This window comes from Pecten maximus, chromosome 2 (assembly GCF_902652985.1).
Source record: "Pecten maximus chromosome 2, xPecMax1.1, whole genome shotgun sequence".
Classification (NCBI taxonomy): Eukaryota; Metazoa; Mollusca; class Bivalvia; order Pectinida; family Pectinidae; genus Pecten; species Pecten maximus.
In genome coordinates, this window is record NC_047016.1 from 33,375,270 (window position 1) to 33,519,448 (window position 144,179).

Consider the following 144,179-nt stretch of genomic DNA (forward strand, 5'->3'; position numbering starts at 1 on the left):
AGGCCGAAGTTCTAAAAAAATGTTTCTGTAAAATCTTTACAAGTGAGGATACAGAAAATATCCCTAAAATGACAGTCGTTAAAACAACATGGTAATGGGACACGAGAATATCACAATAAGAGAAAGTATTGTCGAAATTATCAAAACTTGTACCATCGAAAGCACCAGAACCAGAAGGTATACATCCGAAATTACTACAGTTTCGGGTCAAAAGTCTTTCCGCACAATCTATTTCTGCTATAATTTCTTTGTATTTTCAATTTTTTTTTCAATCACTTGTCCTGCTTTCATCCATGACTGTATTTTATCGAAATTTTATGTGTTGAAAAAGGAAAAAGCAAGACAATCTTCATGTAATTTTCTATGTATAATACCTCCTATGTAGGTAGAGATAAAAAGTAATAACAAAACCAAATATCCCGTGGCACTGTCATCATTCATTAACTTACCAAATTGTCATCAAAATGGCACTACAAAAATTCATATTGTAAAATAAATTTTATTTTCTTAGATAAATCACAATGGAAAATAATGAAAATATTATCAAATGAAATGTAGATAAAAACTCTTAAATCATACAAACCTTCACTAAAATCAGCCTATTAAGGAATCAAGTAAAATTCAATGAAAAAACGTGCAGAAAGACTTTCGACCTGCCAGTGTACATGAAACAAGAGCTGTAATAAGTGAACCTCTGAGCAGTATTTTCAAAAAATCATATTGGAAGAAGGGAAGCTATACCAACTCATTGGAAAGAAGCTAACATTACCCCAATCTTTAAAAAAGGCTGTAAGAAAGGCCCCTTGAACTACAATGACAATATTTTATTCTCATAAACATATAAATATAATATATATATATATATATGTTTAAATAATGCATAAAAAGAAATATTTTTAATTTCTTTTGATATATGCTTAATCAGTAAACGTATATAGTGTTATGTTTGAAGTGTTTTGCGATAACGGCATATACATGTATGTATTTAAGACTGTTATCTGCAATTTCATTTGGTGCCTTTTGTGATATATGTTTATCTATCTGTTTATTATCATTTTGTAGTGTACTTATTGTATCTATTTGTGAATGCTATATGAGTTTGCTTCTATATTGCTTTGTAGGTTTTCATTTTTATTACTGTAGTTATATCAACTGTGGTATGTTTTTATCACTACATTTCAATCCTTTGATCTTGCATACTGTATATTTACAGTATATTTTGATTAGTTGATCTTAATTTAAACGTTTGTCGCAAAAGAGCTATATAATGTTTCCTGTTTGTAGTGAACACACACGACATAAGATTAACCGATCCCTGCGGCAGTTATCATTGATATTATCATTATATAAACATGATAGACGACTTCCTCTATGATAATGTCAGGATGTCGGGCCAACCATCACTGCGCTATTGAAACGTTGTTTTTAAAGATGTGGCGCAGCGGTATAAGCTGCGAGTATTTCTGACTAGGCGATTGGGTGCTGTAGATCGTGAGTTCGAGGCCTGGTCATGGCGCGAGTCATAAAGTCTTCTTCCGTCAATTGTGTTACTATAATCACTGGTTGACATCGAATTAAGTCGTAATGACTTCTATGATGTATCTAGGGTTTTGCGATGATCTTCTGGCTGTACATGACTTCCTTCCGGTCGCGCAATGTACTAAATATTATTGGCACTACAAACTGAGGTTCTAAAAACACACTGTCTTAACATAGTTTAGACAATTATTTAAAGGTTTGATAAGTCAATTGACATGATGCTGAGGGGGAGATTGCACTTGCCTGTCTCTTCCATACATCTAAAGTTTTAAATCACAGTTAAGTTTGTACAAAGAGATACTTAGATGGTGTTCAAACAGTTCATTAAAACGATGATATAAATTGCTGTGGATGGTTTATCCTGTCCTTAATGCAATTAACAGAGATCATTTGTTCAGGTAGAGCATTCCACGGTTGAATCATCCTGTTGCTGAAGTAGCTGGATATTAGTTGTTTCTTGCAGGGTTTTGCAAACATTTTTTTTCGAATGGCCTCTTGTGGCTCTGTATTTCCATAGGGTGAACATCTTATCTTTGTATAGTCAATGTTGTTCAAGATTTCATATACCTGTAACATGTCGTCCCTTTCACGTCGATATTCTAGAGTTGGTAGTCCGAGAATATGTAGTCTTTCTGGATATGTTCTTTCCTTTAGAGCGGGCACCCGTTTTGTAGCTCTGTGTTGTATGCTTTCTATAGCTTTTTTTTACACTTTAAGTACAGCGGTGACCAGATTACAGACGCGTATTCGTGATGAGGTCTCACAAGTGATTTATATAGCTTGGTAAAGATGTCCGTACTCATATATGTAAAGCTTCTAAAAATGATTCCAAAAATCTGATTGGCCTTGTTTGCTGCTTTCTGGATATGAACTGAGAAATTTAATCTGTCATCTATATGGACACCTAGATCTTCTCACTGGTGTCTTTCCCTATTATGTTTAAATTTCCTCCCTGTTTCAACGAGGAGCTTTTAGTTTTTTCCTTATACCCAATTTCTATGTGCTTGCATTTTTCGATGTTCAGTTTCATCAGCCATTCCTCAGACCACTCACATGGTTTGTTGATACTCCGTTGAAGGTTAGCCCTGGGGTTGTGTTTTTGGCATACAATTTTGCATCATCAGCGAAGAGTTTTGCAGTACAGGTTAACATTTCTGGTAGGTCGTTTATATAGATCAGGAACAGCATGGGTCCGAGTACCCTTCCTTGGGGCACTCCACTGGTGGCGGGTAGACTGTCTGATGTTGTTCCATTTATAACGACTTGTTGTGTTAGTCCCGATAGATATTTTCTTATTCATCCAAGTGCGTTATCTTTCACCCCATAGGACTCAAGTTTATGAACCAAAAACTTTGGCAAACTTTATCGAAAGCTTTGCCGAAGTCCATATATATAACATCCATATTGTTTCTTTCATACAGATGCCATGCCCATTCCTCAATTGTTTCCAGGAGTTGAGTAGTACATGATTTGTTTGGCCTAAATCCATGTTGATCTTTTGTTGTTAGTTTCCATATGACCCAGGAGTTTATCTCTGATGGTCCTTTGCATGAGTTTACACGGCACTCAAGTTATACATGAGTTTACACGGCACTGAAGTTAGTCTTGAGTTTACACGGCGCTGAAATTAGTCTTGAGTTTACACGGCACTGAAATTAGACTAGAGTTTACACGGCACTGAAGTTAGACATGAGTTTACACGGCACTGAAGTTAGTCTTGAGTTTACACGGCACTGAAGTTAGACTTGAGTTTACACGGCACTGAAGTTAGACATGAGTTTACACGGCACTGAAGTTAGACATGAGTTTACACGGCACTGAAGTTAGACTAGAGTTTACACGGCACTGAAATTAGACATGAGTTTACACGGCACTGAAGTTAGACATGAGTTTACACGGCACTGAAGTTAGACATGAGTTTACACGGCACTGAAATTAGACATGAGTTTACACGGCACTGAAATTAGACATGAGTTTACACGGCACTGAAGTTAGACATGAGTTTACACGGCACTGAAGTTAGACATGAGTTTACACGGCACTGAAGTTAGCCATGAGTTTACACGGCACTGAAGTTAGACTTGAGTTTACACGGCACTGAAGTTAGACTTGAGTTTACACGGCACTGAAGTTAGACATGAGTTTACACGGCACTGAAATTAGACATGAGTTTACACGGCACTGAAGTTAGACATGAGTTTACACGGCACTGAAGTTAGACTTGAGTTTACACGGCACTGAAGTTAGACTAGAGTTTACACGGCACTGAAGTTAGACATGAGTTTACACGGCACTGAAGTTAGACATGAGTTTACACGGCACTGAAGTTAGACATGAGTTTACACGGCACTGAAGTTAGACTTGAGTTTACACGGCACTGAAGTAAGACATGAGTTTACACGGCACTGAAGTTATACATGAGTTTACACGGCACTGAAGTTAGACATGAGTTTACACGGCACTGAAGTTAGACAGGAGTGTACACGGCACTGAAGTTAGACAGGAGTTTACACGGCACTGAAGTTAGCCATGAGTTTACACGGCACTGAAGTTAGCCACGAGTGTACACGGCACTGAAGTTAGACAGGAGTTTACACGGCACTGAAGTTAGCCATGAGTTTACACGGCACTGAAGTTAGCCACGAGTGTACACGGCACTGAAGTTAGACAGGAGTTTACACGGCACTGAAGTTAGCCATGAGTTTACACGGCACTGAAGTTAGACATGAGTTTACACGGCACTGAAGTTAGACATGAGTTTACACGGCACTGAAGTTAGCCATGAGTTTACACGGCACTGAAGTTAGTCTTGAGTTTACACGGCACTGAAGTTAGACATGAGTTTACACGGCACTGGAGTTAGACTAGAGTTTACACGGCACGGAAGTTAGACATGAGTTTACACGGCACTGAAGTTAGACACGAGTTTACACGGCACTGAAGTTAGCCATGAGTTTACACGGCACTGAAGTTAGACATGAGTTTACACGGCACTGAAGTTAGCCATGAGTTTACACGGCACTGAAGTTAGACACGAGTTTACACGGCACTGAAGTTAGACACGAGTTTACACGGCACTGAAGTTAGACATGAGTTTACACGGCACTGAAGTTAGCCATGAGTTTACACGGCACTGAAGTTAGCCATGAGTTTACACGGCACTGAAGTTAGCCATGAGTTTTCACGGCACTGAAGTTAGACATGAGTTTACACGGCACTGAAGTTAGACAGGAGTTTACACGGCACTGAAGTTAGCCATGAGTTTACACGGCACTGAAGTTAGACATGAGTTTACACGGCACTGAAGTTAGACATGAGTTTACACGGCACTGAAGTTAGACATGAGTTTACACGGCACTGAAGTTAGCCACGAGTTTACACGGCACTGAAGTTAGACATGAGTTTACACGGCACTGAAGTTAGACATGAGTTTACACGGCATTGAAGTTAGACATGAGTTTACACGGCACTGAAGTTAGCCATGAGTTTACACGGCACTGAAGTTAGCCATGAGTTTACACGGCACTGAAGTTAGACATGAGTTTACACGGCACTGAAGTTGGACTCGAGTTTACACGGCACTGAAATTAGACTTGAGTTTACACGGCACTGAAGTTAGACATGAGTTTACACGGCACTGAAGTTAGACAGCAGTTTACACGGCACTGAAGTTAGACATGAGTTTACACGACACTGGAGTTAGACATGAGTTTACACGGCACTGAAGTTAGACATGAGTTTACACGGCACTGAAGTTAGACGTGAGTTTACACGGCACTGAAGTTAGACGTGAGTTTACACGGCACTGAAGTTAGACGTGAGTTTACACGGCACTGAAGTTAGACGTGAGTTTACACGGCACTGAAGTTAGACAGGAGTTTACACGGCACTGAAGTTAGACAGGAGTTTACACGGCACTGGAGTTAGACATGAGTTTACACGGCACTGAAGTTAGCCACGAGTGTACACGGCACTGAAGTTAGACATGAGTTTACACGGCACTGAAGTTAGACATGAGTTTACACGGCACTGAAGTTAGACATGAGTTTACACGGCACTGAAGTTAGACAGGAGTTTACACGGCACTGAAGTTAGACAGGAGTTTACACGGCACTGAAGTTAGACAGGAGTTTACACGGCACTGAAGTTAGACATGAGTTTACACGGCACTGAAGTTAGTCTTGAGTTTACACGGCACTGAAGTTAGACATGAGTTTACACGGCACTGAAGTTAGACAGGAGTTTACACGGCACTGAAGTTAGACAGGAGTTTACACGGCACTGAAGTTAGACATGAGTTTACACGGCACTGAAGTTGGACTCGAGTTTACACGGCACTGAAATTAGACTTGAGTTTACACGGCACTGAAGTTAGACATGAGTTTACACGGCACTGAAGTTAGACAGCAGTTTACACGGCACTGAAGTTAGACATGAGTTTACACGACACTGGAGTTAGACATGAGTTTACACGGCACTGAAGTTAGACATGAGTTTACACGGCACTGAAGTTAGACGTGAGTTTACACGGCACTGAAGTTAGACGTGAGTTTACACGGCACTGAAGTTAGACGTGAGTTTACACGGCACTGAAGTTAGACGTGAGTTTACACGGCACTGAAGTTAGACAGGAGTTTACACGGCACTGGAGTTAGACATGAGTTTACACGGCACTGAAGTTAGCCACGAGTGTACACGGCACTGAAGTTAGACATGAGTTTACACGGCACTGAAGTTAGACATGAGTTTACACGGCACTGAAGTTAGACATGAGTTTACACGGCACTGAAGTTAGACATGAGTTTACACGGCACTGAAGTTAGACAGGAGTTTACACGGCACTGAAGTTAGACAGGAGTTTACACGGCACTGAAGTTAGACAGGAGTTTACACGGCACTGAAGTTAGACATGAGTTTACACGGCACTGAAGTTAGACATGAGTTTTCACGGCACTGAAGTTAGTCTTGAGTTTACACGGCACTGAAGTTAGACATGAGTTTACACGGCACTGAAATTAGACATGAGCTTACACGGCACTGAAGTTAGACATGAGTTTACACGGCACTGAAGTTAAACATGAGTTTACATGGCACTGAAGTTAGACATGAGTTTACACGGCACTGAAGTTAGACATGAGTTTACACGGCACTGAAGTTAGACATGAGTTTACACGGCACTGAAGTTAGACATGAGTTTACACGGCACTGAAGTTAGACTTGAGTTTACACGGCACTGAAGTTAGACATGAGTTTACACGGCACTGAAGTTAGACATGAGTTTACACGGCACTGAAGTTAGACATGAGTTTACACGGCACTGAAGTTAGACTTGAGTTTACACGGCACTGAAGTTAGACATGAGTTTACACGGCACTGAAATTAGACTTGAGTTTACACGGCACTGAAGTTAGACTTGAGTTTACACGGCACTGAAGTTAGACATGAGTTTACACGGCACTGAAGTTAGACATGAGTTTACACGGCACTGAAGTTAAACATGAGTTTACACGGCACTGAAGTTAGACTTGAGTTTACACGGCACTGAAGTTAGACTTGAGTTTACACGGCACTGAAGTTAGACATGAGTTTACACGGCACTGAAATTAGACTTGAGTTTACACGGCACTGAAATTAGACATGAGTTTACACGGCACTGAAGTTAGACATGAGTTTACACGGCACTGAAGTTAAACATGAGTTTACACGGCACTGAAGTTAGACATGAGTTTACATGGCACTGAAGTTAGTCTTGAGTTTACACGGCACTGAAGTTAAACATGAGTTTACACGGCACTGAAGTTAGACATGAGTTTACACGGCACTGAAGTTAGACATGAGTTTACATGGCACTGAAGTTAGTCTTGAGTTTACACGGCACTGAAGTTAGACAGGAGTTTACACGGCACTGAAGTTAGACAGGAGTTTACACGGCACTGAAGTTAGACAGGAGTTTACACGGCACTGAAGTTAGACATGAGTTTACACGGCACTGAAGTTAGACATGAGTTTTCACGGCACTGAAGTTAGTCTTGAGTTTACACGGCACTGAAGTTAGACATGAGTTTACACGGCACTGAAATTAGACATGAGTTTACACGGCACTGAAGTTAGACATGAGTTTACACGGCACTGAAGTTAAACATGAGTTTACATGGCACTGAAGTTAGACATGAGTTTACACGGCACTGAAGTTAGACATGAGTTTACACGGCACTGAAGTTAGACATGAGTTTACACGGCACTGAAGTTAGACATGAGTTTACACGGCACTGAAGTTAGTCTTGAGTTTACACGGCACTGAAGTTAGACATGAGTTTACACGGCACTGAAGTTAGACATGAGTTTACACGGCACTGAAGTTAGACATGAGTTTACACGGCACTGAAGTTAGACTTGAGTTTACACGGCACTGAAGTTAGACATGAGTTTACACGGCACTGAAATTAGACTTGAGTTTACACGGCACTGAAGTTAGACTTGAGTTTACACGGCACTGAAGTTAGACATGAGTTTACACGGCACTGAAGTTAGACATGAGTTTACACGGCACTGAAGTTAGACATGAGTTTACACGGCACTGAAGTTAGACTTGAGTTTACACGGCACTGAAGTTAGACTTGAGTTTACACGGCACTGAAGTTAGACATGAGTTTACACGGCACTGAAATTAGACTTGAGTTTACACGGCACTGAAATTAGACATGAGTTTACACGGCACTGAAGTTAGACATGAGTTTACACGGCACTGAAGTTAAACATGAGTTTACACGGCACTGAAGTTAGACATGAGTTTACATGGCACTGAAGTTAGTCTTGAGTTTACACGGCACTGAAGTTAAACATGAGTTTACACGGCACTGAAGTTAGACATGAGTTTACACGGCACTGAAGTTAGACATGAGTTTACATGGCACTGAAGTTAGTCTTGAGTTTACACGGCACTGAAGTTAAACATGAGCTTTCACGGTACTGAAATTAGACTAGAGTTTACACGGCACTGAAGTTAGACATGAGTTTACACGGCACTGAAGTTAAACATGAGTTTTCACGGTACTGAAATTAGACTAGAGTTTACACGGCACTGAAGTTAGACATGAGTTTACACGGCACTGAAGTTAGACTAGTTCGTCTGTAGTTGCCAGGGTCACCGCGCTGTCCGTTTTTTTTGTAGTTAGGAGTAACGTGGGCATGTTTCCAATCTTCTGGTAGTTTGCACTGGTTCAAGCACCTGTTGAATATTATGGAAAATGGTTCCTTTAGTTCTTTTGCTGCCTCTATAATGAGTTTAGGGTGAAGATTGTCCGGACCTGCAGCTTTATTTGGTTTTAAACGCTTGATTGCCTTTTCTACAACTTCATCAGTTATTTCAACGGTTCCCAGAGGTTCGTTGTATATGCCTTTCGGGATGTGGTAGAGGAGCAACGTTGAGGTCCTTTATTGAAACGCTCGAAAAAAAAGTACCACGGCATCAGCTATGTCTTTGTCATGAACTGTGAGTTCTGCGTTCACTTTCTTTATTTGTTGGACAGATAAGTTTGTTTTAGTTTTTCATTGCATATGTTTCCAAAACAGTTTAGGGTCAGTTTTGATTTGTTTGCAAGATCCTTTATAAAATTGTATTCATAGTTCCTAATGTTTCTAGTCACCAAGTTTCTTGCCTCTTTGTATTGCCTTTGTATTCTCTGCGAAACTACAGTGCAGATATGTTTTGCCATTTCTTGTGTTTATCCTTTATTGATGAGAGAGATGTCTGATTCAAACTGTATTTGGCATTAGTCTTATGAACGGGTACATGTTTGTCAATAATTGTAGATAAGGAATCCTTAAGACTATTCCATCCTTGTTTGGCATCCAGTATTTGGTTCAGTTCCTCTTTGTTGACCGCACAGAGTTCATCACGTATATCATTGTAATCTGCCTTGTAGAAGTTTTTGGCGTTTGGAGTCCTCAGTGTTATATGGCATATCCACATAGCACAGGAAGTCAGAAAATTAAAGATAAATGATCACTTGATCCTAAACTTTCTCTGTATTACTATTTATCATGTTCTCCTCGTTAGTAAAAATGAGGTCAAGGAGAGAAGGTCTCTGACCATGGCGGAATCTGGTTGATATGGATTCCAAAAATTGTCTTGGATCTTTTCAAGAAACTTACTTGATGAATGATTTACCCCTGCTGTTGAGACGGTAGCATCCCAGTCTAAGTCCTTTTAGTTGAAATCTCCCATTGTAAGTTTATGAGTACAGTCGACGGTTTCAATTTCAGCCATTAGGGAGTTTAGGTCGGAATTGTTCTCCTCATTACTGTTTGGGCCACGGTAGATACAGCAAACTGCCAGTTCGTCGTTGCCACGCGGTTTGATCCTGCATGCCACATATTCTTGGTAGATGGTACGTGTCAAAACTCAAGGTTTCTACTATAAGACCGAATGATATATATAAATATATATCAAAGTAACGAAAGAATAAACAAAAGTTCGGTCCTGATTTTTTATACATTCACCTTCGCGAGGACAGATTTCTTTTTCTTATATGCTAAATATATATATATATATATATAAATTAAATGACGGAGTACTCGGTTTATCAATTGTTACAATTGCAACACTTGGCGTTAAACTCAGGAAAAAACTTGGTCAGTAGCTAGTCCGTAATTTTGGTCCCAGCAAGCATTGACTGACGAGACCTAGACGGACGAAACAGCTGTATGTCCTTAACATCACCGAGTCCCAGAAGGATGAAACAGCTGTATCATGTCCCTAACACAACTGATGAGTCTCAGAAGGACGAAACAGCTGTTTGTTGTTCCTACTCTTACTGAAGACGAGCCATAGAAGGACGAAATGGCAGTATGCCATGGTGCCCTTAGCATCACTGATGTGACGAGTCCTAGAAGGAGTACGATACGACTGCAAACGGAGTTCCTAGCATCACTGACGAGACTTAAAGGGACGACACGGCTGTACGGAGGCCATAACATTACTGATAAGTCATAGAAGGAAGAAACAGCTGTTTCTCCCTCACTGATGACGAGACCTAGAGGAAGATTAAAATGAGCATAAGGTCGACACAGCTGTATGGTGTCTCTAACATCACTGACGAGTCCTAGAAGCTGAGTTCTAGCCATTATTGTTAATTTAATGTTTTTTTTTTTTCAATAATGTAGACTATTGGAAATATATTACAAGTGTGTGCCGAGTTCTATTGTGGACTGACATGTTTTTTTTCAGGTTCAACCCGATTCACTATGGCAGAATGGAGTTCCTTGAATGCTGTGGCAAACTTTTTGTAAGTTTAAAAATCTTGCCCCCGCCATTCACATTTTGCCCCCGTCCTCCTCCCGCGTTGTCTCGCACCTATCCGATTTTATCCACTGGAACACAGGGGTCAGACTCAATGAAATATTTTTTTATCCGGACTTTTCGATTGCAGCAATTGACCTGATTAATATACATGTACTCGTATTCCTCTATTTTTAAGGACTTTTCAAATGCTATATTTCTTAAAACATCACATGGTGACCGAGGAAATTAATCATGTCAACTGCTTTAATGAAATATCCAGGGGGGGGGGAAGAAAATTTTTTCATTAAGGTAGCCATCTGTGGCCTCAAACGGGATTGCCGTGGCCACCAGGAACATAGTGTAAACGAATTAAGCACACAATATTTTTTTCCGCACCACGGAAAATGCGTACAGTTTTAATCGATTTGTTAAACTTAAGCAGTGTCATGAACATATCAGGCTTCTTTATAAATATGACATGACATGGTGATATGTCACAGAGCATACGCACAGCGTACATATGGTTAACAGTTAATCAAGGAGGAAGTAAGGACAGAAATAATGACAGATCATATCTGATTTAAATGTAAGCAACATTATCACCATGCTAGGTTCAAAGATACAATATCATCACGGGTACATGCCATAATTATGATAAATTACAACAGAACAGTAATAAAACAAATGGGCAGAAATAATGACAGATATGACGAACATTTTAGCGACATTATCACAATGCAATTTCAGGTATATTATATCACGAGTACTGATAATTATGATAAATGGCTTCAGCACAAGATAACACGCCTCATTCGGTATATATGTAAGGCAGCCCCGAATGATAATATAAATCTAAAATACCTCAAGATGGAGCGATCAGTCCGCTTGATTTGTACGTTGGTTTTGTTCGGGATAGCTTTGCATACGCCTGTGTTGGAAGCTGCCAAGTTACGCCATGGTCACCAACACGAAGACAGACTACCGATCGGCAGTCCGAGCTGGTGTATGGACAAAATGAGATCGTTCAATCTGACCCACTTTGAAGTCCTCCCGGGCAATGGCTGGGATAACTTGGAAAACAAGGAGCGTGGACAGGTGATACAACACACCTACACTGAGTGTCGGACAACAGATGACGGGAAATTTCTCATTCCGGATGGTGTAGTAACTACACCTGTTAAGTCAAGTAAACTGGACGTCTTTTCGGAGGTCTACTCTTCCTGGATGGATTATAAGGAAACAACTTCAAAATCCATCAACGTGGCAGCAAAGTATAGTCGCGGATTCTTCAGTATTGACGGAACGTTTTCAGCGGAATCGCAGTCCGTCAAAGAGAATCAAGCCGATCAGAAATCTTCAATTGCACGCACCCAGGCGAGGTACGTGAAATACATAGCCAAACTCCAACCCGACATGTCCTTTCACCCAACTTTTAGGGCACGCGTTATGGAAATTGCTAAGTTAATCCAGACGAATGAAAAAGTTGTCGCTCGTTATGAAAGTCAACAGTTGGTAAGGGACTTCGGAACTCATGTTTTGACTGGAATGGATGCAGGAGCGGTGATTACACAGGTTCAACATGTCAGCTTAGGATTTGTTTCAACTCATAGTGAAAAAGAAACGAGTCTTGCTGCGTCTCTCAGTACATCGTTTTCTTTAGGACTTTACGGTAAAGGGGGACTTAACGTGTCAGGTGGGTCCACAACACAAGTAGAGGCTTCTAAGGATTTCTCCAACAGTGTGACACAATCTACTATTAAGACGTATGGGGGACCTACATACCAACCGCAAAACTTCCAACTTGATGACTGGGCTAGAGGGGTAGATGATAATATGGTTGCAATTGACAAAGAAGGCACCCCTTTATACTACTTCATAACCGCTTCTGCGTTTCCGGAACTTCCAAACTACATAATTCCTGATCTGTTCAATCACATTCAGCACGCGGTTTATCTTTACTATAAGTATAATACATATCGCGGTTGTACAGATGTTAACAAACCCAATTTTAATCGGAATGCAAATGTTCAAGATGGGACATGCTCACCTCCTTCGACTAACTTTACGTTTGGTGGGGTGTATCAAACTTGTACACAAGATGCCGTTTCTCGAATCTGACCACTGTTCGGGCTACATCCAGAGAAATCCTCTCACCGGTGAATCGTCCTGTCCTTCCGGCTACAACCCTGTTCTACTCGACAGTTCTAACATAGGCAAAACAGAAACCACTCGTGAATGCCACAGAGTCTGGTATAAAGTCTGGTTAGGTAAAAAGTGCACGAATATCCCTGTCCCCGGAAGTGTGACTGTTAGTTCGTATTGGTGTGTGGCTACCGGAGACGTACATCAATCTTCAGGTTATATGTTCGGAGGGCTTTTCACGCCACACATTGGGAATCTCATGACAGGAGGAAGTTCTTGTCCTCCAAACTTCAACAAACTTCCACTCTTGGATGGTCTGACGGTCTGCGTTACACAAGACTTTGATTCCGGTTTCCCTTTCTCGGCACCGTTTGGAGGCTTCTTCACTTGCAAAAATGGTAATCCTCTTGCAGCTAGTGCGAAAACCGATCAATCCCATTGGCCACATTCATGTCCGACAGGTTTTAGCAGTCATCTTGCACTGATGTCGAATGAATGTGAAATAGAATATTGTGCACAATTAAAACATATATCAGATAAAGGATTACCCTCCGTAAGGAAACCTCCATTTATGGCTTATCCAAATTACAGACATGTTGAAGCGACTGAAATTTTCATCGACCCTACATCCAACACGTGGACAAAATTACCTACGGACATGCTCGAAATACAGGATGCCACATTGGATTTAGAAAAAGCTAAACTTGTCTTCAGAAACAGTCCAGATTTCGAGGAACAAATGCAACTGATAAATATCCCAACAATGCCGATGGCGTATGGAAACGCTAGTTCAAAGAATGATAATTCCAGCATTCCCATTTCAAGGGTCAGTGTCAAGGATAAGGAAACACGGAGAATAGATACAGACTACAAACTGGGCTTGAACGACGAGCTTAAATTATCGCCAGACTCAAAGGATCACCAAGCTCTACCAAACGGGATGGTGGTTGCCCTGTCTGTGGTCTCAACTCTCCTGTTTGTCTGCGTGATCGTCATATTAACAATGTACAAACGTCGCAGAGTGGTATACAGAGGTGGCGAAGAGCAGACACTGCTTGGTTAAGTGATTAATATATTCGTTATCAAACATGTTCTCGATCTATCACTCCAATCACGAAAATTAACTCTGATGGTATTGATGCTATTGAAGTGATTTTACAATAATAATCGGACGAGACACTTTAATTTCAACTTCAATCGCAGATATTACGTGCTCATTGATATAACATATGCATGTCCTGGGTACAATCTAGATTTTAAAAGCAGGTTTTGAACTACATCTACATGTATATGTTGTGTAATTACATATCTTACAGTGAATATAATGCTAATTTGAAAATTGCGATGAAAACGTATGATATTATGAAAAATTGAAAAAATCCAAATAAACTTAGGTTGTGTAATTTTGGAGTTATTTTATTCATTTGGTTAGTTGATTTTATGCCGCGGCGTCCGTCGTCTGTCAGTCAATTTTCCCTTAAAATCGCTTATAGTCATGAACACCAGAGTGGACTTAGGTTTCAGGCATCCCAATGTGAAGGGGGACCAATTTTCCATGAACGCGGAACTGCAACCCTTCCCTACTCTTTTTTCGGGGTCTGAGAAACACTTATGAATTTAATGTGTGGCTTTCACGCGATGCTGTCCTATCGGAATTATATTACAAATGTGCATTGAGCTCATGGACTGACATGTTTTCTCGCGTTCAAATCGTTTTACTACGACAGGCTCCAGTTGGTTGCGTGACTGCTGTGGCAACGATTGAAAATCTTGAAAACCACAGCAATCACGATATGTTAGGGTTGCTCCTTTCGATTCTCCTCCTGGTGTGTCACGTCCATTCGGTTTTGTCCACTGTAGCCTCAAATGGGACTGTAATGGCCATCGGAACATAATTATATACCCGTAGTATAAACAAATTAAGCATATGGCATTTTTAATCGACTTGTTCAACTTATGCGATACCCATACATGTAGGGTAAGCAATTCATAGATATGATATGGAGATATGTCAAAAACGTAAGCATAGATTATACAGGGACAGCAGTTAATCAAAGAGGGAGTTAAGTCAGATATAATGACAGATAAGATCTTAATGAAATGTAAGCAACATTATCCAGGTATATTACACCACGAGTACTAATCATTTCGATAAATGACCTTGGGTATAAGATAACAAACTCTAATCAGCATATATACATATATATATCGTGATAATGCTGTCTCTGAACGATTATAGAAATCCGAATTACTTCAAGATGGAGCGAACAATCAGCTTGATATTAATATTGTTTGTGTTCGGGATAGCTTTGCATACACCTGCGTTGGAAGCTGCCAGGTTACATCATGGTAACCAACACGAAGACAGACTACCGATCGGCAGTCCAAGCGGGTGTGAGGACAAAATGAGATCGTTCAATCTGACCCACTTTGAAGTCCTCCCGGGCAATGGCTGGGATAACTTGGAAAACAAGGGGCGTGGACAGGTGATACAACACACTTACTCTGAGTGTCGGACAACAGATGACGGGAAATTTCTCATTCCGGATGGTGTAGTAACAACACCTGTAAAGTCAAGTAAACTGGATGCCTTCTCGGAGATCTACTCTTCCTGGATGGATTATAAGGAAACAACTTCAAAATCCATCAACGTGGCAGCAAAGTATAGTAGCGGACTCTTCAGTATTGACGGCACGTTTTCAGCGGAATCACAATCCGTCAAAGAGAACCAGATCGGACAGAAATCTTCAATTGCACGCACCCAGGCGAGGTATGTGAAATACATAGCCAAACTCCAACCCGACACGTCCTTCCATCCAACCTTTAGAGCACGCGTTATGGAAATTGCTAATTTAATCCAGACAAATGAAACTGCTGTCGCTCGTTACGAGAGTCAACTGTTGGTAAGGGACTTCGGAACTCATGTTTTGACTGGAATGAATGCAGGAGCGGTGATTGTACAGATTCAACATGTCAGCTCCGAATTTGTTTCAACTCGTGGTGAAAAAGAAACGAGTCTTGCTGCGTCTCTCAGTACATCGTTTTCTTTGGGACTAAACGTGTCAGGTGGGTCCACAAGACAAGTAGAAGTTTCTGCGGATTTCTCCAACAATGTGACACATTCTACTATTAAAACGTATGGGGGGCCTTCATACCAACCGCAAAATTTCCAACTTGATGACTGGGCTAGAGGGGTAGATGATAATATGGTTGCAATTGACAAAGAAGGCACCCCTTTATAATATTTCATAACCGCTTCTGCGTTTCCGGAACTTCCAAACTACATAATTCCTGATTTGTTCAATCACATTCAGCACGCGGTTTATCTTTACTATAAGTACAATACATATCGCGGTTGTACAGATGTTAACAAACCCAATTTTAATCGAAATGCCAATGTTGACGACGGTACATGTACACCTCCTTCGACTAACTTTACGTTTGGTGGGGTGTATCAAACTTGTACACAAGATGCCGTTTTCGAATCTGACCACTGTTCGGGCTACATCCAGAGAAATATTCTCACCGGTGAATCGTCCTGTCCTTCCGGCTTCAACCCTGTTCTACTCGACAGTTCTAACATAGGCAAAACAGAAACCACTCGTGAATGCCACAGAGTCTGGTATAAAGTCTGGTTAGGTAAAAAGTGCACGAATATCCCTGTCCCCGGAAGTGTGACTGTTAGTTCGTATTGGTGTGTCGCTACCGGAGACGTACGTCAATCTTCGGGTTATATGTTCGGAGGGCTTTTTACGCCACACATTGGCAATCCTATGACAGGAGGAAGTTCTTGTCCTCCAAACTTCAACAAACTTCCACTCTTGGATGGTCTGACGGTCTGCGTTACACAAGACTTTGATTCCGGTTTCCCTTTCTCGGCACCGTTTGGAGGATTCTTCACTTGCAAAAATGGTAATCCTCTTGCAGCTAGTGCGAAAACCGATCAATCCCATTGGCCACATTCATGTCCGACAGGTTTTAGCAGTCATCTTGCGCTGGTGTCTAGTGAATGTGAAATAGAATATTGTGCACAAATAAAAACCATATCCGATAATGGTTTGCCCTCCGTAAGGAAACCTCCATTTATGGCTTATCCAAATTACAGACATGTTGAAGCGACTGAAATTTTTATCGACCCTACATCCAACACGTGGACAAAATTACCTATGGACATGCTCGAAATACAGGATGCCACATTGGATTTAGAAAAAGCTAAACTTGTCTTCAGAAACAGTCCAGATTTCGAGGAACAAATGCAACTGATAAATATTCCAACAATGCCGATGACGTATGGAAACGCTAGTTCAAAGAATGATAATTCCAGCATTCCCATTTCAAGTGTCAGTGTTAAGGATAAGGAAACACAGAAAATAGATGCAGACTACAAACTGGGCTTGAACGACGAGCTTAAATTATCGCCAGACTCAAAGGATCACCAAGCTCTACCAAACGGGATGGTGGCTGCCCTGTCTGTGGTCTCAACTCTCCTGTTTGTCTGCGTGGTCGTCATATTAACAATGTACAAACGTCGCAGAGTGGTATACAGAAGTGGCGAAGAGCAGACACTGCTTGGTTAAGTGATTAATATATTCCTTATCAAACATGTTCTCGATCTATCACTCCAATCACGAAAATTTACTCTGATGGTATTGATGCCAATGAAGTGATTTTACAATGATAATCAGACAAGAACACTTTAATTTCAACTTAAATTGCAGACATTACGTGCTCATTGATCAAACATTCATGTTTGTACTTTATATAATCTAACTTTTAAAGGCAGTATTTGAACTATTTGATTTGTAATTACATATTTTACAGTGAATGCAATTTGAAAATTGTGATGAAAACTTATGGTATTGTCAATAATTGAAAAGAAATCCAAATAAAAGCAGGTTGTTTAAGTCAAGACACATTTTAGTCATTCGTTGAGTTGATGTCATGCCGCAGCGTCCATCGTTCGTCAGTTTTCCTAAAATCGCTACTAGTCATGCGCTCCTGAATAGATTTTGGCCTGAGGCATCCTAATGTGAATTAAGGGGATCCAATTTTCTATAAACGTTTACGGTTGATCTGCCCGAGAGGAGTGTCAAAACACTCTCAAAGACTTCTTTCTTTATAGGAATAGCTGACTTTTGTCCAAATCTAATGAAAACATCATCTTTGGTTGAATGGAAATATTTTTTGGATCAAAACCACGTCTGGCACTCTTAGACCAGGCCAGTTAAAAAAAAATGTAGACAAACGTAGTGAAGCTATTACTTTGAGGTGCCACCTGATTTGCTTGCCTCATCATGCACATCACAAAGATGTACATGTACGTTGTACATTCGTACCCTTCAAGTGAGTTTACATGTAATTAAACCACTGACAGACCAACAATTACAATTATGGAAAGGTCGTGTCGGGTATATGCGAGATGACGCTAGAGAATGACGGTGTATACATATTTCCGCTAGCACCATTTCCCATATCCAATATGGAGTTGTTCGGTATACTTAAGAAATAATTAACGATGATTCGTGTATTATTGCAGGATATACAACGAAGACGAGGATATTTTGCAATTGAATTAATAACGAAGGCCGCAGACCTGAGTTATTAATTAAAATTGCAAAATATCCGAGTCCCGAGTTGTATATCCTGCAACAATACACGAGTCAAAGTTGATTATTTCTATTCTACCATGTACTGTTTAGTTCTGAGATCGACCTCTTTCTAATAGAAAAACAGCAAAGAACCCTGAGAAAACCTTGTAATTTATTTCTTGAGTATTGCATTATTTGTTGATGAAATATACAGGCAATACAGTACTACGATCAAGAGCATCTATTATATGGCATTGATTTTGAAAATAAAAAAAAAGATAAAAAAAAAAAAGAAAAAAAAAAGGGGGTCTTCCGTATGATTCGAACTCTAAAATTTTTTATTGAAAGAGTAACCCATTAGCCCACTTGGCTATAGTAACCTTTTGTAAAACGGGTGAATATTAGATATATAAAATTGTTACAGCCGTGACTCCCGACCGTGTATTATTGGCACGAGAGTGGGTTATTGGAAAATAATACATGGTTTTAAACCAATCAAAACTGGCGTTGTATAGCAAACATGGTAGAATAGGAGATAGGCAAGTCTTTTTGTTCATGGCAGTCTTCATAAGGATTCTTATTGCTTATGTTATCGCTTCTTCATAGTCATCGTTTATCACCTAGCACTATCTCCGATATACAATATGTACTAAACAATTATTCTTCCATAAATCGCTACGTGTGCTGCTCGTGTTTAAATTTCATCTGCATTTACATCTGAAGGTGTCCAAAATGTCTTTGATCATCAGAAAGTGTAACAAGGCTGAGCGACGGCTTCCAGTTTGACAAACTTGATAGCCACCCCCCCCCCCCCCCCCCCCCATTATGCTACAGCCCCAATATCAAGTCCCTAGGTCTCTTTGTTATTGAAAAGAAGCCACTTGAAGATTTTAGCCTATTTGACCCATGTGACCTTGAATGAAGGTCAATGTTACTTATTTGAACAAACTTTGTAGCCTTTCATCCCAGCATACTACAGGCCCATTATCAAGTCACTGGGCCTCTTGGTTATTGAGAAGAAGTTTTTTAAAAGTAACAAGAAGCCCAATCAGCATGTATCCATATCTCACCTGGCTCTCCAGCAACTTTTTGATCTAGGTCATTTCTGCAGATACTATGTAGAATACCATTTTATTCAAATATCAGATTAGGCTAGGTTTATTCAGGTCAATAAATTTTCTAGCATTTCATTCCAGCACACTATTCAGTATTGGCTTATATCAGGTCTCTTGGCTATCGAGAAAGCATTGTTTCAATGAAGGTCAAGGTTATTTATTTGAACAAACTCAGTAGCCTTCCACCCCAGGATGCCACAGGCCCAATATCAAGTCCATGGGCCTCTTGGTTATGGAGAAGAAGTCATTTGAAGATTTTAGCCAATCTTACCTTGAATGTAGGTAAAGGTCATTCATTTAAATAAATTGGTAGCCTTTCACCCCAGCATGCTGCAGGCCCAATACCAAGTCCCTGAGCCTATTGGTTATTGAGAAGAAGTCTGACCTTCAATGCAACTTCAATGCTATTCATTTGAACAAAGAAGTTGCTTGAAGATTTTAGTCTTTTTGACCCGTTCGGGCAGGCGAGCTTAAAATAGTGCCACAGCAAATGGCATACATATGTAGCAAGATGCGCTTCCGTCTGTTATTCAATTGTTATGTGTTAAGGGGCATGTGTAGGTGTAGATGTTGGGGGAGGGGTTGTTGGACCATAGATGTTTAGCTCACCTATGGCTGGACAGATCATGTGACGCTACATTGCAAACAAATGTATCACAATCGCAGCAATCGAGACACTCTTCATATTGCACAAGCTAAGGAAATAGAACAGTCCCAAATGGGATCATGATGTCGACCATAAAATGTTCCCATAATCTTCATCAACCTGCATCTCTCAAAGTCTTGTTGTTTACTTTTTTGTCAGTAGTTAGCATCTATCACGGAAATTGTATTGAAGAGAATTCTAACAAACCCAAGAATATTAAATCAAAAGGGGCATGTAAATATGAGTACTGATGTTGGGGAGGGGATGCAGGAGGTCACTATCTAGAAAAGGAAAAATAACAATGGGGAACTTTGAAATCATTTATCAGATAGCTTAGTTCTTCTATTTAGATTCATGTAAAACTAAACCAAACCCATATTTGCTGTAAAAACAGAACCCTTTAGATATTTGCATAGAAGAACAGAACAATAGCAACACAATTTGCCATGCATAGATGTTTATTTCATCAATACACGGCATATACACTATATACTTTATACAAATTTACAGTCAGGCACATCGTGCATGTTACAGAAGTACATTGTGGCTGGTGGTTTTAACATATCAAACTCATCATTTTTGTTTTAAAATAAAACCCTTGTAGCATTTAAAATGCAATTTGATAAAAGTAGGTACAACAGATGCAACTCTCTATAATGATAATCACTGGTATGAAGCAGCTACAATAGGTAAAGTTTAAGTTCTAAACTTGTGTGACCTATGTTCTAACAACCATGATAAAATGAAAAGTAGCGGCAACTTGAAGAAAAATTAACAAGAGGCCAATTGGGCCTTCTTAACAGAGTAAAAGGGCAAACAAAACCATAGGGATTTGGCACAAATTACAAACCCAGGTAATATGGACCGTGGATTGGGAATTTGTGGCAAGTCCCTATGAACAAAACTGCAGGGAAATAGTATGCGAGAGGTTTTTTTTACCGAAAACTAGATTAGTCAATCAGAATTGGTGTATCTGACTCAGGTTAAAAACATGTTGTCAAAAGACTAGTTCAGAGAAGGAAAATAGAAATTATCTGAATATAATGTGAATATGAATGTGAAATGTTGCTGAAAGCATTGATGTGGTGAAAGGAAGGTTTACAATTATCACTATATCTTAATGTAAGTCAATTAAGATTTCACATTTAAGTAATGTTCAACAGATTTTTGTTTCCTGTCTTCACTGTTAACACATAGTCAGTTAAGCTCAGAAGAGAACATGTGCCAATCAAAGCTATGTTAAAGTTTTAGATTCTAGAAATACTAAGGCAGTACTCTTCGACTAGTTATCAAATCACAAATATCGGTGTCATGATGTGGTGGTCTCTTTGATATCAAATTGAGTAGGAAAGTAAGAAGGGGTAGTTTTTAGATTTTCAGTGAAAGTAACATATAGATCTCTTAAGTTTAAACCATGGTAGATAGACAACTGATTCTAACTCAAACAAATTTTCAGAAAAAAGATGAAGATATACAACTCAAGTCTTAGTCATGATGGAATGATGACAGATGTACCCTTATATTTTAGATCAAGAGAACTGAAAATGAAGTTTTTAATACAATTTAACTTCTGTTATATAATAGGAAACCTAATTCTATTGCAGCTTAATGTCTGTAAGTGAAGAATATGCATATTGACTTGTTTCATATCACAACAGTGAACACCTTTATAAAATATAGCACATTCATTAGTTCAATGGGTATGGTATATATAGAGATTGTATTTTACAAAAAATGTAGAAATTGCCATTTTCCTTCACAATATTCAGATCACAGAGGAGCTGAAAAACAAAATGCCTTTCATGTTTGTTAAAACAAATAATTCATTGTGCATTAAATATGAAGAAATTTAGGTAGCAATGATAATCAAATAATCCTCAAGTTTACGATAAAAATGAAGGGCAATAACTAAAAGAACTAAAGGAAAGTCAATAAAAGATTGTGGCCCCTTGTTTGGTCCTTAATTTATTATCCCCCCACCACCACATACACAAATTTCTAAGTTAAAAATTTCTTCTTCAAAGGAAGCGTTATTTCATTTGATATTTAAAATTAAAAAAAACAACAGGGATTCCCAAATTCTATTTGTTGGACTCTATGAAATATTACCAAAGTTATGTCCCTTTACAACATGCATGATACAGACACAGAAGATCGGGTGATGCTTCTCAAAATCAGACAATGTTATCCCTCCTTTACTAGCACTTTATACAAACAATAACAAAATACTTAAAGAAGAACTGTACACCTGCATAATTAAAGTACAACCATTGTTGTGTTTTTGGTGTCTTATCTATGTACTAAATCTACATGCAACACGCTGTACAACAAGGTAAACTAAATATAATATACAGGATAAAGAGTTAGGTGCAAACTCCCAACTATTTTTTCATCTTTTCTCTATAAAATCAAAAATTAAAACCTGAACTGTGACAATTACAGCACATCTGTATTACTGCTTAATGTACAACTACTTTACTATATCTGAAGAAGCCCCATTCTCGATGGTTGTCAAGCTTATCACTATACCTTATGATAGAGTGGACCAAAGGGAAGTAACTCTGGTTTATCAGAATGATGAAGCCCCTAAACAGTTCAAAATGCTAGGGTATAGATATTGATAATACTGGAGATAGTCAAATTTGACATTTTCTAGGGATGAGATACAATAATACTGTAGCAATGACAATTAAATACCTTGTAGATGTAAATGTGTATGAGATGATGCTCTTTATTATCTGACTTAAAAACTAAAACAAAAATTCTGAGAAAACTGACTGATTTTTTTACACACCTGAACCCTCTTTTGAAATCCAAGGGTTCCTGCCTTAATCTTTGTAACACCTGCCTTTGTCTGCACTATTAAAACATGACTACTGCATGTCATTGCAAACCTGAGGGTTCAAGGTGAGTCATTTGACTGGCCACAGACATGAAATCAGACCAATTGTTAGTCTTAGATATACTTGTTCTTAGAAGATATCATAGGCGTCACAAACAGTACACCAAAGCAGGTAGATTTATTGCTATACTGCCTTGTATTTTCGGTGAGTTTTTGTCAAAGAGATCAAAGAGAAAGAGGTAGCAAGAAATCTATGACACGTTAAAACAAAGATGGTGAGAATAGAGCCTCATAATCTGTTTATGTGGATGGAGTTGCCAAGTACATCACAGTTAAACCCTTGGATTTTGAATATCTAACAATCATTTCAAGGAAGATGAAAGGAATGGTATCCTTATCATTTTTACATAACGACGATAAAGCTTAAGATAACCGAGTCCCTTGTAATAGATGCACAATATTGTGTCCATATACCAGTGATATCTGTTTTTGTTTGTTCATCAGCTGCCGCTACTATAAATAGTTAATATAACTTGTCTTATTAAGCACACAATTCTTATGTTCATCACATAGTAAGCTTATGAGATGAAATATGATAACTGGCTAGCACAATGTACAAAATAATTCATTTAACGCTTCAAAAACTTCTGTACAATACATGCACCAAACACGAAATGGCATTTCAAAAATTAAAGTAGTGTACAATGCTACTATCTGGCTTTTGTGGAATGTTAAGTTTACTTGCACCACAGAGCTTTCAACTACCTACAGCCTCAATTAATCTGGGTTACTAGAATTCTGGATATTCAACATAATATTAGAAGTTCTGCTCCATTTTTCAACACATCATTACAACATAACACATTGTATGACTGTCAAAGTAGGTCCATATACAGTAGTTAAGTCATACTACAAGTATACATGTACATTGGTCCAGCCATTGTATATCTACATACTAATATTTACTTTAAATGTGTATACCACCCTCTATTTACAGAAACTGATTCAGAAGTAAAACTTTTAACATCATTTGGTCGATCATTTTATAAGGAAAATGTACATACCCCTCTATATATGCACCAATAATATTAGTTCACTCTCTACCACTTCATTCTTCTTCTGATCAGTGGTCACAGCGCATGTTCAGCGTGAAATTGCTAAAGCATAGATAGGCTACCATGTATGTTCACTATAAATTCGCTATAGTATAGGCTGCAATGCATGTTCACCATAAAGTCGCTTTTTGTAAGTGCACCCTTCAAGTTCTCAAAATAAATGAAGTACATTTTCTTTATACACAAAATTACCCTCTTGTACCCACAGTAAATGTCCACCATCCCCAGCCACTGGCCACATATAAACTTTACTTTTATTCATTCCCAGCCACTGGCCACATATAAACTTTACTTTTATTCATCCCCAGCCACTGGCCACATATAAACTTTACTTTTATTTATCATCTGGGCCCAGTTGTTCAAAACGTGATAAGTTTAATCTTTCGATTAGAGAAAGTTTTATTTCTCCTTTACTTTAAAATCTGTGTTTGTATATTCCTTAAAATAGGCAGGTGGGAAGAGACTGATGAGTGATATTAATAGTTTCATAAAAAAAATGTCAAGTTAGCTTCACCAGAAATGATTTTATCAGGATTTTAAAATTAGTTGTTGAACTGTGTCTAATCATCTTATGAACAACTGGGCCCTGCTTTATAATTATAAGTAACAGGATGAACTAATCTGTAGCATACTGTATGGTTTTCAAGTATAATGACTTTATAATACATCAGAGAGGGGGCAAAAAATCCCAAGTGATAAGAAATTAAATAAAAACTTCTGTGACATATTTCTGCCAACATGGAATAAGTGAGTTAAAAACCTTATGCTAATTGCTGTAAGTTAACCGCAACCACTGCACAAGACTTAAATGGGCTATGCTACAAACTCTGTTTACTTTTAATTTATTACACATATTTTCCCATCGTAATCAATTCCAGTATAAGTACATTATTATTCTGTGCATAATAAAGTAATACTTCAAATACGTTCTGATCTAATTAGCCTTAAAGTCTGTTTCATCTTTCACCAAGTTAACTGATAAATCTCTTCACTATTACCGGGTACTTGCACATAGCCCTGATCACAGTAAGACAGGATATATATGTAATGCCTGAAGATGGCCGTTAGGCCCGAAAATAACAATTTTATATGAAGTTTATATGTGAAACACAGTTGTCATGTTGATTCTATTTTTTCAAGTATATGTATATAAATGATGCAAAGCTTAATTATCAGTGCTTATAGAATGTAGAATGTAAACGATGCATTGTTGACTAATATACATGTATATAGCATGCGTTGTAATAAAATCCTAAAAATATCCTTCTATCGTATCACTAGATCTGTTAACTGGTCACAAAATACAATTTTTGTATAATATACATTATCCACATAGTTAAAAATACACGAAAAATAAATAACACACAGTTAAAAACATCAGTACCTTTCAGTTTAAAACTGATTTCACTTTCACAAATAATATTAGCTTACATCCCCATCGTAACAACCTCGAGCACCCAAAAACAAAAAACAAATCTCTCATGATAGTAACAATACAGAATAAATAATCGGTGCTTATAATCCTGACTTTGTCAGCGGAATTTAGGTACAAAGAAAGCTCATTTCATAAAACATTTTTCAATATATTCCTTAAATTGGAATACTCTATACTGGGAAAGTTCTCCAACATTTAATTGTTGCCATTTTCATCAAATAAGAAGACAGAAAATTTAGCATCTCAAAAGAATATAGTGTTCCCTGGTATAAGTTCCCTCATCTACTTTACTAAGGCAAAAGCATCACATCTATTTTTGTTCGATTTTAAAGTACAAACTTCAGGTGCATTAATTATAAACTTCAGGTGCATTAATTTACACTTGTTACAAATAATTACATCTAATTGTCCTTATTTATAATTATTTTCAACTTGAACTATACAACTTTTATCTACTGTGAATGAGAATGACCTCAACAAACATGTCAATTGTGACACTAGAGGCTAAAAAATTTGCTTGTTTCCAGTCAATTTTGAAAAATGTCTGGCAGGAAGGTAACTAAAACCTTAATTTGTAACAAATATCAAGATTATTTAGGATGGTGATCTTAATTTTAACAGTGCATATAATAATAAGAAAAAATTGTGAAAGAAAGTTTAGGTAAGCCACAAAAAAATTTGGGTCTGTAGGTTAATGGAAAACAACAAAATTTTTTTGCTTTGCCTTAAAGCTCAGTTGGATTTACTCTTTCGTTGACAAGGTTCTCTGCTGGAAGTACTCGACATGTAAAAATAATATCATCCAATGATTTTTTTAAAACAGTTGTGAGTGATTTTGTTAGAGATCCTGAAGATACCAAGGGAATCTCTTCAGATAACAGTCATGGTAACATGCTGGTACTATAGTCATAGGCCTAATGAAATGGATAGGATCAGATCTGCACCATCACTATAGCAAGCTGAAGCTTAAGTTCTATACATACAAGTAACTTGACTAGAATGTTGAACTTGCATGTATATTTCTTGCCAAAAAATGATGGACGAGAGATGCAAAAAGTGTATGTTGTGTTTGAAAGGCATCATCTGCTTGTTTGAATTCACATCAGTGGTCCAGATTGGATAACAGTTTTTATGAATGACCTTGGGAATGGCCAGAGGTCAGATTGTATTGCGACAAGAGCTTTCCATTTGAATCACAACACCATGAAAAGTATTACAACAATAAGTAACACACCTAGGAGAACAAATATTGCACACCACTGTCGTTTATCTGAAACAGAACAGAACGAATATCAGAAAAATTTAATAAGTAGGGAGAATATCAGAACAATGTACAAAGTACAAGGTATAATATGGTGTTATGTACCTAACATCCAACATTGATACCAGGTATAATATGGTGTTAAGTATCTAACATCAGACATTGATACCAGGTATAATATGGTGTTAAGTATCTACCATCAGACAATGATACCAGGTATAATATGGTGTTAAGTACCTACCATCAGACGTTGATACCAGGTATTATATGGTGTTAAGTACCTAACATCACACATTGATACCAGGTATAATATGGTGTTAAGTACCTTACATCACACATTGATACCAGGTATAATATGGTGTTAAGTACCTAACATCAGACAATGATACCAGGTATAATATGGTGTTAAGTACCTACCATCAGACATTGATACCAGGTATTATATGGTGTTAAGTACCTAACATCACACATTGATACCAGGTATAATATGGTGTTAAGTACCTTACATCACACATTGATACCAGGTATAATATGGTGTTAAGTACCTAACATCAGACAATGATACCAGGTATAATATGGTGTTAATTACCTTACATCACACATTGATCCCAGGTATAATATGGTGTTAATTACCCACCATTAGACAATGATACCAGGTATAATATGGTGTTAAGTACCTTACATCAGACAATGATACCAGGTATAATATGGTGTTAAGTACCTAACATCACACATTGATACCAGGTATAATATGGTGTTAAGTACCTACCATCACACATTGATACCAGGTATAATATGGTGTTAAGTACCTACCATCAGACATTGATACCAGGTATAATATGGTGTTTAGTACCTACCATCAGACATTGATACCAGGTATAATATGGTGTTAAGTACCTACCATCAAACATTGATACCAGGTATAATATGGTGTTAAGTACCTACCATCAGACATTGATACCAGGTATAGTATGGTGTTTAGTACCTACCATCAGACATTGATACCAGGTATTATATGGTGTTAAGTTCCTACCATCAGACATTGATACCAGGTATAATATGGTGTTAAGTATCTACCATCAGACAATGATACCAGGTATAATATGGTGTTAAGTACCTTACATCACACATTGATACCAGGTATAATATGGTGTTAAGTACCTAACATCAGACAATGATACCAGGTATAATATGGTGTTTAGTACCTACCATCAGACATTGATACCAGGTATAATATGGTGTTTAGTACCTACCATCAGACATTGATACCAGGTATAATATGGTGTTAAGTACCTAACATCAGACAATGATACCAGGTATAATATGGTGTTTAGTACCTACCATCAGACAATGATACCAGGTATAATATGGTGTTAATTACCTACCATCAGACATTGATACCAGGTATAATATGGTGTTAATTACCTTACATCACACATTGATACCAGGTATAATATGGTGTTAAGTACCTACCATCAGACATTGATACCAGGTATAATATGGTGTTTAGTACCTACCATCAGACAATGATACCAGGTATAATATGGTGTTAATTACCTACCATCAGACATTGATACCAGGTATAATATGGTGTTAATTACCTTACATCACACATTGATACCAGGTATAATATGGTGTTAAGTACCTACCATCAGACATTGATACCAGGTATAATATGGTGTTAAGTACCTACCATCAGACAATGATACCAGGTATAATATGGTGTTAAGTATCTACCATCACACATTGATACCAGGTATAATATGGTGTTAAGTATCCTACCATCAGACATTGATACCAGGTATAATATGGTGTTAAGTACCTACCATCAGACACTGATACCAGGTATAATATGGTGTTAAGTACCTACCATCAGACAATGATACCAGGTATAATATGGTGTTAAGTACCTAACATCACACATTGATACCAGGTATAATATGGTGTTAAGTACCTACCATCAGACATTGATACCAGGTATATATGGTGTTAAGTACCTACATCAGACATTGATACCAGGTATAATATGGTGTTAAGTACTCTACATCAGACAATTGATACCAGGTATAATATGGTGTTAAGTACCTACCATCAGACATTGATACCAGGTATAATATGGTGTTAAGTATCTACCATCAGACAATGATACCAGGTATAATATGGTGTTAAGTACCTACCATCAGACATTGATACCAGGTATAATATGGTGTTAAGTACCTACCATCAGACATTGATACCAGGCAGGTATAATATGGTGTTAAGTATCTACCATTAGACATTGATACAAGGTATCATATGGTGTTTAAGTACCTACCATCAGACATTGATACCAGGCAGGTATAATATGGTGTTAAGTATCTACCATTAGACATTGATACAAGGTATCATATGGTGTTTAAGTACCTACCATCAGACATTGATACCAGGCAGGTATAATATGGTGTTAAGCATCTACCATCAGACAATGATACCAGGTATGATATGGTGTTAAGTACCTACCATCAGACATTGATACCAGGTATAATATGGTGTTAAGTATCTACCATTAGACATTGATACAAGGTATCATATGGTGTTTAAGTACCTACCATCAGACATTGATACCAGGCAGGTATAATATGGTGTTAAGTATCTACCATTAGACATTGATACAAGGTATCATATGGTGTTTAAGTACCTACCATCAGACATTGATACCAGGCAGGTATAATATGGTGTTAAGCATCTACCATCAGACAATGATACCAGGTATGATATGGTGTTAAGTACCTACCATCAAACATTGATACCAGGTATAATATGGTGTTAAGTACCTACCATTAGACAATGATACAAGGTATTATATGGTGTTAAGTACCTACCATTAGACATGTGTAAAACCTTAGCCATCTTTTTCATTGTTGCATCCATCTTAGATTCTGTTGTATCCATCTGGTGCCCAAAATCATCTAGCATGCTGTCAGAGGAAACACAGTGGCTTTGTATTTACTATATTCTTTTTTTTTTAAATAACAGACACTACTTCTCAAAAAATCGTCCATGTATATATTCCTCTTTTCATCACAAATAATTAATACATGACAATGCTCTCAATGATGGTGCCATTATACTATTTTATTGTATTTAATATCGTTTATGAAACTTGTTTCATTTGTTTATGATATCCCTATATTTTATCAGGATAAAATGCACAGTGGAGATTTCAAATAAAAGAAACCGGACTTCCTGTAGAAGTTTATATTACTGTATAAGCATATATAGGTAGGGAGATTGAATAAAGAGAACAGATACAAGCATATAATTGGAGTGTTCAATTCATACAAGCTGGGTTACATCATACATATGTACTTACATATTCTGTTCCTCTAGTTCGTTGCCTATTTGGTGACTCATGTTTTTCAGCACACCAACACTGGTACCTATCTTGTCTAACTGGTCGTCCTGAGATTCTATCAGGAGCTAAAAACAACAGTTTAATACTTCATTATCTTCCTGAGATTCTATCAGGAGCAAAAAACAACAGTTTGATACTTCAATATCATCCTGAGATTCTATCAGGAGCAAAAAACAACAGTTTGATACTTCATTATCATCCTGAAATTCTCTAAGCAGCCAAAAACAACAGTTTAATACTTCATTATCATCCTGAGATTCTATCAGGAACAAAAAACAACAGTTTAATATTTCATTATCATCCTGAGATTCTATCAGGAACAAAAAACAACAGTTTAATACTTCAATATCATCCTGAGATTCAATCAGGAGCTAAAAACAACAGTAATACTTCAATATCATCCAGAGATTCTATCAGGAGCTAAAAACAACAGTTTTATACTTCAGTATCATCCTGAGATTCCATCAGGAGCTAAAAACAACAGTTTAATACTTCAGTGTTTACACAACTGTATATTTATATATTTTATACTTCAGTTACATATGACATGCTTCTGAGCTTAACATCTACAATTTTTCAGTGTAAGAAGAACAGCATCTATCAAGATTCAGTTTATTGAAATAAAAGAGTGACTCTATTTGCCATTTAAAATTGTGTACAATGAATATTCTAAATAGTGTCATTTGAATTGAATTTCTTGTTTTGTATAATGTTGTATTACCTGCTGTTGTTGGGAAGTATCATCAATAAACCTCTGGTTGGCTTGCTCCATATCCTGGTCAAGTTTGGTGTAACGGTCATATTGTTTACCAGCACCATTGGATATTAATGCCTAAAAAGCACACAGATATATAATAATAAAATCTAAACAAAAATACAGTAACTTATATGATGAAATATAATCATGAAATCTAAATAAATATACCCAGTACTATAATTTGTATAGTGAAATATAATTATAGAATCTAAACAAAAATACAGATGTACTATAATTTGTATAGTGAAATATAATAAAGAAATCTAAACAAAATACTGTAATATGCATTGTGAAACATAATAATAAAATTCGAAAAAAATACTATATGGTGAAATATAACCATACAATCTCAACAAAAATGCTGTAATTTGTATGGTGAAATACAGTCATGAAATCTAAACAAAAATACTCTAATTGTGAATCACTGAACAAAAATACTATAAATGTTCACCATATACACATTATGTACAATACATATACCGTGTACATATGTACTATATAATCATATTAGAAGTTAATACATGCATTCCCTTGCTTTTGGTTCACCAAGACAAGGTTCTAATTTAAAAATTGCTATAATTTCAAAAAAGAATCTTACAGAATACATTAATTTCATGTTTCGATTCTATTTTTATTCTACACAATTTCATAAACTTAAGATAGTCATGATTGCCTGAACACTAGTAGGACATTCAATTTTACCTGTCGAGGACCCAGATCTTCCTTTGGTTTAGCTTTGGGACTGGTTAAGTGGGATTTCATTTGCTGGAGAGGGTAAAAAATAACATTTGTATTGGTTTGTTATGCATTATAATATGAATGAGTGAAATTCAATAACCAAATCAATAAAAATTCACAACTTCACTTCTACAACAATCTCTCTGTTGTTTTTGTTGCCTAGGCTACAGCATTTTGATATGCAGGTTTTATATATATGCAACCATTCATATTTTAGGTTGTAAATATATTTCAGCATCAAATTTCATTGATACAATTTAAAACAGTTCTTAAAAAAAGTTTATACTGATATTAAGTAACAAGACAATTTGTATATTCTGATAAGTCCAGACCAACATCAGCATGAACAGGACACAAAAGCGTCCTGAATTGCTGTTACAGGGTATAATTATCTCATGGGAAATTGATCTTGAACTTACCTGAACAGCTGATTTGGTCCGATCAATAAAAGCTCTCCTGTCAAGCAGCTCTGAGGTATCTATTTTGAACTTTTTGGGATTCTTCTCCACAATACGTACAATTGTTAAAGAAAATTTACCATAATAAATACAGTTACAATTAGTGTCATGGAATTTCAATTATCATTATACATTACAAATATCCTGTGTATCGCTAATGCAATACATGTCCTCAATCTGTATCCCAGCATAAAATAGTAACAGTGACCTTGACCTTTACCTCAAAAACCCTGAAACTTTATCTTTATCTGTAGCTACTCATACTGAAGTTGCATACCAACTTTTACCAACATATCTTGAGAAGCATGGCTGAGAAAAGTGTGGAAAACTGAGCGGATCTCCTGACAGAGAGACAGATGGGGAGGAAACCTATGGTCCTCTCTGGAATCACCGGATACTTTTTTATACAAATGCATATAAAATATATTGTTAGACTAAAGATGAATTGATATACGCTGTGTAAAATGTTGTTTTCTCTTGATATAAACTGTGGCAGTGACATTTAACCAGCAAAGGAATATATAAATACTAACCAAAAAGCCATCATGGGCCACAAGTTAATATGTGTACAAAGGTAAAAATAACGTTAGAATTCTAAGAAATTGGAAACTTATCATCTACATTTGTACTTTTGGGACCTTTCAGTAGTCAACCCTACATAAGGTTTTGTTAACAGTATATATTCATACAGGATACAGATTTATTCTGTAATTCTCCAATATCCCATTTAAAAATGTATCCGTGAATCCACCTGCTAATTATAAGCTTCTTTCAAATTCTCTCATGAAAATTAATGCATATGTAACTGATCAAGGTAGCTATCTTTCAATGGTTATGCCAGGGACTTAATGGGAGACCCTGGTTTACTATATATAGACGGTAAGACCAACAATCTTTTGAATGCTCTAAAGAGAATTTCTCCCTATCTGAGTTGGAAGAAAGCACCTACACCTTACTAAGGTTACAAATCAGGTATAAAGGATATCTACAGTTTCCTCCAAATCCTCCAGGTCCCATTCTATACTTCTCAAACTATTCCTCAACTCATTGGTTGTCCAATCATATTCCTCTTTAGATACAGACTTTGGGTTGTCCAGGAGTTCACACCATCGCTCGTACAAATTTCTAGATGATTGAACAGCCTTTTGTACTTCACTGTGAATTGGAAAATAACAAAAATAAATGACAAACAATTATTTCATCAATTTTCAATTTCTGTTAATCTAGTACAGTATTTTGACTTGCAGTACTATTATGTTGTTACCGTACATGTACATGTATATGCCGGCATGTATACATTCTACACTAATATCCTTCAGTGGATATGTAGACTTTTATATTTGACCTGTTTAGATTGATTTCATAAAATGCTTATTTACAGTTCTGCTTCATGTGAAAACTATTCAACCTAGTAGGGATTTTCTGACAATCTTGCTATAGGCCTATATCTAAATCAGCTTTAAATGAGATATTACTAATTAACATCAGAACCCTTCAAATTACATCAACCAGCTGATGCATTTTATTAATAAGAACAGTTCTTCTCTCTGCATGGCCGTGAGAAGCGAGTTATCTACTGGTAATATGTTTAAAAAATTGTACTAATGGTAACTTCCAAATACTATGCTTCCAAAATCCTTCATCAAATACTATATGCTTCCAAAACCGTTCATCACGGAATTCGAAGCAGCAGGTGTACATGTATAGAGTTACAGTGCTCAGTCCTAATTTGAAGATCCTAAAATACCTTACCATACTTATTTTTTAATACAGATAGTATAACTTAAATCAAATAAACAATACTTTCAATATGAATTTTCTTTGCTGGGACTTACTGTTTCCACAACAATAATGTAACTTCGAGGGCATTTTTAAATTCCAAAAGCAATTGTATTTCCTCTGAACTGTATAATTCACTCAAATGCTTTCATTTTAATTGCTTTTTATTTTCCATCGGTCTATTTCATTGCTGAGTCTGTGTCAATATTGTTATATAATTCATTATATATTATAAAAAAAAAAAAAAAAAAAAGCACTGTATATGAGTATTCGGTAGACGCTGCACTCGTTTCAGGTAATGCCTGTTTTCATATTATACATATGTCTCTTTCATTCCAGATATTGAGAGAGACTTCTAGGTAAATTTTCCTGAGGAGGCGGGTTAGGGGTGTGGATTGCTCAAACCGGTGATGCATATATGTGTACATGGCCATGGGACTGGCACAATAGCATTGACAGAATTATTTTAACAATAGTAGTGTTGGCAATATAGTATGGGTTCTTACAGTTAAAATGAAATAAGCAAATTCTGAAGTGGGTTTTTGTATACAATACGGCTAGAGTAATATGTATTCTCATAATCACATAATCTTTCCACAACGAATTGAACGTTGTTGACAGAAACTGTAACATTGTTTGACAAGTGACTCACTCTCTGACAACGAAAAACGGGTCTTCCAGAGACATTCTGCGTCTCAATAAAGTTGGAAATGTTCGTCTTTTAAAGCTTCATCTCACACTATCGTTATTTAAAAGAATCTATTTCACATCCGTCCCTGGAGTCGAGACAAGAATTGTGTGTTATAAAAAAAATATAGGACTCATCACCGGAATCACTAATAAAGGACTAGTATCAGAAAACCGTTGCCGAAAGACAGAAATCCGGAATTTTATAATAATAAGTTTAATCTAATCTAGCATGATGCCAATCAGGGATTTTATATAAACAATCGACACAAAATTAAATTTCCAGAAGTGTGTTCTGTAAGTAACCATAACTGTGTCTTAACTTTAATACTGCGTATTTTACGATGTAGATTTCCCGCGCCTTGTTACCGAGTTATCTCCCTTCCCCATAAAGGTCAAGAGTTCATTCACAGTAGCAGCAGCAGCAGCAAGCTCATCAACATCACATCTCCTCTTCGATAATGTATCCGGGCTGCGGCCATCTTGTGGGGATCAAAGAAGATTCGATCACCGACGTAAAGATGGAATATCATGTCTTATTATCATAGACTAACTAAAACTGAAATATGGTAAAACGGAAGACTATTTCGGGTGACGATTTGGATGGAGATCAGACGATCCCATTGCCCATCCAGACTTTCTTCTGGCGGCAGACGAGGTAATCAACAGTTTGCTTGTTGACATCTGGGCTGTATCGTTATGCATTGTTACTGTAAACATTGATGCAACCATAATAAACAGACGGCGTATAGACTAATGAGAGTAATTGATAGGTACTAAAGCTAGTAGACCCTATTTAATGTGGTAAAATAAACATACAAGATAAAGCAATAGCCATGCATGTTTCGAAGTATTACATAACATTACAGACTTCAAAACATATACAATACATATATACATACGTTTATCATATTTCTGTTATTTAGCTTATGTGTCTACTTTATATAGATGGATATATATATAGAGAGGGTCAGAGAGAGAGAGAAAGAGAAAAAATAAATTAAACAGAATGGTGATAAAATCACACAGTGATCATCATGATGTTATATTTTAATTACGATTAATATATAATCTTTGTAATTTGATATGTTGGCTAAACAGATGGTATATATATATATTTTACTGTATACAGTACAAGACCCATTGCTTTTGCTAATAAAATTTAGTGAATGCGAAAAAAAATCTTCAAATGGTAGGCCTACATAAGTTGTTTTTTTAATTTCATGCTTTTATAACTTTTCATATTTTCTTAGCTTTTAAATTATAAGATGCATGATACACAATGGTATAGATTGGGCTTGCATAACATTTTATGTCCCTACCAATGATCAATGTACTGTTTATTCTCACTCATTTTCTGTCCTATAATTATACAATAAAACTTGCCTATATGAAGCTTATAAAGGGAAAAAATATAGGCCAACACTAGTACTGGTACAAGTGTTTGAGTTGCAGAAAGATACATGTATATAATATAAATATATACAGATTGTTACAGTCAGTCAATGAACTTAAGATTTTTATCTTCATAGACAATCAGTCTATGGGATTTCAGAATGTCATAGACCTGCTAAAAACTTCATAGACCTAGATTTTTTTACCAGAATTCCTCTTGACAAAATCGATCCGAACACTACTAGACATCTAGCCTATTATCCGACACCGTTTGGTGTCGCTAAGAATCTGGTGCATATACAATTAAATCGGGCGTAACATAACACCTACCTAACATATATGGATAAATGAGATATTTATTTACCCCAGAACACCCATTCAGTCCCACCTAGATGTTGTATTCCGTTCGTATAGACCCTCGCTTTACGCTAGTCAAAATTGCATACTGTCGACCCGCCATTTTGAAAGTGACGGTACGACTAACTACCCGAATCGGAACGCAATGGACCGAAAAGACCACATATCAATAATTGTGTTTTTCTTCTAACATAGTTAAAATTAAGAAAACTAAGCTTATTCTTCCCAGAAACTGTTATATTCAATTCAAAATTTTATTATTTATAAACTATAAGCGGTAAAATATATAAAAATAAATGTTGTATTTTTTTTCTTTTCGCTCCATCGTGCACTTAGGGTAATTAGGCCGACCACGACCAACATAATTAGCAATATGGCGTCGAGTCAAGTATGAGATTTTGACTAGCGTAAAGCGAGGGTCTATACGGACGGAATTAAATACCTAGGTGAGACTAAATGGGTGTTCTGTGTTAAATAAATATCTCATTTATCCATACATGTAAGGTAGGTGTTATGTCACTCCCGATTTTATTGTATATGCACCAGATTCTTGTGCATAGACATTCAGTCTTCAGTGTATTTATTTTTCATAGACCGACAGCAAATATACTAGACTCGGTCTATCGGTCTATCGTTAAATTCGCACACTGTGTTACTGATCTTGTTAAATTGTGTTGAAAAAAAAATGTTGCAATGAAATTAATGTTAAAGAAGAAACATAGTTGTAATCATTTGTAATTTTAATTTATTGTTCTATCAAAAATAATAAAACAATTGCACCCTTTAGCTTCACTAATTTCCAGGAGTTATTAACCCAAGAAAAGAGCATATTGACTGAGGATGTAGTCTGTTGTTAATATTATCCAGGTATCAACCTCACACAAAGGTTATGATTACCTGGTATGCAATATTTAGTAATCACTTACATGTGCAAGTCCATCCATTAGTACAGAGTTCAATATCTGCATTTGATAACTCATGAACCCCTTAGCAGGTTCAGTTCACACTGTTATAAGTATCATTCATAATATTAAATTCTACCGCTAAGTACTTATTTATTTTAGCGGTCACTAGGCAAGGGTTAAACTCAAAGGTCAGTCACTATTGAAAGCAAAAGTTTGTGCACAACCGTCATAAACCATAAAATTGATTGATATTCATACCATAATGTCTAGTCCCATAACTGATTAGAATTTGGTTGACATTGGCTAAGGTTAAAGGCCTCGATATAAAGGCATGAACACTTGACCATTTTTGAAATAAAACAATTTCCTACAAGAAAACATTTGTACTTCCCATTTTATCATACTGGTATGTATATACCATCAAGTTCTATGCATATGTATGATAAAGATATTGGTGGTTATCTGTTGAAATTAAAAGGTCAAAGATCACATTTTGATTACCACTTTGTAAAAAAATCTTGCCAGTACCTAGCTTAAGTCACATACACTGTTTATTGATAACTGTACATGTATAGGGTATGGATGGGGTGATATTTTTGTGAGGCTGACAAATATACATGTAAAGGGTATGGATGGGGTGATATTTATGTGAGGCTGAGCCCTGCTGATACTTTGTTTTCATTTTGTGATACTTTTAGGCCTTTCATTCGACCAAAGTTGGAAAAGCTCTGTGAAGCATCATGTGTGGTAAGTTTACTTATTGTTCCATTGTTCTTTATATTAAAAATTAATTTAACTCTAATCATTACATTAAGTGAATATGGCCAGGTTGGGAATTCAAACAAAAGTAAAAAGGTATCGGGACAATGTTAAAGGAATAATGTTACACATAAATATGTGTCAGTCTCTCCAACATCAGTATAAAATCTTATGGCTAATAGAGATGTTTTAATAGTACTGTGTATTTATATATAGCCAAGTTATTAAAGAAGAGATAGAGTTAATAGGGCTGAGATGGTGAAAATTGACCCAATAATAATACTTTCTACACTGCAGTTTATATATCATAACATAACTTAAGTTCTACTCCTAATAAGATTTTGATGGTTATTGGTCAAGATTATAGGATCTAAATTAACGTCACACATGACCACTTTGGGAAATTATGTCTGGTAATTCCATCCTTAATCACATAAAATGTTCACTGCTCATGCCTGCCTTTATTTTGATATGTTTGTAGTCTTTCGAGCGTGTGGTGGTCCAGAACATTCTCCATGGTTGTTCCCCGAGCCTGTGTATGGCTATACAGAGTGTACCTCGCTGGAAGGTTATACAGGCCGCGTTCCCTCATGTCATGCATGCCTGTTCCACTCTCCTTACATCTTGCAAGCGAATAAATATAGGTAAAGGTTGCATTACAATGTACAAGAAGCTCTTTCTTACATATCATATTTGATTATAACCACAAGCCTGGCCATAGTAAATGGTTGATCAGCCTTGCCCTCACTAAGTTAATATTACTACAGATTGTTAACCACTGTGATATTTATATTTTCCTGCTATGAAGCAATTTAATTGATGATGAAGTCATTTTACCTTCGGTTATGACTATGTAATAGATGGGGGTTTGACTATAACATGGAAACTTTTAAGAGTTATTGAGATTTGAATAGAATTACAGATAGATTTATTTCAAAAAGAGCATCGAGTTGACCCTTGACTTTTAGCAATTTCAGAAGTCAAATCACTATTTCTTAGAAATCTGGAGGGTTGCCATGTCCCTTCAAATTTAAAGAGTCATATCTGATTTTGGGCAGTCAAAAACATACTCTCAAGGGTCTCTCAAAGGTCTACTGGATGCCCTGAAAAATGTTTTAGAATATAGCTAGATACCTTATAATATATCCGTCACACTTTCCCTCATTTTGTTGAATGTTTTCGTAGATTTTTCCATTTGTGTTCATGATAAATCAATAATTGATCACCAATCGTGAGAAATTGTGACGATAGATCATGAATTTAAACCCCAACACTAATTACAATGATTGTTTGAAACTGTTATTTTCCTAACTATTAACTGTTTTTTTGGACAGATGCTAGATTTGGTTCTAATGAGACTAAGTTGCTGTACATTCTCCACTGGATTATCCTGGATGCTGCCTCAGAATGTGAGGATCAAGAGTCGGATCCTCTCCGTAACGGAGGCCGGACCATTGGCAATAGTGGCTCCTCGGAACAAATGCACTCCCTCAGTACAATACAGCTATTTGTGTACCTGTTTGCCCCACTTCTGGACTACATGGATGACACAGATTTTCAGACGTTGAAGCTAGAGAACGGTTTAAGACTGTGGCAACCTTTATGGGACTACAGACAGCCAGATATACCTTGTTTTGCAACACCTGTCAAACCACAGAGAAATGTACTGAAGGCACAGCGAAGTCTGTTGAAGATTAACACCAATGCAGGCTATGTGTACATGGGGAAAGGGACTTCAAGGGAGAATCTGAATGTTGCATGCATGGAAAGGAGTATCGAATGTGATGAGGACAACAATCCAAGTTGTAAAACTAGTACTGGGGAATGTACATCACCACGGGCACCCATCGTCACAATGTCAAATATCTGTCCATCCTCCACTGGCGGATCACAATCTGCCAACATCGAGGTGATCTGTGAGCACTGTAACACAGTCATGTCTATGCGTGGAGCTGGTGATGGCAGCAGACGTTGTAGCTGTGGACGGAGGGAGAGCTCTTCCTCCTATGACAAAATGAATTCACGCCACAGGCTCCCGTCACTGATAGATCACGACTTTGTAAAGCAGCGGTTAGTTAGTGCTGTAAACAGTGGTGTAAAGGGACCGACCACACCAGATATCCTGAGTGCAAGCTATTTTGATGTGGCAGTGTTGAGATGTCTGTTCTGTCAGTACTGGTCTGAAGATGGCATATATTGGGCACTCAAATACATACAGCAGCGTCTAATGGAGGTCTGCGATGAAGTGTTCCGACGCACAAACACTGATCGAGCAAGGAGTCGTTCGCTTCCTTTCTCTGACATCAAGATCCTTAAAAATGGGGGACTTCCTTTCAATCCATTTGAAGCACACAGGTCAGCAGACAGACGAGGATCATCTGCCAAAGGTTTCAGCAAGCTCACCTCCAAATTGACAACTATTCGCAGTGGAACAGAGATAGATAAACTTTCACCAGATAGACCTACTTACTTGTCTGCATTTGAAGAACTTCGAAATCGTGAAACAAAAAGGCTTCGACTTGGAGGTGTTCGGCGACACATTGATACAGGAACAGCCCAGATAATTCAACAAAACCTACTAAATTATCCCCAGTGGGAGCTCCACCTGTCAAAGTACAATTTGCCACTTCTAAGTCTCCTGGAATCTCTACTCAGTCTTCATCTTTTCTTCATGGCATGAAAGACGATTCGTCCAGTGGTGGTACAATGTCTACTGGGGATGGGGATGGTGACAATGATCGGGGCTCAAAGAGTCAACACTCCTCCTCTAGTAGTAAGACTGTTAAATTCCCTCTGTCTCTCAGTGGAATCACTTCCTTTGATAGTGACAGAAGCAAAGGCAATCGTAACACATACACTAAAGCCAAGCTTCACCCCCAGGGCTTTGACAAAGATTCTGCTACAGACAGTAGCAGTCACGAATCCTCTGGATCATCCCAGCAGGGCGAATCAACAGGCAATGAAATGGGCCAGAAAAAGTTTGACACCATACCAAAACCTATCATCACAGTTACAGAACATAGCTATGAATCCATTTCTCCTAAAAGTCCAGTGAATGGAAGTCACACTGAAATAGATGACGATGGTAAAAAGAAATCTGGTATCTCTCGTAGTATGACTGATTCTGATATCAGCTATCGCCAAGGAGACGAGGTACATGAAGTGCCTGGATCTATCCACTATATACAGGTAACATGGAGTTGTTTTCTGTCATCCTGTTAAATACCTATTTAATATGTCCACTTATAGTCTATACAGGTAATTAATATGAAGTTGTTTTCTTTCATCTTCTTACATATATTTATTGCAAGGATATGTCCACCATGTATAAGTATTTTCTTATTCTACCTAAACACTCTATAATAAAGTTTATTATAAAGTTTATGTAATAGAAAGTTTTTTCCTGTCTGCCCACTATATACAGGTAATTGTTGACTCTGCATGGTCTGCTGAAACTGACTAATAACAAGCTTAAAAAATTCTGATTGATCAGTTTGGTGTGCTTGTTTTTATACATAGGCAACTGGTCAATATATTGAAAGTTGTTTCTTATTCAATAAATATTCTGTAGTAATTGTAGTTTTTGGAGTTATTTACCATCATACATCTATAAAGAGAGAGAAAATCAGGCTATTTGAACCATATTTGATCATATAGTAAATATTATATATAGTCAGTAATTTGTTCTGAGTTGTATATTTAATTCATAGATGATTGGAATAAGTGTGACAATTTGTACTTTAACTGCCATCTATAGCTGTCTGTTTCTTACTTCCAGGACAATGGTCACATCAACTACAAGGTCATACTCCAGGCTGTGCATTTCATCAGTAATACTCAGACCAGTGACCGCATCTGTGAGGTCCTACTCAACATTATGAACTGGCTCCTCGACCTGGACATTATAGAGCGACCCAGGGACAACCAACCAAAGACACCAACTACTCCAGCCTCAGAGGGCGACCAGCCTCAGGAGTCTGAGGAGAAGGAGGGAAGTCCATCCCAGACTAGTACTTGTACTGAGGCCGAGGGACAGGGCGATTCCACTGCACACAGCCTGGCCATGGACACGATTCTCAGGTATGATCCGGTAGTTTGTACAGTTTATTGCTTATTTCCCTGATGTTGTATCATAGAGGTCAACCAGGAGAGAGCACTGCATCTTCAACCTTGCCAACATTGTTATTCTCACTGTTTTAAGAACTTTAAATAAAGTTTTTTAGACATGCATTTCAATTAAGGTTTTCTGACATCATGAAAGCTGAATCTAGCAAATTCTTTTTGCAGCATATTTAAAGCTCTGGGTTGTCCCCATGGTTGCGGTGACGGAGTCCGTGGTTCACATGGAGACCTTCTGAGATTAAAAGGTCAGAACTGTTTGCAGAGATTACAAAGGGTTAATGCAGCCTTGTTCAAGTCATACTTGAAAGACACAATTAAGAAATCACCATTACAAGACAGTGTTGACTTCCTGCACGCCTTTCTGGGCTTTTGTGTGGAGCCCTGTTTGATTCTACAACAGAGTGAGCGAGCCGAGCGCTCAGCATCAAATTCACAAGGTACAGCTGCAAAAGCAGGTACTGGTAATGTATTGTGATAAATCTTTTTTTTTTGAGATAGTAATATTGGCAGGAGTATGTGCTCTGGGTGTTGTATGCCAGCTGTGACTTTGCAGTGAAAATCACAATCTGATTTGTAAGGTACTTGTACTGAGATATGCTTTTATTTATAGCATCTTTTTCAAGCCTGTTTTCTTTGGTCTTGGTCAATGGTAAATTGATAATGAAATTTGAACAGAAAACTTTCCCTAACTAGTAATAATAAATAGCTGAGATAAAATGTGTTAAAAAGGATATCAAAATATCCAAACATCTGCCTTACATTAAGATTTAAGAAAAAAATAAATTCAAGGGAGATAATAAAAAAGTTTGGTTAAGTTTGTATGATGGTATAAATTCAAACCTGTCTTATGAAAACTATCCAATACTAGAAAACAAAACTGTTCTTAAGAAACAGGTTACAGGTTGAGCTATTTTGATATCTATAAAATGATGTTCTCAAGGTTTAGCTTATAAACCAGTTTATAATTCCATATATTTCTTTGTTTAGCAGGCAGTAAGAAGAACAGTTGTCAGGAATCACAGCAGAATGGTTTTCAGAACAACTTTGGCCATGCAATAGGTGGAATAGGGTATCGTGGAGTGGAGGGGGTCCTTATCGCATCCATCTTCAAGTCGTTTGTGTCCCGATGTGTGGAGAATAGCCGTGACCTTTACGGCAGTGACAACATTGTAAGTATTTGTCTGGTATTGAATATCTGTAGAAGTTATCAGTCAGTCTTTCAACTAACAAGAAACTATTTCCTTTTTTGGTTGTTATATAAACTTAAAACATAAATCTGATGCCTCAGTAAAACTGTATTGACTGCATGTGTTAAAACTTTATAATATGGTGCTTGATATAACTTATTGACTTCTGCTGTAATGATGCTGGCATATAAAACTTCTGGACTCCACTGATGATCTTTACACAAACTGTTGATAGGGTCTGTTTTGCGACGTGCGACAGTTCATGGCCTATGTTAAGGAGATTCACGGAGGAACATTCCGTCGGGTTGGCCTGGGAGGACTTCTTGATTCACACCATGCTCTGAAGCAGAAGGAGAAGGAACAGCAGGAAAAACTGAAACAGTCTCTTCCAATCAGGTGACTTAGTCTTCAAACGTTTGACTGGAGACCCTGTTTGTGCAGAAAGATTTGTCCTATATTTACTGTATAACATAAAATGTTCTTTCATGGTTTGGTGCTTTCAAATTATTTTGTGGGGACAAACTTTCATGGTTAGCACAAGCGAACATGGTATAACAATAATACATACAATAATGTTTGTTGTAGTTATATTTGTGGTTCCAAAACAGCGAAAGTTTATACACAACAAGCATTTCATGTTACACAGTAACTAATAAACTAGAGAATATATCTTACTCACTTAATATTTGTGCTTCAAAAGTCAAGGTCACTGTGAGAGGTTACAGGTCAAACTTGTATTACTCCGAACAGGTAGATGCATAATGATTATAGAATATTACTGATAATTGTGTCCTCAAAGTCAAGGAAACAGCAAAGGTTCAATGTCACTGTGGCTTTGAAATTTAGTAAAAACTATTTATGTCCATTAGATTGATTTTTCATAAGTTGGCAAAATTTGGACATTATTTCAAGCACAAGACAGGCATATAATTTATGACATTTTGACCAGGCGTACCACATCACAGACATCCGAGAGTGGTGATGAACGTGAGACGAGGCGTTCTATATCAACTGCATCTGAAGATTCGGGGAATTACCATGGAAAAACTCGCAAGTCCCTGTTCAAGAAAAAGCTGAAGAAAGTAACCTCTGTATGTATTTAAGTCTTGATGGAATTTTAGGTCATAATAAAATAAAGTTCTTCTAGTTTCTTTCCTATGTCTGTTCATTATAAGCTGGCTTAAGTTATGGCATTAAAAGAGAAACTACATTGTGCATGATAGAGGTATTTACTTATCAGCATCTGAAACTTTCTGATGACATTGCCTTGCAATACTGTCAATTAAAAGTTAAGCCACTGAGTGGTACTGAAAGCCCATTTGTTTGAAAACCTCATTTACTCCAGACCTGTAAGCTAAATGTCCTTCAAAGTAAATGTGACAGTACAAATTCATACAATGAATCAGTACTACAATATTGGTGTAAATAATCATTCAGTAGAAAGACTTACCATCTTGCTTACTTCCAGACACTAGCTCTGCAGCAGTATGCTGCTGCCAGTGACTCGGAACTGTTGGATGAGACCCACAGCAGCAAGCATAACTCACCGACACCTACCACCACAGAGGACGACTCTATAGCCAGCAATAGTACCGGGAGACGCCGCTTCAGTAAATTCCACCTCGGTAAGAAATGACGATATGGAAACAGCTGTCCCAGTTAGGATAAGTCAAGGCTATGGGTTCAGAAACTGAAAAATTGTTTTCGGATTTATGTAGAAAAAGAAATCGTAGTTATAATGTGGATATTTTAACATTAAATCAAAGTTATATCAAGAGAATATGGAAGAACAGTTGATCCTCGTTAACTCGATGCCAGTAGGATTGTGCAAGGTATAACCAGGTATATTTCATATATATTTTTTTTCTGTGGAACCGAATTTTCACTTAGAGTTAAGAAGGGTCTTCAAGTTATCAGATTTAGAGATAACAAAGTTTGACTCTATATATTCTACATCCACAAATTAAGAATAGTTTATATCAAATGTTTACTGTACAGTAATATATGTGTTAAACAATACCCTTATATTTGTATTGTAAGATTTGTTTCCATCTTCCTGTTGCTGTTTAAAGTCAGATAACATTTATTGTTTGTATTCGCCAAGTTAAAAATACTTTCTTAAATGTAACAGAATTGGTACATCTTCATTTTGCAAATTTAGATATTAATTTATTAAGAATGGCTAGTATGAGGAATCCTAAACACCAATCATCACTGTAGCATGGCTGTGTTGTCAACATTATAGCTCATATGGTGTTGATTTCCACCTTTTGTACCAACATTTTGTTGTATTTGTGCAATGGAATGCATAGTTTGGACAGCTTTATTGATGATATCCTTCTTGTTTTTTTTTTTGGTTGATTCAACAACAAAATTCATTATAAGTGTGGCTATGTTGACAGGCTGGAGACGAGCCACCAAGTCTGACCATGAAGAAGAGGCCCTGAGTGACCCACCACCCCTTGACCGCCTGGAAAGTCGCAGTGAGTTACAGTTCAACCGAGTCGCCGGTAAAGGGAAAATGTCCTTCAAGACTGCCAGTCATGCTACAGTCACATTCTTAAGTGCCAGGAAACGGATTGAGGGCGGTTTGAAAAGTCTCGGAAAACGGATGAGTAAAAGAGGCAGTGTGGATAGTACGTAGGAGTAAATGTGTTGTACCAGTCTCAAATGCATGAAAATGTACTGGATGTTGGCAGGAGAGGTCAAAGTTCATGTAGCCATGTTTTTAGCGTTTATCTGTCTTACATAGGTGTATGTTAAGGTGGTGTTATATCAGAAAATACAATTTATATATATTTCTTCGTATTTGTGTCTATCGAAACCAAGTTATATAATCTATATATTATGTAGCATGGAGGAAAGGCATGTTTCTTCTTAACTTCTCATTGAGTCTATTAATCTTGGCATGTTGTTGTTTCTGGGATGCTTCTATCTTCATTGTTGTGTGTTTGTAATTTTGTACTGATAAATAAACTCTTACTTAGCAGACATAGATTTATTGTAGTTTTGAAGTTGATGGACTGGGGTGATTGCATGAAAAGAAAACATCTGGATAATAAGTATGTTCTTGTTGGAAAGTTTAGGCTAGAGTTGATCAAGGTCATGATAGAGTTATTTGGTCGTACAGCGGTGGAAATATTTGAATTTAAGAAGACATTGATGTAGAATCCTAGATCTGGTTTTTATCTTGTCGTATTTGATTTGCTTTTGCATATACCAATATAATCAAAAGCCTACATGTGTGCACAGGCTTTTTGTATTTTTCCATTAAGCCAGCTAAATGTTGACAAGATTTTCAAGGTTAGTGATTTTTGTTTTGTAAGAGACTGGTGTTTCCCTGGTGACTGAAGAATTTGTATTTATCTATGTACTTACAGCAGAGATGTACAATTACTATTTTGTGTACTAGCCTGCAACCAGATTTTAAATTTCTAAGTATAACTAAAATTATACAATGATGAACAGTAATTATTGAAATTTTTCAGTAGCGCTGACCTATATTTTACTTGCCCTGGATGGCAGGCTAGTGCAGTTGTACAGTCATGCTGAAAACAAAATGTTTTATCATTTAATTCTTCATCCTGAAAATAATTTCCCTGACAAACTACAAAATAGTTTATATCAAACTGAATCTGTATCTTAATAAATTAATTATTCTATGTTCATTTTTTATCAGAAATTCATCATGTCAATCCATGTTTTAAACCATTTTTCTGTTGTCTGAGTCTATGAATTTATTGTGTTTTGTACGTAATTATCACAGATTCTTTGTGAATTTGTTATAATATCTTTAAACCTCAATCTTTCTCAATGTCAGTCAGTGGTCTTTTCTTATATATATGTACAACAATGTACTGTATCTGTGATTGTATGGTTATGGACATTTTCCTTTTTCTTCCTCTTTAATTTGATGATTTACAAATTATAGATACCGTTTTATGTATGAAGAATTGTTATACTGAAGATGTCTTAGTTGTATGATACTTGTTATAAGCTGTATGGTATATAAATACAGTAGACATCAGATGGTAGGGAGATATTCTTAGTCCATTATCAACTGTCTTTCTTACTCCACTGAACTTCCTTGGTTGTAGACTGGAAGTCACACCAGTCAACTGCAGCAGATGATGCGGAGTCTGAGTCCATACTGACCAAGGAGAAGAAGCTTGTTGATAGGTTTCTGGTGAAATCTGGGATGCTGCGCTTTTCATTCCTGCTGGAGTGCTGCCACCCAGGCTCCGTACCAGATCCAACCCTCATCTCCGCCATGCTTGAATTGGTCAGTTAATCACAAGGTTTAAAACAAAAAGGATTTGAACAAAGAATGAAAGTGGTGTGATCTGTACCATTCAGAATATTGATTAGAGAAACTGAATATTTATAATTGTAAGATGCAAAAGTAGTTTTTTTCACACCTTATTTTATTCAGATCACTTAATATGTAAACATGACTTGATATAATTGACCTTAATTAGAAAAGTAGGCGATCAGTCTGAGAATTCAAGCTTACATTTACTTAATATCATAATGATATTATAACAACAGAGGTATATACAGCTGGTTAAGGTTTGGTTGTTCTTCAACACTATTTATATAATCCTTGTGATATTTAGGAGGCACCTGTGATTGCCAGAGCATCCCTGTTGTTGGAATGTGCTCATTTCATCCACCGCTGTAATCATGGTGACTGGCCAAACTGGATGCACCTGAACCTTCCTAGCTTCCGTCATTCAGCCTCGGCTTTACAAAACAGAGGTCAGCCATCTGGTTATCGTCGAACCTTAACTTTACAGAAGGCGGCTGGACGAATGTTCTACGCTTGGGCAGAGGTATGTTATCAATTTCACCGATAGAACCCATTTCAACACTGTTCCTTGTACAATGAATTAAGCTTCAATCTTATTTCCTTGAAGATATGAGATACAGGATCACATCTTTTTTATCTGTTTTAGAACCTTGGCACTATGCTGCAGTACATCCTGTCCAAAGAGTATGCAAGTAAGCTTGACGTCATTGGAGATGTGAGGTCTGAAGCAAGGAAACGCGAACTCCGTACAATGGATGACGAAGAAGACTTTTTAGATGAAGGTAGAGAATATTGGCATTATTTTCTAACATTCAAATTCCTTTTTCTGTTATCATGATGAAACCTTTAATCATGTGGTTTCTTCAACTTTAAACCAGCATGTTTATAGATCAACTTTAATATGAGATTCAGAATAAGTAGTAAAAAACCAAATAGGCTACCCTTGATAAAGTTGAACATATTAAGATCATAAAACTACTTTTGAATTATCATTGTTATTATGTAGAAATAAAAATAGGTCTCAAATTGACCCCAAGAAAAGTTTTCCTGTAAATTATTTGCTGCAATCCATGAACTCCGACCAGTTTTTATTATTTTACTTAAAATCTCCCATGATAAATACAAAATGAGAAGTCTGTATCTTTCTTGCATCAATAAGTTAGATACATAGCTATATTATTTTTTTCTCAGCTGAAATGTTATAAATGGGTGTTTCATATTTTTAACTTGATAAAAATTAACAGCAATGATAAGTATTACATGTATACGAATATATTCTGAGCCTATTAAATAGTTATTAATAAATATATCTTTTTGCTGTAAACAAAGTGAATGATTAATATTTCATCCTTACATAAACAGGAAGTGAATTTATTCAGTACAGTAAGATTTTATATCTTTGAATTGAATGTTGTCAATAATAAATGGTTAAATTAATTTTCTCTACAGCGACAGTAAATGATTCTGGTAGTACCTGTCCGTATGCTCTCAAAATGATAGCCTGTCTGGTTCTCCAAGAAATCACAACATTTCTGAGAGAAACATTTCGAGATTTACCAAAAAGCAGGAGCCCGCGAAGAGAAGGAGGATGTTGGGAACGGAACTTAACGACACGTAGATGGAGCAGCATTGTTAGCAGTCCAGGCCATTCTCCAAGTTCTGAGTCCAACATGGCCGATATTCCGCATTCCTCATCTGGTAAGTCACCTAGCTTTTGCTATGTTCTGCTTTTAATATTTTTATCAAGGATTTCAAATTTTGAAATAAAAGATAGCTTCAGCAATATTATTATACACTTTTTTTTTAATACCGAAAACTACTTTGCTGGATTTTCTGTGTGAAATAGCTAAAAATGATATAAAATGCTTATTTAAAGGTTTAATTTGTTTCCATAGTGATTATAGGTTGGTTTTAAACGAATTTTTAACAAACGCAATGTCTAGGTGTTGCAGTAGGGAGTCCTGGAGTCGGAGAAAGGAAGATCAGTTTTGCCGTCCTGGGTCATGGTGATCGGTCTGATTCTTTACACAGTAGTACAACATCTATCTCTGTACTGGACCCGACCATGTCACCCCATATACCAGCAGATGAACGCAAGGGTAAGCGATGTGATCTTAAAAGACGGTATGAATTTGAGGTCATTGTCGTCTTCCTAGCTATGAATGCCATTCATTGGTCCTAGGTTTCTTGTTTCCCAATTGTTAATTCTGTCTTACTTCAAAAGGATTACAAGTATCTTATGTCCCCTTGTCATGAAATAGTCAGATGCATTTAGTCCAATATTTTGTCATCCATCAGTCCACAAATTCCAAGAAGTTTTGCAGCGTTCCCATTCACTCATTATTTTGATAGAATGCTAATATGTTGTATGAACGTTCTATTGGAATTAAACTTCTGCTCTGTAGCTAGTTGGAATTTGTTTTAAGAAACGTGAATGAAAATGGCATTTAGATCCATTTTCATCATAGTGTGATTTGAGGTTTATGCATGTTCTGCAGATGTTCACTGAGTTTTTGAGACTGAATGATGAAGTGAATGTTGTTTATTGTAGGTCGGAGACTTGCCCAAGGCAGACAAAAGTTGCTGAGGTACAACAGACGAGGTTCTACACATAACACAAGCTTTCGTCATAACCGGAGCTTCCGACTGATGAGACAGACAGAGGGAAGTGAGTATCAGGACAGGTCCACAAGAAAATTGTTTTTTTATAGGTTAATATGATTCTTGCTATAGATTTGAGATATAACATTTATTGCTTTAAATATCTACTGGAAACTATGTTAATTAGAAAACAACGTAAAATGAATTATTCAGGATTAATGAGGAATACTAAATATTTGTGTGGATGCCTGTAGCAGACCTAAAACAAATAATAAAGGTACTGAAATCTACTTTCCTTTTAGGTATAAAACGTATTGGGAGTGTGAAAGGACGAAAGGTTAGTAGCCAGTCCCTACAGTCTGGAGGTGAGCGATTCCCAGAGGAGGATGGAGTGGACGACATGGAATCTGTTCTGAGTGATGAAGCAGAGAGTGGGGCTGAGTACCAGGAGACTGATGACTACAGTCTCTGTCAGAACATGCCCTGGATAAAGGTATCACTAAAGACAACGCCCAATATCTCAATAAATATACCAACAGTTTTTATCTGCATGCAAAGTACACTGTATGTATTCTCTAATGTTATTATTATCTATAAACTTTTTAGTATAAATCCACAGTGACAAGTTTTACAGAAAGGTGTTTTAATGTGCTGTATAGTTGATAATGTTCATGAGGGTTTTAATTCTGCTATTTTTGCAGATATAGATTTATATGATAAAATATAGTGCAAAAATAAACAGTGCAGCAAATATTCATCTTAACAAACAATGTATAGAAGTGTTTACCACAGAATTTTTACAAGACATGTTTTGCATGAAATTTAATACTGATGAGTGAGGTCTGACTGCAAAACAACAAAATATTAGCCCTGTGAAATTTGACAATCATACAGTAGATTATCTTTCACCAAGGACCTTGAAACTTAACAAGGTAGATACTGTCTTAATGTCAGAGTGAAAAGACATTTTAACATAATAATGAAGGAGTGAGGAGTCACAAATATCCAGCTATTCTGGATTCTAAACTTGAAGTTAACATTTTAAAGCATATCATTTACAAACTGTCTTAAATGCTGTGTATTGTTGACAGGTTGTAGTACAGTTGGCGAACTTGTCTAACTTCATTTGTCCCCACCAAAACTACTGTCATCCCAACTGTTATGAGCGACAGCGACGATCCTGTTCTCGTCTGGTAAATGCAATGCGTAAAGTCTATCTGTCCACTGAGCATGATCCAGAAACTCTTGATAAAAGCAAACAAGGTCTACAAGCAGATTTCCTGAAGGAGAGACTGAAGCGAAGGGTGAGTAGTTTTATTGCAGTATAATAAAAAGCCAAAAATATAAAAGTACCAAACAAAAACAAAACAAAATAACAGGAAAAGGAAGACAAAACAACATGGTCATTGTAACCTGGGAATGAAAATATAATTAAAAAAGAACTCAATGTACCAGGTTACTGTACAGATATGTGTAACTGTTCAATGAAACTCATTATATTGTTACCGTTAGCTCAGCAATAGCATCCTGGTTAATATATAGACGAGGTTGGAATTATTTAAAAAGAAAAAAAAGAAAATAAAAAACAGGATAGGGAAGACAGCAAAATATTTGGCTGTATGGAAGGTTTAAAATGAAATGAGAGTCATATTGGACAGTTTACTGTACACCAGTCCTACTGTATACTCAACATGAGACTGATCAATGAGCTTGTAGAACATGTTTACTGTTCCATTGTTATTAGGTCACATGAGGCGAAGAAGTACCATGCATCTGTAAACAAATTACATTTTTAACTTCTCTGAAACCCAAGAACCAATTTCAATTAAATATTGTGAGAAACTCCTTTGGCCATAAATGCACCAAAATTGTTAATTATAACAACATGGTCCAAGCTGTCAGTGGCTCTGACGAGCAGGGCCAAAGGGGGGAAAATGGCTTAAATTTCAATAATCTTCTAAAAACCAAGATATGCTGGAACTGAAAACTAAATTGAATGGTCTTGAGGTGCTGTTGCAAAATTTTGAACTTCATAACCCCAGGTTTCCTGTTCATGCTAAGTAACTGAGGTGAAGGATGAAGTTTACTGAAGTTTATATAGGAAAAATTGAATCAGTTGACAGGTGGAATATGCATTCACTTTCAAAGTGGTTCATTATCATAATTATATAATATTACTCATTATTATTTATCGTAGGAGTCAATATTCCAGCAAAGTTCTCCGACCAAGCGACGAGAGAGCACACCTCTCTTGGAAAAGATCAAGACAGATGTCTCCATGAGTAAGCTGAAAATGAATTCTACAACAGTTAAAAAGGAAGAGAAGCCCAAGGAAGTCAAAGAGGACACTGCCATAATGAAGTACATCACATCACAGGTTAGTACTGCCATAATGAAGTACATAACATCACAGGTTAGTACTGCCATAATGAAGTACATTACATCACAGGTTAGTACTTCCATAATGAAGTACATTACATCACAGGTTAGTACTGCCATAATGAAGTACATCACATCACAGGTTAGTACTGCCATAATGAAGTACATAACATCACAGGTTAGTACTGCCATAATGAAGTACATTACATCACAGGTTAGTACTTCCATAATGAAGTACATTACATCACAGGTTAGTACTGCCATAATGAAGTACATTACATCACAGGTTAGTACTGCCACATCACATCACAGGTTAGTACTGCCATAATGAAGTACATTACATCACAGGTTAGTACTGCCATAATGAAGTACATCACATCACAGGTTAGTAAGTAATGATTCAGAAGTACATCACATCACAGGTTAGTACTGCCATAATGAAGTACATTACATCACAGGTTAGTACTGCCATAATGAAGTACATCACATCACAGGTTAGTAAGTAATGAAGTACATCACATCACAGGTAAGTACTGCCATAATGAAGTACATTACATAACAGGTTAGTACTGCCATAATGAAGTACATTACATCACAGGTTAGTACTGCCACATCACATCACAGGTTAGTACTGCCATAATGAAGTACATCACATCACAGATTAGTACTGCCATAATGAAGTACATCACATCACAGGTTAGTACTGCCATAATGAAGTACATCACATCACAGGTTAGTACTGCAATAATGAAGTACATTACATCACAGGTTAGTACTGCCACATCACATCACAGGTTAGTACTGCCATAATGAAGTACATTACATCACAGGTTAGTAAGTAATGAAGTACATCACATCACAGGTTAGTAAGTAATGAAGTACATTACATCACAGTTTAGCACTGCTGCAATAAAGTACATTACATCACAGATTAATCTGACAAGAAATCAAGAGAAACTACGTACTGTACACAATAAAATGTGAATATAACGAAATGAAGGGCATCAAATAATGAAATCATTATAAAGTAAACAATAATAATTGTCAAAAAAAAAAAAAAAAAAAGACAGAAAGAAAGAAAACCCTTGAAAAAAGGAGGAATTAAAGCAGGTGTTCCAGAGTTTAGGGTAAGTCCTTCAAGCAAAGGACGCTCACTCTTCCAGAACACCTGGTCTTATTTTCCAAGTGCCAATTTTCTTACTTTTCAAGTGTCTCCATGCAAATCTACAATTTTGAGTTAGATACATTCTGTGTTATTTTTTTAGTGTACTTTACATTGGATGTGAGCTGAAAATATTTGTTATCTTTGACCATATATGTCAAAAGTGTAAAGCCTTTTTAGTAAAGAGTTATCACCATTGTGTGTTAGGTCCAGAAGCTGACACAGTGTCCTATGGGAATCCTGGCAAAGGCTGCTCCAATCTTGACAGAGGACAACTTGATAGATATCCTTCCTGTGGCGTGGGAACTAATGTTGGAGACGGACCAGGAACTGGCAGCTGCTGCAGGTATCACCAGTTTATTGCTGTATTTAACATTATCCCAGTGTCAGTAGAGTCAGTTTTATTGACAAAAATAAATAATACAGTTAAACTTACCTAAGAAGAACAGGCTTAAAACAAATAATTAACTTCTTATCACAAAGAGAAGATTTTGGCTTAAAATCTGAATATAATGGAATGTCTCCTTTGGATCTGTGATTTTTTTTCTAAACAAGTTAAACTGTATTGGCACTGCAAGATGCAATAACCAATATTGAGTTTAGGAAAAAGATAGAAATAGTCCTTTTCAACAAATGTGAAAAATTTTGAAATCAGATTCTTCACAAAGATGACCTGTCATGTAGTACATGTCTGTCACTCCATTTCCATGTTGTACTCATATCATTCAGTTAATCTCTCTATCTCTAATAAAATACATTATATATTGACAATATGTATATTTTTACAGCATCTGTGTTCCTGCTGTCGTCAGTTAAAACCCCAGATAAGTCACATGCCTTGATCACCAAGGAACTACAGCACGAGGAGACGTGTCAGAGGATCAACGCTGTCCTCAGGTTAGTATTACAGATCAGGTCAGGTCAGGTCTGAAGGATCTACTAGGTCAGGTTGGGACAGAGCTAAAGGATCTACTGGGTTAATAGGGCAGGCCAGGAATGAAGAATGTAACCAGTCAGTAAGTTAGGTGAAGCCAGGTCTGAAGGATCTACTAGGTCAGGTTGGGACAGAGCTAAAGGATCTACTGGGTTAATAGGTTTGACTAGGTCAGGGCGGGCCAGGAATGAAGGATGTAACCAGTCAGTAAGTTAGGTGAGGCCAGGTCTGAAGGATCTTTCAGGTCAATAGGTCAGGTCAGGCCAGGACTGATCAAGGATATACCAGGTCAATAGGCTAGGGCAGGGCAGGACTGAAGGATCTATCAGGTCAGTAGGTCAGGTCAGGCCAGGACTGAATGATGTACCAGGTCAGTAGTTCAGGACCGAAGGACCTGCCAAATCAGGTCAGGGCAGGCCAAGACTAAAGGATCTACCAGGTCAATAGGTTTAGTTTAGGCAGGACTGAAGGATCTAACTGGTTGGTAGTTTAGGTTGGGCCAGGACTGAAGGATCTACCAGGTCAATAGGTCAGGTCAGGCAAGCACTGAAGGATCTACCAGGTCAATAGGTCAAGTCAGGTCAGAAGATCAGGAAGAAACACTGCAAGCATGATATCAGAATTTTTTTTATTAATAGTCTTGAGAATGTCAACACATGGAACAGTCTTCCTGAAGACATCATCATTTATTCTATTTGTCAGAATGATGGCACTTTCTTCAGTACCCATATTACTGCCCTCAACTCAAACTCCTGAGGGTATCCTCAACTTGGCTTTTAACACTGGTTTCATGTCAGACTCTGAGGGTATGGTCTGTTTAGGCTCCAAGCACTCTTTTCATTTTAGGCCTCCTAAACAGTATTCAGTTCAGACTCCTAATACTGTTTTCATTTTAGGCCTCCTAAACAGTGTTCAGTTCAGACTCCTAATACTGTTTTCATTTTAGGCTCAGAATACTTTTCTTAATTTATTAATCAGTATGGTAGAAAATACCTTTTTAAATCTTTATTCTCATATATACATTATTGGTTCTGTATGCTCTTTCCAGGTTTGGAGTTCTTTGGAAGTTTAGACATCAAGTTTGGCCTAGAATGGAAGATGGAGGAAACATGTTCTTTAAGGTAAATCTATGAAAATCAGTAAATCGTTTTCAACAAAATGTGGCTTTAAAAAATAGCTAGGTAAAGACTGTGCTGTGATGAGGCTCTTGATTGTGAGAAACTGTACCTCTTTTATAATGTATGATGTGTAATGTTTACGCATACTTTCTTTCATCGTTTGGAGTTCTCAAATTATTTCATGGGGAAAAAACTTTCATGGTTACACCAAGCAGCAGTAATATAACAATAATACATACAGCACTATTTGTTATATTTATTTTCGTGGTTCCTGATAGAAACCATGTAAACAATGAAAGTTTATATACAACAGAAGTTTCATGTTATGCTACAGTAATTGCTATATGAGATGTGTGCCTCCACCTTGTATAAGGACATGTAGATTTCTCATAGGAAGTATGACACAACAGTAACAAAATTGAAACAACATGATACATTGTAATTATTCAATATCATAGTAAAATCATTCAGTTTTAAGGTTTTACTAAATTTTGTCTTCTCATATAAAAAAAATAATATTAACATATTAGTTCTAAAGATTTTAAAACATCATTTCAACAAAGGTATTGTTTTTCTGTCGTAACCATAGATACCATTCTTCACTTGTTTTTTAGCTGCCACCGCCAAATATAGACTTTACGCTTCCCTCTCCAACTATTGGTCTGCCGAATCAGATGGTGGTGGACCCGCCCTGGACTCCTCACTTCAAGGCCAAAATAGAGGAGGTCACAGTCAACCAGGAAGGGACTGTAAGTCTGGTCATTTTGAGTTTTAGGTTTGATAACACTTAAACACACAATTTTTGAAATAAGGGAAAAAAAAAACATACTTGTCTACAGGCAGCCATTTTGTCTCCGAAACATGGAATAAAATATATATTGCTACTGACAATCTCTTAATCTTCCAAATATATAATATATATATCATAGATATAGAATATAAAACATTGCCTTCCTACAAAGAACAACTGAGGGTAAGTAAAGACAAAATAAACAGATCAGTGTTTAGCACTTACATGTGTATAATAATTATGGTATTGTTAGACCCATTGAAATCATAAACTGTCAGCAATTATAGACAGGTGGTAGTTGTGGTTAAACTTAATTCTATAATTGAAAACAAAAATTGTGTTATGTTTATTACTGTACAACAAAGGTCATATGCCATGCAATAATGTTATTAAAGAAAAAGGATATTAGGTACCCTTACGGCTAACATGCAAATGAGTCTTATCACGGTGGAAACAGTAATAGTGATGTCATATTATCATCGACTATATATATAATGACATCATGTACAATGACAACATGTACATTAGTCCAATCATGATCTCTAGTGAAAAAAATGTGCTCTCCATGTTAGTTTCTGTACAAAGAAAAAAATCATTGAAAATATATTAGCAAATTTTAAAATTTGTTCAGTTCTGAATGAAATTAATAGAACTTTCCATGTATTCAATATTACATGAACATACATGTTAGATCCTCATAATAAATGCTACAGACACCTTAAGTTCTATTGTCTGTTTTAATGAATTGTTTTATAACACTGTCAGAAATCCTTAGTTACTGCGACAACCACCCGAAGGAAGGAACAACAGGAGATGATACGGAAAGCTCTCCAGGCAGAGGAGGAGAGGAAACGTGTCGGACGTGAAAATTTCCCCATGACGACTGTCTCCATTACCCAGCTGGCAGCCTATGAGCCGGCACTTCACCATGCTGGGGAGGAGCATGAAGAAGGTATAAGGGTACTTTGTCTCACTAAACAGAAATTAATACTTTAATTGTAATGCATTATTAAGTGTGACTAACAACATATTAACTAATAATACAAACTGTACTAAAATTATACAAAATAAAAATATTTATTGAATACTAAAAATCATATAGCAAGTTAGCAACTGACTATGTCAATCCTATATTCTATAGTTATATTTATTTAATGCTTTAATCGATATATCTTGTCTTCCTTAGATACTTACATATTAATCAAAATATTATTTATCAAGCTGTTGTATTTTACAATTTATGTTGTGATCAGTGACATACATTTATATTTTTTGCTTACATTTAAAAAAAAAAAATTTTTGTTATGCATCAATCAATTCTTAATCTTTCAATAAAAATACTTTCATAATGAATTTTACGGAATATAAATAAATGATAGCATGAATGCTAACAATGTTCCTTTGTAAATTTTATTAAAAACTTAAATCTGGCGACGAAATGCAGGTTATTTGCACTACCTTAAGTTGGTAGAATGTTTGTGACACCCATCCGTCTGTTACCCAATCCCATGTTGCTTTCTCCGTTAACACTGTTGAACAAACTGTGTTTGCTAGCTGTTGTCGTGATTGACCAATTCAATATTGTACCAAGACAAGAGTTACCTTCCCTTAGAAATAATGTATTTTACAATAAATAAAAAGGAATTTCTGTGTGGTACTTACTGGAATAATGCTTTAAAGTGATATCAAAAAATAATTATGATTTGAAATGTCTCCTGTGATGAAATTATTGGATTTCTTGGTAGTGAAACAGATTTAAGTACATCTATTTACTGCAGAAATATCTCCAGAAGTCAGGGAATTGAAAAAACATGAAAATTTTACCTCTAATGATTGGCACTCTCCAGATGACACAGGAGAAATTGTCACCTTACATGTTTATTCACTAAGGCATGTGATATGTAGAGGTTTTCATAATGTGATATGTATTATTAATGATACTAATTAATGACAATAACTGAATTTATAATCAGAGAACAATACCTAATATTATAACCATATGTTATCTAATACTGGCTAATTAATTACACCATGTAAAACATGTATATGAATCAATGATTACTTAGGAGAATTGGACATGAGGTGTTCTGCTGGGCAAACAGAAACTTTTCAATGACGTAGAATGGATTTTTAAGTATTATTTGCACTGTTGACAGAATCCTTTAAAAATCTGTATTATAATCAATGGGAACATGGAAATGATTCCAGTTTATATATACATATCTGGTGAATAAATCTCTCTATCTTGAACTTGTGTTAATTATGACTCACACCTTATATGTAAAATAAAATTGAGACGTTTGGTCAGGGATAAGTGTTATGTGGGAGATTTTTTGTCTGGGAAACATTATTTCATTAAAATTGGCTATTAGATTGCCGAAAAAGTTTAAATAGCGGAAATGATAGAAATATGACATTATTTTGCATATTTTGAAAATAAATTAGAAGCAATATTTTTGAACTTAATGTACTATAGAAATTAAGAACACTATGAAGTAATAAAAGGACTTTTTTTAAAACTTTATTTGAAAATTTATCATTATAATGAAAAACATGTATTTCAGGAATGGAATGAAACAGAGACAGGCTTTGGTATTTTATCACAAATTTTTGGAACCATTTTTTTTTTTTTGTCTGTGACTGTAGAAGTACTTGTTTATATGCCTATATGTCCAGTGTTTTAAAGCCTTTTCAGACTTTGTCTAGTTTATGTAATGTGTGTGACAAATATGTGCTCGCCCCCAATCCCAGAAACCATTCCACCCTTCGTCTCGCCATTACAGGGATATACAGAATGAGAAGAAGGGTGGAAAGGTTATCCTGATCCACTCCATGTCCAATTCTTCCAAAGTTTTGTTCTAACCTGAATATGATGTTTACTTATCAAGTGTGACCAGCCTGAGTAACAGAGATCATCGTTGGGAAAAAAATCTTACACAAAATTGAAGGATCGAAAAATAATATCTGCTCGTCATTTTGATAATTATTGTGTACAGTGAAACATGTCAAATCAGACATCCTGGGGAATCAAATAAATATGTTGGATTAGACTGGGTGTCAATACATGCAGGTTTTGATAATAACATTTAAAAAAAACAATACCAGAAATTGCAGAGTTTTAGCTCTGTATGTTTGATGACACAATATGTCAACATATTCCAAGTCGAATTAAACAAGCTCAGCACAACGTTTGTTTTTGAATTTTTGATGATCTCTGTAGTAGGCTCCCTAACCTTCCTGCGTCCACTCCACATGTAATGCACCTGCTTCTGATTTTGTCCTACCTATAGCTATCATACCTGAGGAGCTTAACTTGGCTGCACGGCGTGTTTCCCTTGCTCCTGTCAATCGTGCTAACGTCCAAAGTCGTAGCTTGTCCTGGAGAAATGGTAGTGTGCATTGGGCCAGATTTTTACTTGAAGGTACAAACACAAAATATGTTTATTTGCTCTAAATATGGTAACGTGGTAGTACTCAAGGGAGACTACTACCGGGTTGTACTTATATCTTTTTATTTGAAGAAAGTTCAAATCAGTCGACATCCTGGAGAAATGGCAGTGTGCATTGGGCAAGGTTTTTACTCGCAGGTATAGAAATTTTTTTTCAAATTACATCAAGTTAATGAATTAATGTATGTATAGTTTGACTATACATTGTAGCATCAATTAATGACTGTAAAAATCATATTTCTTTTTTTTAAAGTTGTTTCCAATAAGTAACAGTACATGTAGTTTGTTATCCCGTTTTGATTTTTTTTTTTAAGTTTCATGTCTAAAAGTGATTATTTTCCATCAGCTTCTTCAGGTTATCAGAATTTCAGTTCAGAAACCTGTTACTAATTCCATTGTTGTAAAAGGAATGATACAAGAATTTTATAAAATGACAAAAAATATTTATTGTATATTTCCTCGATCAGAATCTTTGAAGAATAATTCGGCATTAAAGAATAAAAAAGGGGTGTTGATCCACAGATCAACTGTCGAATCCACAAAGATGTTAGTGCTGACTTTTTGGTGATTATTTAGTGAATCTTCTATTTTGGTAAATGTACCTGACCCGGACACCTATAACCCACCATCAGTGAGAGTGAGGGCTTCACTGCACTGCTCCCACACTCCATAAAGTGATTATATACCCTGTACACACTAACGGCGATACCACACCCTGGTCTATGTACCCTGTATACACTAACAGTGACACCACACCCTGGTCTGTGTACCCTGTATACACTAACAGTGACACCACACCCTGGTCTGTGTACCCTGTACACACTAACAGTGACACCACACCCTGGTCTGTGTACCCTGTACACACTAACGGCGATACCACACCCTGGTCTGTGTACCCTGTATACACTAACGACACCACACCCTGGTCTGTGTACCCTGTATACACTAACAGTGACACCACACCCTGGTCTGTGTACCCTGTATACACTAACAGTGACACCACACCCTGGTCTGTGTACCCTGTATACACTAACAGTGACACAACACCTTGGTCTGTGTACACTGTATATACTAACAGTGACACCACACCCTGGTCTGTGTATCCTGTATACACTTACAGTGACACTACACCCTGGTCTGTGTACCCTGTATACACTAACAGTGACACCACACCCTGGTCTGTGTACCCTGTATACACTAACAGTGACACCACACCCTGGTCTGTGTACCCTGTATACACTTAGCGTGACACCACACTCTGGTCTGTATACACTAACAGTGACACCACACCCTGGTCTGTGTACCCTGTATACACTTAGCGTGACACCACACTCTGGTCTGTATACACTAACAGTGACACCACACCCTGGTCTGTGTACCATGCATGTACACACTTACAGTGATACCACCCTGGTCTGTGTACCCTGTATACACTAACGACACCACACCCTGGTCTGTGTACTCTGTATACACTTAGCGTGACACCACACTGTGTACCCTGTATACACTTAGCGTGACACCACACTCTGGTCTGTGTACCCTGTATACACTAACAGTGACACCACACCCTGGTCTGTGTACCCTGTATACACTAACAGTGACACCACACCCTGGTCTGTGTACCTTGTACACACTAACGACACCACACCCTGGTCAGTGTACACTGTATACACTAACAGTGACACCACACCCTGGTCTGTGTACCCTATATACACTAACAACATCACACCCTGGTCTGTGTACCCTATATACACTAACAGTGACACCACACCCTGGTCTGTGTACCCTGTATACACTAACAGTGACACCAAACCCTGGTCTGTGTACCCTGTACACACAAACAGTGACACCACACCCTGGTCTGTGTACCCTGTATACACTAACAGTGACACCACACCCTGGTCTGTGTACCCTGTATCTCTAACAGCGACACCACACCCTGGTCTGTGTACCCTGTACACACAAACAGTGACACCACACCCTGGTCTGTGTACCCTGTATACACTAACGACACCACACCCTGGTCTGTGTACCCTGTATACACTTACAGTGACACCACACCCTGGTCTGTGTACCCTGTACACACTTACAGTGACACCACACCCTGGTCTGTGTACCCTGTATACACTAACAGTGACACCAAACCCTGGTCTGTGTACCCTGTATACACTAACAGTGACACCGCACCCTGGTCTGTGTACCCTGAACACACTAACGACACCACACCCTGGTCTGTGTACCCTGTACACACAAACAGTGACACCACACCCTGGTCTGTGTACCCTGTATACACTAACAGTGACACCACACCCTGGTCTGTGTACCCTGTATACACTAACAGTGACACCACACCCTGGTCTGTGTACCCTGTATACACTAACAGTGACACCACACCTTGTCAGTTTGCACCTGTCCTCTGTCTAATGTTGCAATGTAACACACAGTTATGTGTTGGTTCGCACCCTATACTATATACTATTGTTATTGAATGCACAATTAATCATTATTATGAAAGTATGTATGTTTATTGATAATATCACTGCATAAAATATATATTTCCCATGCTATGATGCACAATTTATTATAGAAATGTATTTATTAAACATATATATGTTGATGTGTCCCTCCTAATAATGTATGCAGCTTTCATTTCATGCAGTGTTATCTATCACTATAAGCCTTGTACATAACAAATATACAAATTAGGAAAATAGACAAAAAATTATAATTAGAATATATGTATTTTCCTACTTTGTCAGGTATGTATGATGCTGTTATGACAAAAGAGGAAAGGATTCTTTGTTCAGCAAATTTACAATGAAATCGGCATGAAAATTACACTGCATATATACAGTATACTTTGATTAATGCAGTGTTTTCGAATATATATCGAGTATTTATGACATTAATCTGTGGTATTAACACATTAAATTGTGTGTAATTAAAACGCAACAAACCTTATACAGCATGTTTTATTGTGGAATGTGTAAGGATAGATTTTTTCAATCAATGCCAACACAACCAATTGTAGATCTAATTACTTTTTTAAAATAATCACTAACATTTTTGTATCTAAAGCTTTACATTTCAGCAGTAGATACAACCAGATTCTAATTGTATCTTATTTACTAAATGAAAATGCATTTGATTGAAAATGTAACCTCATATTTTAAATTAAAATTTATTTTATCAGTAGGCAGTGTATTTAAGAATATTTCTCATGTAATGCCTCAATCGTCGTAACTATTGAGTTGCAGTCAGTGCTCCCATTCTGACATTTTAACTGTGGAACAATTAGTTATAAACATGCACCCCTGTAGCCTCTCTCAGCAAAGGTATTTCATCTGAGCCAGTCACACATCGTTTTTTTTTTTTTTTTTTTTTTTGGCACACCTGAACTGTTTTCACTTAAAATCTTTATGATGCAGAGACTTTTTTGGGAGCATAGTGAGTGTATGCTTTATTAGTCAAGAGAAATATTCATACATATGTTAATTATCCAAAAATACGGTATAATGTACTGTGCATATTGGTTCCCTTTTGTATATACACAATACACACTTGGTCTACAGCATACAGAATGTCTACTACAGCCAACTTTCTTTATGACAAATTTTGGGAACAATGATATCTACTCTATTTTTCCCAGGAATTTATTTTTCATGGAGACCATGGGATGTTAAATAATACTTATCATAATAACCTCTTGTTGTTCCTGATTTTGTTTCTTTCAAAGTTAATAGTACTATCTCACTTACATTGTGTCTTTCTATGAATATTAAGGATGTCATACTAAGAGGGATATTGACATCAATAGCATGTTTTATATCAGGTGAAGAGGATCGCACAGAACACACACATCACATGCAGCTGGCTCAGACATTTTTCCCATCATGCATCTGTGCAACAGCATTACCCATACTGCATCTGCTGGATGACCAAGATGTCAACTCAGATGGCATATCAGGTATGTCTGGTGATTCTGTGTAGTATATGAAATTGAATGTTTTGTGCTCTTTTAAAAGTAGCTTATGGTAAAAAAGCAAAACCTTTTAATAATTCTAAAAATGTATATTGATAAGATATGGCAGTATATTAAGGTTTTGGTTTGTTTTTGTTTAACATCCTATTAACAGCCAGGTCATTTAAGGATGTGCCAGGTTTTGGAGGTGGACGAAAGCCGGAGTACCCGGAGAAAAAACCACCGGCCTACAGTCAGTACCTGGCAACTGCCCCACGTAGGTTTCAAACTCGTAACCCAGAGGTGGAAGTGTATATTAAGGTCTGAATATGTAAATTTAAATGTAACAGTATAAAGTGTTTGTGTTACAGTGGCTGAAGTGGCAGAGAAGGTCATTTGGACGTGTATCGTGGAGGATCCCATCCTCTTTCTCCGACACTTCCTGGAGAAACTAACACATAAGGACAAACAGGTCTGCCAACTATTAACTGACAATCTAAAGTATTTAAGATCAAGGTGTCAAATATCCTATTGAATCTAAATGTCAAATAGATCAGCAACATGATCCCCCTTTTATACACCTGTCTAAATTTGAGGGGAGTAGCATTCGAAATGTGCGTAATACTTTCGCAGTATGAAACATGACAGAAACGAATGCATTATTTTCAAATTAATAGTAAAGCATTTTGATTATATATCTATTGTAGGAAGAACTGCTGTACCTGTTAAGGAGGATGGTGCTGTACTTCCAGGACCTGCCCGCCCAAATGGCTCACTCACTCTACAACTACTTGGTATGTACTGTCACACATACTGTTATGAAGTTGCCGGTGTTAGTAAAATTCTATGGTACGTCCACAGTCTCTGTCAATGTGTAACATATCTATTTCAGACTGGCTATGTTATGCTCTGTGTCTGGAAGCTCTGTCAATGTGTTACATTTCTATTTCAGACTGGCTCTGTCAGTGTGTAACGTTTTTCATTCCAGACTGGCAATGTTATGTCGTATATCCATAGTCTGATAATGTGTAACATTTTTCTTTCCAGACTGGCTATGTTATGTTCTATGTTCGGAGTCCTTGTTCCGGTAGTCAGGAGGCAATCGCTGGGGCCCTCGGTCTTATCTGGCAGGTAATAAGAATTTGTCACTTGTTATATACATGTCCCAGTTTATTTGATATTCACAGATTTGATTTCCATGATTTCTGATTTCTGAAACACTGCCTCTGGTATAACTTACATCCTGTCTTGTCTATATTATAGGTGATCCCCAGCGTAGATGATTTATATTTCAAAGATCTGAAGCAGACCCTGAAGAAGGAACAGTGTGATGTAAGTACAGAAGAGCCCACTTATTTGCATATCGGTTATTTGAATATCCCGCTTGTTTGCATAAAATTCTCAGGTCCCGATTTTTTTCTTCTTTATCTTTGTATTTTAATCCCGTTTATTTGCATCGACTAAAACACCGACTCCCGCTTATATGCATATAAAAATTCAAAAAATTTAAAAATTTGAATTGATTTTAGGGTATTTTTGTGATTTTCCCGTAATAAAAGTTTATGAAAAGTTTTTAACTTACATATTGATTCGACACGATGAACAACGTTATCTTATCATTGATTCATACTTCGTCATTAAAGATTACGTTCGATGCATCGATATCGACATTAAGTTATTATCCAGACCATATCAGTAGCAATGTGCAGAAGAATTAATGAATGAAATATTTATATGCCTCATCTTTTGATGAGATTTGTTTATTTATTATAGCATCGATTCAAACCTGTGTTCTGTGTACTTGAACACTCGCTGATGCAGGTTGCGATCGCCATGATTGTTTACTAGGCGCGTTGCATTGTGGGGGCATATGTGTAATGAACGACAACTCTTTGTGTGTGTGCGCCATTTCCCAAAACAAACCCAAACGACAATACACATCTCACGGTCATTTAAGACAGTCTATTGATTAAGCAGTTCATCATCTATGATCAAACAACTAATATACTCATAGCAGGAACAAAACGCATCTCGAGACGATAATGAATGTTAATTGAGACGATCACATTGTACATCGTAGTGCCAACCCACGCGTGTATGACCGATGTCGGACCCAGAGACTCGGAGTGACAAGTAGTAAACGATGAAGTGTATGCAAATATTTGTACATTTACAAAGAATAACAACCCATGTATTTCGTATTTACTCTTATATTTTAAATTATGTTTTTTAAAAATATATTTTTAATGCAAATAACGTAAACAATCATATAGCGCCCATTTTGTGTACCAACCTGACGATCTACATAGTAAATAAGAGGGGCCAAAACCCAACTCCGCCTATACGAATACTCCGGTTATTTGCATATTTCATCATGGAAAAAGGGCTATGCAAATAAGCGGGTTGCTCTGTAGTCACATGTTTCACAGACACTTGTGAAATTTAAATTTACCCAGTGTGAGTTTCCCTGTTCGATTGTAAGTAGGCAGATTCATATATCATGGGTAATTGAAAATGACACAAGATGATATATCTTCTGTTTGATTTTGTCCTCTACAATTTCACTTTTAAATCAAAACATGAGAAAATGTACATTTTCTGATTCATGTGATTAAAAGTATTTCAAATTTGTTTTCATTTTATATGAGATTTTACGGAACTTGTCTCAGATATTAAGTTTTCATTCCCCGATATAAAGTGTATGAATGTATCAAACAATTCAAACTTTAACAACAAAGACCACAAGTATGTCAAGCCTGCTTTCATAGGACATTGTATGTGATAATTAGAACATTGTATACATAATTTACATGTTGAAGTTGTGACATGGGGATGTTAATATTAGACTGATATTAATTACATTTTACATTGTAAAGATGTTTTAAAGAGATAACTACAACATCTGTTTAATTCTCACTAACTTGTACACAATAATATAAGTATCTTTTAGGGGAATACTTCAGTGGAATAGCTGTAATGAATTTGACACATTTAAAACTTAGTAGATCATATGGACTTCTCTCTCTTGCAGCCATACATCATGATATCAGCCAACGTGCCCAGTGCCAAGAAGATTATAATTCATGGCACTGACCAAACTGGTATACCATCGCAACTTCCCATACATGAGGTAAGTATGATGTGGGGTATACTTTATCTATCATGAATAATAACAAAACTCACCTTAAGACTGGATTTGAAATTATTAGGTATTGATTCCTGTACAGAGAAAATATGATGTATATCACATAATGATACATGATCTATATGAATCTGAATTCCTTAAAGAGTAGTTTGGAACAATGTAATCTGTCAAGGCCCAATTAGTACTGACTTTGTCTGATTGGAACCTGTGTTTGTCTTCTGTCGTGAAGCAATGATGTTGATGATGTGAATAACTTAATATTACTCACGGTTGAAAAGTAAAATTATCATGAATTTAGATAATGTTAGTTTAATGTACCAGCTCTACCAGTAGGTGTAAGATTTTTTTTTTATATAAATAGCCGAATCATAACATGAACAAGACACTTGCTCAGTCGGTTAGATTGCCGAACATGTAACCTCAGGTGAAGATCCGAGGTGTGTGGTTCGAGGCTCCCTACCCATGTTGGCCAGTCTGTGTTGTAGTGGTTGTGTCCTTGGGCAATACACGTTTACCCTTATTGCTCTGGATGGCATGCAATAGGCCTCCCGTATGTTGTTCAGTGAAGTAGTCACCAACTACTACAAGGAGACTCAAAATGATTCTGGCTGTTCACTGGGCAATAAACCCAGTTAACAATCATTCAAACAATTGTACATATATATTTTATATCACATACTGAATCCTTATTTTACATGTTTGTCTGTCAGGACACCCAGTTTTCCCAGATTCTCCAGGAAAGTCTGGATTTCTTCAATGTCCCGGAGGATGAATATCCCTCCTACTTCCTAGTAGATACCAAGTCAAGTAAGTTTTGTAATGTTTCTATAGGTTATTCACAGTGATATGGATTATATTCATTTCAAGACATTAATTTCCTTTTTGTTGTAGTTATTCATTAATTAATGTGAATGTATATAAAGATACATGGTATGTAACCCTTGTAGATACAAACTAATATACCGCTCGGCTAGAGAGATCTTCTCTTTAGCTCGATTGGTTGATCTCTAGGGAAGTCATTGAAAAATATATGATTCATCATGACTTCTGTTACATATATGATGGAATACAAGTGAATGGTTTTGAGACAAGGTTGTTGGTACAAATGCATTACAATCATCTAATTATACCCATGAAAGGAGGGGGTCATATAGTTTATCCATGTCACCTCCTGTCCTGACCCGTCCCGTCCCATCTCGATGCAATGTAACTAACTAATCTCCGGAACTGTTGATGTGATCCTCACCAAACTGTGTTTCGGGTTGTCCAGTGGCAGCAGGGGCATTTATGTCTTTTTCATTTTCTAGTTTTATTCTCCATTTATAAATTTCAGTTTTAGAAACATCTACAAACAAAAGAGTTGATATTCTAACTGCTTATTTATACAACACTAATTAGCTGTAAATGATATTTGTATCTCTTCTCATAACTTTAATGTAATTGTTTGATTTAGGAGTTTTTAGATGTCTTCAGTTAATGTTGATGTTAAACACAGTAAATAAGACATATTGTTCTGATAATATTTTCAGACCAGATCCACAACCTAAACGCGTACGTCCGAGATTTCTACTTCTTCAGGAGAAATGTCTATCCCCCAGCTGAGTCTGGTCAAAATGAACCCTGACCATGCCTTACAGAGTCTGGAGAAACAGGTGGGGCTTTGACTGGGAGAATATCCATCTAATAATTAAAACTTTCACAGGCATCTAGTACATATTAATATTAGGCAGTTCATTTGTGTACAATTTGGATATTTTGTGAAATTAACAAGAGAGTAATTATTTTTGATAAAAAACAACTTTAATGTTTTTCATATGATATAACCTCATTAGGGTATTCCAGTAAAATCTGTATCCCGTAGACTCAAAGACTCTAGTAAAAATAAATTCTATGCATGATTGGTTATGGAGAAAATGCATCATATTATATGGTTCTGTTTGAATTGATTTAAATATTAATTTTTTTCTGCAGATCCTGTTATGACCGGTAAATTGGGATTCTAAATGATGTTATGTCACAAAATCTACCATTTTTAGTTTGTTCAATACCTGTATAAATGTTTAATTGGAAGGAGTAATATAAAATAATCTGTCCATGCTTGGGCTTGAACTAGTGACCTCCGAGCGGACATCCTACCGCTAGGCTTAAGGGAAATTCCCTGCTTACCTGAGCTAGTAAAGTGATCTTATGCTCTCCACTTTTACACTTGTAGGCATTTATCCTGAAGTTTGTGGAGATAGGAAAGGTCTTGTTTACACATTCGGTGCTACAGAGCACAGCTCCACATCAGATGCAGAATCATGTGTCATTCTTACATGAAGAATTTCTGAAGCAGCCGTCATTTCCACGCAAAGCTCTGGAAGCAGAGTTTGGACTGTACCATGGAAAATGGGGGGAGGTAGGCTATGAATCATACCATTGATGAATATTACAATTGAAAATGATTAAATGGAGTTGTCAAATTAAAAAGTTAATAATAACAGCTACTGCTTTACTCATATCAAACTGACAATCAGACATCCGTAAATTAAAACTTTATCAGAAATACAATGTTAAATTTTGATTCATTTCAATAGTCTGTTTAGAAAGGCAAGGAAAAGAGTATGAAGAATGCTGTTGTTTTAGACACTCATTCAGATGTATGTACTCTTTATTACAGGAGCTGTTTGGCCTGGATACTCTACACAAACTCTCTTGGGTTAAGGTAACTATTTTCATTATACTCTCTACATACAGTCGAACCCGGTTATATTGAAATGCTCGGGGAATGGAAAAATACTTCAAATTAACCGGTTTTCAATATAACCGGGATCCAGCCTTTTGCCGACATATTTCAGTACCGCGCTACGTCAAACAACACACCATTGTTCAAAATAGTTGATTTACTTAGTCGGTATTTACAATCGGTTCCAAAATAATAATAGTTTCAAAATTTATTAAAAATAATGTTAAGTTCGACGAGAGAAGTCTTCGACTGTTGCTTGTTTTTGTTTATGTTGAGTTCCCCGACACACGTGAGAACAGTTTCCGGTACATCCGGGCTACTTAAAAACTACCGTCTGATATCGGACATGTGCGTCGATGATAGATAGATTTTTACGAATTGTTTGAGGGTCGTTGTTAATATCTTTGTTCTGTTTACGTTGTTATCATTGTCTGTCAAATCCCTAATAATGGCCTCGTCATTTGTAATTGTCTCGCGTGTAGTTAAATGAGAGTCAATTTCGATGTATATATGTAGCAGAAGCCAAAATTAGCTGTGTCCCCCCAGGTATGTTCGTAAACAAATACAGATTCATGCTCATAACGAACGCATTTAATGATTAAAAGTCACAATATATTTGTATGGTGAAAATCAGAATTTAACTTTTACCTATCTATTGATCGGACGCACGTACCGTAACGGCCGGTAATTATATAATGTAATCCAGTCGTGGCGGCTTTCAATTTAAGCGATACAAAAACAATGTTTGCATTGCCGGGGGCAATAATTTCCTTTCAAATAAACCGATTTCAAAATAACCCATGAAACAATACAAAGACAAAGAAGGCATTTGGACGGGGATTTTATTTCACTTCAAAATAAACGATATTTCAATATATCCGATTTCAAATTAAGTGGGTTCGACTGCATATGATAAAAGACCCACATTAATGTGTAGTATTTCTTTTATTCCAACATATAATTACAGGAATACATGTTGTATCACAATTTGTTCGAGTGTAATCTCTCTCTGACATTTTCCACCCTGATAACATTGTACTGTTGTCTCGTAGCCTATTTGTTTTACAACTTATACATTTATTTAGTGCTAAAATATAGAAACGTCAGCCATATGTAATATGCTGCCAACTTAGTCAGCCATACCCCAGTAAATTTAATACTGCCAACTTAGTCAGCCATACCCCAGTAAATTTAATATACTGCCAACTTAGTCAGCCATACCCCAGTAAATTTAATATACTGCCAACTTAGTCAGCCAGACAGACATTCGCACATTTATATTCGACTGATTAACAGGAGACTGAGAGGTACAGTGTATTCACGAAATACTAATGTGAGCTTTGCTGTCACAAATATCATTGTTATCCCATTAAAACCACAGACAATCCATTGTTTGGTGGTAAGTATGTAGCCAGTTAGTAAAATTCTAAGCATTTTCTACTGACTCTACTGGCTATTGAAAATTGCCCTTTAGCAATTTCACAGGTAATGATATTAGTAAAATAAAGGTCTTGGGTTTGATTCCCTGGAGAAGCAAACTGTTACCTTATAATGATTAATTTGACATGCTGGTACTAATATCAGAATTCTCTTCTTACTACTGTAGTTGATGTCGGCCATCTTTAAAACAATGACAAGTACGTTTTCCTGGACTAATGACCTCCAGTTGTTCCTGAACGTGATAAATGGTTGTGTGATCCTACACTGTGAAGACACTGCTCTGCTCAGGTTCTGTCTGTCCACCCTCATCAACACCTGTCGACACTTCAAACACATCTTCTCCATGAATGGGTAAGAAGTTGTGCCTCTGTCGCAAGCTTCTGCAGTATTGAAATGAGGATGGAAAGTAATAAATCAGTCCTTTCTATACATGTAGCTACTGGTCTAGGGACAAGGGTGATGTTCATGATAAGTGAACATACATGAATGCAAATCCTTGAAATTTCGGGGCTGTAGGTATACATTTTTAGGTTGCATAAAATGAATGTGTATGATAAAATAACAAAGATCTTTGAATGGTTTTCATTGCTTTGTGACATTCGTTCCATGTTGTTTGTGTCATCATTAAACCTGTGTTATTTCTTGATAATTAGATTAAACTTTGTTATCAACAAGCTGGATGTTATAAAAAATATTCAAATAGGTAGTATATATGACAGTTTCTACTTTGGTATTCAAGTAGGAGAGGTTAACTTGTTACCTGCATAATATTATAGGCCCACATCGGTACAGGGAAGTAAGTAAACTACATTTAAATATGTAGATATTATTAGACCACCTGTATCAAGAAATTGAAAACAACAATTTATAAAGTTTGGGTGTTTTGTTTTTGATATGTTCGTAATTTTTTCCCATCAAATTTTGACATAAACTCTGAACAGGTTCCTGTACCTGATGCCTACACTGCTGAAGATCTACAGTAACAACCAGCCTAACCCTGTCCTGTGTCAGGCTATCGAGTATGTTTGTAAACAGTTCTACATCCTACACAGGAAACCATTCATCCTACAGGTCAGTATTTATACAATACATTGTTACATTTAAACATATTGTGAATAACAACAAAAATAATTCAGTCAAACCTGCCCTAAAGTCCACCTGGATATAGCAAACTACCATCTGTAAAGGCCACCTGGATATAGAAAGCACCTGTCTTTAAAGGCCACATGGATATAGCAAGCACCTGTCTATAAGGGCCACTTTTGTTTTTGCTCAATGCCTTTACAGATTGGCTGTATCTTATACAGTGTGTTTATGTTAAATGAGACAATAACAGATTTTAAAATCGGATGAAATGGAAGAAAAACCTTAATAATCAAAAACAATATCTCATTTCAAGTCTTTCTGAAATTTATTTAGATCATTGAGAGAATAGTTATTGAAATATCAGATATATCTCCAAATTTATTTGAGTCTGAGCACAAAATGTGTATTAGAGGATGAGTATGGTTTACTGGGTCCAGATGTTCCAAAAACAGTAAGAATATATTCTGCTACATCAGTTTCACTTACTCTGTAATTAGAGATCCAGGTAATGTTATACATTCTCAAAATAAGAATAGGGTTAGTGACAACCAAACCACCAGGCATACATTTAATTTCAAATGATACAAGGAAATATTTCCCAATGAAATGAGGATGACTTTAAAACCTTATGGTACAGTATTGATATGCCATTCAGATTTTACCTGCAGAATGATATTTTTATTGGCCTCAGTTTAGGCTTACTTGTGTTATGTGTTACTTTCTGTTGTAGATGTTTGGCAGTGTCACCCCATTACTCGACATGACCTCTGAAGACACAGGACTTGTAGATTGTAGAAAGGTAATTTCAATTTGAATTATTCTAATTGACAAATTATAAGCTAGTAGTGCATTTCTGTTGTCAAAGATCTTGAAAGCTTAAATAAAAAAGAAATTACTCCATAATTACATAATTAGATACAACTACAATGTCAAGGATTCTTCCTTTTAACAGGAGTAAAACCTGTTCAGCCCAGTACCAGTGCCCCAGTATCTTTTGTACTTGACCAATATGAAATTGTGTATCTTGATATCCTCCTTACAGGTGCAGCCTGCTTGCCTCTTCAAACTGCTGCTATCCCTTGAGCGTGACACAGCAGATAGTCTGTGTATGCTGGAACTCATTCAAGGAGAGAAACCACTCCGTGCTCTGGTAGGTTATCCTTCATAACTAGGTCAAATGAATGGGGAAAACCCTAACCGAGTGCCGAGAATCAAAACAGGATCTTGGACATAAAGCATGCTTCCATTGTCAGTTGATTTATACTGACCTGCTCCTGTTAAAATTAGTACATTCTACATTTTAGTTCTCCCAGTTTGGATTCACTCTTACTATTCAGCAGCTTTCTACAGTATGTGCCCACTGCATAAAATTCATTTCATCTGTAAAATCAAAAGAGCAAGAAATGTTGTTATTAATAATACAATGTTAATACACAACTTTGATAGTTTTATTTATTGCTACAGGATTTCTGTTATGAGAATGACCCGGACCGCCTGGAGATGATCGAGGTCATCAATATGTGTGTTACAGTGATTGGCTACGCTCCAGACTCCTTCAGGAGTGTTCAGATGCTTGTAAGTCTTGTTACTTCAGCAGTCATCAGATCCACAATAAATAATCATTGTTCGAATTATATCTCAGATTTAAAGGTTTACCATTTTCATCTCTTAATTAGTTGTTAAAGGGAATGAATTATATCTCAGATTTAAAGGTTTACCATTTTCATCTCTTAATTAGTTGTTAAAGGGAATGAATTATGTCTCAGATTTAAAGGTTTTCCATTTTTATCCCCTTAGTTGTTTAAGGTAATGAATTTTTGAGTCGGAGGAGACTTGAGGTGTTTAACCAATTCTGTGTACATTTTCAGACTGTACTAGAGGTGGTGGTTACACGATATCTGGACCATCTTCGTTTGGAGACAACACGCCAGGACAATCCACCTGCAGCCCGAGCAGAAATCGGCATCATCAACAACATGGGAATTTCCATCCGAGCATTGCTCAGTTGCTGTGAATACTTCACTAGGTATATGACCTTTTCTGCTCAGATAGAAAACTGTGTATGCTTAAATTGTTATTTATGCAACTATCAGATTGTATTTGTTACTGCAATGGACCATTATATAATTATATCGGTTTTATGAAATCTAATTTTAATCAGATAATTAAAAACATATGATTTATTTCATTTTTAGAAAAGAAATATGATTTTTTTTTTCCAATTTTTATTTTTTACTCTTTTTCTAATTTTCTTATTTGTTCATTTATTTTCAAGTGGTTTGGTTGGATTTTATGTTTACAACGTCTATTATGTTACTAACACTAACTTTATTAATAGAATTGGAAGGCTGTCTGACACCAGCCACATCCAATGTTTTTTTTTCTTTCTGTTTATTTTAGGGGGCTAGGGGGTGAAGGTTTTGACTCGTTACAGACTTATATAGATGTTTCCAGCCTCAGAGACCTTAGAGGTTTGACTGCACACTTTTTCAGGAACATGAGTCTTCCTCAGCGTCAGCTGGAGAGTGACAAACCAAATGTGAAGTCTAACCAGAGTAACCATTCGCCTCTGGGTGGGACCAGTTACTATGACGACAGGGAGGACTCGCATGCTAGCTGGTATGAAATTCATATTACAGTTGTTTAGGGTTTGACAATATTTCATCTTAAAGAATTGAAAACAAGCTAGGCTATTGTGCCAAATTGTATCTTTTACTATCAGTTGTATTTGAAGATCTGTTATATTATCAGTTATACATTAAATGCCTAAATGGCCAGGCCAACCTCGATCGCCTTTTTTTGCGGATGTTATTTGGCTGAGTTATGGCCCATTGATTGATGAGAAATGTAATTTTTGGACATTTCTGTGCAATAATGGCAACAAATATTATCAGATTTTCTTGAAACTTAGTAACAACATTAAATGCCTAAATGGCTTGGCTGAGTTTGATCACCACTTTTCGCGGACGTTATTTGGCAATATTATGACCCCTTGTTTCACAAAAATGTCATTTATTGCAAAAAGCTGCTTTTTCTACTCAATAACTTTTGGAAATATTTTTCAGCTAGTTCTCTTCAAACTTTATACAAGGACTCGACTAAGTTCAATAGCTTTGGTAACATCAGATCTAATTATGTCAGCAGCATGAAAATTATATGTTCCAACCTAACCACAAAAGAGTTCACCTACAATATGATTACCCACTCACAAAAAATAGAGGGGGGAAAGCGGGGGGAAGTGTAAATTCTACAAATTAGCTTTTTTATACAAAATCCAGACACAAATGATTTTAAATTTCATATTGATAATAAAAGCAGTGCTTATATAGTTTAATGATCTCTGAGATTGAAGAACTGATTCAGAATTTGATGAATTAACAAGTTGAATGTGTTACCTTCTATCTACACCTTATTTACTCAGGGTTATGTTTTCTCAGACTTCAATAACAGTGTCTTATTACAGTGCACATTTACATGTTTTCAGTCTATTAATTTATGTGATAATTATTTATCAACCTAAATAAAGGTTTCATAAAATCATTAGGCTATATTTAAAACATTAAAAACACCTGGTTATTTTCAGATATTCCAGATTTGTAAGGTATATAGTGAAACAGATTGGATCTTAATGATGCTTTGTTGTTACCATAATTGTTCGTACCTGCTGACTTTATGCCCCCGCCATAGCTAATCTCAGGAGCTACTGATGCAATCCTCACCAAACTGTGTTTCGAGGTGTCAAGTGGCAGCGGGGGTATTTATGTCTTACAGACATTTTCTAGTCTTACTATAAAAAACCATTCAGTATTCTTTGAAATTCAATATTAGAATTAGTAAATTTATTGAATAATGAGGCTATGCACCTCCCCATCCAGATTTTGACATTTCATTTGACCTGTTTTGAGTTTTCTCAGTCACCTCCTTTGAATATTCCTTTGTATCTAGGACGGACTGTCGTCATATTATCAATGGAATATACCCAGTCATCATCAGATACCTAGAGTTGATTGCACTTCACAGCATATTGTTGTGCAATCAACCGTGCATGTCTTTTATGAAGTTGATGAAATTGGGATAGTATGTTTAGGAAAGGTAAGCTCACTTTTAGTGACTAACAGTTGTATGCAATCATGCTACACTTGTAAATAAAGAGTTGTTAGATAAGTAGAGGAATGTTCTGTTACAACAGACTCTATCCCCTATGTATGTTTACAGTCGTCACATGGAGGAAGGTCGTAAAAAGGTCTACACACAAGACAGTGAGGACATGGAAATGAGAACAGAGTTCCGTAAACCTCGGGACTCTCTCCTCAGTGTGGTGGCCGAGTTTTATGCCACCTGTCAAAGTCGTCTCAAGGAGCTTCGCAAAATGTTACAGGACCCTTCCTTCAGACCTCCAGAACTTCTGGATCATAAGGCACACAATGTAAGAACTCCTATTTGTTCATTCAATAAATTTCAATAAAAGTAAAAATTTCTATAATAGCTAATGTAAATGTAGACAAATCCAATTGTAACCTTTTTGTCCACCATGTAAGATCAAACACTTTTTATTTATAAATTCTTTTTTAATATCTTAAATTTTTATAATTTAAGATTTAATAGTCAAATTTTGTTGACAGAGATTGGCTGAGATCGCCAACACACTGCTGAAGCTTGCCCCCTACGATCCCGATACTCTGAGGTGTACAGGCCTACAAAGGTAATTCAGTCTCGATGATTTCAACAATGGCAATTAGGAAGTCTTGATAAATTTGGGAGTTGTACAGGTTGAAATACTTTGTTTATAACTAATAAAAAATATCTTAACAGTTTTTTATTAAAAAAATACTGTAAAAAACTTTTAATGATTTTAAGCTTTTAATCTTTAGTATTAGAAAATAGTATGTCATTTTCAAAAATTGATTATGTACATATTAGTTTACATATATTGAAATCTTTTGGTATACTTTATTTCCTCTAGGTACATGACAGAAATTTTGCCAATTACTGACTGGAAACAAGAGGCCATCCGACCAGGATTGAATCTGATCCTCCGACGACTTGATAGACTATTTAACAAGATTTCTAAAAAGACTGCCCTTAGAGTAAGAACATATGGTTTATACTATAATTATACACTAAATACATTTCCCTCAGTTATAATACAACTTTCTCCAAATTTTTTTTTTTTCTTCCTGATGTTGACGGATAATGATATAAATATTATACAGATATCAATATAAAGCTATTAAAGTCTATTAATTTTTAAAGTACATATATGGATAGTAATTTCAAGACGAGTCTTTACAAAAGTGACATGATTGTAAAGGTTTCTGAACAATATGTGTTTTTTTTTAAAGAGACAAGCGGATTGGGATGCAGCTGCTAACCTACTAAAAGGTAAACATGATATTTTACGGAAAATATTTTATAAATAAAGAGCAAATAACACTTGTGCACATTTTACCTCATCAACTTTTATACAGCTACATTTTGTTGATTAATAGGTAAAATTACTGAATTCATGTATATAAAAGTCAGATTGAAAGTCCCACACGGCTGAAGTCTTTAGAAGTTATCTCTTTTTGAGGTTGAATTTTAATGTTAAATATTTAATATAAGCTTAAAGCTTCTTTTACACGATTTCATATTTGAAATTTTTTTTTAAAGTCATTTTTAAGTCCGTTTTTTTTTCTTCTTTTTTTTCAAACATGCCACAATTATCACACCGTCATACACTGGATGTTTTACAAATTTTCCTTTTAACTTTGAGTTTTAGTACTAGCTACTCTACTCATTTAAGTCTTATCTGAATATACAATATATTATTTATGTACCATATTTTTAAGTTCTTTTTTTCTTTTGTCTAATTAAAAACTTGTTCTCACCAACAAAGGGACTTAACTTCTACACCTTTTTTTTGTGTTTTACAAGTGAATAAATAAAATGTGTTCACCTGATTCTTTATAATGTGTGGTGTTGTAGGTGTATTTCTCACACTGAAGAAGTTCCAATACATAGCACATCTCCCACATCTGAAGGTATCAATGTGTAATGCATGTGCTCCCATGTCTGCATGTTCTAAATATAAACTACCCCGGTCACAGGTCACCGAGTCCAGTCACTGGTGCATGTGTCTTTTGTTTTACCCATCCTTTAATTATTTTTTTTTTTTTAATATTCTTTGGAAGTGGATTTCCATTTTAAATGTGACCATTGTTAATTCCCCCCCTGGTATTTAGTTTATATTCAATCCTCTGTGTGTTTCATGTCTTGGCCAGATTGTCTATAATTAGGATTTTATTATGTAAGAAAACTTTCCATAGATTTAATGTAGACTGCAGACATTATTTTTTCTCGTGCATCAGGGCCCTAATGCATGATCTCGAGCTCAATGAAGAATTATTTGAGCTACATAACAAGGATACCTTCAGACTAGTCACAAGGTAGACCCTCACGTGTTTAAGATGCATTATAAATAAAAAAGCTGTTGGTGTTACAGAAAATACTTGCTTTCCAGGATAATCCCGCAGATAGAAGTCAAAGCCATATGTCTAATATACTACAGGTAAAATGTCTCCATATGGATTGAAGTAGGCTTTGCATAAACTGGTGTTAACACTTGAGGAGTAGTTTAAACAGTTGTATCTAGCATGATTGGTACTCATCACTAGCTGAATCAATTGCTGACCCAATCAATCTCTGACCTAGTCAACTGTGACAGTCAATTACTGACCGAATGTCAATCACTGGCAGTGTCAATTCCTGACTGAGTCAGTGTCGCAGTGAGTCAATTACTGATTGTCAATCACTGGCAGCGTCAGTTCCTGACCGAGTCAATTCCTTACTGAGTCAATTCTCAGTGAGTCAATTGCTGATGTATTCTATTGTTGACTGAGTTGATTCCCGAAGTGAGTCCAATCACGGCTGAGTCTATTGCTGGCTGAATTGTGTAGTATTTCTTTTTTTTTCACTTTATGTAAGAGCATGTCATTCCTAATGAAATCCGAAGCATTATGACTTCAAAAGTAATAAACTTGAAAGTCTTGGAGGAACTTGGTAAATATGATAGACTAACAATAGAATTTACAGATTTTAATGTAGACTGGCAATTCATTGTGGACATATAATACCCAAGTAACTTTGTAATGCTTTCCATCGCATGTATATGTTTGTGATTCCATAGAAACTTGCAATTGTGATTCCATAGAAAATAGTGCAAGTTAGTAGTAGTTGTTTGCTGTTTCTACAAATAATCATTTCTTTATGAATACTTACAGAAAAGGTAAACAATATCTCCAACCACTAAGTGAAGTCACCTTTCACACTCTTTAAGGTGGGAACTAGACTTCTGTGGTGTCATGTACCTGTTAGTACTGTACTGTTGATTTTGAGACTGAAGTTTATTTTTGGCCCTATATAGTCAGTATATATGTTTAAATAACAGTGTACAGTCATTGGGTCAGAGTTATCTCCCCCTCCATTTCTACAGATTATTTCGAATACACTGTCAGATACGTAATACACATACATTGTATATCTAAAATGTAACATAGATTTCCTGTTCTATGATATCCTTATACATGTATAGCCTTTGTTCAAATTTAACTCTCTCTACTATTTTTATGCCATTGGTGACCTGAGTACCTCAGGTAGCTGGGCTTGGTATTTGTTTTCAAGTTCAATCATTTTTCAGGCGGTTCTGCTCCTTCTATGACATTCTGATCTATCAGAGTTACTTCCCTTCATTTCATTATCTCGGTACCGGGGTTGGTATAGCGATAGCTTAACAGCTGATGGGGACGGAAAATGCCTGTATTGTAATTAGTAACTAATAGGATATCTTGTAAGTAAAGTAGCTAAATTGAATAGATTATGTACAGTAATTTGTAATTATAGTAACTAATGGAATTTATGGTAATTAGACATTAAAGTGGATATTATATATCGTAATTAGTAACTAACGGAATATATGGTAACTAGCTATAGACAGTAAATTAGATTATGTATATGGTAATTAGAAACCAAAGGAATATAGGGTAATTAGATAGTATATTGGATAATATATATATATATTGTAATTAGTAACTAATGTAATGTATGGTAATTAGACAGTAAATTAGATTACATGTATATTATAATTAGTAACTTATGGAATGTATGCTAATTGGACTTTAAATTGGGTTATACATGTAATGTAATTAGTAACTTAATGAAATATAATGTAATTAGACATTAAATTAGATGATATATATATTGTAATTAGTAATGATGATGCAAACAGATTAATACTCTAGTAATAATTTATTGAAACAAAGCAATTAATAGGTTTTTTACCACAAATGATTTATATCATTGAAATAAGATGTTACTGGTTTTTATATAATGATAATTTTACATGTTATTAAGATTTGTATACAATTGATTATGTAACATATCTGATCATCATTGTCAGTTTTGTATATGGGTTACAGTATACATGTATGTTTAAATTGTCTGATGGTGAATGTCAGTGCCAAGCAAAATATGACATTAATATTCAGATACTTTATAAAAGGTTATACAAACTTATTATTTTACTTATATATTATGATCATCGTAAATATCAGTGTCATGTAAAATATGGCATAAATATAATTTAATATTATGCACTGTCACATGGGATGCATTGGGTATGTCATATGTTACATGTTTCGTATTTTGAACATGTGAATTGCATATTTTGTTAGTAATTATCTTTATTGCATCCCGAATGATATTAGTAAAACATACCTATTGGTACATATAATCAACTTAGATTTTATGTTTGTTTATATTCATATAAAGAAACTACCGGGTATAATTGTATAAAAAAGAAATGACAACCAACCATTATCAGTTAATATCAGCTATAACAATGATTGACTATTTTGATAAGAACAACACATGCAATATTGATGTCAATTAACATTATATTGATACTATCTATAGACTGAATATCAGAAGAACAATTTTAAAATAGATTTTTATCATGGCTTGATTTTTCAGACATTAATCGGTGCTGTCCTCAGTATCATACTGTCTGGACCAGGGGGAGCCGTGCTGCCTGAAAACTTGTTCAGTTTTCACGGAAGCCACCGTATTGAACACATCACGCAGAGTATACTTACTCCACCGTCATTTTCTTCTGCTGTTGTCAAACTAGTAGCCATGCAGATGGCTGCTCTAGGGGTAAGTAAATAAAGCCCATGGTATTAATTTTTAAAAATTCAAACGTTATTTGTTGAAATGCAATGTCTATTATTCAGTCTTATTGTCACGGATGCCAGATGGAAGTATGCAAGGGGTTTTACAGTGGAAGGATACCAGATTTCTTGGAGAAAACCCACATTGTTGGCGGGTGACTCCCATACTTTTTACCTGTCCAATAGGGAATCAAACCCTGGCTGCCTAGGTGAATGACTGGTGTGCTACCACTTTACCACCCTTATACTGTACTGTACTGTACTTTTTAAAGTGTCTAGATCTCTTCTCCAGGTGTCCAGAAACATGTCTGAATTCATGCAACTTTGAAATTTCATCATTTCTTCAGTTACAAATGGTTCAGATCTAAGATCAACCTATGAAACTGATGGAAAAGTTCTTATCAAGTTTTTGGGAAAGGGGGATATGTTCTGATATGCTAATTTTTATAAAACCTCTGAACAATGTTTTTATCTTCCTGATTCTGTAGAATATGTTTGTCATCCGTTCAGTGCTACGCACCTTAGAGTCAATTGCCAAAGATTAGAAATTGTGATAAATGTGAGATTTTAACAATATATATATACACCCAATAGTTTATATATGTTACTAGGAACACTAGAGTCAGATACAAACATGGACACATGGCATTAATTATGTTCAACATGTTGTTACTAGGAGCAGTTCTCCCTGGAACAGATCTGCGGAGGAATGGCGGAGTTCCCTACTCCAGAGAGATACATTAACATTCTGGTAAACTTCATCTTACCCCTGTGTGTGCGCCTGGGCTGTGGTAGGCGAGGTAGGTAACCAATGAAATCATCCTACTTATCGTGTTCACTTTGTTTAAACAATACTGTCAGATTTGTTTTTATCCTCTAATATATCTATGTCCAAGACGTTCTAGTTTTCAGGATTCATTATCGTATAGTCGTTAGATTTTATGGAGCTTATTTTCACAGTTGTCCCAGTCAGACCTAGTTCGTTAAATTTCTAACAGCCATGCCTTGTTAACATTCTGTTAGTAGTAAACAGTTCTATATTTATGTTTATAAATAATGCATAGTATTTATTTTCACGCTATATTTAAGACTGTGAATATAGAAAAATTAAATCCTTCACGATGATTATGTTGTTGAAAATAGACAAAAATATAATTCCCTTGAAAATTTGGACTATTACAGAGTTTGTGAACATTTACAGTAACTTCACAAATGTCATGTAAGTCAGATCAATAAATCAAAATAGAATACAAATCTCTAGGATATGTCAAGACGCTACAAACTCAAAGCTTATGAAATTATTTTTGTTTCGATAGCTAAAGAAAGGATCCCTAAGACAGTTTATCAAAAGGCGGTGTACAATGACAATTTCCTCGTTTGTTTTATAGACACACCCAAGATGAATACAGAGGATGTCAAGTTCGCTCTCCAGGTCAGCTTGAACATACTGTGCCCGCCAATAAAGATCCGCTCCCAGCAGCAGGGTAACACTAAAACCACTCTGCATCATCTGTCCATCAGCGAGAACCACCGATGTAGCAGCTACGGACAGCTGGACAAGGGTTTCAAGCATGAGAACGAGATGTTACTACACACAGCTTACCTAGGTGTGTCATAACAAAAATAAAATAATTTTAATTTTTTCATTTGAAGATCAATTCCAAAGAAAATTTTGTTAAAACTAATATTTTAAAATGTACATTTTTAGTTGAAGTTATTTTACTATATGGTTGTTTGATTGGCAGAACAACTGTACGATGCAGTTTAATTAGTTTTTTACTCTACTCTATATATCTGACTGTAAAGATAGAACAAATGTGTGGTGCAGTTATAGATGTGTGTCATTTGTATGATGTTTATTTACTAGCTGTTCTCTATAATTAAAGGTTTGGAGATTTTGATGACATGCTTTGACAAGGTGCTGAGTACGGAGTGGCACAAGGTCACCCACTGCATACAGAACCTGGGTTGTAAAAGTAAAGGTGAGTAAAACAGGGACTGAACCCTGTCTCTGATGTCCACAACTTATCCCAGTAATACTGCTACAGTATGTAGAGAAGTCTCATTCAGGAGGAATTAGTGGTCTATTTTCAAGAACGACATATCATGATTTTCGGACATTTAAAGTACAGAAATGCCAAAATAGAATCACCATTAAAATAAGTTTACACAACAAAATAACAAACGATGTAAGAAAAATTTACAGTATTTATTAAAAAATTTGCAGATAAGGGGTGCATATCACCTTAGCAGTTACCTCCCTTGGACTGGGTGGGGTATAGCTGTGGGCTATTTGAACCCCGTAATGCTGAAGAGCATGGTGCTGAAAAGCTATGGCCAACAACCCGTTGAGAACATGACTTTGAGGTATGGCTGACCTGAAGCTCATGGGTACCATAGCCTGGTTGCTCAAATGTCCAGGAGTCGGCAAGAGTTGGGAGTTACATCACTTAGGCTTGGGGTTCGACTTGCTGTCTTACCCTGGGCCAGATAGAGTTGATGTATGCAGTCCAGCTAACCCTTGGTTCTGGGGTTGGATTGACCGATTTGTGGTGTATAGCAGTAGTCTGGCATCATTAATTGTCCATGTTATTATGTTATTACATGGTGTCAGTTTACTGCCATAGGCCCAAAGGTTGAAACTGATAAAGTCACAGGCAACCAATTAGATAAAGGTGGTGGTGGGGAGGTGGATGGTATGACTGTTTGTTCCAGCAGTTAGAACAACAATGGCAATTTGGATAGAATTTCTGAGGAGAAATTGACATTAGCCATGTGACCGAGGGTGGTCTTCTGATTGGATCTCTTGACATCCTTACCTTGTTAGTAAGGGGCTATTTAATTAGAATATGTAAATTAGGTGCAGGAGTGAAACCTCCCTTCATAGATAACCGTAGGGTCAGGGAGGTCATAGATAGAGCCAGACTGGTCAAGACTGAGTGATAAGGGTAATTAGATTCCCCCAAGATAATATCTGCATGCAAGTCTTATCTGTGCCCATTACATTCAGACTGGGAAGTTGCTTTGATAAGGTTTGTTTATCTGAGAGACAGAGAACATAAAAACTAGCAGGTGCTTTGAGTATATATTTGCACATGTGTGCAGTTGACAAGCGGACATGAGATGTCCTTTGATACAGTTTATTTAGCCTTGGCATGACCTGTACTGGTCAGCAAGGAGGAGCATAAATCTCCAAAAGCTTGAAGTGAAGCCCTGCAGTGTATTAGATTGACTGTGTTGGGATGACAGGCAGGCCCCATATCTGCTGTGTAAACCTGCCTAATATTTCATATTAGACTTTAAAATGTTTATGGTACATTGCATGGAAGTTGTGCTTTTGAACAGGATTTTCAAAATGTTCTTGGGGGTAGAAAAAAATGAGACAAGGTATAACGTTGTACTGGTCAGTAAAATAATTTGGTAATATTATAGCGTTGTACTGGTCAGTAAAATAATTTGGTAATATTATAACGTTGTAATCTTTTCTCCGGTATTGTTTCAGTTTCCCTACCCATGTGGAAGTTCCTGGACTTTGTTGTAACCTACCGACCATCCATCTTTCTCTTACTCCAGCCATTTATACGATACAAGGTAAAGTGTCAAGTTTTCAGATTTAAATAGACAGGTTTGGAACATTTTGAAAATATTTTCTGTATTTTTGAGTTCTGAACGAATTGGTGAAGTGTGCCTTTCTGTAAATGATTGTACCAATATTTGTACATTGCCAGATTATGCGTATCAACTGCGACACTGCCCAGGAGTACTACATTCAACAGACTATCAAGGACAAGATGCTCGGCTACAGCTTCACACATCCGAAGTGTAACGCCAGCATCCTACTCCAACTGGCTGTGGAGCTACAGGCACTCAAGGACGAATTCCACACTGTTGGGGCAGGTATGTGGTTATCGAGAATGGTAGCCATATTGCTACCATTTCTTAGAAATTGCTGCAATAAAAAATTATTTAAATAGATTTGGGTAGCTGTCTAGAGGTCAAACCAGATACACAGGGACTGAGGGTTTATGGAAGTTAGATAAGTTAAATGGCCTTTATTCAAACTAGTGGAGGAATCAGGAAATTAGTTGTTATGCTACTGATAGGATGGTGGGAGTTTGTTTGGATAGAATAGTTATATAGCTAATGAGAATTGAAGATACCTTCACAGGTGTCAGGGAGAATTTGTCACTATCGAGTTTGAGAGAGTGAGGGGAAATATAGGGTAAAACGTGGACGAAAGGATGATTCATTGAAAATGCCACTTATATTGCTGTTTTGATTTCATGAATAGGAGAGTTCCGGTCTGCTTCTGCTACTGACACAACAGAACGATCGGACATGCCACTGACCCAGATCCCAGAACAGCGACGACAAGCTAGTATCACAGATATTGCTGTGGAGATTATTAACCCTGTGTCCAAACCTACACTAGCTACTATTGGGAAAAAGGCTAGCAGAGGTCAGTGAATAGGTCATTTATCACAATCATTGTCTTAAAAATATCAAGAAACATCCTGGATGTGACTTTTATGAACACCTCCTAGTGTGTGCTTCTTTTCAATTTCAGCCACAATATTTTCCCAGTCAAGTTCAAGTACAGGTGCTCCATTCAAGACGACAGTTATCACTTCGAGTCTTGACAGTACCAGTCCTGTCTTGTCGGAGAGAAAGGTCAGTCGCCGTATTTCTGCCAAAGATGGCAGCAACATTCTGGAGAAGTTTCGAAGACCAACAATGGAGGATATTTCTCCTGGAGGTAAAAAGACCTTTGTGTAGTTTCTGTCATAATGTATGTCATAAAGTCAACAAGTGTTACACATGTCATTTTATAACCTCAGATTAACTACACTATGGAAAAAGTAGATGGCTATAGCTATGATCTGTATTATTTCGGCTTGAGCTACTTTGGTTATACTGTACGTATAGTTCTATATCTATTCAAAAGCAGAAGCTTAATTATGAAAAATACATATTATATAAAGATAGCTAGTGTCATTATTGTGCACAAGATATTAACACCATTCAAAACAAATAGAAAGTTAGATGCATTAGAGCAAAAATTAATTATACTGCACCATACAGCGGTTTCTTCCTTTTATGACTCATCAGTGATATTTGATTGCTGATGATAGGAGGCAACCAAAAATAAAAACTCTAAATGCATCAAAAGAGATTCCAAGATATAGATGGGAATTCCATATCAAATATCAGACAGTAATTTCTGGGCTATACAGTCTAACTTTCAAGTTATAGACATTTGCATCAAAATTAATAGAATTATCATCAAAATGAAATCTTTAAAGTACATATTTTGAATTGTTCTAACAGACTGCCTGAATTTCGTGGGGTTTTTTTTGTTTTTTTTTGCTAATGAAAAAGTTTCACTGATTATTGATGTCAAAATATGTGGTCAAAAATAGGCAGTTTTTCCTCCAAAACATTGAGGATTGGATGTCAGATGTGGAGATAATATTGTATGAACCAATGCTCTGACATTGGCACTGATAGATATTGAATTAAGATTTAGACAATAGGACTATATAATATCAAGAGCCTGTTGATACTAAATTTGTCCTGCACAAGAGGTTTAGAATTATCCCTTCATGTTTCAGATACCATAGTCATGGCCGAGGCCACCAAGATACAACGCCAGCCAAACATTGTGCTGAGGTCACCTGGGGCGTCCAAACAGAATAGCTTTGATGAACCAGCCAGTGTTCTGTACGAAAGTGACGAAGGAGACACACCCAATGGAGGAGGTAAGACCAAGCAATTATAGTCAGATGAATGTTGTCATTCAGGAGTAATTATCATAATATCAGTATGCAGTAACTCATGCACAGGTTGTCTGTGGGTTTGACTCTTTCATTCATTGGTCAGATCATAGGTTAGAATTCGATGACCTTGTCAGTTGTGGTAGACAGCTTAGTAATTCTGCTTCTCCAGTCCCTAATCCATCTTCGCTAGCCAAGGCTTCTGATTACATTACACTCTGTAATGTAGCCTTGGCTAGCGAAGATATCACTAATCCTGCAAGCCATCTGGTCATCCTCTATTCCTGTACTGATTTGATTATTTATAAAGGAGTTAAGATATGCATAATTGGCTTCAAGCCTGGTTGTTTCATTGTACACTAATGGTTTAATATTTTATTTGTTGACTATGACTTTTACCCAAATTACACAGGGTTTTACAGTACATGGTTTTTTAATGTATTTTGGTCTTCCAATTATGTCATCAGTTATTGAAGTAAAATTTTCACTTCTTAATTATACAAAAATGATTCATTTACAGGTAGTATCTTATCTGGTCATTTTGGTGGAGTGACCACCCCCGACCTTGACCCTAGGTCACATAGGTTTCAACGACAAGACATCAAAAGCCGTAAAACATTCAAACGTAAGAAAACAAAAACTTCCAGCAAAGGGCATTACGGGAGCAAAAACAACTGTGATGCGAATGAGAAATCTCCTCGAGGATCACCTACGCGTCGCCCGGCCTACCATGGATCTCCAACGCATAGGTATCACGGTGCATCTCCCCCGAAACCTCGCAGATCACCACCTAACAGATCGTACGCATTCCTCCAAGAGAGGACTGAAACGGAGCTACAAAACCTTCGACAGGCGAGAGCCACATTGGTGGGTTCAACGTCTCCAAGTGCCGCCCGGTCTGTGGAGACAATTCCAGAAAGTGTAGAAATGAAGGTATCACTTTACACTTTATCATGTTCTTTTCTGTCACAGATTTCTGTGAGGGATGGGAATTCAGAAGGCTTGTGTAAGATGTACTTTATTTATTTATATAAATTCATATATACACTGGAATTAGACTACTTTTTATGCTATAACATATCTGGTCATAACAATGCTGATAAATTTTCATTTAATTCCACAGCCAAGCAGGCCCCGTTATATCCAACGATCCAAATCACACGATGATCCCCATGGAGACTTCCACGCCCCGGGAACTGCTAGAGGCCGAATCGCCAGACAGGGTGCCCGCATTGTGAGGTCAAGATCACCATCGTGTAGCCCTGTTCGAGTCGGCCAATCCCCAACAGCTAGTCCAACTAGGAACCAGGCATACATTTCCCAGTATGACTCCAGTGATTCGCTGAATGCCAATGAAAGTTCAGCGTTGTTGAAGGATGACGACTCTCTGAATTCCCCTCAGTCCATGTGTATATACTTTGATGAGCGAGGAAGAACAAGAGATACGGTCATGTGATACAGAAACAGAATATTTCAAAGTTGAATGAATATTCATAAGTAGTAGTAGTAGTATCGTTGAATCATATTGTTTTAGAATTCTTGATATTATGAAACTGATCTTGTGAAATTTTTAGACTTTGTGACAATATTTGAATACCAAACATTTGTTGATACATAAGGGTCATACAAAGAAATAGTGAAGGAAAATATGTTGGTAGTATGAAGGTGGCGTCTGGTACAAGAGGTATGGTATCGAGGTCTTACCGTCTTGATTGTTGATGTGTACGTTTGTCCGTCCATTTGTTACATGTGTTGTCTGCAATACAGAGAGAAAAATATCACTTTCAATCGTTCATTTAGACAAAAATATCAATATTCACTTCACAATGCTATAAAATGAAACTAATATTAGAAGACCCAATTCTTTACCTATTGAATTGTTCATCGTTTTAATGAATCATTTTTATTTTTGAAAATGATTCATTTATCTAGATCCCAAATGGAAATTTATTTAGGTAAATTTAATATAACTTGCATCAGCCTGAGTTTCCTCTGGTCCTGACACCATGCATGTCTGGTGTAGGACATGGTGTCAGGGCCAGAGGAAACTAAGGCTGAACTTAAACGTGTTCAGGAAGAAGCAACCTAGCTGTACATGTGAGTGTCAATATCTCATTGTGTTTAATATACTGACGGTATGGGAGAAAGTATCGTATGTTTTGTATGTGGTGTATTATGTATACATTGTATACAGTATATTTGGTCCTTTGGTTTGAGAATCAAAGAACAGTAGTCGGTATATACACATTGGTACCACAGCACTTCCAGAGTAGCCTTAACACATGTTCAGGTGTATTTCTGCTGAAAGCATCATTGCATTTGAGGATATTAATAAAATCATGTTAAGTCCAGTGATTTCAAAACTATTTGGAAAATCACAAAAGTCCATGATGATTTGGGGAACATGGATACCAGTTTGTTTTGTTATATATTTATGCGGTGATGCGCTTACTGGAATTAGGAGTATTGTTAGATACCGTTACATGTTTGTGGTAGTCTTGTTAAACTTGTAAAAGCTACAAGAGGCATAACACCAAGAAGTTCAATTGTTATTGATTGACTTGTCAATTTGCTACCATTGACAAAGCATTCATCACAGTAAAATCTTACAGTTACAGTATTATTTTTAAACTTAAACATTGTTAAAAATACACATTATTTATTCTACAATTGTAAAACAAGTTACATCAACTTACATTAATCATGGATGGAAGCTCGCGAGGGGTCTTACTGTGGGCGGAAACCGGAGTACCCGGGGAAAAGAAAACCCACGCGGTCAGGCAGGTGACCCCTATATACCTTTTCACTTTCGATCGGGAATCAATCCCCAGCCGCCTACGTGAAAGAGATGTGTGTTACAACTATGCCACCAACCTCCCCATGTAACACTTTTAAAATTGTTGATAATGATAAATAGTCAAAGATGTTCAGCTATATTTGCTGCCATCTTGATTGTTACATTTCGAACTGTCACTATTTATAGAATTTTTTGTTTATGACATTATTTTTAACCTTTTTATTTTGGGTCCCAGAGGGAAGATTTTGTTCACGTTTCATTTTCTCTTTTACTGTCGGATGAATTATAGTTTATAGTTGTCATGGCAACTGAGACATGTGCAAATCTTGAACACGTGATTTTAGAAAACGAAATTCTTCCAGTTTTAGTCATCTGGGATATTTTGTTTCATCCAGACATCTCTGGCAAGTCTCGCTGTTGACAATTTTACTATTTACTATTATAGTACTAATCAAAGAGTGAATTTAATAGATGGAATCTGCTGTGATTTTTATGTTTAACTGATGATAATGAATCAATCTTTGTTGAATGATTTGATACATTTGTTGACGGGTAAAGCATAAAGATGAAAGTCAGCCCATTTAATATGTTTTTTGATACTACCAGTATATGTCAGATTTCATTTCCATGTCGTAATTAGGAGTCCCCAAAGGTCAATCAAACTGAAATTCTGACTTGCTTCTTCAAATATATTTTGTATTGCTGTGTAAGTGAAAGTTACCTCTGCTATGTAAGGATTAATATTGCTTTGTAACTAATATTGCATTATCATTTCAGCTGATAACAATTTGTTTCGCGTTGTTGGCCAAGTTGACCGATGAAATACACAGAGTACGTTGTGTGATCGGGAAGGCTTTAATCATTCAGGAAAGATGTTAAAACTTATGTGGATGAGATTTGTTTTAGGTGAAGAGAGGGTGTAGATTCTGAAACACATGAGCAGTATTCAACTTTCCTCATTGGAGGAAGAAGTAGAATGCAATTGCGTTGATTTTAATTTTCAAAGAACTGTTGTTTACGGTCAAAACCATTGATATTTATTGTTTGTAAATGGGTCACACAGTCATAACTGAAACCAAAGTACTAACTGCTGTCTGTAAATAAATTTGCAGATTAATTCCTACATATATATCATTTCATACTAAATGCTTAGCAAGGAATCATCACCACGTCAATTTTATGTTCAATATATATACATTTTCTGTGTGCAATATATTTATTAGTTTATATTTATTTTTAGATTGTTTTTATTCTGGTGTAAAATGTAGCATTTCCATGTACTATGTTGATATTTATGAAATATATACCATTATTTACTCACTATTTAACCGTGTATGGGTGATAACTAGTTGTTGGTGTTATGCTGTTAAAGATATTTATAATCAACCAAAGTGATGTTCACAATGTTAGTAAATAAAAGTTAATCAACTTTACGATTCATTGTTTCCGACGATTCATTGTTGCCGTAATTTGGACATTGTTTTTTTATGCCCTCACCATTTATGGGGGAGGTAGCATATAGTGGTATCCATGTCCGTCTGTCCGTCCGTCCGAGTACCATAGTATTATAAGATCAAGTTCTACAACTGATTACATTCTAGGTCCATGCCAGTTGTTCAAAAGGTGATAAGGTTAATCACTTGATTAGTGAAAATTTCATTTCTCCTTTTCTTCAAAATCTGTGTGTATGTATTCCTTAAAACGGACAGATAGAAAGAGACCGGTGGGGGTTATAGTTTGTCAAGTTAGTTTTACCAGAAATAATTTTATCATGGTTTTTATATGTAAATTACTGTTGAGAACAACTAGGCCCTGGTTGTCATTGGTCAAGGTTAAAGGGTCAAATGTCAGGCATTGCTGCTGCAAGGGGAATTCATGTATGTAAATATTTTTCATGGAGTCAATAACAGAAGTTTTGTAAGTGTTTAAGATAGCGCAAATACACAGGTCATAGGCGGACATTTACTATTCTATTATCTAATGGAAATAGGTAAGATAGTGATGTTTGAGATTCCATATCAATATCTTAATTATCAATATACATGTAATACTAGAATTCAAAAATATGAGACATTGTATTTTGATGTAAATGGGATTATAACAAAACATATTTGCCAAAGGTACCGCCAAAACATTGTTCAACTAATTTTAGGTACAGTGTAAGTTGCATTTAATGTTTTGATATAGCAAAATAAGGATTAACTCGACTGAGGTTAATTGGTTTTCATTAAACCCAGTTGAAATTACTTGAATGTTACCAAAACATTTAACTGTCTTGGTGATAACCTGTTGCAAGGGCTAAAATGAAAACGAGCATAATACCAAAGGAATAGGCCTATAGTTTGACTAACCAGCTGATACTTGTTCGTTGAACTAGACAACACACTTACCTTTCTTTGCCTATGGTGCATGGGTTCCTGACCATATCCATGATATCGAATGGTACCGTTGGTGTACTTCCGTGCTAACATTGTGATGAATACGCTTGGAGACCATTGAAAGATTTCGAGAATATAATCTTGTGTTTCGGATGGGTAGCATAGCCGTCTTATGCTTCATCGACGACACCCGCCATACAAATCTATATGTCAGATCCCAGTTAAGTCACATCAACGACACCCGCCATACAAATCTATATGTCAGATCCCAGTTAAGTCACATCGACGACACCCGCCATACAAATCTATATGTTAGATCCTGGTTAAGTCACATCAACAACACTCGCCATACGAATCTATATGTTAGATCCCGTTTAAGTCACATTGACAATATATATATATGTCAGATCACGATTAAGTCACATCGACGACACTCGCCATACGAATCTATATGTTAGATCCCGTTTAAGTCACATTGACAATATATATATATGTCAGATGCCGGTTAAGTCACATCAACGACACCCGACATACAAATCTACATGTATATGTCAGATGCCGGTTAAGTCACATCGACGACACCCGCCATACAAATCTATATGTCAGATCCCGGTTCACATCGACGACACCCGCCATACAAATCTGTCAGATCCCGGTTAAGTCACATTTTCACAATGAAACCTAGAGTGGCGACATATGATATTCCGATTGCCTTTATATATGGGAATATCAAAAATAGTTAAGCATTGATGTCATTTTTTTTTAGCTTCATCGGGGTATGAAACAAATTTTGTTTGCAAACTATATGAATCCGCGTAAGTTTGCAAACAAAATTTGTTTCATACCCCGATGAAACTAAAAAATAATTGATATCAATGCTTATAATTAATTTTTGAAAATGATTTTCTAATGTAAAACATGTTTTATGTACAATTTTACTGGTTTTAAATGGGATTCTTTTTCTCTAATCAATACGCAACGTCAATTGTCGTATTGTGACGTCACATTTTTCGCGCCGAATGAAAAGAATTTTTCGACCAATCACATTTGAGTATTTACCATGAAAACAAAGAAAAATTAATTATTGTAGATTGTGAGTGATAAATTGATTAAATATATTTCCGTTAAGAAACTGTTCATTGCCATGTTACAGATGCACTTTATATACACCCTGTACACATAACTCTGGAGTCGTGAAAAAATGGGTACACCAGCTGCTCAAGGGCACCATTGCACCAAAATATTTATTAGCATAAATAATGGACGCAGGCTTGTAGCCTCTATATCCATATCAATATCAATACATAGTATAATATAAATATTTCCTATGTAATTAATGGCTTTATATTAGTTCCTGTACATTCATGAACAAAAACGATTATTTTTCCAATGATCATCTAACATTATTTCAAATTTTATGACAGAATCAGCATTGACAACAATTTGTGGCAAGCTATTCCATAAATCAATAACTCGGTAACTGAAAAAATGTTTCCTTCCATCAAGACGACATCGCTTTTTGAATATTTTCTTATCGTGACCTCTGGTTCTTCTCATCTTGCCCATTTGGAAAAAGTTTTTTGTTATTCTACTATCGTATACATTTGTATGTTATTTACTATCTTAAAAACGTTAATCATATCTCCTCTGGTCCTACGGTGCTGTAGCGTTGGGAGATTTAACCGTTGTAGCCGTTCCGGGTACGAGATATTTTTAAATCCAGGGATCAGTTTTGTTGCCCTTCTCTGCACATTTTCAATGAGTTCTATATCTTTTACTTTTGATGGGTTCCAAGCACTTGCAGCATACTCAAGGTGGGGTTCAACTAGAGCTTTAAATAGCATTTTGAACATGAGTTCGTCCAGATACACGAAAGATCTTCTTATCAGCCCAACTATACTGTTAGCTTTATTGACAATTAACTGTATGTGCGTTTTGAAGTTTAAATCCTCATCTATGCTGACACCAATGTCCTTTTCGTTCTTGACATGTTCCAGTTGGATTCTTTCTCCTCCCGATCCTTCCATATAGTATTTTCGTTTTTGAGTTGCTTTAAGCGAAAGAACTTTACATTTATTAGGGTGGAATTTCAGTAGCCATTCGTCGGCCCAATTTTGAAGATTATCCAAATCGTTCTGGAGTATTTTAACATCCTCGCTATTGCTTATTTGTCTGTATAATTTGGTATCATCAGCAAAGAGCGGCGATTGGGACACTGGTATTTCTGGTAGATCGTTGATATATACAACAAATAATATTGGGCCCAATACACTTCCCTGGGGGATACCACTCATTACTGGATACGATTTAGAGGATTCTCCGTTGACTATTACTCGCTGGCATCTATTTCTTAAGAAGTCTTTTATCCAATTAACAACCTAAAGGCTAACACCATATCCTGACAATTTCCCCAATAAACGTTGGTGTGGCACTTTATCAAATGCCTTCATGAAATCCATGTATATAACATCTAGCTCCCCGCCCTTGTCTATTATCTCTGTCCAATTTTCCAGTACTGTTAGCAATTGTAGTTGAGTTGACCTTCCAGATATAAAACCAAATTGTTTGGGGCTTAGAAAGTTATTTTTATCCATATGTTCAACAATGCTATCTCTCACTAATTTTTCGAGTGTCTTAACTATTACGCTTGTCAAGCTTACGGGTCTGTAGTTACCCGGGTCAGATTTGGATCCTTTTTTGTAGATTGCGGTTATGTTTGCCTCTTTCCAAGCTTGGGGTAGTTTTCCTTCTGATAATGATTTGTTAAGAATATCTGCCAAATGTGAACTTATATTGTTTCTGATCTCTTTTAGAATTTTTGGGTGCATTCTATCTGGTCCCTGTGACTTGTTTTCATTTAGGTTCCCGAGTAATTTTTCCACGACATTCTGATTACAAACAATTTCTTTAAAAGGGTAGCTTGGATTCCTGTTTTCAAACTCTGGTAGGGACCCCGGGGGGTTCCTTTGTAAAAACACTACTGAAAAAAATGGCTAGGACTTCGGCTTTTTCCCTGTCTGTTACAGCCATCTGCTGATCATCTCCATTAAGTCCCTTTAAATCTGAAATTCCTATTTTAATTTTCCTTTTTGAGTTAACGTATTTCCAGAAACGTTTTGGATGTTGCTTTATATCTTCCGCTATACTCTTTTCCGTTTCTCTTCTAGATTTCCTAAGTTCCCACTTTACTTGGTTTCTGACTTTAGCATATTCTTTGTACTTGCTCTCACTTTTTGTTTCCATGTATCTTTGCCATGTCCTATGCTTTTTGTTTATTAATTTCAAAGTGTCTTTATTCAGGGGTGGATTAAGTTTTCCATATACTGGGTGGCATTTAGACTTTCTCTTTGGTATATATTTGTTTGCACTTGCTTCAATAATACCTGTAAAAGTTTTATACATTTCATCTATGCTGCCATTGAGTATTCCATTCCAGTTTATATGGACATCATTTCTCATGCTTTCGAAGTCGCCCTTGTTGTAATTCAGACGTTTTATTCGCAGAAGGAGTTTAATTACAATGAAATTTGAAGATCAAAACCAAGTGGTCACTACTTCCTACTGGGCTGTCGTACTTAATTTCCCTGATCATGTCATCTTCATTTGTTAATATTAAATCTAAAATACTTGGCTCGCTTCCTTTTCTCATTCTTGTAAAATCTGTTGTATGTTGGCAAAGATAATTGTCCCTTAAACATTCTACAAAACTTTCGCTTTGTTTGTCATTACCAGGTGACCATGAATTCCAGTCTTTTTTCGGCAAATTAAAATCGCCCATGATTAATAAGTGGCTATATTCCTTCTTTGACGATACCTTATCTAACAGTTTCAGTAACTCCTTTGTGTTTTCCTCATCTGAATTTGGACTCCTGTATATGCATCCGACCAATAGACAATTATTTCTTGAGAGTTTTATCTTAACCCAAATACTTTCCTTAAATGTGCTTTCCATGTCTACTTCTACTCCATGATGTTCTGACTTTATGTACAGCCCGACTCCTCTCTGTCAATCTCCCGAGTTCTCATTTATGAAAAGGTTGTATCATTCAATTCTTGACAATTGTTCTTGAAATATTATTATTTCTAAGATTTCAAATGATAATTTAAAGAAAACCCTATACACTTTTTTATCACGTCTCGTGTGTAAAAATTGTTTGTAGGACTTGTCTCTCCATCTTTAGGATTTCATTTAACCGATTTTGCCATTAGCGATGTTAAACTGATGAATTCCGGTTTGCAAATGTTGTACGACGAAGTTAATTCCACTGCAAATTACACGGTTATATAACCATGTTCTACAAGTTTCCCTCTGGATTAGCATATTGAATATACAGGTTAACATAAATGTAAGTAGTTACTCAGATTTGTGTCATTTTCAAATACTTTTATGTAAAACGTTCAAATCGACATTATTAAAATGTCATTCTTTTCACAATCCAACTCAGTTCTTACTTTGAAGTCACATGTATATGAATAAGGAACATACTATAACCAGTCCACTTATCAACATATTCCTTTGAGTTGTGTTCGTCACTTTCGTCCATTGGCACAGACCCGGCCTTATCGCTCATGTCCCATTTCTGATTCCGCTAAGTAACTGACCCGAGAATGGACCTCTCGACACCTAGTGGTACGTATGTGTTTGATATGTTTGACGTATTTTGAGTCGGCTGTTCCTGTACACGAAGAATAAGACATTGTTTACGTTGATGGATAAGTATATTTTAGTTGTTCTTTTGTGTTATCTATGTGCGTTATCATGGATCTTACGTAATCATAAAGTAACGGTATATGTAGTTCCAATCTTTATAATGACATTATATGCATCATATACTGATGTCGACAAGGTCTAATGTAATATTTGTCATATAATTTAAATGTACAGTCCACAAAATACACAAGTTATAGTAATGCGAGGTTTGGTCTAGAAGTCCATACTCATTCAAAATTCCTCTAGCTGATAACTCTTCTATGCGGTCGATCGGTACTGACAGATATACTTACTTTACAAAAGTGTCTCACTATGTAACATTCTGACTTGTTAAATTAGCATTCTGACTCGTTAAATGTTATGAATAATTTCAATAATTGAACTACAATTTGCCTGGTACTTCGTGAATCATGATGACCATAGTACATTGAAGAAAACCCTGGTAAAAACAAAATTGTAAATATTTATCTTCTGCCTGCCAGTACTTCGTTATTTTTTGCGTTGAATAATTTTGTCCTCGAGGCCAAATTGAAAATTCATCCTCTGCCTACGAGTACTGAGTGTACAGTTGTAGCTTTCCGTTAAAATTTCTTGTCCTCAAGATAATATTTTGAACATTCATCCTCTGCCTACAAGTACTTTGTGTAGTTTTGCGTTCGTTCTACGAGTATAATTTTCCGATGGTTGTCACAAGCTATACAAAGTTGCAATCTTACGTCGACAGCATTAAGTATCAATTAGCATTGAAACACTATATATACTTTGCAATGACCTTCAACTTGGTTTAAAAGATGACTTATTACACGGTTCAATCGTGGCTGGTGCAATTTCTACGAGTTGTCACATTAATTTACGGCAGGTCCCGTCAGTTCTACAAAAACTGAAGTGTCTTAGTGTCTGTCTGCTCTTAACTCGAATTTACAAAACTTACTATGTTACATATTGCAGTACATGGTTTTTTAAATTGTAGTACATCTTTTTTTTATTTATTGAAGTACGCCTTTTTATATTGTATAAATGTAGTACATCTTTTTTTATAGTGTAGTACATCTGTTTTATGTTGCCGTACATCTTTTTTTTATATTGCAGTACATCTTTTATTGGTTTACGCCACAGTCATCATTGTTGTCACCTGTCAAGGTTTGATCATACACATATTACATATACAATATCTGCTTTATCAACGTGATTGACATATTTTATTTTCAAATGTTGAAAAAGTGATAACACTTCAAAACGATTCACAAGTGCATTAAAGAATGTCATGAAAAATATCTTTAATTTATTTCTTTTGAATGATGGTGACTTAATGTTCATTGTTGTTGGTAAATAAATGTAAAAAACACATGCACGCTGCGATAACGATGATTGATACTACCTAACGGTATACCGGATATAATATTGTGTTATGTGTTAGGTGTTTCTCTTCAGTGGTCACTGGTCTGACATGTATGGAATGTTCCGGTGTGTCCCTGCCTAACTATTGTGTACAAACCGTATCATGTCAATCAAATGAGGCGAGTACCTGTTATAATTCGAGGATTAAATTAAATTTATGTATGTCATGCATGTATCAATAGACAATACACGCATATAGTGTTTAATTATGCAAAATTACTTGGTTAAAGCACCGAAAATGGGTTTGAAGGGGAAATAAAACTGTACTTTAATACCACATTGATTGCGCCATATATTTTAATGGGTTAATACATACCTATAATACTATATAATAATTATGATATTGTCTATATTTTGGCAATAGAAGTGTACTACGTACAGAGGTTGTGATAATGTTGAATAATATATTTCTTTGGTTCTTTTATTTCTAATTAAATGCGTTTAAGGACACAGAAATATACATTATCGTATGTATTTTGACATAGATAATGTTTCTAATGTCCCTCTTCATCTTTCCAGGACTGCTACACTGAGAGGGTAATTGGGGACGATTCCAACATCTTCTTTAACTCTGGTTGTCTTAGCCATCAGGTAGGGTATAGGAAGTCTTAAAGAACAAAAAGTCTACGAACAGTCTTCAACATTGGTTTCGAAACTGCAAATACGATCGTCTCACTCCCCAATCGTTGTCGCCATCAATTCAGTTTATTCTCAAAATATCGGCCGTAATCAAAGAAACTAATACAAAGTTCATGTCAAGCCTCCTAGGAAATTAAAGTTTAGATTCCATTTGCCTTTTGTTTAGCTTGATAAAATAGGGATTACTTAAACGGTTAGAACTTGTGTTAAAGCCATCAAAATTCTGAAATATTTCATGAGATATAACCTTATAGATACTATGTTCATATTATCAAACGAATTATAAAATGCTGAATCTTATCATAAATCTTGTTTCTTCCGCAGATTTGCCAGTTGAAAGCTCAAACGTCACGGTCATTTCGTTCCCAGATCCATATCTGTGAGGAATGTTGTGGAGTCGACATGTGTAACAGTCACTTGTGTAATCAGACTGGTGAGTATTATAGTGTGCGGAATTACTTGTGAATTTGTAGAATTTCTGGTCTCAACACGGCTCACAAATCGGGAATCCCCCCTTTTGATTTATTTTGGTTTCATCTTCTTGGATGTCCTATAAACATCTAAGCCCAGCACGGCCTCCACTGTGCGCGCTGCACAAGTGCGTTTTGAGAGGCTGCGAAATGTTCGCGTTTGCCTCTTTGTGGTAGAGTGGACATATAGCGTTGCCAATGTCCGTCCCGTCCCGATATAATTTGAACACATAACTAATTTTGTATGAGTACACTTCTTACATTGTTGTGTTTCAGGATTCAAAGGTCAAGGTCAATATCAGTGTTGCTAAATATCGAAAATCATCAACTGATTTAATGTCATCTTCTATCATGTTTGTGCTTCGGTGTACCAAGGTCAGAGTCACTTCATAGACACGTCCCGATTCAATTTTGATATTGCAACTTCATTCTTTGACAGACTTTCACCAAACTTTGTGCAAAGGTCAAGTCTGAAAATGTTTCTGACATTCTTGTGTTTCAGGATTTCAAGGTAAATGCCAAGGTCACTGTTGCTAAATATAGAAAAGCATCTACAGTTTCAGTTCTAACACCTAGCAACTACATTCTTTCATAAATTTTTATCTAACTTTATACAAAGGTCGACTATGAATATACTTCTGACATTTCGGAGCATCAAGTTGCAGCGGGGACATATAGACATTTTCTAGTTTCTATCAATCATATCACTTTTTGTATCGTGTTTATCCAGCACTGGAAACCAAAGACACTACAATTTCATCGTATACTGTTACCTACATTATACCTACAGCGCGACAGTTATGGTCCTCAATACACAAACTCTGATGTATATGTATATCATGACTTCGTTTACAATAGTTATATATCAGTCTCCCTTGCTTCCATGTGTTCCATGAAAAATGAAATGCAAAAACATATTCAACGCTTGCCCAATTTATCTGGTCAAGTCTATATCTGACGTAAAAGACCTGATAATTTACGTATTAAGGGGATGAGGTTTCAACGAGTTCAATTACATTGTATAACATTGATTCTTACACTGATTTGATAGACTTGATAGGGTCATGTACCAGTTTTCAAGGGCTTCACGTCACTTTGTGTATTTATTGGTGTCACATCCGGTATTTTGTGACAATACTCTGTGCATGATCTCAATTTCAACTTATTCCGTAAATAATAAGATTGGTGGCCATCTGTCAATAAACACACGTATCTCTTGCAGTGACCACGCCAACCCGTCAATGTTACGTTTGTAGTGACGTTGCCAACCCACGTGATTGTACCAACAAAATAACATGCGCACAAGATGAGGTAGGCCCAAAACTAGATGTATGGAGTGGCATAAGCAGTGTCGGCAGTACGCAGTGAATGTAGCTGGCAGTAGGCAGTGAATGTAGCTGGCAGTATGCGGTATAGCTGGCAGTAGGCAGTAGGCAGTGAATGTAGCTGCCAGTATGCGGTATAGCTTATAGTACGCAGTGAATGTAGCTGGCAGTAGGCAGTGAATGTAGCTGGCAGTATGCAGTATAACTGGTAGAACGCAATAGGCAGTGAATGTAGCTGGCAGTATGCGGTATAGCTGATAGTACGCAGTAGGCAGTAAGCAGTGGAAGTAGTTAAAATCTAAAGCAAGCAGTAAGGGAGTACGCTGTAAAAAGAACGCTGTCACTTGTCGACTTCCATAGTTCATAGTTAAGGGAAAGTGATATATTGGTTTTGCGAGGCTAAGGAATGTGCAACAGGACATGTATGCAAAGAAATAAACAATTTTGAAATACTATCGAAATGTCAAGATATGAAATTTGGCAAATAAATATGTTATACATTGCATATCAAAATATTTATATACACAGGAATGCTTTACTCAGGAATTCATTGCGTCAAATTTCCAGAAGCGATACAGGCTGAGCTGTGAGTCAAGGCAGGTGAGTATATCGATAGATAGATTTAACACTTTAATTGCTAGAGCAACTTGGTTAATGACTGAAGCGAAAGGATAAATCGTAGGTTACGACTGATGGTATACTATGTATTGGTGGTTCGTCTTATATTACAGAGATGTAAGATACTGAGTTTATTTGGAAGGAAGCGATCTACCTCACAGCTGTGTAATGAATGCTGTTCCGGGCCTGGCTGTAACAGACATCTTTGTCCAATAGGTAATTATATAATTCGTTTTAGCATCATCGCCAAGAAGTTTCTCAAAACTCAAACGACGGATAAACATTAGGTACATAATAATATACGTATGATCCATTGTATCGGACGGTCAAAGAATGTTGTAACACACGGGTTTTTTTGTGTCTTTTTGAAACATTTTGTAAATATGAATGTCATTAAGTTGTGATACACCAGTCTTTTCACACGATTTTCGGTGTCCTTCTTGAAGCCTTGATAAACGCTGAGACGACATGATATGGAATACCCGTATGCTACGGTCTTTTATTATTCTTTATAGCGTCACAATACGTCATACATGTCTGTAATACTTTTGAAGTAGGCCTGTATCACTATAAGGAATATGAGTAATAACGTCAATAAAGGCAAAAGAAACATGGAATCCAAACAATTATCTTTTGGATGCGTATCAATGTACGTAATAAATTGTTCATATTTACATCATAACCCCAAAACACCAAGTTATGCGCCTGATTGAATTTGATTGTCATCGGTCAAGGCTAAAGGTCAAAGATAACTCTTAACACTTTTTGAAATAAAAAAAAAACTTGTAACAAGATATGGTATATTAATCAAACTTTTTTCCGTATTTACCCCATCTTCGCTAGCCAAGGCTTCTGATTACGTTACACTCCACGAACCCTTGGCGGATATAGTCGTCAGTTCTGGCCCTCTAGCGGAGATTCGAAATTACCACCCTTTATTCATGAAATTTTCGACAAATCAAAATGAGCGTTACCAATGTACTTCATCGGTGATGTTTACAGACACACATGAAGGCTTGTGTCAATTTCGATGAGATGTGTGATTAATGACTTATATAAATTGATCAAACACTGTGAATGTTTCCCCAATGATTGTACGTCTCTGTATATAGGTAAAATGCAATGACATAGTCGACAATGTAGCTCTGTAGCTGGGTGCCGCAGTTTTTGTTTAATGCGAAACCAAGCCTGAATGTAAAATGCGATTTGATTGGTTGCCCTGGGATTCCAGGGCGCGACGGTTTGAACACGACTATATCCGCCAAGGGTTCGTGGAGTGTAACGTAATCAGAAGCCTTGGCTAGCGAAGATGTATTTACCCATGCTGTAGTGCTTAATGAGTACTTGAATCAAATAATATAGCTTTTTAGAGTCTTAACAATATCAGCTGATTGCTGTCGATTTGCACAATGCTTTGAATGACATTTGTTTTCCAAAGATTCATCACCTGTTGGAACAACCCCCGTCATACCAAACCTCCCTACACCATGTGTGGATCACGGAAGTGTGGACTGTGCAAGTCTGGCCCAATCTGGCCTCCGACCATGTGCGACTGTCAACAACGTGTCAACCCAGTACTGCCCACACTATTGTGGCTACTGCTGAACCTCACTCCACACAGTGAATATCATTGATCAACATAACGTATATTGAATTTTATTGTATTTTAGAAGTGGAATATGAGGTTTTACGGTAAACAATAAAACCAGTATGTTTGTAGTGTAACACAAAATCTTGTAGCTGTGTTAATGTGGATCTAAGCTATGCATGGAAAGGTAACGGACGTCAGTAATCATCAGTCATCTTCAGCAAACAGCAGCCTATTCCAAAAAATATAGCTCTATAGTCAAAGTTAGCTAGGTCTTAATTTCTCATAAAGACTTGCATCCCGCACGCGAAGTTCCATTTTCTTGATGATATGGCCGGGTGATATTCTTACATTTGTCTTGATATAATATAGATTTTACATTAAGACAATTACCCATGGCACAAATTGTCATTTCAACCTTTAGAATGCTATCAACCCTCAGCATCCTTAATTTGCATACAAAACGAAGTAGTGTAAGATTACGGATCATACGTCAATATCCGTAATTTACGTAAAAAAAATGGAGTGTTGATTACAGCTAGATATTTCAGCATAATTAATTTGCTTACCAAAATAAAGAAGTAGTGAAGTTTACAGATCAAACGTCGACATAATTAATTTGCGTAACGAAATGAAGGCGTGTATGATAACGGATCATATGTAGGCATCTTTAATTTGCACAATAAAAATGAGGAAGTGTAGGCTGATTACGGATTATATGTCAGCATCCCAAATTTGCGTAACGAAATGAAGAAGGTTAACGAAGTAAACATAACGTGAAGTGTAGCGAAGTCGTTAGGATGGTTTGGCGGGTTTTAATTTTAAATAGTGTTTGTAGTGAATGACCAAAAAAACAACGTTAACATTTCTTTTGTAATCTCGCAATACAGTATCTTTGTCTCAGTTGTTTTGTGGAGATGGGACTTTTTATTCGTGGAAAACCTTCATAATTATCATGGAAGATAGTTTCGATTTCAGTCACACAGTATATTAGCACCATTCAGTAAAAATGAGTTAAACTTCATCAAACAACCTGTCATCATATGTTTAAATCAAAATATGGAGGTGGAACAACCCAAAATTCAAATTTCATAATTTTCAATGTTGGATTCAAAGACACGTCATGTTGATGTGTATATTCTGAAACGTGTCACTTCTCAAATAGATTATAGGCATACGTGTTCAAATTACGGCAACCATCCGGGAATTAGTCCACCAACAGTATAAACCACCTGTAATACCACAAATTGAGAATTGTCTTAACCTGAAGAATATATGATAAATAACAGTACTTAATCCCTGGAATCACTGGATGACATCAATCTAAGTCTTGAGTGACTTCTGTGATGTATGGGTATGGAGCATGACGTTGTTTGAATAAATATCAGGTAAATGCAATTCTTTGTTTTTTATTAAACAATTACTGTGCTATACTTTTTAAATAACCAATAAAGGCATTGCAATTGGCATGATATCAATTTAATATTTTCTTTTAAATACATCCATAAAAACAATGCTATTGTTTTCTTCCAAAAACATATATATTTGTGACAAATTTAGAAACTAATTCATAAACATAAGGTATGTACGTAAAGAAATTGATTTGTAATATTGATACATATTTCAATTCAAACATGAAATACTGTAACAATAATATATATGTATTGTACATTTCATACACCAGACTTTTCGAACAGCTATCCGAAAATTTCTTGTAAATACATGTTTTCAACAAAACAATAAGTATCTTTAAAAACTGCTATTAAAAATTTACATTCCATCTTAACATTGTAACATGTAATTGTCTCTTTGGGCAGCAATGTGCTAAAATAAAATAATTTTATCACATACATGTAGGCATTAACATAATATAACTATCACATATTTGACACTAAACAGTGTCATCATTAGTTTTAATAGATGTGAAATAATTCCAGTCTGTGACCTCTGTCACCATAAACAATACTCATCTTGATGGAACCAACTCAAGTACGGAGTGTCACATTCACCATAGCACATTTGTAATGGAACAAAGTCATCAATGTTAGTCGTAATGTCAAATGTCAACTTGGGCAGAATCATACTTTTCTTGGAAGTGGATTGACAATCATGCTTTCAATACATTCAAACACAGTATGGGGGTCTTGGTCAGCATTCACGTGCTGTGCATCGACATAAAAGTCTGAAATTTCCTCCACATAAGCATTATAAGTAGCTAGGCGTTTGTTGACCTGTTCTGCCTCATCTTTAGGAAGCTTTTGAAGCCTTGCCTTAACATCCTCTGTGCGTGGTGGGTTGTACAGCATGTGGTAGCGATCTCCAGTGATGGGGTCTGTGGCCCGAAGTGTCAGACGCTCCACCACAGAATCATTGGGGACATTCAAAAAGAACACTCTGAAACAATCCAATTGTAAACGGATTAGGAAATTCTAAAGTGAAGACTTTGAGTTGAGAATGGGTGGGGTGGGGTAGGGGGATATGTAATATTTGTTTTATTTTCATTTAAGTAACTTCATTCAATTTCAAATAAAAATACATATAAAACTAAAATAATAAACTCCCCTAAAGAAATTGGTAAGGTTTATTCTAATTATTGGTCAATCAGTACCATTTCGAACTTATTTCTTGAATCCATACAAGATTTTTGATATTACAAAATACCTACTAGCTAATAAGAAAAGTCTTCATGAAAATCATTAACAGATAACTTATGTACTTTGAAACCAATGGTGAAATGCACTCAATCTATCATTTTATCTATTTGATGAATAGTAAACATTTAATGTATCTCAAAGTCCTGCCTTACATATCTACGGGTAATACATATACAGGAACTCCCTTTTTAGTGACAAATGATGACAGTATAATGAGGTGTTGCTATATACAGTAGCAGATACAACTACCTAAATATCTCACCTGTTAGGGACAAATCCTTCCTGTGTGAGACCTTCTGCCTGTTCCCGAGTCCGAGGGTATCCGTGCAATACCCAGCCCCTACTCATACAGTCCAGCTGGGAGAGGCGCTGTCTGAGGATCTCCATTACTGTCACGTCGGGCACTGTAGGGGGACAAATACACTGTATTATCTAGTCTTTGATTCACTATACAACTCTACCATTGGCAAATACTATAATTATGCTTTGCTTCAATGCAACTAGACAACTGAAAAGAGGTAGATACAATTTTTTGTATTATATTCTTTCGTTCTCATTACATAAGCCTTTCAAGCTGTGACAAATGACAAGTACAACAAAAAGGCTATGGGACTTTGTCTTGATTTCAACACAACATGTAATAGAAAAGCATGGTAATGCTCCAGTATCAAAAAGAGGCAGAAACATGATACAGTGGTGAAAACTTGCATGACATCTTAATAATGAAACTATGAAGTCAATCTGTACAAAATTACAGGAATATATGTCCTGAAGTTATTCACAGTTAGAAAACCATACAGACAGACTTACCCATCATATCTTTGTTGACATATGGTATGGCTGTCTGTCCTTCCTTTGTTTCATCTGCTATTGCTTGCTTGATCATGGAGCCACACGACACTACAGCAAAATAAAGAGTTCAAAATATTATATTGCCAAATCATACATCTGATATGTCAATGTTAAAATATGATAGAGAGGTTAAGCGACCCTTTACATATGTGTATGGATAGAAGGGGATTCCCAATAATTATATGCGCATGACATCATCAATTTATGTGGTTTTGCATCTGCTACATGTAGCAACAATTTGTAGTGCAATAAATTACAAGTCATACCAAACATGTTCACAATTGTGTTTAAATGACAGATTTTTTAAATTAAATTTTCTGCATGTTTTTGCGATCTGTATTTTCTGACAAACTTAAGTCTTTTTTGGTTTTGTTACAAAATGTCCAGAAGTTGAGTGTTCAAAACAGATGCTTGCCCTAGATGGCGTTTTACAATATTACAGATATAAAAATCACATCTAGCCCATCAATTATAAAATGAAACTTACCGCTAACAAGATTGTATTTGGTGGCCAGAAGGGAGGCTTGTACACCCTTCCCTGATCCTGTGGCGCCTAATAACACCACGCGGGGTGTGTGAGGTGCATTTGTTCTCGCCTGTCCACACAGGTATGTGAACACTGCAAAAAGGAGAAAATTAATTTTTAGTACATTAGTATATATTTATTATTAATACTGAAATAGTATCGACATAATCTAAAAGTAACTTATGAGTCAATCATCCTGACATTAAGTGTTTTATTCTGTGAGGCCCAGAGGGTCTGAATTACTCACATGGGTAGTAAGGAAATGGCAAAATTAGTTTTTTCTCTCATTTTAACATTTGCCTTACATAGGCAAATGATATATCAGGAAATATTATGATTTTGTCTGCTAGCATATATCGAGACTCTGGTCTTCTGGTTCTTGAGAAGATTTTTAAAAGATTTTAACATATTTCACAATTGTGACCTTAAAATTACATCAAGATCATATTTGAACCATATGACTGTAAAGATAGGTCAAGGTCATTTATATGAGGAAACTTTATAGTAGTTCTCTATCACAGGTACCCACTGCCTACTTATAATAACTGACTCCTCTGACCTTGAAAATAGGTCAATATCATGGGGGGGGGGGTATAAAACTATCTTTTTTTGTTCCAATGAGCAAGAACAATTATGAGCTTTTGTCTACTAACAACTTCAATGAAAACACATATCAACAAACCTTGAAGAAAAACATCTGCCTGAGGCTGATCGGCGTTGACGGTTTTGAGTCCCTTATTGAAGCATGTGAGAATACCATCAATATGCCTGTGGTATTCTATCAATTTGGCTACCATGTCCTCCTCTCCGTACCCCTCAGCTTCCTCCAGGCGGCTCTGTATCTCCGTAGAGGATGGCCAGTCAAAGGTAGTGTGATATATGTCTGTAAATTCAATTTGAATTAATTTAAATACATTGATATTGTAGGTTTGCTGCATTGAACAATTAACAAACTCAGAAAGGTTGAATTTTGAGATCTTAAAAATGGTTTGAAGTTATTCATATAAAATAACTTATCCCAGTATACTAATGTTCAAATATCATCACCCAAGTCATTTTGGAGAAGAAGATATTGAAATATTCTAATATTTATTTGACACCTGCATATGACAAAGAAAATGAATATATCTATAGATAATTTCCCAAGGTCAGTTATCTGAAATTTGACATCACAGTAATAGAAGAATGGACTTTGAGTCACAATATAAGTCTGTTGTCTTCTGAGCATACATATCATGATCAGCTAAGACATTTAAAGGACTCGCCAGTTATTTTGATGTAGCACATGCAGCACACTTTAGCTGTATACACAACTCATACATTTTCTTGTGTAAAGTATTTGATAATTATCCTTAATACACAACTTTCCTTACTAAATTTTAATATATTTCGAAAATACTATTTTTCAGCCGTTTGTACATTTGATGATTTTTAATAACATGTTGCAGTAAGGAGCCATAACTCCATGTATCTAAGCTGACCTCCAGTTTTTGGATCCACTCGCTTCCCATGGGCTCTTTCTATCAGCACTGTGTCTGGGGCATCTAACAGAACTGTAAAGAAATATGAAGGATATAATAAATCTATAAATTAAACATTCACTTTTTTGGTATTCATCTGGTATATACTAAAAATATGTCAGTGTTTTAGCATACGTTAACATTTATATACCTTAACAAAAATGGCATTTGTTGTCTAAATTTCAATTTGAAGTTGATTTATTTTTTAGAGGCTTATGTACAAAATGTAAGCGTTTAATTATCTTTAAACATTTGAATCCATATCAAACTTGCAGAAAAAAAAAATAATTTGGCAGAGGTAAAAAAAAAGAAACACACACACACACACACACACACAAAAATTCAATATAGGTGACTTAAATGACTTTACCACAATGTTTTGGATGAATGCCTATGGCCTGTATAGCCAAGGCCTGTTCTCTGGTCTGCGGAAATCCTTCCATTACCCAACCCTTCTTTACACAGTCTGGAAGTTTGACCCTGTCTTCAATCACCTTCACCCACATATCAGTTGGGATAGGCTTAAAGAGAAAGTGAAATAAACTGTTAAATTCAAATCATCCAAATAAAATGAAACCACATGAGTTAAACTAATGACATGTCCTGAGTGAAAATACCACAACACAATCCTTAGATGTGTTGCAATACCAGGTAGTTTATTTTTTCACTGAGCATAAAGATCTACGTATATATATCCTAATCACTGCAATAGCATTCACTCAATTAAAAAACTATTTCAATGCCAAGCGAAAGATGGCCGAGTAAGTGGTTGGTACAACACATACAAACAATATGTTGGAATATGATAACATATATGATCGGTGCAGAATTGAATTTCTATAAGCAAAACATACAAACTACTAGTAGCAGAAATTCAGGAATGTATATATATTGAGCTGCTAGCCTTTTTAAAACTACATGGATACCTGGACTTTATTATTGTTTAGTAACCATAAACATTTTCATTATTCATTAAAGATATAAAAAACAAAACAATTGAATGGTTTTCCTGTGAATAATATCTTCCATTTACAGGCATGATATTCTGTCAAACTCATGAAATGAAGGTCAGCAGGAAAAGATGAAATACACTTATTCTTTGTATTAAAGAGGCATAATCTTTAAAAGAAACAGTCTGCTAAAAACCATGAAGTTTCTTGAAAATGGACAGCATTGTCAACATCATAATCAAAATAAACATGGTACAATTTCTAACAAAACAATCGGCAAATTACAGGGCCCCACCAGTATGAAATTATATTCAAAGAATGCACAGATGATCAATTCATTAGAAACAAGCTTGTTCCACAAGATACAGTCCGAACAAACTTTTTGTTTGATATTGGTCAAACATAAAAATATAGGTAAGTTTGAATAGTTTGATGTCAGAGTGACCTACTTTTGACACATAACACATCACCACACTCCAGTGAACCAAAGCCACAAGCATGAAGTTCCAATGTCAAGTAGTGTAGGTGATACAGCCCTCACAGTTATTTTCTTTGATGTCGGTCAAATTTCAAAATGTATGTCAGAGTGACCTACTTTTGACACACGACACACCACCTCAGCATGAACACATGCCCCCAAGTATGAAGTTCCAGTGTCAAGTAGCCTAAGAGATAGAGCCAAGACAAGATAATGTGTGGAAGGAAGGATGGACACACACAAAACTCTAGTCACCCTGGTCGAACAAAATTTAGATGATAATCTTAAAATATCTAGTTTATAAGCAACTTACTTGTTTCTTCTTCTGTAGTTCTAACATCTTCATCTTAAGATCAGTCTCTGCTTCCGTGATGAGGTTTTCTGTTGTTAGGTGAGCTGTCCTAAGTTTGGTGGCACACATCTTAGAAATGGTCTTCTTTCCAGAAGCAGGAGGCCCTATGATGATCACTTGTGGAACTACAATTACAAAAGAACAGATCATGCTGACGATATTCATTCACCTTGTACCAACAATCTGCAGTAAATAGTTAATAACAAGGAAAATGCAATTGAATATGGACCAAGAATCAAGACAACGGAGACACAAGTTTTAGTACTAGAGAGGTTCAGTATTCAGCAGAAACAGAAGATGGAAATTACTTAATCCTTTTTTAAACTGAATTTTTTTTCATAACATATTGTTTTGCTGTATACATATGTATCGAAAAAAATTAACATTTTTTATAAATAATATTTGATGATTTTTCAAAATTCAAATTCAGTCCCAGTTAATTAAGTAATGCTCTTTTCATTTGGAATGCCAGTTTACAACAGTTGCTACATTACATTACAGATTTATAGTAAATCGAAAACCTCTTAGATGATATATTTTATTGTTTTATTATCTAATAACATGATGTATACAACAATAAGATGAACATAATATCAATCAACAAGGTTAGACAGATTTCTTACCATCATGAGTATCTCGCTTCAGTAAGTCAATGAGAAATGCAACTGGGTCAGCAGGTTTGCTAATTATCAGCTGCTCCATCAGCTTCTGCTCATTGAAAATTATAATAAAGAAACATATTTCTATCAATTAAATCTTCAGTCCATCATCAGGCTGCTAGCTTTTTGATGTCGTCATTATTAGCCTTTATAAATCACATTTATGTCACAATTATTAACACATCAGTGATGATTGTGAAGACATAAAGTATTTTCAATATATAAGATCATAACAACCTCTCCTTAATTTGATGTTTCATTTGTCCACTATATACATATGTATACATGTATTTAGTCAGTGCTTAATTCTTATCCCCACTGACCCTAATTTAATAGTGGCTTTTGGTAGTGAAAGGGTTTCTATTACTGACAGTAAAAGTATTTATTAACTGTTACTTTTCCTTTGAATCTCTAGACAGACACTCTAACAGGTAAACTGCTTGGCCACCACTCAAACAATGTTACATTACAGAACAGTACAGTAGAGGTTCAACACAGGAAACGTACAAATGTACATTTGTATGACAGGTGTGTCATCACGGTCAACACAACTACATTTTGTAGCTGTTACTGTATCACGTGTATGTGCAATGTTGATCTGAATAAATCTGACTAACTTTCTGATTTTATATACTATATTATTCTATATGTACATATGCATACCGTCTGCTTAGCAAAAGGTACATGCCGTGTATATGGATGAATGTCGGTGTCCAAAATTACATGTGACAAACAGCAACCGATTACAATTTTCATTGACAATAATTTTACCTTGTACATTTCGAAAATTCCATGTTTTTCGGCATAAGTGCTAAACTCCGGTGGAATTAACAATGGCCTTTTTGTTTGATCCATGATTGTGTTTCAACAAACAGTTGTCTATAACTAACAATGTGTTTCACGTTTTGATCGACGTTGATGTTGTTGGCGTCAATGGTTGCTATGTTTTGGCAGAAGGAGCGATAGCTTGTAACGGGCTGTTTGATTGGTCAATTTAAAAAGCCAATTGTTGACACTAATATCGAAACCGAACATGATAAAGTCCGGAATACAAACATCTCCAATCGTTAATGATCGATCTCAAATAGTAAATGATCGATGCAAATGACTGATTTTAACTTTATTCACACGTATTTGTTAACTAAGTACAGTACAATCATCTTAGATAATATTCAGAAATTAAGAGAACGTCTTGCGGGGGCACCTGTCGAGCGACTAGCCTGAGATTGTAATAATCATTTTTTTGTAATAATATCACATTTATTGAAGCGAACATAAATACTAATATACTTACATTTATGTCAAACTTTTTTTTAATTCTATAAACTCTCAAAAATTGATTTTTATTTTACAAAATTTATAAGAGAACAGATAAAGTATATATATCAGCATACTAAGTTGATTTCTAGTCAGAGTGCCTTTAATTAAGATAAACAAACGCGAGATTTTTATTTTCATATTCTTCCAATAAGCAGACTAACACTATCTACTTTACTAGACTGACACATATTTAAACACTTAAATGTAATTGTCTTTTTGTGGGCGTTTTAATTATTTTCAGTAAGGGATAGAGAAACATCGCAATGAATTATTTTTTCTCATTATTACATTTGAAATCTAAGACACCACATAACTACTTTAAAGGCACGCAAGACACGATATAAAATACTTCGATACAAACTAATTAAGAGTTGGGTACAATAGTATAGGAGGGCCAAAAAATAATCAAAATGTCCTATAGCTACAATCTGATTACCGGCATCCATGATGCTCCTCTCAGAACACATAAAATTGAGAATCAGGAAGCAACGCAGGAAACTCAATCTTAATGGAAGGGGTGCAACAGTAACCTGAGTAAATTTTATCATTTCAAATACATGTATTGTATTTCAAGAGAATTCTGAACCGTGTCACTATATTCAAATTCAAACTGCCATATTGATTCATGTTTGTCTCTGGAGTAGCATGTATGTACTTGGAGTGTAGATCAATTAAGAATATTTACCATTGTATGGCACTGCCACTATATAACCCTACCAATTCAGTTGCGAGTTCACCAGCTTATGAACTGCCAACTGAAATTTGAATTTGAAAATTTCAAAAAAAAAATCGCACGACAAATAAAAAAATCGCAGATGGTGAATATAAGCATTGAACGGCTTTCAGTTGGCATTCATAGTCAATATGAATGCCAACTGGACAGAGGCAAATTCAACATGAAGCGCGCTAAATGAACGGTAAATATTAATTTTAATAGTTCAATCCAATTTTTTTCCTTGGAATATTTCTAGGAGCTATTTTAAGTGTACCGATGAAGCTGCCTTACGCATGGGGTGCCGTTTTAGTATTTATCAACAAAATATGATATATTTAAAACTCATGTATATTGATATCAATAGTTCTAATTAATGATATTATTAATTCCCCAAATTTTTGAGGAAATGACTGCCCCCTCTAAGAATGTCAAAAATGACGGTTCTTGTGGAATGTGGCAATTAAAAAAACACTATTACTTTTAGGCAAAAACAAATTATGTATTTTATCTCATTAAATGATAACAGTGATATGGATCAGTTCTTGATTTATTTTTGTTTTTGTTTTGCGGTCCACATCACCGTTGTCAAAACAACATTGCCCCCGAATAACCTTTTGTCTGGTATATCAAACAGCAATTGCAGTTTATTGTCCATCTTGGTTTTAAGTGTAATACCACCAAAATGGGGAGAAATAAGTATTTACTGTGGCTCCACAAACAAATTCATGATATCATTAATAATTAATAATATTTAATGATATCGATAAATGGATTTAGTGATATCAATAATTAGTTAGTGATATCACTAAACGAATTATATCACTCATTCGATTTATTGATATCATTAATTCCAGGAATAAGTGATATCATAAATTCGAATCAGTGATATCATATATTCGAATTAGTGATATCATTTATTCGATTTAGTGATATCACATTTTGCAGATAATACTAAAACGACGCCCAATAGTTACGTATTACATGAACCCAGGGTTGTAACTAAACCATACCTAAGTTGTCGTTCCTGCTCCATGTGGGTATTTCCACCTGTCCTATTTTAAGTTAGAAAATTTGAGATAAGAGATCAAAACAAATTTTAAAATTATTTTGACAAGCAGACCGACGTCAGTATCTCTATCAACGGTATTTAATGCTAGTGATACATATAAAGCACGGATTATAATATACAGAAGACATAGCCCTACACGTAAGTATAGCAAATTAAGGTGTCTTTGATTTAACTATAACAATGAGCTGGTCATTTCACTTACAATATGTCTTCTAAAAAAAAACAGTCTAGATATTTTCTGTACAAATGAAGGATAGATAAGGCAATTAAATGCATCTTAGAATACGTAATATGTATACATCTTTAATAATTCAATTAATCAATGGTTCGGCATTGCTCCGTAACGACAACTTGACTTGGCTATATCTGGACTATATAGGTCACTCACTTTCACTCTATATACAGTGGAACTTCGTTAACTCGAAGTCGACGGGACCACGAAAAAACTTCGAGTTATCCGAGTGTTCGAATTAAGCGAGTTATCGTTTTTGGTGAAAAGTTTGGTCAATATTTGTCAATATTATATAAACATTATAACTTCGCTCTGTCGCTCATCAGTTTAGTGTGAAGACTGGTCAATACATGTAAATATATATGTAATGTTTGTTATGTCACTTGTAATTTGGTGTAGTTTTGCCGATATACAGTCACGATAAAGTTTCTTTCACTTAGTCACTTCAATAACGATCTGATGTGCAAGTCATGTTTGCAAAAGGTAAACGTTAAAACGGAATTCGACAAAATAACAATTTATTAATGTCAAAACAAATAACCGTTTAAGTTTAACACAGATTGCATACAAAACGTAACAGAACCATTACCTTTTATTGGACATATATAAAATACTGTTTGATCGGCCTACTTACTTTTTATTGATAACCACGCCATTTCCATGTGTACTAGCACCGGAAGTTGGGCTGCGCATGTGCGTATAAAATGTTACTGTAACTGAGTTGGCGTTTTATCCGATTTAATAGACAGCACTGACCGTTACAGTTGTACTCTGAACACCTCGGCAGTAATTACGCTATTGTTTCAGCAGTTTAAAGATTTAATAGGCGCCGGTGACTGTGTCACCCATTTCTACACCTGTAAAAACATCAGCCGGGTAGATCTACCGGTGTGTCAGAGATTAGTTCCGCTTGAGCGAACGGGTAGATGAGTTGTTGACTATCGTGTGTACTGATATCGGCGACCGCCTTGGGAAATTACCTGATGTAAGTAAAGCAGTACTTTTTATCACCAAGACTTGTTGTTATAAGATTCAACCGACAATTTCTTTTATGAATTTATGAAACACTTATAATAGCATGTAGGTTAGTAGTGCCGATATGTTCAGTATTACAAACGGAATTTAGCTCTTAAAAAATGTCGGCGTTTGCCACCGATCGACGAAAATTATACTTCGAGTTATTCGAACATTTCAAGTAGGATTTTTATTGTTGGGACCAAAGTTTACTTCGTATTATCCGAGTTTTTCGAGTTATCCGAATTCGAATTATCCGAGTTTTTTTTTACTAAGATAAAGAGAGAATTCGGCCGGGACCGGCGAGGTACTTCGAGTTAAGCGGGGTATTCGAGTTATCCGAGTTCGAGTTAACGAAGTTCCACTGTAATCTAAAATGGTAGTCTTGTCTTTGGATTTATGCATTATGCCGCTTGCGCCTGTTAGTTTTACCGCTAATATCGTAAAGTGAAGTCCAGTGGAAGGACTCCAGCAAGAACATAATTTCATTTTGTATTCAACAAAACCAAGCGTAAAAAAGCAACATGGTTTTCGAATGTGGTCGAGTTGCTCAAAATATCGTATTTCCGCCTCATTTGATAAGCACATTTCAACTTAGGGAGAAGAAATCTTAATATATTTTTAATTATCGATCGATACCTATTCCTGGGAATGTCCTAACAGGTCAAAACTAACTGCTGTGTAGTTACTTAATCTAAACTTATTGATATGGTTATCTTTATCTTATTGTCAATCAAACCATATGATGGGTCATCGTATCAGTTGAATTGAAATTAAACTTGAAATAATTTCCATTCCTTTACGATCCTCTACGACACAGTGTACACTTGTATTACAGGGTATTCTGGAGGAATGGACACTACTACAAGTCAAGGCTAGTTATAATCTTAATTAGACTGATCACCGCATTTGTGTTTTTTTGTTTTCCTTTGGTGTTTCTTTTTTGGGGGGGGGGGGGGGGGGGGGGGGTTGATGCAGTTGCATCAAAACTCACAAGTGCAATGGGCACCGCTTATATAGGGGTATAGGGAATGCTAGTCCGAATTTTCTGACGATCTTATTAACATCAGAACCCTTCGGATTAAGGGAATGAAAAATGGCAATTAGTCGATCCAATTTTGGCATCCAACCAAGCACAAGACTGTTAATCATTACCCGACCGTGGTTGGTTGTAACACACCATGAAGACTAAATTTGCCTTTTGGAAGATCTAAAACATTAATAACCAGGTTTGGGATAAGACAAAAACATACATTGAGGGGAAAGCAAAAAACTCCATGTACTTAGTATATCTACCAATGTATACTTTTGGTTTGTTTGTGTTTAACGTCTTATTAACAGCCAAGGTCATTTAAGGACGTGCCAGGTTTTGGAGGTGGAGGAAAGCCGGAGTACCCGGAGAAAAACCACCGGCCTACGGTCAGTACCTGGCAACTGCCCCACGTAGGTTTCGAACTCGCAACCCAGAGGTGGAGGGCTAGTGATAAAGTGTCGGGACACCTTAACCACTCGGCCACCGCGGCCCCTGAATGTATACAATGTCATGTAAACCGTATCAGATACTCACTCTACCTAGACTAATGTTTGTCAATAATATTGTTCATTAGTGGATTTCTCATAGTTTATGATTTATATATACCAGATACTGTCTGTTTACATCAATCGTCAGAATATTAATATTAATATGTTCACAGGTAAATGATAGCATGGTTTGGCGTCCGTTTATACGACATTTGACCCAGTCCAGTGTCCGTCTAAATGACCAGTGTGGGAGACTCAACAGTACGTGGACAGTGGGCATCCTTGTCCTGTTTGCGGTGTTGACGTTTTTCATCCAGATTCCCTATGACGATGCAGTCAGCTGTTGGACACCCACTGATTTCACTTACGCATTGATAGTATATACAAACAAAATATGTAGCCACTCTGGTGTCCATTATCTGCCTGTGACCAAGGATATTCCGAATATGGGACACACGGGACGAGATGCATTGCAGTTCAAATGGCGATGGCTACCACTTATCCTCCTCGTGCAAGCACTGCTGTTCAAACTTCCTGATATTGTCCTATCGGTAGGACAGGGTCTATTGGGATTCAGGTTTACCAAGATATCAGGACTTACAGATGGCTACGAGACACTTAATATGGCCGACCGAACCATAATGGGGAGACAAGTTGGAAGGCATTTGAAGAGCTGGATAGACTCGACTGTATCGAAAGGTTGTCCATGGGGATGGCTGACCTTGCTCATTCTCTTCACCAAACTTCTATACTTCATCAACATCATCACACAATTATCTGTCATGGATGGTATTCTGAAATCTGATAACCAGTCTTCTTTTGGAAGACAAATGTTTGATAACATTATCGGGGGAAATCAAAGCGAATTTCATACATTTGATTCTCCATTCAGCCGCATAACGTTGTGTTCTTTTCAAATTAATCAGCTGCAAGCATTACAAAGATGGACCGTGCAGTGTATCCATAATAACATAGCATACTACGAGATGATTATGTGTTTCCTATGGCTGTGGTTCGTTGTGGTATCGGTAATAACTACGACCAGTGGATTAGTACAGAGTTTAACAGTAATAATGCCAGTCTTTAGGAACCGGTAAGTAAACTGATGGCTTGTTATCAGGTTAGACATGTAAATATTGGTCAATATGGTGCCGCTTCGGATAAATATGGAAACGTTTTAAACCCGCCCCCTTCCTGCAGAACCAACTGATACCTCCTTCCTGAAGAACCAATTGATCGTATGCCGTCCGCATGTCGTCACAGTTTAATGCATTATATTTAACCAGTTCCAAGGTAGCATTTACATGTATAATCCATTAATGTTTTCAAAAAAGTTGAACTTGATCCTATAATGAGCTGGGTTTTTTTTTACATCACGCCTTAATCAACTTTTTTTTTAATTTTTGAATCCTACAAAAAGTTCAACGAACGATCTAAATTGTCATTGTTTTTTTATTTGTTGTTACAGATACATCAAGAGTTACCTGTATATGTCAAAGGAAGTGTCCCCATCCCCATCAGACAACGATATTGGCAGGTTTGCGGGGTCAGAAATAACAGAGGACGGTGTGTTTGTATTGAAAGCGATTGGGGAGGCATCATCTGAACACCTGGTCAGGGACGCCGTCATCTATCTGTGGCATTCCACACATGATCAACACAGCTCTGTTCCTCAGGGACCATCAGAACACGTTGGTCCTCCGTCATACTTACCAGGGTCGTTAGTACCGGGTCAGGCTTACGGGCCAGGAGATACTACATCACCCACGCGATACCGAACTCAGACGGGTACTGAGACTGTCCCTCTACCGGCAAACCAACCAAAGTGAACATTCCTTAGTGTATTATATACATCAACTTTATATCTTATGGTTGTCGCTACATCTCGGTTAATGCATGTATAAGGTCACTGCTTTATAAATACATAAACACTAAAACATTGCACCAATATAATTATATGTTTGAATCTGGGATGTAATTAATACACTGATGAGCTCTAAGGCTTTATTAATCATGCTTTGCATTTTTATGAGTAGATGTTTGACTTTATTGCTGAAAAAGTATATTCTAGACATGCATTTGAAATGTGATCTGATACAAAGATGACACTGACAACCTAGCTATCATATGAAGTATATCTGAATCATGAATAAATGTACATCGACATAAAGAAAATGGCATATTAACTCTAAAGCTATTAATCTATGCACAATACAGAATGTTGTATCTCTAATTAAGGTATTTTAAAACTAATTTTGCAGATTAAGATTTGTGTGGAATGTGGAATGATTTCATCTGGAGTTAACGGATAACGTAGAGGGATATCCTCTCTACCTTCTTTTGTTAAGAAACACTATTTTCTTTTCACATTAATGACAAAGTGTGAATCATAACATTATGCACCTCTAATCTAATGCTAACTTAAAGAATAGGTGAATTGGTTATTAAGTTATTGAATTATCATATGTGGTACTATGAACGTGGAATATAGACAAAACAACAATAAATCTTCGATAAGAAATATATGTCATCACTGAAATCTTAATGGCGAAATAGCTTTTGTTGTACGTTAATTCATTCTAATGTTGTTCCTTAATTCATTCTTATGATGTACGTTGATGCACTCTGATGATGTACGTTAATTCATTCTGATAATGTACTTTAATTCTGGTAACGTACAGTACGTTAATTAATTCTGATGATGTACGTTAATTCATTCTTATGGTGGACGTTGATTCACTCTGATGATGTATTTTAATTCATTCTTATTATATGCTTTAATTCTGATGGTGTATTTTGATTAATTGGAACAGACTGAATTTATTAATACATTTATATTTAGAAGTGTTATTCGTTGTAGTGATTTTTGTACATTCCTATGATCAGTATCGTCGGAGACCCACGTTTGCTTGCACTACGCTACGCTACAGTACTAATGATACGCGTCAATTAACCGTGGGTGTCCGACGATGATGCTCAGAGATAAACAGTAGATAGAAAGGCAGCTTTTGGATTAATTGTTACATTACATGTAGTAGTTTGTTGATTTGCGATGGAGTGAGTGACGTCATAAATAGAAAATTGAATAGATATCAAGAAGGATGAAAGAAGTGTTAATAGTGGGGTTTTTTTCTCACTTTTGGCGTATACTGCATATATTACTAAATTCATATTTCGCTGACCTTATGTAACGTTTTAGCCCACATAAATCTAAATAAAAGCGGTAAATCAGGGCATGTGTTACGTATGTTAATACATTTACTATTGATTTGTTTTAAATATTGCACATTTTGTTGTATGATTAATATTGGGTTTGGTGGCGGCGACACGTGTTACTAAATCGGAGAAATATAAAGTGATAACGAATGATGTCCAAAGGGGGTAATGGACGATTGTTGATGTCTTGAGAAATGGACCTTTGTCAAAGAAAATAATTGACCTAATTCGCATGTGGGAAAATATTGCAATAAAACTAAGTAGCATCAACAAATTTGAACATTTAAAAATATATTTATTTTTTTAGATGTTGTTATCGATAACATCAAATGCATATGTATTTTAAGGAAAACCATAGTCATCTACTGACAAAAGTGACCGATGAGGTTTTTTTTTTTTTTTTTTTTTTGTGGTTTTTTAATATAGAAGGCAGTAAAGATGAATTTGTACTGGGAAGTCTGGAAATTGGTGTTATAAAGTCACAATTGTTTCTCAGGTCATATCTGACATCTTTATTAACTGTATAAGGTAGAATTTTTATTTTAGTAGGAAACCCAGGGTGACACAATTGTTTTGTTTCGTAAAGTTACGGTATCCTTCTTTTTCTCTTGTCTGAAAGTTTGTCTAATCCTGATTCAAAATACAAGTACATAATTAATTGCTGTCATAGCAGTGAAGATCAATGATAATATGGGCGGCTTCACATTGACATTTTTTAGCATTCATTTAGTGTACATCTATTCCATAATTCATCAAAATAATGATAAAAAAGGTAAAATAAAACAGTTGCTTTTTTTAAACAGCGTTTCTTATATTCAGATATATTATTCACTTAGTGTCAACTAGTGGCAATATGCATGGCCATTTACTATTCAAATGACAACTTGAATTGTCATCTACCTTAATTAAAGTTAATTGAACTTAAAAAAGTACAATAGTAAAATATTTAAGTATAACATTCACACATATCAATGTTTGGTAAAATACAAAATTGATTATTTTAATTGTATTAAAAGACTACAAATGCAATAGATAAGACATTTACAGTAACAAAGGATACAAGAAAAACAACTCTTGGTAGAGTATTTGAAGTAGCAGTATCAACTTCTAGTTATCGTTCTTCTCCCGTGGACTGTTTGGATCTATTGGCCTGTCTATGTCGTCATTTCCGGTGGTTATTTAGGTCATTTCGAGACCGATACATACTAATACTATCATTTTGACTATTCCCTCGAAACGCTAAGGTAAGTGATGTTTAACAAGCAGATGCTTAACTTTAAAAAGTTTATAAAAGTAACAATCCACTTAGTGGCCTTAAAAGCCTATTTTATGCATTCTTCAAATAAGCATCTGATCGTTATGATGCGATTATTTTCTTATTCTTTTCTCTATTTTTTAATAAAAAAAAATCACACTCAGGAGTAGCACACGTACCCGTGATGAAAACAACGTACTAAGCGTTATGTATCTCGGAAATTTCAACCGCTCGTGAATATACCATAGCAACATTATATTTTAAGTTATTAATTGAAAAGGCATATCCGACATTGACATTTAGGTACCGTTTTCTGCTTGTTTTGTTGTGAAACTATTAAGTAGACATAAGTATCAGAAATACAATACAAAATTGATTTAAATGACCATAGGTGCTTTGCACGTATATAAGTCCAAGACCCATTATGTCTATAATCGGTCTTGGACTTATAAACGTGCAAAGCACCTATGAAATAAGGAAGTAACATGATGTAGGATCCTATAGGCTATACGATACAGGTTTTAACTCTTCTGTCTTTCAAGATACAGACTGATAAACTGTTGTAGGTTTATAATATTATGGTATTTATATTAGCAGACATTCTGTGTTATTTTATCAAAAACTTCTTTTTAGACTTAACAATTCTGTAAATCTAAAAAACAATGATCGTGAGTGCGAGGCCCGGTCAGGGCATAAATCATATTTTTTCCCTTTCATTTGTGTAAATATGTTACTATTATGTATCTATGTGCGAGATATCCCGTTAGAAACAATTTTGACTTTATAACACCAATTCCTAGATTTCCCAGTACAAATTCATCTTTACTGCCTTGCAATTGTACGCTACGCTCCTTGAATAAGGTATGGTACTATGTATATCTTATTATTAGCACAATGTATCATATGCAATATGTGTTTATCCGAAGGTAAAGGTTTTGAACTTATCATATAGGTCAAGGTAATTGGGTCAAATATCAAGGTCATTTGGGTCAAATGTTCAAGGATACATTTGATCTCTGAAAATTATCCTGACTTTTAGTATGCGGTTTAGGTTAAGATAAATCACATTTAAGCAGTTTACTTCTAGTAAAATGTTTATCCGTTTATAGATTTTTTTTGACACCTCAAAACCCTACTTTTCACATAACGGATATATTTGAAATCATAAAATGAACTTTAAGACTTGAAAAGTACTTTTAAAACAACAGCAAAGATGAAGGTAAATATCACATTTTTGTTGCAGAAAGTGACCACGAAAAAAAATAGCTTCCATTTTGTTATATTTTAAGATATCGGAAATGAAAAAATAGAAACGCCCTATGTTATGCTGTCAAATGCATAGTCGCTTAAACTGTACATTGCCGCAGGCTCAAACTTTTGACCGGTCTGTTATTAACCCTGATATCTCTTAACAGGTGACCTACCGTTTTAGTGGACTACCAAAGCCACCGCACGAATATTGACCGAATTCGAATGAATTTACCTCTAATCCCTATTCGATGATTGCATGGTGCCCTAACAAGAAATGCTATTTCCTTTGATACCCAAAATTCGAGAGTTACCATCGTTGGAGGGAGGGGTATATGGTAGGCCTACATTGTAATCTTAAAATGTATTGATGGAGCAATGATAGTATAGTGTTCAATAAAGTTATTTATGTGTTATATGTTTGAATCTTGACGTAATCACGTCTTAGAAACTTGTCTGGTTGTAATAGTTTTGTAACTGCTGATGAGTTATTGGTTTTCTCCACAGATAAAACCATGGTTTGGCGTCCATTTGTACGACATTTGACCCAGTCCAGTGTCCGTCTAAATGACCAGTGTGGGAGACTCAACAGTACATGGACAGTGGGTATCCTTGTCCTGTTTGCGGTGTTGACGTATTGTGTTCAGTCTTCGCACGACGATTCAGTTTCATGCTGGACACCCACAGATTTCACACATCAAATGACTGTATATGCCAACAAAATATGTTCTGATTCCGGTACCTACCACGTCCCTTTGTCCGAAGATATTCCGATTAGTCCACATTTAAGAGATACAAAAGTATCTTCAAAAGAGTACAAATGGCGATGGCTTCCTCTCATCCTCCTCATACAGGCACTGCTGTTCAAACTTCCGGATCTTGTCCTATCTGTAGGACAGGGCCTAGTGGGATTCAGATTTACAAAGATATCAGGACTTACAGATGGCTACGAGACACTTAATATGGCTGACCGAACCATAATGGGGAGACAAGTTGGACGGTACATGAAGAGCTGGATTGACTCAACTGTATTGAAAGGTTGTCCATGGGGATGGCTAACACTGCTCTTTCTGTTCACGAAACTTTTGTACTTCATCAACATCGTCACACAAGTATCTGTTATGAATGATCTCCTGAAATCTGAAAACCACTCTTCTTTTGGTAAACAGGTACTGAATGATATCGTTGGCAATGAAACGGTCGAATGGCATTCGTTTGATTCTTCACCCGACCGCATAGTATTGTGTGATTTTCCTATCCGGACACTGACCAACGTACAAAGATATACAGTGCAGTGTGCCCTCAATAACACAGATGATATCATGCACTACTACAAGATGATGTTGTGTTTCCTATGGCTGTGGTTAGTAGGGGTAACAGTTATAACCACGATCAGTGGTGTAATACAGCTACTTACAGTCCTGGTGCCAGTCTTTAGGAAACGGTAAGTAAATATACATTTATTTACATTGAGAACATCCGGAACCTTCTTGATAGATTAAGTATAACGTATAAGGAAGGAAGTTACTCTTAATCAATATCTGCTGAAGACATACAGGAATTTAATTTCTTTTGTGTCTGTTTACTTTTTAACGCGTTTTAATTCCTTTGAATAGTAACTTATGACAGAATAAACACATGACTTGACGTCCCTTTGAATTTTGCTACTGGAGATCATTTAATTCATTGAAATTTCTCTCACCAGATTTTGATATTACTTTTGACATATTTTGAGTTTTGGTCGCCTCATAAAATCATTTAAATCGTTAGCAACACTGATATTTAGAATGAGGAAACAGTTGTATGACGCAGTTTAATGTATTTTTTTTTTTTGCTCTATTATGTCTAACTCTCTGAAAAACAATATCCCGCTTTTCATTTGTACAAACGTTTCATTATTTTTTATTTAAGTAACACAAATCATAATGTAAATCGTAGAATCTCGCTGCAAACACCACACATTTCAATTACATTGTATGTCGGATTCATGTTGCTTATGCTGCTACGCTATATTCATTCTTACAGATACATCAAGAGTTACCTGTATATGTCAAAGGAAGTGTCCCCATCTCCATCAGACAACGATATTGGCAGGTTTGCGGGGTCAGAAATAACAGAGGACGGTGTGTTCATATTGAAAGCGATTGGGGAGGCATCTTCTGAACACCTGGTCAGGGACGCGGTCTTATATCTGTGGCATTCCACACATGATCAACACAGCTCTGTTCCTCAGGGACCACCAGCACACGGTGGTCCTCCGTCATACTTACCAGCGTCGCATGTACCGGGTCAGACTTACGGGCCAGGAGATGCGGCATCTCCTCCCATGGCTCCTCCACAACAGGTTAAATATCGACCTCAGACGGGTACTGAGGCTGCCCCTCTGATGACCCACCAACCAATATAAAAAGATCGTATTTTGTAACAATTGACATATGGTTATAACAGTTTCGTAGAGGCAGAGTGTAGCTTATATCATAGTTATGGGATGATTTACATTATCTCATTATTCATAAACGAAATATATTGTTGATATACGCAGTCATTTTAATCAATAGATGTACAACTCAATTTATTTAGGTTGTAGTTACCTTTTATATTAATCCAATACCATTACTATATAACCAATGTATAAAATATTCAATTTACAGATTATTTACTAGTTACCAATACATACTTTTTAAATCACAAGAATATGCCTTTTACTCAGGGCTAAGTAATACAGTGGCTGAACAAATCACTACGTCAATAGGCACCCGAATGATCAAGACAATCATCAAATAACAAACAACAACCGGCTATGCATAGCATGACAAAAACCCAAAATTAAGTTTATGAATATCATATACCACATGGCTCACAATTTCCAAGACCGTTATCCTATTGTCACAGAAGTGTAAACAATGATACTCCGTAATATTGTGTATTTGTATCGGCATACGTGAATATTCAATGCGGTTCAATATATGATACGTGTAGACCGGAGAGGTGAAGAAGCCTGGATGCCTCAAGTCTAAAGAAAGGAGATGATTCTATATACCAACTGTGGCAACGTAATGGTGATTAAAACATGACCTTCCGTTTTTGTATTTTATCAAACCTGACTCATGAAAAAAACAAGTATTCACAAATGTTTCTTTTACTTCTCATCACTACTGAAAGATAGCTTTCGGATTGATTCTCAAACATATTCGTCATTTTACAATGCAATACATACAAATAACTACATTATACATGTGATTTTAACACGATGTCTATATTTTGTAAATATTTACATTATTTTACTAACAATATTTTACATGCATGTTTTATATTGAATTTATGAAATAAAGTTAATGGTTTACGTTTTGGAATGTGCTTCTTTTCGTTCTGAAATTATAGCTAATATACCGGCCAGTGATATATGCATGATCAAGTGCTTGAATAATGGGGAAATATCATATCATTATATTGATACTGATAATTAGACATTCTTCCGAAGAATATTATGCTTTAACATGTAAAATTTGCAAGGCATAATAAGATATAATATTGTCTTTGATATGTAATATGGTTTGAAACATGAACATATTCCAAACATCGTCGAAGGAAAAGTTGTCAAGGTTAGTTTGTTCGTTTTTATTGCCCGTATGACTTCGTCAGGGCATACACTTTTACCCCTATTCCCGCCGTCGCCGCATTAAGGTTATTTTCTTCAGGCCTTCTAATAAAAGCAGAAACGTGCTGCAATGATTATTTCTGGCATTTAACATCACTTTGATGTCTCATATCTGCATGTTAATTGATTTTGTGAAGACATTGATAACATTATGGACTTTTAATTCAGGTTAAAGTTTTTTAAAAACACTGATTTTTATTGTTACTCTGGGGGGGGGGGGGGGGGAATCTTGAAATTAATTCTTTTTGAGTATAAAACATGTATAAATTTAATTAAATTTCAAGTTTGATTTTCAAAATCCCTCTCAATAAATGCAACTTTCAAGGGTCCAATATTATCCAATTAAAACAGTATACTTTATTCATGACATATAAGGCTTGTATCATTTTTGCTATTGATTTAAAAGGACCAACGTACTCATCGGTTAGAGTTAATCATTGCGTGTTAGTACAGTAAGCTGCAGGTTAAGGTTTGGTTTGTGAAGTTTCGATTTAATGATGGGTGTCATGTACTTGTAAATTATGTGGGCGCAAGTTTTATCCGGGTGTTGTCATGGTTATGTTTACAATGTTCTTTTCATTATCATGGATACATTGTATTTGTGGTGGCAGAAAAAAAAAGAAACAATCATATAACGTTCCTGTTGTGAGTGTAATGGTATATATTACATAAACCGTGTTGTGACCGCACATATAATGACACCGAGCAGAGCTGCGATTGGATTTAGATCATATTACTGTTTAAAGTGTTTCGTCAAAAGTTAAAAGAGGCACACGGTTAGAGACTTAGGACAGAGAGATGTGGATTTAAGGTAATCGTAAGCCCATATTGGACTTCAAATCAGTGAAATAAAATGCTGTTTTAACTAATGTATACAAAACTAGCTTTTAGAAGATTACAACAGAAATACACCCAAGTCCGTTAAAGTAACTAAATTTAACGATATGGCGACCCCGATATGTACATTAGCATAGGCTCAAACAAGTATTCTATTTTGACCACAAGATGGCGGTGACTGAGACTTCAATTTTGTCCTATGACGTGTTCTTAAGAGTGACAGTAACACCCTATAGGATGGGTGGGGTTATTGACTATGTTTTAATGATATAATTTCGGTTTTTACTGTATAATCAAATACAAATGTATACAATTACGGCGCTTACACCATAGAAATGAACTATAAAATTATCTACTTTAAAAGACAAGATAATTGGAAAACATTAGTTGAAATGTAATTAATTTGAAAAGGGAGTATACAGAGTATCGGGCACAAGATAGCCAAGGTATAATTAATGTATGTTGCCTGAAGAGAAATGTTAGAAGGACTGAACACTGGTCCAAATACGTTATCTTATAATTCGAGTCAAACCTCGTTTTCTCCATGGCAGTTGGACCGTGAAAAACGTTGAGATATTGAATATTGAGTATTGGAGTAAACCGAATATATTCTATATAGAATTTTTACTGTCAGAAATGATTTTTTACTTCGGGTTAAGCAACGTCTTTGCGTTATCAGAGATTGACATAACGAAAGTTGACGGTATAGATAGGAATATCTTATCCAATCATCGCTTATAAAATCCAGATATATTGAAGATGATTATTTTCGAATGATTTCAAAGCGTTTCTTTATTAATTTAGTACAGGGACGATAACTCTTGCAGTCAACAACAATCTCTACTCACAAAGTTATCGTTCTTCTGCTATTCATGGTTATTTCCGGTATAAGATTTAGGTCATTTATCGGCTGGTACATTTGTATTAGCTTTAAAAAGCTAAGGTAAGCAACACACTACATGTGTATAAGCATGCATTTATTCTATACCATAGCCGATATCAACATAATACTAGCTGATAATACTGATGAACGTGTTAAAAGTAGGACATGTACATTTGATAGGTATTTAACTGAACGCATGAGACTGTAAATAAGTACACAAGTGTTAAATTAATAAGTGTGAGTAAGACTGAGAGACGAAAACCACCGACCCGAAAACTTAATTCCCGGAAACGTGTTACTAAATACATCACAACGTCAATTATATCCCTGACAATCCCATAACAGCTATTACAAAATCTCACTTAGGTATTACAAAATAACAATATTGACATGGAGTAATATAAGCCTGATAATATAGTTATATAGCCGTCTGTCTTCGGTTATCGAAAGAATATATTGGTGAGTATTTGGCATAAGAATATATCGAAATATGTCTGGAAATTCTAAGCAATATTATTTCAATTATACAATTTATCATATGCTTATCGGTCATATTTCAAAAGAATACATCGTTATTTATTCGCGGAGCTATGTTGATCCAGTATTTTACCAAATTATATAAGATATCTTATATATCATACAAGATATATATATGTTTATGAAATATCTTATATGTTTATGAGATATTTTATATGTTTATTAGATATCTTATTTAAAGTTTATAAGATATCTTATATAATATATGAGATATCTCATTAAAGATATCAGATATCTTATATCTTTTATAAGACATCTTATATCTTTTATAAGATATCTTATAAACTTTACTTTATAAGATATCTTATATAATATAGAAGATATCTTATATATTTTATAAGATATTATATAATAAAGGTCATAATTTGTGTGTTTTTTGTACAATTCATTACATATTTAATACCATACAGTAGCACAGTCTGTTAAGAATATAGCGGTTTAACAAAATTTAATATCCATTTCAGCAATTGTATCACATCACATATGACACGTACTATTACGTAAATCATAGAATAGCCGAGATGAATATCCGAATCTATTTTAATGACATGATAGCAACAGATAGCCCCATAACAAATGCTGTTATTTTAGCCTGATTAATGAGTTATTGTTACAGATAAAACCATGGTTTGGCGTCCATTTGTACGACATTTGACCCAGTCCAGTGTCCGTCTAAATGACCAGTGTGGGAGACTCAACAGTACGTGGACAGTGGGTATCCTTGTCCTGTTTGCAGTGTTGACGTATGGTTTTCAGTTTTCGCAGGACGATTTAGTTTCGTGTTGGACACCACAACAATTCACACATCAAATGGTTGCATATACCAACAGAATTTGTTCTGATACCAGTACCTATTACGTGCCTATGTTCGAGGATATTCCTATTAGACCACATTTAAGGGAAACAAAAGTATCTTCAAAAGAGTTCAAATGGCGATGGCTTCCTCTCATCCTCCTCATACAGGCACTGCTGTTCAAACTTCCGGATCTTGTCCTATCGGTAGGACAGGGCCTAGTGGGATTCAGATTTACAAAGATATCAGGACTTACAGATGGCTACGAGACACTTAATATGGCCGACCGAGCCCAAATGGGGAGACAAGTTGGACGGTACATGAAGAGCTGGATTGACTCCACTGTATTGAAAGGTTGTCCATGGGGATGGCTAACATTGCTATTTCTGTTCACGAAACTTTTGTACTTCATCAACATCGTCACACAAGTATCTGTTATGAATGGCCTTCTGAAATCTGAAAACCACTCTTCTTTTGGAAAACAGGTACTGAATGATATCGTTGGCAATGAAACGGTCGAATGGCATTCGTTTGATTCTTCACCTGACCACATAATAATGTGTGATTTTCAAATCCGATTAATGAGCAACGTACAAAGATATACAGTACAGTGTGTCCTCAGTAACACAGATAATATCATGCACTACTACAAGATGATGTTGAGTTTCCTATGGCTGTGGTTAGTAGGGGTAACAGTTATAACCACGATCAGTGGTGTAATACAGCTACTTACAGTCCTGGTGCCAGTCTTTAGGAAACGGTAAGTAGAACCTATTTACCTACATTGTAAACATCTGGATCCTTCCTGAAAATATTAAGGTTAATGATTGATATATTTGCACGTTATTATGTACGTTTTATATATAAAATAAGTATGATATATCATGATAACATACATACATACATTAATTTGCATTCCTTATGCTTATGTTGCTATGCTATATTCGTTCTTACAGATATATCAAGAGTTACCTGTATATGTCAAAGGAAGTGTCCCCATCTCCATCAGACAACGATATTAGCCGATTTGCGGGGTCAGAAATAACAGAAGACGGTGTGTTCATATTGAAAGCGATTGGGGAGGCATCTTCTGAACACCTGGTCAGGGACGCGGTCATCTACCTGTGGCATTCCACACATGATCAACACAGCTCTGTTCCTCAGGGACCACCAGAACACGGTGGTCCTCCACCGTACTTAACCCAGGGGCCGTATGTACCGGGTCAGACCTACGGGCCAGGAGGGACAGTATTATCTCCTCCTCCAACGGCTCCTCAACAGGTTAGATACCGACCTCAGACGGGTACTGAGGCTGTCCCGCTAATGCCTAATCCGCCAATGTAAAATACGAGTGTTACAGTTTCGTAGAGACAAACCATAGCTTGCTTAACGCGAATAAAGTAATCATAAATGTTGTTGTTAATAATATTGATACTAAGTCATTTTAATCAATCCAAGTGTTATGGTGTAGTCAAGGTTGTATGAGTGTGTAACCAGTACTACATAGCCAATGAATAAAAGTTACCAGTACAAAAACATTCAATCTCTTCTACCCAGAACTTAATAACACAATGACTGAAAAAAATACTCCATAAATTGGCACACAAAGGATCAAAATAATTACCAAGTAACAAGGTACTATGCATAAAACGACAAAACCAAAAAACAGTTGTGTGAATATAATGTACCACGTGGTTCTAAGTTTCTCAGACTGTTATCCAATTCGAATAGTGTTTAAACATCAATAATCGTTAAAATTTGTATTGGAATTCCCGAATGATATATTTGACGGTACAATATATAATACATTCAGGCCAGAGGGGTATAGAAAGCTGATGGATGCATTAAATCAAGGAGAAAGGAGATAATTACAGTTCTATATTCCAGCATATGTCTGAAATGAGATAATCTTGAAATTGTGATTCCAATATTGACTTCCGTTTTTGTTTCATTTCGAACCTGACTCGGAAAATACGAATTGTTTACAAAATATTATATTTCTTTCACTTATTAGCACTGCTGAATATTTGTATTCTTACTGAATCTCAAACAAATTCGCCATTTTTTTCAAACATTTGGTATACATTTTAAAACAATTGAATATATATTATGTACTACAGTATACAAAGTACATGACTATAAAATACTGTTGTTTGCCTTTTGTGATTTTATCACGAAATGTGTATGTTTTGTAAATATCTACAATGTTTTGCTAACAATACTGTGCATGTACATGAATGTTTTATATTTAATTGATAAAATAAACTTTAGATTTCACTTTTTAGAAATTAATTCCTTGTGTTACTTTTCTTTCTGGAATTTTAGCAAATATACAGCCCAGTCATATGTGCATGATCCAGTATTTACATAACAGAAAAAGATCTATATATATATATATATATATATTATAACTGAAGATTTTCCCGAAGAATGTGAAACTGACATATGTTGACTCCGCAATTAAGGTTTATATTTTACACTTTAAAGTTTACTTAGTTATGGACTTATTCCTTTACTCCGATTCCATCCATCCGTCCGGCACCACAATTTTGATCAAAGATTTCAGCAAGACGTTTAGGCCTACTATTGAAAGAAAACACTTCTGAAATTTTAGCTTCTAGCAATTAATATCACTTTGAGGTTTCATGCTTGATAGGAATGAATTTTCTGAAATTTAGTAACAGCATTAGGGACTTTAAATATAAGTTATAGTTGTTTTGTGGACACTCTATTGATATAAGATAGTATTGCAATGATGCGATTAGTATTCTAACAAAGTGGTAGAACATTGATTTTGATACATTAAAAACTTAAAAAGTTTTAGTTTGAATTTCAGAAATACTTTCTATCAACTTTCAAGGGGCTAAAATCATCTTATTAAAATAAAACTGGTTCAGCATATATACTTTATTCGTGATTCATGACACATATGACATATTGTTTACTATTGAGCTAAAAGGAAACACTGTCTGTGGTAAAGTGAGCTGCTAGAAACAACCAAGAAAATAATGGTTTTACGGCATGTTGTATGGCTTTAGACCCATTACACAAACTGTGTTATGACCACACATATTATGACACCACATTACACAAACTGTGTTATGACCACACATATTATGACACCACATTGCACAAACTGTGTTATGACCACACATATTATGACACCACATTACACAAACTGTGTTATGACCACTCATATTATGACACCACATTGCACAAACTGTGTTATGACCACATATATTATGACACCACATTGCACAAACTGTGTTATGACCACACATATTATGACACCACATTGCACAAACTGTGTTATGACCACACATATTATGACACCACATTACACAAACTGTGTTATGACCACACATATAATGACACCACATTACACAAACTGTGTTATGACCACACATATATGACACCACATTACACAAACTGTGTTATGACCACACATATTATGACACCACATTACACAAACTGTGTTATGACCACACATTATGACACCACATTACACAAACTGTGTTATGACCACACATATTATGACACCACAATGCACAAACTGTGTTATGACCACACATATTATGACACCACATTGCACAAACTGTGTTATGACCACACATATTATGACACCACATTGCACAAACTGTGTTATGACCACACATATTATGACACCACATTGCACAAACTGTGTTATGACCACACATATTATGACACCACATTGCACAAACTGTGTTATGACCACACATATAATGACAACACATTACACAAACCGTGGTATGACCACACATATAATGACAACACATTACACAAACCGTGGTATGACCACACATATAATGACATCCATTACACAAACCGTGTTATGATCACACATATTATGACAACACATTACACAAACCGTGTTATGACCACACATATAATGACAACACAATACACAAACCGTGGTATGACCACACATATAATGACATCCATTACACAAACCGTGTTATGATCACACATATAATGACAACACATTACACAAACCTTGGTATGACCACACATATAATGACAACACATTACACAAACCGTGTTATGACCACACATATAATGACACCACATTAACCAAACCGTGTTATGACCACACATATAATGACAACACAATACACAAACCGTGGTATGACCACACATATAATGACAACACATTACACAAACCTTGGTATGACCACACATATAATGACACCACATTAACCAAACCGTGTTATGACCACACATATAATGACAACACAATACACAAACCGTGGTATGACCACACATATAATGACACCACATTAAACAAACCGTGTTATGACCACACATATAATGACACCACATTAACCAAACCGTGTTATGACCACACATATAATGACAACACAATACACAAACCGTGGTATGACCACACATATAATGACAACACATTACACAAACCTTGGTATGACCACACATATAATGACAACACATTACACAAACCGTGATATGACCACACATATAATGACATCCATTACACAAACCGTGTTATGACCACACATATAATGACACCACATTACACAAACCGTGTTATGACCACACACATATAATGGTAGCAGCGATGTTATTGAATATTGAATCATACTACCGTTTAAATTACTTTTTTCATTTCATCGACGCTCGGAAAATATAAAAACAAACATAGATTTTAGCCTCGTTATATATCTCTCATATAAAAGAATAACCCAATTAAGATACGAGGGCTGGTTGATAAGTGTTGAGCCTGGTATTGGAGGATTTAAATTTTGCCGGACATAGTGCATTACTTTTCAACATAATCCCCATCAATATTTATATACTTCTGCTAGCGATGTTTAAGGGCCTCAATGCCACTTTTATAGAACTCCTTGGCTGTTCAGAAAGTCATCCACTGCATGTAAGGGTTAGGGTTAGGGTGCAGGAAATAGCTATTTTCCCTAACCAATTTTCTCCATTTTGCAAAAGCCGTTTGTCTTGTTTGCTGTAGAGTGCTTCCTCGTCGATATAAACTAGACCAGTCCTTGGGTACACGGCCTTATATAGAAAGATAATAGCAGGACTTAAAACTAACATCCTTGAGTACCTCCTTCAATACCGGGCTCACAACCTACCAATCAGTCCTGGTATGATATTCATTACAAGAACTCAAAGCAATTTTAAGAAAGGTGAATTTTCCCCTGTCTGATTGTACTACAAGGGTTCTCTTAACACGTTTTCTGCACCCATGAAACAGAATATGTCTTGGCAAAGACCAGCTACCCTTAGTAGTTAATTGATGTCAGGAAAGAAAACAATTTTTTTTATTTTTTTATTTATTTATTTATTTATTATTATATTTTTTTTTTGAAAATTACAGGGATATAACAATTTATAACAATAAAATTTGCTAAAATGAAAAACTAACCTTTTTTATGTTTTATCCACAAGATTGCAGTAACTGTGACTTCAATTTTGTTTTATCCACAATATAGCGGTAACTGACTTCAATTTTGCCATGACATTGCAGAGACTGAGAGTGAAGTATCGGAGATGGATGGATTTTTTTCACCAAATAAATCTCAATTTAAGCATGTAGTTTCGGTATTTACTGTATGACCAAACCTAAAATTGCGTCGCTTACACCATAACGGAAATAGTTATAAGTGATATGCCGGATACATTTTATACATAATTTGTACTGTCGAAACTGAATGTTTACTTCGAGTTAAGCAATGCCTTCGGGTTATCAAAGTTCAGATAACGAAGTTTGTCTGCTTAAATCTAGCCCAATCATCGCTTATCAAATCGGGATTAATCCAGATATATTGGAGGTGTTGTTTTAAACATTATTTCAAAGCGTTTCTTTATTCGTTTAGTAAAAGGACGACAACTCTTGGAGTCAATAACAATATTCTCACATAGTTATCGTTCTTCTTCTATTCATGATTATTTACGGTATCAGATTTAGGTCATTGGACTAAGACCACAATTAGCTTCGCTATATGTTTCATTGTAACATTAAAATTCATAATAAATTCCCAAAATCTCATATGCAACTTTCCATCTCACCTGGCCAAGACCAACATCTGAGAAGCAAAATATAAAAGTTTCAACCCAGCATGTTGGGCATTTTCTGGAGATAGCTGTCAAAATGTGTCACCAACGTGGATTATATACATCCGGGTCAGGGGTAGAGGTCAAATCAGGACTCATCACACAGGGTCCTGGAGCACATAATAAATGATCTATATTATTATTTTACATCACAAAACCTAGATTGACATCTCTTCTATAAATTCACATTAAATTCATCAACAAAAATCAAGTTCAAAGAGGTATTTGATTTGTTTTCCTGAAATACATACATTTTTGAGGGGACTTCATTCGTGGGGCCTGAACCCGGAAGTACTTAATTGTGGTCTCAGTCCTATTATTGCAACTGGTACATATGTTTAAGAAAAAAGCTAAGGTGAGCCATCGAACACTACCTGTATACGATGTATAAGCATGCATCTAATCTATAGTATATCCGAAGATATCACCATAACATCAGCTAACAATATTACTGAACGTGTTAAAAGAACGCATGATACTATAAATAGTTACACAAGTGTCAAGCTGATAAGTGTACGTAGGACTGTGAGAGATGAAACCACCGACCCGAATACAGTACCCTCGGCAATGTGTTACTAACCTACATCACAACGTCAATTACATCCATGACAATCCCATAACAGCTATTACAAATACTCTCTTTGGTTTTGGAAATAATAAGAATGACGTTGCCTACAATAATTATATTTCAACATACTGAAAACGGCCTGGTCATATACACGTAACATATCGTTTTAAAACTTTCTGTCTTGAAGTTCGGTTATCGAAAGACGCATTTGTACGTGTTTTGAATACGAATATATCGAAATATGTCCGGAAATGGAATGATTTAATTTCAATTATGCAATTTATCATAGTTTTATCAATTACATTCATAAGAATTCCTGTATGGCAACAACTGTAAAGTTAAAATCAACTTTTTTCATTTGACTAAAAATGCTAATCAAGTCATCAATGTCGATTATTTAATTTGAACAATAAGCAATCAATGAAACGATTAGATGTCAAGTAGAAAAACAGATTGTCGATCAAAGTATAATGTTCTCAGATAATAACTCGACAAACACCAATACTATAAGGATGAAAAGTACTGAAGATATATGATAGTAAACACTTCCTTTATACAGCTAGTACTTAAATCTTGCGAGAAGTAACGCTACGTAATTATAACATTACTGATACGAGATTATCTGATTGTGTTACATTTGGTCTATTTCGAGTTTTGTTTTTGATCGCCTGCGTCCTATCATCAACACTTCAGGCCCTTAATATTTTTCCCATCTTTAAGTTGTATTTTGTATTTCTAAATATGAATGCTACAATCTACTTAATGTCATAGTTTCCTCAGGGTACAAAATAAATGTTTGAATTATACCTATTTACATCAATGTAAATTTTGTTAGGCCCTTAACATATCTGGCGAGTGGACGAAACAACTGTATGGTGAAGTTTAGATAATATTGGTTCTAATGTTTCTAACTCTTAATTTGTTTCAAAGGTGCTTATACAAATGTATATTGTGTCTTTTGTATAATCATTTGAATACCTAATATGATAACACTGTCTGACAAAAAACCAAGGGAACTTTGTTTACCGTATCAAACATACCTTTCAAAATTTCATTTTACATATCGAAATTTGAAGTCAACCATAAAATAGCCGAGATGAAAAGATATATATGAAGAAAAACACACGAATCTGTTTTAGTGGCATGATAGCAGCAAAGAACATACAAAATTACTGTAATTGTAATCTTGATCTATGAGTGAGTTATTTGTATAGATACAACCATGGTTTGGCGTCCTTTTGTACGACATTCAAATCTCCGTCTAAATGACCAGTGTGGGAGACTCCACAGTACATGGACAGTGGGCATCCTTGTCCTGTTTGCGGTGTTGACGTTTCACATCCAGATTACCTACGAACCTGTAAGCTTCTGGACGACTGGAGAATATATAGAAACAATGAGCAAATATGTCCATCAAATATATTCCCGATACGGAACATACGGAAAAAGAAACAATAAAGTTCAAATGGCGATGGCTTCCTCTCATCCTCCTCGTACAGGCATTGCTGTTCAAACTTCCTGACATTGTCTTATCTGTAGGACAGGGCCTAGTGGGATTCAGGTTTACAAAGATCTCAGGACTTACAGAAGGGTACGAGTTCCTTAATATGGCTGATCGAGCCCAAATGGGGAGACAAGTTGGACGGTACCTGAAGAATTTGATAGAATCAACTGTAATGAAAGGATGTCCATGAGGATGGCTGACCCTGCTCTTTCTGTTCACCAAACTTCTGTACTTCATCAATATCGTCACACAATTAGCTGTTATCGATGGAATTCTGATATCTGAAAACCAATCTTCCTTTGGGAAGCAAATAATTGATGACATTGTTGGCAATGAAACAGTCGAGTGGCGTTCTTTTGATGCTTTATTCAGCCGTGAAGTTTTGTGTGGTTTTTGGGTCAGACAATATCATAACGTGCGAAATTGGCAGGTGCAGTGTATCCTCAACAATATACCGTACTACGAGACAATGCTGTGCTTCATTTGGCTGTGGTTCGTTGTAGTATCGGTTATAACTACGATCAGTGGAATGGTAGATTTCCTTACAGTTGCAGTGCCCGTCTTTCGGAAGCGGTAAGTCGAATGAATGCATTGCTTCAGAAGCCACGTTCTTTTAAATATAAGTTCATATCTGATATTTAGTAATGACTTGATAATGATAACCAGTTGTTACAGGTATGCGGTCTTCAGTGTTATTGATTACCATTGAGAATTAGTGTGTTCTTTATATAGATAGTATTTCGCCATAATTCATTGCGATATGGTACCTAATGTAATTTATCTTTTACGTGCTAACTGTATCATAAAGGCATGCTTCATGCTCTGTTACAGATATTCCAAGCGTTATTTGCACTTGTCAAATGAAATATCCCCATCTCCATCAGACAACAATATTGGCAGGTTTGCAGGATCAGAAATAACAGAGGACGGTGTGTTTATATTGAAAGCGATTGGGCAGGCATCTTCTGAACACCTGGTCAGGGACGTGGTCATCTATCTGTGGCATTCCACACATGATCAACACAGCTCTGTTCCTCAGGGACCACCTGAACACGGTGGTCCTCCACCGTACTTAACCCAGTGGTCGTGTGTACCAGGTCAGACTTACGGGCCAGGAGGGACATTAATATCTCCTCCTCCAACGGCTCATCAACAGGTCAGATACCGACCTCAGACAGGTACTGAGGCTGACCCACTGATGACCAACCAGCAAATGCAAAAATCAATGTTACACTTTCGAAGAGACAAAAAAGCTTGCTCCAAGCTAATGGGTAATCACAAATGTTGTTGATAATTATCAACATCATCTTTTTATCTATAAACAAAATACATTGCTTTGATACTAAGTCATTTTAACCAATAGAAGTCAATGTGTATTGTTGTTGTCAAGGTTGTATAAATGTGCTACAAGATCTATGTAACCAATTTATGAAAACATACACGTGATGAATCATTTACAAGTACATAAGATATTCAATACCTTCTACCAAGGGCTAAATAACACAATGACTAAACAAAATACTCCATCAATAGGCACACTAATGATCAAAATAATTCTTAAGTAACAACCAACAAGGTACTATGTATAAAACGACAAACGTAAAAAGCAGTTGTGTGAATATCATGTACCAAGTGGTTCTCAGTTTCTCATACTGTTATCTTATGTCAAAAGTATGTGAATAATAATAATCCTTAATAGTGTGTATTTGTATCGGTAGTCCTGAATGATGTATGTGACGGTTCACTATATAATATATGTAGGCCGAAGGGGTTAAATGGGAAAGATGATGATCGTCATTCTATATGCTAACGTATGTCCGAAGTGGGAAACCTTTCATTGTGATTCGAATATGGACATCTTCTTTTGTTTCATATCAAATCTGACTCAGAAAATATGACGTGTTTACAAATTATTGCATTTATTTTAGTTATCAGGACTCCTAATTATATTCGAGCTGATTCTCAAACATAGTCGTCATTTCTTCAAGCTTTTGTTATACCTTTTAAAACAATACAATCTATATGTTATATACTACAGTACACATAGTATATGATGATAAAGTGATATTTTCCTGGTGTGATGTTATCAGGAGACGTATATGGTTTTTTTTTTTTTAAATATATAATTGCTTTACTAACAAGGTTGTATATGTAAATGAATGTTTTATATTTAATTTATAAAATTAAGTTTAGGTTTTACTTTTTAAAACTGAATTCCTTGTGTTTCTTTTCTTTCTGGAATCGTAGGAAATATACAGGGTTATATGTATAGTCAAGTAACGGAAAAATGTTTTTTTTTTTTTTTTATTGAAGATTATCCCGAAGAATATAAAACAAAAATATGTTATATTCGCAAAGAAAGATAAGAATAAAAGATTGTCTGTTAGCAAGGTTTGATAGTGGTATATCCGGCTCCGCTATCCACCTTAATGTGTATGTTTAACACTTTCTTAAAGATGACAAAGTCACAATCATGGTTTTAGTTTGTTTCCATGCCCCCGTACAACTTAGGAACATATTCCTTCCGCCGTTTTTAGCAAGACGTTAAGGTCTACTTTTGAAAGAAAAGAGTGTTGAAATGTTAACTTCAAGCAATTGATATCACTTTGAGGTCGCATGTCTGGATAGGAATTAATTTTCTGAAACTAAATTACAATATTTGGGACTTTTAATACAGGTTAGAGTTTTTCAGGATTAGTTTAGGATTGTTCATTGTTATGAAAAAGGCTTTAACGTTAAAATGCGTTTGTTTTGATGCATAGAAACAGGTTTTAATTTTTAAGTTTTTTATTTTCACAAATTCTATTCAATCAAATTTCAAGGGGCTAATACCATCTAATTGAAATATAGCTGGTTCAGTATACTTTATTTATGATTCTTGATACGTTTTATTTACCTTGCTATATAGTTAAAAGTGACCACTTCCCCATCGGTTAATCAATGCATTTTGTTTTATTTGTTATAGATGTTGCTTTGCTATAAGTTTAATTATGGGTATTGTGTACTTTCAAAAGATTTCGCCTACGAATTTCATGAAGGAAATTCTCTAAATAGTGATATATTCGAATTTTGCAGAAAGCAAATAACAAATAAATGGTTTTACAATATTGTGTATGAATATTGATATGTTACATCCATTGCTTTATTATTGTAGAAACATTTTGATCATATAAGTTTCCTTTTATAAGTGTAATGTTAATCATTACACAAACTGTGTTATGACCACACATATAAGCAGAGCTGTGAGTGATATTGAATTCTACAACTGTTTAAATTGTGCATCAAGACTACGGACGCAGAAGTCGATTGAAGATATTGGCCAGGATAGACTTCAAATCAGATAAAATGCTGGTCAACGAATGTTTGATAACTACGTTTGCTATCAAAAGAATACTGTATTTCAATTTCATACACCCAATTAAGATCCTTCATTAGAAGATGGGGTGTTTTTAATTCGAAGCAGTTTTAATAAAGGTGCAATTTCACCTGTTTGATGGTACTCTAGGGGTTACCTGTACACTATGACAAGCCAAGGTGCAATTAATTCACGAAGCAGCGTTGATCCAAATTATATAAGATGACGTATATCATAATGTAAGATAAATTGAAAACTATATAAGATATCTTATAACAGTTATCAGATATCATATCTTTTTATAAGATATCTTGCATCTTATATGACATATCCTATACAATTCACTGATAAGATATAAAGAACGAGATCTGAATTTGAGATAAGGAACCCACCCCTCAGAACATATGGCATAATCTATAATATGCTGTGCTTCATTTGGCTATGGTTTGTGGTGGTATCGGTTATAACTACGATCAGTGGAATAGTAGATTTCCTTACAGTTGCGGTGCCCGTCTTTCGGAAGCGGTAAGTCGAGTGAATACATTGCTTTAGAAATCACATGTCTTCATATAATTCCATGCCTGATACTAAGTTATAATCGGTAGCTAAAGGTATGCGGTTTTCAAAGTAATTATCATATTAATGATATTTTACCACGCCTTTATCAGAAAAAACCCCAAACCGATTTAATGTGTGTTTTTCATGTAAATAATATTACAACAGAATTCCTTTCGATATGGTTGTTAGTGTCATTTATCATTTGCGTGCAAGCTGTATCATATAGGCACGGTTAAAGTTTTCAGCTACATCTATTTATCTAACACCATGTTACTAAATAGCGGAGAACATTATTACATGCTGCTGTCTAAGCCAATGTTTTTGTTGTGTTACAGATATTTCAAGCGTTATTTGCACTTGTCAAATGAAATATCCCCATCTCCATCAGACAACGATATTAGCCGATTTGCAGGATCAGAAATAACAGAGGACGGTGTGTTCATATTGAAAGCGATTGGGGAGGCATCTTCTGAACACCTGGTCAGGGACGCGGTCATCTACCTGTGGCATTCCACACATGATCAACACAGCTCTGTTCCTCAGGGACCACCAGAACACGGTGGTCCTCCACCGTACTTAACCCAGGGGCCGTATGTACCGGGTCAGACCTACGGGCCAGGAGGGACAGTAGTATCTCCTCCTCCAACGGCTCCTCAACAGGTTAGATACCGACCTCAGACGGGTACTGAGGCTGTCCCTTTGATGCCCAATCCCTAAATGTAATTAGTATTTGATATAATATAGTGATCTACAAGACGTCAAAAATATATATAAAATACTAAATACATTACGATTCAGCTATATTTGTAACATTATTTTGCCATCGCTTGAAATGAACCCGGTGAAGCAAAGTTGTAACCTTGAAATTATGGATTTAATGGAATTTATTTCTAGTTATGTTTGACAAGAGCACAAGTTGTTGATAATCAGCTTGTGTCAGTAGGACATTGTCATCATGTTGAGACAACCTAAATGTGTAAATGAAAACGCTTGTATTCATTGCAATCATGGTGTATGGTGCAGTTATGCTGTATACGAACAATTAGGCGATACATCAGAGGTTCCAATCTTGTATCAGTGCAATTTAACTATGGCTCCGTTATGTGTTCAATGCAATTAACAAAACCAAACTTATTCCATTTCAACAAGTGAACATAGAATGATAGAGCGTACTAGTATTGCAATGATTTATTGCATTTTTGCCAGTGATATCAGAGCGAACATTTGTATTCACCTTATGGAAACTTGCCGATCTTTCTAACCGAAGCGAAGATAATATTATCTACATTGGTTATTTTGCTGTATTTCTAAAATATTCAGAATAGTTTTTGACAAAATACTCACTTGACGTTAGCTATTCATGCACAGAATCTCCGATAACAGCAGAAAAAGCTTGAATTGCGTTGGTCCTTTCAAAATAGCGCCGTCAAGCTGACGTGGAGTAACGTCACAAAGAGATGACGTCATGAATTATGTTACCGATTCTCGCACTTTTTGACACTGCTATTATTAGTTTTCCATGTTTTTTTATTTTGTTTTAAAGTATATGAAATGCAATAAAAAGAAAAGTGAATGGCTTCCAGTTTAATATAACTCGTACGACAGAATATATGTTTTCACTCGTGCTTTGAAAATATCGATATTCTGTCATACTCGTGAAATACATGTACATGTTATATTAAACCGGAAACCATTCAATATCCTCTATGTTTATCGCGTGACTGCTGCATGAATGAAAGCTGTGATATTCCATTATGTTTGCATGCATGTCTATGCAATACGTGTATCACTTCAGTTAAAATAGTAAGCAAAATAAAGTTCGATGATTGTCGAAATGCCCAATAGTTCCGTTGTCCCCATCCTACCTCTCATGCGAATTTGGCTCAACCCGGATTTGACCAAGATTTGTATGGCGGGTTTCGTCGATGAAGCGAAAGACGCTTACTCTGCTTGAGCATCGTATTCTCTTCGGTTCTCCAAAAAAATATTCATTGATGTTTATATTTTTTTTTATCGATTTTGAATGGGAATTATGGTTTCGTTATTGTGTCGGTATTTCTTATTGTTTTCATTATGTGCACACGTCTGTTGAAATATGTATAGATATGTATAATGCGAGTACAGGACTGCTGAGTGAAGTAAGCCTATGGTAGTTCAGTCATTTTTATTGGAGTTTGTTTTGACCAATATACATATTGTAAATACGTGTATCGCGTGTTTTCTAAACATACTTTTATATAATATAGGCCTACATGATATTCAAATAATCAACTATACTAGTTTATTGATGCGT

General features: G+C 35.9%; 8 protein-coding genes, 1 long non-coding RNA gene and 1 pseudogene across 10 annotated transcripts in view; 8 read left to right on the forward strand and 2 right to left on the reverse strand.

The window, feature by feature from the left end:
* The first annotated feature begins 11,689 nt into the window (after positions 1 to 11,689).
* LOC117342576 (macrophage-expressed gene 1 protein-like) lies at positions 11,690 to 14,027 on the forward strand. Its single transcript, XM_033904771.1, has 2 exons — positions 11,690 to 12,643; positions 12,813 to 14,027. Exons 1-2 carry the CDS (start codon positions 11,690 to 11,692, stop codon positions 14,025 to 14,027), a joined length of 2,169 nt encoding a protein of 722 aa, XP_033760662.1.
* A 1,180-nt stretch (positions 14,028 to 15,207) lies between these two features.
* Positions 15,208 to 17,873, forward strand: LOC117321850 (annotated as a pseudogene).
* Positions 17,874 to 20,749: 2,876 nt separating this feature from the next.
* On the reverse strand, positions 20,750 to 34,917 carry LOC117321851 (syntaxin-6-like). The gene is made up of 8 exons (XM_033876441.1): positions 34,745 to 34,917; positions 33,299 to 33,468; positions 32,275 to 32,369; positions 31,820 to 31,882; positions 31,082 to 31,192; positions 30,319 to 30,425; positions 29,828 to 29,922; positions 20,750 to 26,975 (listed from the first exon to the last, which is right to left on the reverse strand). Exons 1-8 carry the CDS (start codon positions 34,777 to 34,779, stop codon positions 26,899 to 26,901), a joined length of 753 nt encoding a protein of 250 aa, XP_033732332.1. The 5' UTR covers positions 34,780 to 34,917; the 3' UTR covers positions 20,750 to 26,898.
* A 428-nt stretch (positions 34,918 to 35,345) lies between these two features.
* On the forward strand, positions 35,346 to 91,816 carry LOC117342584 (protein unc-80-like). Its single transcript, XM_033904782.1, is given in 62 exon segments — positions 35,346 to 35,437; positions 38,135 to 38,183; positions 38,677 to 38,839; positions 39,530 to 40,550; positions 40,745 to 41,384; positions 41,974 to 42,275; positions 42,483 to 42,754; positions 43,305 to 43,486; positions 43,740 to 43,900; positions 44,454 to 44,595; positions 44,973 to 45,129; positions 45,907 to 46,140; positions 47,602 to 47,786; positions 48,121 to 48,336; positions 48,460 to 48,595; positions 49,263 to 49,511; positions 49,757 to 49,912; positions 50,365 to 50,481; positions 50,717 to 50,907; positions 51,506 to 51,718; positions 52,612 to 52,791; positions 54,163 to 54,301; positions 54,744 to 54,852; positions 55,938 to 56,010; positions 56,622 to 56,756; positions 57,563 to 57,749; positions 60,088 to 60,219; positions 64,079 to 64,213; positions 64,579 to 64,679; positions 64,915 to 65,001; positions 65,255 to 65,338; positions 65,471 to 65,539; positions 67,239 to 67,337; positions 68,063 to 68,159; positions 68,882 to 68,943; positions 68,945 to 69,004; positions 69,565 to 69,750; positions 70,012 to 70,056; positions 71,684 to 71,868; positions 72,459 to 72,588; positions 73,334 to 73,402; positions 73,646 to 73,753; positions 74,068 to 74,178; positions 74,472 to 74,629; positions 75,004 to 75,222; positions 76,819 to 77,029; positions 77,226 to 77,305; positions 77,567 to 77,690; positions 77,946 to 77,985; positions 78,571 to 78,626; positions 79,106 to 79,153; positions 81,613 to 81,795; positions 82,486 to 82,609; positions 83,198 to 83,416; positions 83,696 to 83,791; positions 85,312 to 85,400; positions 85,538 to 85,706; positions 86,101 to 86,268; positions 86,377 to 86,565; positions 87,422 to 87,568; positions 88,104 to 88,516; positions 88,707 to 91,816. Coding segments are annotated over 62 exon segments (10,527 nt in total). The 3' UTR covers positions 89,040 to 91,816.
* Positions 91,817 to 97,284: 5,468 nt separating this feature from the next.
* LOC117321853 lies at positions 97,285 to 103,651 on the forward strand. The gene is made up of 9 exons (XM_033876443.1): positions 97,285 to 97,388; positions 98,559 to 98,609; positions 98,901 to 98,986; positions 99,387 to 99,458; positions 99,831 to 99,939; positions 101,199 to 101,287; positions 101,830 to 101,901; positions 102,033 to 102,135; positions 103,358 to 103,651. The coding sequence occupies exons 1-9, from the start codon at positions 97,367 to 97,369 to the stop codon at positions 103,522 to 103,524; spliced, it is 771 nt and encodes a 256-aa protein (XP_033732334.1). The 5' UTR covers positions 97,285 to 97,366; the 3' UTR covers positions 103,525 to 103,651.
* Positions 103,652 to 104,969: 1,318 nt separating this feature from the next.
* LOC117321852 (adenylate kinase 8-like) lies at positions 104,970 to 112,477 on the reverse strand. Its single transcript, XM_033876442.1, has 10 exons — positions 112,270 to 112,477; positions 111,463 to 111,547; positions 110,801 to 110,964; positions 109,430 to 109,580; positions 109,021 to 109,092; positions 108,222 to 108,422; positions 107,501 to 107,632; positions 106,972 to 107,061; positions 106,424 to 106,565; positions 104,970 to 105,901 (listed from the first exon to the last, which is right to left on the reverse strand). Exons 1-10 carry the CDS (start codon positions 112,351 to 112,353, stop codon positions 105,586 to 105,588), a joined length of 1,437 nt encoding a protein of 478 aa, XP_033732333.1. The 5' UTR covers positions 112,354 to 112,477; the 3' UTR covers positions 104,970 to 105,585.
* Positions 112,478 to 114,594: 2,117 nt separating this feature from the next.
* Positions 114,595 to 120,601, forward strand: LOC117321854 (innexin unc-7-like). The gene is made up of 3 exons (XM_033876444.1): positions 114,595 to 114,740; positions 117,543 to 118,462; positions 118,838 to 120,601. Exons 2-3 carry the CDS (start codon positions 117,555 to 117,557, stop codon positions 119,196 to 119,198), a joined length of 1,269 nt encoding a protein of 422 aa, XP_033732335.1. The 5' UTR covers positions 114,595 to 114,740; positions 117,543 to 117,554; the 3' UTR covers positions 119,199 to 120,601.
* Positions 120,602 to 122,452: 1,851 nt separating this feature from the next.
* LOC117321855 (innexin unc-7-like) lies at positions 122,453 to 126,436 on the forward strand. The gene is made up of 2 exons (XM_033876445.1): positions 122,453 to 124,532; positions 125,114 to 126,436. The coding sequence occupies exons 1-2, from the start codon at positions 123,604 to 123,606 to the stop codon at positions 125,493 to 125,495; spliced, it is 1,311 nt and encodes a 436-aa protein (XP_033732336.1). The 5' UTR covers positions 122,453 to 123,603; the 3' UTR covers positions 125,496 to 126,436.
* A 2,008-nt stretch (positions 126,437 to 128,444) lies between these two features.
* Positions 128,445 to 132,088, forward strand: LOC117321856 (innexin unc-7-like). 2 transcript variants are annotated; one of them, XM_033876448.1, is made up of 3 exons: positions 128,445 to 128,526; positions 129,620 to 130,556; positions 130,753 to 131,437. In XM_033876448.1, exons 2-3 carry the CDS (start codon positions 129,628 to 129,630, stop codon positions 131,138 to 131,140), a joined length of 1,317 nt encoding a protein of 438 aa, XP_033732339.1. In that variant the 5' UTR covers positions 128,445 to 128,526; positions 129,620 to 129,627; the 3' UTR covers positions 131,141 to 131,437. The 2 variants fall into 2 exon arrangements, with proteins under 2 accessions (XP_033732339.1, XP_033732337.1); XM_033876446.1 differs by lacking the exon at positions 128,445 to 128,526 and adding an exon at positions 128,810 to 128,925 and having other exon boundaries at positions 130,753 to 132,088.
* A 9,669-nt stretch (positions 132,089 to 141,757) lies between these two features.
* The window catches only part of LOC117321859, a 2,914-nt gene continuing 492 nt past the window's right edge, over positions 141,758 to 144,179 (forward strand). The window contains exons 1-2 of the long non-coding RNA XR_004531427.1: positions 141,758 to 141,853; positions 142,222 to 144,179. The exon at positions 142,222 to 144,179 is cut by the window's right edge and continues 492 nt beyond it. This is a non-coding gene — a long non-coding RNA (uncharacterized LOC117321859). The remainder of the gene's footprint in view (positions 141,854 to 142,221) is intronic.

Coding starts and splice junctions, on each gene's coding strand:
- LOC117342576 (XM_033904771.1), top strand. CDS start 11,690: ATGGAGCGATCAGTCCGCTTGATTTGTACGTTGGTTTTGTTCGGGATA. Junction 12,644..12,812: donor TTGATGACTGGGCTAGAGGG/GTAGATGATAAT, acceptor GCGGTTGTACAG/ATGTTAACAAACCCAATTTT.
- LOC117321851 (XM_033876441.1), bottom strand. CDS start 34,779: ATGTCTCTGGAAGACCCGTTTTTCGTTGTCAGAGA. Junction 31,883..32,274: donor GGACCAAATCAGCTGTTCAG/GTAAGTTCAAGA, acceptor TACCCTCTCCAG/CAAATGAAATCCCACTTAAC. Junction 30,426..31,081: donor ATACTTCCCAACAACAGCAG/GTAATACAACAT, acceptor TGTTGTTTTTAG/CTCCTGATAGAATCTCAGGA.
- LOC117321853 (XM_033876443.1), top strand. CDS start 97,367: ATGGACCTCTCGACACCTAGTG. Junction 98,987..99,386: donor TATCATGTCAATCAAATGAG/GCGAGTACCTGT, acceptor TCATCTTTCCAG/GACTGCTACACTGAGAGGGT. Junction 102,136..103,357: donor CAGACATCTTTGTCCAATAG/GTAATTATATAA, acceptor TGTTTTCCAAAG/ATTCATCACCTGTTGGAACA.
- LOC117321852 (XM_033876442.1), bottom strand. CDS start 112,353: ATGGATCAAACAAAAAGGCCATTGTTAATTCCACCGGAGTTTAGCACT. Junction 110,965..111,462: donor GAAGCGAGATACTCATGATG/GTAAGAAATCTG, acceptor TTGTAATTGTAG/TTCCACAAGTGATCATCATA. Junction 108,423..109,020: donor AGTGGATCCAAAAACTGGAG/GTCAGCTTAGAT, acceptor TTGAATTTACAG/ACATATATCACACTACCTTT.
- LOC117321854 (XM_033876444.1), top strand. CDS start 117,555: ATGGTTTGGCGTCCGTTTATACGACATTTGACCCAGTCCAGTGTCCGT. Junction 118,463..118,837: donor ATGCCAGTCTTTAGGAACCG/GTAAGTAAACTG, acceptor TTGTTGTTACAG/ATACATCAAGAGTTACCTGT.
- LOC117321855 (XM_033876445.1), top strand. CDS start 123,604: ATGGTTTGGCGTCCATTTGTACGACATTTGACCCAGTCCAGTGTCCGT. Junction 124,533..125,113: donor GTGCCAGTCTTTAGGAAACG/GTAAGTAAATAT, acceptor TCATTCTTACAG/ATACATCAAGAGTTACCTGT.
- LOC117321856 (XM_033876448.1), top strand. CDS start 129,628: ATGGTTTGGCGTCCATTTGTACGACATTTGACCCAGTCCAGTGTCCGT. Junction 130,557..130,752: donor GTGCCAGTCTTTAGGAAACG/GTAAGTAGAACC, acceptor TCGTTCTTACAG/ATATATCAAGAGTTACCTGT.